This window comes from Chamaea fasciata, unplaced genomic scaffold (genome assembly GCF_029207755.1).
Source record: "Chamaea fasciata isolate MVZ Bird 193981 ecotype frontalis unplaced genomic scaffold, bChaFas1.0.hap1 SCAF_9, whole genome shotgun sequence".
Taxonomy (NCBI): domain Eukaryota; kingdom Metazoa; phylum Chordata; class Aves; order Passeriformes; family Sylviidae; genus Chamaea; species Chamaea fasciata.
Genome location: NW_027094094.1, coordinates 2,136,995 through 2,261,075, shown reverse-complemented (window position 1 = coordinate 2,261,075; position 124,081 = coordinate 2,136,995). Strand labels below are relative to the sequence as shown.

Sequence of the window (124,081 nt, the reverse complement as noted above, 5' to 3'; positions counted from 1 at the left end):
CTACTCTCTATCTAGTATGTTATGATAAAGTTGTAAAATGTTCCTTCTCCGTTCAAATTCCCAGCTTGCCCAAGGAGCTGCCCACCCATCCCTCTGGGAAACATCTCGGACTCTTTAAATTTCAGAACACATTGGGCTGGTCTTGGGTTTTGGTGGGGTGAGGAGGTTCTATCGACTGTCAATGGGTTATTTTCTAAGAAAGATCTCTCATTCCCAATTAAATTCCATTCTATTTTCAGAGAATAACTCCCTCCCTTTTGCTTTTTGTCAGGGAGGAAACAAATACCTTGAGCAGGGCTTCATTTCAGGGCGGCAGTGGATATGTACAGGGAGAAATCCTGGAAAAATCTATTCTGGATTACAAACCAAGGGAATATATTCATTTTTGGACCCTGGCTGACCTAAACAATGACCAAAGGACACGATTTCAAACAGAACCTTCATTGCTCAATGAAAAGACTGAAGGCAAATTCCAAGAATTCGAGATAAACTCAGTCCCCATTATTTTGGGCTGAAACCTGGAACATAAATTAATAATTCATTGTCAGTGTAGAGTAACAGAGATTCCATTAGCTTTTATTTCTATTAATTATAATATCATTATCCTACTTTATACTGGAGCCCTGCTCCTGGATCATCCAGAGCTTTTGAATTAATCTTTAGGGAGCAATCTGCTCCAACAGTGCTGCTGAATCAACCTCTGGAGTTCTTGTCCTGAAGCTTCCCTGCTTTGTGCTGTGATGACAAGGAGAGAGATCCCTGAATTTTTTATGGATTTGAAATAGCCAAGAATTTCTCAGGAGGAGTAAACACCTGGGAAAATACTTATTCTGCTTTTTATACTTACTCAGTGTTATTGAACTGATATTTTTCTGGGATTTATGATTTTTTTTTATCCCAATTTTTAAGCAGTAATTAGATTTGAAATCCATGGGTTTTATTTTTATAAAATAAAAAAATTATGGTCTTAATCTATAGTCATCATTTACACTCTTGTGATTTTTATTTTATTTTTCAAACTACTTGAGACTTTGATGATATCTTGGAGGTCATTATTTATAGGAATATATAGATATAATTTTTTAAATTATTTAAGTTTTATTCTTAAATAATCTAAATGCTTCATTACCATAGTGGAAATCAGTCAGGATTTGATTTAAACTCTGAGGAATAAAAGGAAATTTCTTACCCTGTATAAAATAATAAGAAACCTGCTTCATTTTCTGTCCAGCACCCGGTTAAACTTTAACCACAGATATATGGGAAGGCTCTGTTAGGCTGATCCACCTCTCCAGGCTCATTAATCCAACACTTCTATTCTCCAAAGGACAGAGTCCAAGACTTTATAATCCAAGGATATTTTCTAATAAACTGAGCTCAAACCTGCCCTCCTGCCATCAGCAGTGCCACTTGTCCCCTGTGAAATACGGTTTAAAAATTCAATATTTAAGAACTGGTGTTTGTCTTGCTAAAAACTTCCAGGGAATTATTTTTCAGCTCCTTCAGTTTTGATGAATTGAGCGCCCAGCCCTTTAAAAACACTGACTAGCAAAGGCTCAGAGCGTGGTGAACAGCCTGGAGTTCCCTTCCTTGCAATCTGACTCAATTATATTTAGTTTTTGGTGACTCAGCTCAAATTGTTATGGCTCAAATCATTGAAACTCTCCTGTGGCTCAGGGAGTTGCTCTGTAAATGAGACCATAATTTGCTTTTTTCTTGCTTGTCACCTCGAGGTTCATTCCCTGCCTAGGCTTTTTTTTTTTTTTTTCCCCCCTCACAGCTACCTGTAAAAACATCATAAAACCTGGAATTAAAGCCGCAGTTTGACAGGACACACCTCATCTTGAGAAAGGAGAAGAGATTGGTTTCCTCTGACTCAGAGAAAAAATATTCCCTGATCAGCACCTTGTCAACTCTGCCCCCACTGATCCTGACTCAGCCCTGCACAGCAACCAAAGAGAAAAATCAGCTTCATTTGTTCTGAGCCCGGGGGGCAGCAGAGAGATCTGCAACATCCTTTGCTACATTAAATGACCCGTCATTTTTAAAGCTTGATGACGTGAGTATTTCCCTTTCGGTTTAAATCCCTTTGCTCGAAGCCAAAAAGACAAAAGGAAAGCCTTTAAATGCAAACTTTTCGTGCACATCTATTCTTTAATGTTGCAAACACGTTCTTATATGGGAAAAAAAAAAAAAAAATCCTCTGGTGGTTTGATGCTTTGGCCCACAGATCCAGAAGGATCAGAGATTAGGGAGGAATTCTTTGCTCTGAGGGTGCCCCTGGATCCCTGGAATTGTCCAAGGCCAAGTTGGAGCAGCCTGGGACAGTGGGAGGTGTCCCTGTCCATGGTAGGGGTGGGATGGGATGGATTTAAGGTCCTTTCCAACCCAAACTACTCTGGGATGTTCTCCCGAGGGATGCCAGCAGGGCAGGACCAAAGCTTTGCCTCCCAGGTCGAAGCTCTCATCCGTGCTCAGCAGCAGCCAGGAAAATTCAGGGTGAAGCAAATCATCCCCAGTTGTGCTGCAGCTGCAGTGCTTCACTGCTGCTGGTTTAAAAGTGCCGTGTCCTGCTGAAATATTTCATTTCAAACCAACTGACTGCTGGCAGCAGGGCTGGCAGGGAGTGCTGCTGATATTTGGGATTTTCCGTGGGCCTGACCTTCGTGGTGCATCCCCCGTGTCTCCCACAGAGCCCTGACGTCCTTTTGCATTTCCATTTTCGATCTCTGTCTGCAGAGCAGCTCAGCTGCTTCATCCCTCAGCTGCTTTTGGCTCCGAAAAGATTCCAAGAAACTTCCAGGAAGTGCAGGATCCAGCCATGTGTTACCAATGTGGCCTCTCCCTCTTCTGTGATGGATAAATTGGAATTAAAGGAATTATAGAATATTGAGAATGAAATCCAGTTTTGTTTTGTTTTTTTTTTTTTTTTACCTCCGGCACTTTGCGGCCAGCATTCAGATGGAAACAGGGATTTGGGAAATGGGATAAAGCCTCATAATTTTCTTGGAGACGAGGTTGAGAAATGTGAGGTTGTACCAATCTGCAAAATGATTGCAGCAACTCCTTGGAAAACTTTGTGACTCTTTGGAGGAGAGGGGTGTGAGCTCCATTTTCATGGATCCCTGCCCCGTGCTGCTGTGCGGTGGATTTGCACAATTCCATCTTCTGATTTCTTCTTTCCCTCTGACATTTCTTTTTTGTTTGTTTGTTTTGTTTTTCCCACAGCACTTTTGAAAGACAAATCAAACACCTTTGAAAAGTTGAGTGGATTTCTTCCCAGAAAATGCCCAGAACTTCTCAGCTGAGAGCTCTGTCAGGGGATGGTTGTGGATGTCTGAGCTCCAATGGTGGAGCGGCATCACAGCTGGAATATTGTCCCTCAGCCAGGTGGAATATTGTCACTGGCCTCTCAGAGCTCAATCCTCTCATCCCAGCAGCCAGAAGGAACTGGGGGGGAAAAAAAAATTGGGGAAAAAATTAGGAGTATTTCCCACTGGGAATTGAAATAAATGGAAGATCCCAAAGCCACTGCGCTGGAATCAGCACAAATGCGCAAAATCCTGGTTTAAAATGATTGTTGCTGCCAGGGCATCTCTTGGATGTGAGTTTGTCCACTCTGGATTCTTTGGAAAAAGTCCTGAAGTGCCAGGAAAAGAGGGAATGGCTTCAAACTTCCGGGTTACCTGGGATATTTGGAACACTCCTTGCTCCCATGGCAGCTGCAAGGACAGCCCTGAATTTCCTCAAAGATATTGGGGTTAAGAAACGATCCAGCATTAAGTTTTGATGGGAAATAAATCCTTCCTTGGGGAAGTTTTTCCTCTACAACTTCTGTCAGGGCACTCATCCTGGCAGGGGAAGGAGAGCAGCAGCTCCCTGAGCATCTCACACCTCGTTTGTCCTTGTTTCTCCCCATTTCCAAGCTGGAAAAATCCTTGGTGGGAATGTTTGCAGGCCATTATGGTCAAAATAGAGAGTTTTAAAATGGAATCTTGAAATTATAGAAATATTTCTTTTTTTTTTTTTCCTACTCCAAAAGTCAGTGTTTGCATTTCCCTGAATAACAGAGCTCTATTAAAACCTTTAAGATCTCTCAGGGTGCCTTTTCTCCGTACCCTAAAAGATGACGCAGCTTTAAAATTATATGTTCTGCTGTTAAAATGTTTTCATTTGTGGCTGAATAGTGAAATTGAGTGGTCAAGTAGAGTTGATTGAAGAGTGAGGAGCAAAAAACACTCCTGGCATTTTAATAAAATGGAAAATAAAGCCTTTGCAATGTTTTCATTTTAATAAAGCGTGGCTTTGAAGCTGCTTGAAGGTGTGGAGTGTTTAAAACAACCCCTTGAGGCGGAGATGGAGAGAAGAGCAGGCAGGGCAGCCCTTCACTAATTGCAATTTCTGTAACAATTTGAAAGAGATGTAGGTTTGAACACTTCAATCCATTCCTACAGACTCCTAATTTTAGATTCCAAACGGGAAAACCTTTGACAAATACCCCTTTGAAGTCATTAAATTAACTCCTGCTGAAATATTACCCAGCCTCCCGCTTTTGCTCAATTATTCCTACTTTGAAGAGTTTTCCTTGTATTTTCGGGCTGAGATGTATTTGCCGCATCAGAAATCACCCTTCTGTGTCAGTTTTTTGCTGTCCTGCCTCTGATTTCCTGATTTTTATTTTGTCAGGAATTTACAAGTTTTCTTTGAGTACATTGGCAAAAAGACTGATCCTCCCTGCTCTACCAAGGGCATCGTGTTGGGACACCCAAATAAAATCTTGGTGTTCAAATATTGCCTCTTTCCCATCCTTTATTTTCTTGAGCTTGCCCAATTATTCCAGCTTTGAGGAGCTTTTCCTGCACTTTCAGGCTGAGATGTCAGAAATGCTGGGTCTGTGTCAGCTTTTTTTGCTGTTCTGCCTCTGATTTCCTGATTTTTGTTTTTTTCAGGAATTTTCTAATTTTTGTTCCACCACATCAGCAAGGAGACCGATTTACTGCGCTGCCACCGAGGTTATCATGGTGGAATTAGCCAAAATAAAATGTTGGTGTGCCAATATTACCTTCTCCCTGTCATTTATTCCCTGAGCTTGAGGCCGAGGAGACGCCTCTCTGTACCAGAGAGCAGCAGAGTGCCTGGAACTGCTCCAGCTGAGGTTCCCACCAGTTCTGCTGGAATAATGTTCCTTCCAAGGAAGGGATGCAGGGGCTGGGGCCAGCCAGGAGCCGTGGGAGGCCCTGCAGCATGTCTGGAAAATTGGAAGCAAAGGTGAAACGGCTGCCAAAGAGCTCCCAACTGCTGGGAGGGGTTGGATTTGCGACGGGAAGAGAGGAAAAGACACCTGAGCACTGGGCTGGGAGGTGGAGGAAGAAAAGCCCCTGTTGGATATTGGATTATCCCAGGGTTGGGAGAAATGTGGGATCATCTGCTCGTTGTTATCTTGTTTTTGCACAGCGTTTCAGCCCTCCACCTTCTCAAATTTATTTTTTGGTACAGCTTCTGTCTTCCTTCTGTCAAGGTAATTCAGTTGTTACTAAATGGCTACAAATCCCACAGGAGCCTCGTTTCTCATCCTCTCCCCTTTCTCAGCAGCAGAAATTCCCTTCAGACCTTGTCTGGACAGATCTGAAATTGGGTTTTAAGACACTTCATCCTTCAGATCCCCACTCCTGGACTTTAAATCTGGATTTCTGGCTGAAGCTCTCTATCACAGAGCATCACCCTGGGTTGTTTTTCTGCAGCCAACAAAAAATCAGCCTCAGGCTGTTGGCTCCAGCTCGTTAATGAATCCTGGAAAACACAAACCTGGCCTTGGAGCATCCTGGGTGAGACTGGGAGGACGCAAAGCTGGGGACTAACGAGGTTAAATTATCAATATAATCATCAATTATGGACCTGAGTGTGCATGAAGTTCTTTTTACAACTTTATTTCACAATTGTACGGTATATTTAGATGTTCCCCTTCTCTCCAGCAAATCCCTTCACATCAAAGAATGAATTAAAAACTCTATTGTACGACTTGGCTTCCCAATTCTGTCCTATGACTAATTAATTATGGGACCACACAGCCTTATAGGATCCTTAATTCCTGCACTAATAGAAAATGTGGTCATTTAATAATTCTATTTATTTTATCACCTGGCTGTAAGCACTCATTTAAATTAATATCCAATTCCTTGCAAATGCTTCCCAGCCAGAAAATCACTGACTTGAAGCCATTTGATCTGCAAAAATGTTCATTAAAATCCAACTCCTCCCTGGTGCTGGGCCCTTTTGCACGGCCATGTCTGCTCATGGAATTTTAGCTCTCACTAAATCGCTGGTTCCTCGTCAACATGATGCCAAAGGGACCTAATTAGGCCCTGATGAAGTTTCCTGCAGAAGACACAGATATTCACAGATGTTCTGATTTTTTTTTCTCTCCTGGTGGGTCTTTCTTTACTCCCCCTAATTATCTGAGATCCTTTAGAGCATTTAAATATTGCCTGCATGGCTGGGGGGGGGAGTTGGAAAATAACATGGAAGATCATTAAGGTTGGGAAAGTTTACTAAGATCGCTTGGATCTTTCCTGGAGGAGGAATTTCTCCTGCTGGGATGCTCTTCTTGCTCTGGGACATCCTTTGGGAAACAAACATGGTGTGCATTGGTATGGAGGAGGTTGGAAGTAAAATACAGAAACATTAATGTTGGGAGAGACTTTTAGGATCACTTGGATCTCTCCTGGAGGAGGGATTTATTCTGCTGGGGTGCTCTTCTTGCTCTGGGAAATCCTCTGGGAAACTTAAACATGGTGTGCATGGCCACTGGGGGGTTTGAAAGGAATCCAGAGTTTGATTAAGGTTAGGAAAGACTTTAGAGATTTTTCCTGGAGGAGGGATTTCTCCTGCTGGGACCGGGACATCTTTTGGAAAACTTAAACGTGGTGTGCACGGATATGGGGGGGGGGGGGGGGGGGGGGTTCTGAAAGCAATGCAGAGAATCGTTGGGAAAGACTTTTCAGATCCCTTGGATCCCTCCTGGAGCGGGATTTCTCCTGCTGGGAGGCTCCTCCGGCTCTGGGAGAGGTGCGTGGCAGGGACCGGAGCCAAGAGGCAGCGAGATGCGCCCTGAGCCGCCGTGGCTCCGGTAATCCCCTCCTCCCTGCCTGCCCTACTTTCCCACCTGCCCGTTTCTATTTCGGGTCTCCCCGTCCCGCTCCGCTGGCCCTTGGAGGGGACACTGGGGACCGCCAGGCTCAGGTGTGTGCCCCTCCCAGCGACACACCCCGGGCGGGCTGGGCAGCGAGGGGACAGAGCCGGGAGGGCGGCATGTCCCCAGGGGCCACTCCTGCATCGCGGGGACACGCGGGGATGGGGACACGGGCAGGTGCGGAGATGGGGACACAGGCAGGAGCAGGGATGGGGACACGGGCAGGTGCGGAGATGGGGACACGGGCAGGAGCAGGGATGGGGACAGGGGAAGGTGCGGAGATGGGGACACGGGCAGGAGCAGGGATGGGGACACGGGCAGGAGCGGGGATGGGGACACGGGCAGGAGCAGGGATGGGGACAGGGGAAGGTGCGGGGATGGGGACACAGGCAGGAGCAGGGATGGGGACACGGGAAGGTGCGGGGATGGGGACACGGGCAGGTGCGGGGATGGGGACACGGGCAGGTGCGGCATGGCCGGGCGCTCCGGGAGGAGCTCGGCGCGGAGCTGGGCGCTCGCAGCGCAGCCGGTGCGCGGCGGGGAGCGGCGGGGCTGCGGCGGCGGTGGCGGGGCTGTGGCTGTCGCAGCGGTGGTGGGGCTGTCGCTGTCGCTGTCGCTGTCGCTGTCGCTGTCGCTGTCGCTGTCGCTGCCGTGGCGGTGACAGAGCCCCAAGGCCGCGTCCCCCGGCCGGGCCGCTCCCGCTGCAGTGCGGGCCGTGTCCGCCAGGCGGCGCCGCGGGCCGGGGCCGGGGCCGCGGCTGAGCGCGGGCTCGGGAGCGGCCGCGGGAGCGGGAGGAGGAGGCGGCGGCCAAAGGGAAATTTCCTGCCGGGAGCCGCCGCCCCGGCCCACAGCGCCTGCCCGGCCGGCCCGGCCGCGCCGCCAGCGGCCCGCGGAACCGCCGCAGCCGCGCAGGTGAGCGAGGGAGCGAGGGCGGAGGGAAGGAGGGAGGGAGCGAGGGAGCGGGGATGCCGCCGCCCGCAGGTGCCGGGAGCGGCCGGGCGGCTCCGCTCGTTCCGGCGCTGCCGAGCCGGGCACGGACCGGGAGATCGCGGCGCTGCCCGGAGCCGGCCCTGGGCGCGGCAGCCACATCCCGGCGGCGACACCGCCGCGGGGGCAGCGCCGGGCGGGCGGAGCGGCGGCCGCGGCTCCTCGGCGGGGCTGGGACCGCGCGGCGCTCGGGAGATGCGGGACAAGGGCACGGCCGGCTGCCCGCGCATCCCTGCGTGTCCCTGGACATCCCTGGGTGTCCTCACCCATCCCTGCGCACCCCTGGACACCCCTGGGTATCCTCACGCGTCCCTGCGCGTCCCTGGACATCCTTGGACATCCCCGCGCATCCTTGGACATCCCTGGGTATCCTTGAGCATCCCTGGCCATCCCCGCGCATCCATCCCAGGTGCGCTCCCGCGGGCTCGGCGCCGCTCCCGGGATGGGGCTGGCGCCTGAGCAGAGCCTTGAAAAGCGATTTTCTGCCGTCGGTTCTCATCCATCCCCAACTGAAATGAGCGGGGCCGCGTTCAGGTGAGCGGGACCCTTGGCTGCGCACGAACTCCTCTGGTCTGCCGCGGTCAAGGTTGTTTAAACTCCCTCTGTTTCCATTTGTTCCGTTTATTAGTTGGCTTTCACACGGCTTTTCACTGCCACCCGTCACGGGATTTTATTCTTCTCTTTACTCGCGGCTTCGCGGAAAGGGTTAACGGGTGTTTGCCGTGGGATGGAACAGTGTTTTCTCCTTGGGAAAGGCTGTCTCCTGGGTGTTTCCCCAGTTTTTCAGTGAGGCTCCTCTCCATGTGGTGCTTTGCTGTGTGTTCAGCTGTGTGTCTGATTTGTGTCTGTGTCTGATTTGGATGGGGTAGACGCTGCTGAGTTGAAAGAAAAGGCAGCGCTTATCGAGCTTTTTTTTTTCTTTTTTTTTTTTTTCCTTTTTTTTTTTTTTTTCCCTGCGATGTTAGAATCTGCGGAAAGTAGAACTAAAAATGCAGAGAATTGGGAAAAAAATACATTTTTGAAGTGCGTGACAGCTGTACCTTCTGTGCATGTTGTGTTTAGGACTTGTAAATAAATAAATAAGTAACTTCTGATGAAAACTAATGACGTTCAGCTGGAAGCTGGCTGTAGTTTAGAAGAGATTTAAATGTGGATAAAATGTGCTTTCCTCATCCCGGAGGGACGTCATCCTCCATTTGGCTTTGCTGGGGGATAAATGGAACCAGTTAAACCTTGGAGTGGGAAGTTTTGGGTGGTTTGGGAGGGACCGGCTTGGTCTTGCTCTTGAGCAGGGTGGAATTCGGGCTCTGAGAGGAGTTTTAATGGGGGTAACGAGGTGTTAATGGGGTGATCCCTGTCTGCTTTGTGTTTGGGGTGAAAAGGGGTGGGGATGGGGTGGGACAAGCAGGTCGAGGTCCCCAGGATGAGGGGGCCGTGCTGGTGTGGATGCAAACATCGCTTGTGCGGTGATGGAGCAGCCGATCCCAGGGAATTCAGCCGAAAACATTTGTTTCGTCAAGTGCCGGGACGAGCTGAAATGTGCGAAGCGAGCTGGGAAATGTGCGAGAAGGAGGGCAGGAAAATAATGCGAGGAACAAAATGGTGTGGGCGTAGTGTTCGCTTGCCTTGCTGCGCTCCCAAATCAAGGGATCGCAGCCGTCCCCGCCGCGCTGTGATGCTGCTCTGTGTTCCTGACATGCAGGGATGCTCCCAAGCGCAAAGTGAATCCCTGCTTTGAAAGCTTCGCTGACACCTTCAACAAACCCAGACGTCTTCATGTGCCTAAAGCAGAGCGCTGGCGCTGTTCGGGCTGCGGGAATTTCTGCTCAGGTGCTGAGTGGGGAATTTCAGCGCATTTGGGCCCTAGTTTATGTTTGTATCTTGGTGGTTTTTTTCCCTGCTTTCCACCTGACACGTTTATGGTTATTTATCTGTTAACAAACTCGCTCGAGGTTTTCCATCTGTGAGTAAGGGCTGGCTTTCCATAAACCAGCTGTCTTAAATCCTTGAATTTTCTTCCTCTCATTCTTCTTCCCTCACCCTCCGCGGCATTCCCAGCTCCTGGGTGGTGTCAGGAATGCTGAAATGACGGGAAGCTGGACAGGGATTGTTGGGGGACTCAGCAGGTTCAATGTCTGTGCCAAACCTTGTGTCCCACACAGGTTCTCGTGGAGCTGGCCCGGAGGGCAGAGCTGCTCCTTGCCCTTCCCAGCTGGAAAGGGACAGCCCTGGAGGAGGATTTGGGAGTTCGTTGGGTTTCTGGAGCTGTTGGTTTAACCGAGCTGGTTTCAGAGTGTGTTGTTCCGGCAGAGCTCTCTGTCTGGTGTACTCGGTGACCTTTTTCTCGGCTCGTTTTTTAAGAGGTTTTGTGAAGAAAAACGAGTGGACAGGGGTTGGCAAGCCGCCAAGTGAAATAGAGCTGGAGGAAGTCAGCGCAGTCCTGCCCGGTCACAGACGTCCTTGGTGTTTTCTGAGAGTCACATCCACGTGCTGCAGGAACACAGGAGGGTTTGGCTTGGAGGAGACCTCAAAGCCCATCCCTGCCAGAATCAGGGTCACCTTCCACTGTCCCAGGCTGCTCCAACCTGGCCTTGCACATTCCAGGGATCCAGGGGCAGCCACAGCTCCTCCTCACCCTCCCAGGGAACAATTCCTTCCCAATATCCTATCTAAATGTCCCTTCCAGTTTAAAACCATCCCCACCCATCCCTTTCACTCCTTTATCAAAAGCCCCTCTCCAGCTTCTGTTATCAGCAAATTGTTTTATGTTCTTCATTCTTGGTGATGCCAGGGAAATTTGTTCAAGGTTTTTGGAGCAGCTCAGCTGCAGTGGAAAATAAAAAAAAAAAAAAAAAAAAAGAGCAAGTGTGGAATGCTGTGGAGGAAGAAAAGCAGGAAAATGTCAAGGAGTAATAATTGGGAGCACACAGAGTCCGCCCTGCTCGCTGGAGGAGTGGGAGCTTCTGCAGGAAAATGATTCAGTTTATAGAGAACCTGAGGATTGTGTCGGTCCCTCCTGGGCACGATGTTGGCACTTTGTAAATGTGACGCAGCGTTCCAGTCTCTGTTTCCAAAATCTTGCTCAGCCTGGCTTGCTGGCAGGGCTGAGCAGCAGGTGGAGATCCCCGGTGTGGTGTCAGAGCACTCAGAGGCCATCAGCACCGAGCGGGGACGTTTGGGTGGACAAAACCTGCCTCTGCACGGGAATTTAAACTCAATTATCCTGTCTCTGGACACGCCATGAAAATTCCTCGGGAGCAGAGGTTGCCAACAGATGTTCCGGGTAAGAAGCTGCAATTCCATCCTTACTCCAGGGGGGGCTGGCAGGAAGGGACCGTATTTCCTTCAATATTTAATATTTCTTTACAAGCGGCGTGGTGGGAACAGCACAGTGGGATGGGTTTGGTGACTCACACTCCGACTCTGTCACTTGCTCCTCACCCAGCACTCCCGGGGAGGCTGCACTTTTCCCAGGAAGGCTGCAGTTTTTCCGGGAAGGCTGCAGTTTTTCCCAGGAAGGCTGCAGTTTTCCCCAGGAAGGCTGCAGTTTTTCCCGGGAAGCTGCAGTTTTCCCCAGGAAGGCTGCAGTTTTTCCAGGGATGCTGCAGTTTTTCCATGCAGGCTGCAGTTTTCCAGGTGGGCTGCTCTTTTTCCAAAGAGGCTGCACTTTTCCCAGGGAATCTGCAGTTTCTCCTGCATCCCTGCAGGCTGGGAAGCAGCAGAGGAGCAGCCAGACCTGAGGGATGCGGTTTGGACGGCCGCAGCGAGCAGCTCTCTGCTCCTGGACGGGCATTCCATTATTGATCTCCTGCTGCAATATTCATGGCAGCAGAATCCCTCTGTAAGCTGCAGTCTCGTTCTGTGCCCGGCGTGGGAAGTGCTGTGAATTGGAGCCATGAATTATGGAGGAGGTTGGAATTGTGTGGTCCTGGCGGAGCTTTTAGGGCTCCCCTGGATGTGGCTCTGGTTTTACGGGCTCAGAGCTGTCTCAGGGAGGGATTTGGGTGTTGCTCGAGCTGATTTGTGATGTGATGCGGCAGAATTTGGGCTGAATGAAGCAGAATTTGGGCTGAATGAGGAGCGGGTGCCCTGTGCAGGGTTTCTGCATCTTTTCTAACTCTAACCCTGTGTTTTTTTACTCGTTGTGCCTTTCTGCACAGGGTTTCATCCTCGTGTTGGTTTTGCCGTGTCTGATCTGCATTACACAAGCCCAAATGCTCTAAGTGTTAATAGTAAAAAACCCCTCTGCCTGTATGTATTCCAAACTTCTTGCTGAAATGTCTCTTTTTCTTCAGGTTTGTTGTACAAACACGTTTAATACTCGTGTGAGCCAGGGCTGAAATGAGATACTCGATAAGGCAGCGATTAGGAGGAGCTCAGCAGCAGCATTTTGTTGGAGTGTTTGTACAGGATTTAATTTTGAGTTCTTCACGTCATGGAGTGTGTTTTTCAGGCGTGTTCAGCCGACTTACTGCAGGTATAATAATAATAATTCCATCCCTGCTATCCCTCTGCCTGCCCAAATCCTCTGTGTTTCCTGCAGAGGATGCCTCAGCAGCGACATCCTCTGCCCCAAAAATGCCCTTTTCCCTTTGGCTGCTGAAATGGCAAAGTCAGATCTGCTCACAGGGATCTGTCTGTGTTCAAAGGTGTTTCCTGGCTGAGGGGAGAAATAAAACTGGGAAGAAATCGGCTGGATTGGTTCGTTGCCTGCAGTGATGCTGGGTTTTCACTGGGAAATGTACGACAACTCAGTTCTGGGGTCTTCTATCACTTTTATCCCCTCTGTAAAAAGGACAAAGTGCTCAGTCCTGAAATCTTGTCTTATCTGACGTTTCCTTTTTTTTTTTTTTTTTTTTTTTTTTTTTTTGTAAGAATGAGAGATCTGAGCAGGTAAAACCAAAAAACAAAACTGTAAATCGGGCAGAGCTGAGACGAGACATAAACTAAAAAAATACCTGAGCTCTCGACGTGCCAGTTTTGGGATTCCTGGGTTGGGAAGAGGCAGCTCTTTCCCGCAGGAGTGTGAGGAACAGCTGTTCCCTGAAGATAACACACAAACAGGGATGCAGCAGCGAGAACCACCGGGAAGAATGAGCACTTGGAAAGGCTTTTGTTCAGTAGGACAACGAATTTGAAAGAGACAGCAAAGAACAGATTTGCAAGGCAAGAAGTGAAAAGTGGGTTACTCATGTCACTTCTGAAAGATCAGGGCACAATAATCAGGGCAGCTGCAGGATAAACCTCCGACTTGGAAGTTTTGTTGCTCTGGAGAAAATAATTTAGAATGAAATACCCAACAAGATCTCACCCTCCTGAGCTCAGTGGATTCCGGGTTTCCTGCTGCTTGGGTGTTCCTTTAATTGCTGTGGGGTTTGAGTTTTCTTCCCCTCCACCAAAACCAATCTCTTTCACCTGGAATAACTTCTGGAGGAGGCTGAACCGGAGCTGCCGTGGTTCATCCTGGTGCCCCTCGAAGACCAGCAGAGCAATTCTGGTTGAGCCAGACTGGGATGAACTGGGAACTCGATGGTTCCAACCTCCCCCATTTCCCATGGCTCTGGGGTGATGTGGGTTGGGGTGTGGATGGAGTGATTGACTTTGGGTTGGTTGTAAGGGCTGATACTTCCTTGTCAGTGATCCTGAATCCCTCAGGTGCCCCAGGAGCTGCTGCTGTCCTGTCTGTGACTTCCCAAAGCTGGGACCATGAGGTTCCTGCTTTTATCTTGCCGTTTGCTCCCGTAATTTCTTACCTCCCTCGGTTCTTTTCATGGAATTTTTCCTCCAAAAGAAATCTGACTCTGGTGAATGAAAATCAGCGTGACCACAACTTGAAGCCAACGATGACAATTCCTGCTTACAGACCCTCTGTTTTGCAGGATGTTTGATAAAGGATCTGTAAATATTTCTTTGCCAAGAGCTGTAATTCCTCAGCTTCAGGGCAGTTTTCTCTCCTAACCCTTCCCTCACCCCGTGCACTGTTTCTTTTGGTAAATTCCGTCTTGGTTGTCTTTTGCCCTTTAGTCTTGTCATCTTTGGTGGTTGTCCTTGGAGGATTTATTTTCCTTTGCATTCCTAGTCTTGGTTTCTGCTGGAATGTTGCTGGAGCTGCAGCGCTGGGCCTTCCCTGAGTAGTAAAATCCTGATTTAAACAGGCCATAAATAATGTCTGTACCCCGTGTTCTGTGGGTTTCCATGTCTCAGGGACTGAGTCTGGTTAATTTAAATTTGGGTTTCGTGGATGTCTTCAATCATGCAGCAGAAATGTCACTTAAAACATTTAATTATTCAATGATATTAATTGATCTGCAGCCTGTCCTGCCACTAATCTGATACAGCAAAGTTTGCAAATTGCTGCGGAGAGGAGGATTGTGGTGGAAGAGCTTTCACATTGCAGCAGAAAAGCCTTTGTGTAACCTCGTTCAAATGATAGATGCTTTCCCTGTTAAACACAGGCCCGACTTTAAATGGGTTCACGTTATCATTTTGTTTGCAGATGTCAAAAGTTCATTAATTTGAAGTCAACCTCCTTACCTTGCAGCTTCAAATTGCTTTTAAATTACACGTGTGCCGCTCGATCTTGAAAAGCCCGAATTAAAAACTCAGCTGAGAGCACGTTTCAAGGCCACGGATCCAGCACTTAATTCTAATCTGTTTTCCACAGGCAAACCTCCCACTCCAGCGCTGCTTCCCGGCAGGATTGGGGGGAGAGGAAGTTGTAGAGACTGGAATATTTCTGGGAAGGCGGAGAGGAAAGGAAAAGGTGGAAACAGGGAACTCTCTTTAAGCAATGACCTCTTTACATTGCAGAGTTTGAACTATGAGAAATAGGCTTAGGAGCTTGTGGTGTTGGGATAATTGGGTCCGTCCTAATGGGGCATTTTTCAAGGAGGAGCCTCAGATCCTGGGGTCAGTTTTGGGCCCCTCAAAACAGCATCTTTGATGGGTGAACTGCTTGTTATTTTTATATTTTTAAATATATTTATATATATATATATCATTTTTTTTATATCTATATATATAAAGTTATTGATCAGTTTTGTGCACGTGTAACTGGAGCTGTAATTTGTCCTGAAGAAGCTCGAAAACCGCTGCACTGCATCAAACTGTTTACCCTTGAAATTTGGCCTCCTTCGCCAGAATTTGCCGAGGAAGAAACTTGAGTAATTTCCTTGGGAAAAAAAAAAAATCACTGAACCCTCAAAACTTTTCTCTGTGGAGAGAATTTTACAGAATTTTCTGTTTTCAGGAGTTAATACCACGTGGGATGCTGGTGGTGCTGCTGCCCGTGTTCTCCCAGGGCAGTTTTGCTCGGTGTACTTTTACTGGAATGGGATTTAAGGATGGCCGGGTGTCCTGGAGGGTTTTTTTGTTTTTTGTTTTGTTTTGTTTTGGTTTGGTTTGGGTTTTTTTTGGTTTTTCCCCTCATTCCCAAGGCCATCACTGGGAGCTGTAATCGGAACCAGCTCCGGAGCGTGGGAAAGGAGGAGAGGAAGGAACTGTCCTGCCAGAGAGCGTCTGCAGAACTGTGCCCAGCTGTGCCGGGGCTGGGGGAAGGGACAAAGCCATGGGGGGAGTGATTTTTTTCAGCTGGAAATGCAGTCACAGCTGGGTATTAGTTTTTCAGAACTCTGGTAAATGGTTTTTAAAAAAAAAAATTAATTTTTTCCAGAATTTAGATGTATTAGAAACTCTTAAATTCAGTGCCTTCTATCAGCTCTCCTGAAGCTGGGCATGAACCACGTCTTGTGCTGCTTTGTGTCCATCCAGCAGTGCTTTGGACACCTTAAGCCATCTTAAATGACCATTTTGTTATTCAGGGATACTTTAGTCACTCTCTCTCTGCTGAGGGAAAGGAGTTTGGGAGATAAACTGGCAGAGTTTCAGTGTTGGGTAATGTACATTTCACACGTTTTCTGTCTGTACAAAGAAATTGATCCTTGCCACCAAAAAGAAATGAATCAAAGGCAACAGAAGGAGACAAAATAGAATAAAATGTTTTTTAAGGTGTGATTTCGGTACGAATAACAACGGTTAGAGACAGTCCATGGGGGGTTTGAGTGGGAATAAAGCAAGGTGGGATTTGGGGGTTTGATTAGGAGGGAAACTTCAGGCAGTTGATTTTTAGTTCCCGGGGGCAGAAGGGGATTTGTGGGGGAACAGAGGTTTTGGGAAAGGCGGGATGAAGAGAAGCAGGAATTGAAGTGAGGCCTGAGGGATGCCCAGGGTGAGTGGGGATGAAAATCCCACCTAAGGACAGGGTTTGGAGGATCCCATCTCTGCTCTTCACCTCCCAGGGAAGAATTTGGAGCTGGTGAGGGCGATGGGCTTTGAATTTCTGCTTTGAATAATCAGAGCCTGAACCCAAAAAACACCTTGCACATGTGGCTTTATGTGCATAAAAGACTTTGTCATAAAAATTGATTTCCAGAGCAAGATCTGCCCTCGTTTTTTACTGACTAGAGCGTGGCTGAGCTGGAGCTTTCACTTAGTTAAACTTATTTCCCACCTGCTTTTTATTTTGAGACGTGCCGTGGCTTTGGCGGTGGTTGTTGAGAGTTGCTTCGATGTGTGAGGGTGAGACAAAAAAGGGGGGTTTTTGGAGAAAATGTGAAACAAAAGAGGGGGGTTTTTGGAGAAAATATGAAACAAAAAAAAAGAGTGGATTTTTGGAGAAAATATGAAATGAAAAAGGGGGATTTTTTTTTTTTTGAGAACATATGGAAGGAAAAAGGTGGATTTTTGGAAAAAGTAAGGAATGAAAAAGGTGGGTTTTTGGAGAAAGTATGAAAGGAAAGAGGTGGGTTTTTGGAGAAAGTAAGGAAACAAAAAATAAGTGGATTTTTTGAGAAAATACGGAATGAAAAAGGTGGGTTTTTGGAGAAAAATGTGAAAGAAAAAGGTGGATTTTTGGAGAAAATCTTGTATTTCTCTTGAAATTTTCTCCCCGAGGTGATGCCAGCCCTTTGTTGATGCCCCGTGGGCTGCAGCCTGGGGAGCCACAAACACCAATTGTTTTGGGGAGCAGGAGTGGCTCTGGCCCCGAACACTGCGGCCATTCATGGGCTCCGGGGCTCACAGGAACCTTTATCCCCGCAGGGAAACTGGAATTTTCCTCGGGGACAGAAGCGACAAAGCCCCAGGGGGGAAAATGAGCCCGTTCAGCAGCGATTTGTTCCATCCTGTGAAGGGCAGGAGCGTAGGGAAGTCCCCTCTTCCCTCAGCCAAAGGCAGGTGATGACACTTCTTGGGTTTTTTTGGGGGGGCTTTATGGATTTGAGGTTTATTTTTCTCTTCATCTCACTTAACTCTCACAATCAGGAGGGCACGGTGCTTTTCTTAAAAATCCCTTGTAGCATTTGTGGGTTTTATTATAATTTTATGCCAAAAATACGCGTTAGTTCTGCATGCATTGGTGAATACTGTCTGTGGGATGTAAACATGGCAAAATATTGTGATTTGAGGCAGGAGAGGAGCTTTCCAAGCTGCTTTCAGCACCTCGGATCAATAATTCAAGTGATGCAGCAAATAAATATCACAGGCAGCCATGCATTTGCAGAACTGGTGGCATCAGGGATTTGCTGCTTGGGGCTTTGCAGCAGTGGAGCAGGAGCTAATAAATTATCAAAGGTATTCAAGAGATCTTGTTAATTTGCAGGGCCGAAAGGAAACAACACTCAGAAACCACAGAGGCATTTGTGTAATTTCCAGCTCTGTGTTTAAGAACTCCCAGGAGGACCTCTTGAAACCAACCAGGTGTTTTCTGGCTTTTTAAGTCTCCCCTGGAAACATCTGAACAATTGCATCACGTCGCTGCTCTTTGATCAGAGCCTTTAAAAGCTGTAACTCTTGTTTAATTGCAACACGGGATGTTTGGCAAGAGGAATTTGGGAAATTGTGGCTCCTTGAAATAGCTCCAAGCGTAAGGCACGGTAAATCCAGAATGAATTCTGGTTGTATCGGGATAGGAAATTGTGGCAATCCGTAATTGTGGTAGTAAAATTGATTTTGGGGTCATTGGGGCAGCAGTGTTGGTGTGTTTCTTTAGTTTGGACTTTTTAATACAAATTTATCTTGACTGAGACCCATTTTAAACAACTGAGCAAGATTCGTGTTTATGGCAGCAATGCCCTGGTGTTGTTGGGTCCCAAAAAGAGGCTTTCTCCATACAGAATCCCCACAGCCCATTTTGCTCCTGGATTCCTTGAGAGCTCTTCATTTTATCTTCATTTTTCTCCACACGTGGTGCAAGCAGGTCTAAAACGCGTTTATGCTGATGTGGCTTTCTGCAGGAAAGATGGGCAAACGAGGCATCCCCTTGTTTGTAAACTTCTGGAATGCTGAAATCATCTGTGTGCTTTGTTCCCCAAGCAAACAAAGCCGGGACAGTGGGGAGGGGATATTGTTATTGGTCCACTGGGAGCCTCCTACGGCATTTCATTTTGAGTTAGGCTTTAATATGTCTGACCTGGGCAGGATAAGAAAATTCCAAGTGGATTGCTAGCTTGCCTTATTTTGGGAATAATGAACACTCTGCTGGTGTTGCTTGAGGCTATCTTGAGTGTCTGTCCATGAGCTTTTGGCCAGGTAGGATCAAGATGTCATTCAGATCTTCCACCTGGATTTCAATGGATGAGGAATCTTCAAAATCCTGGATCTGTGATCCGGAGATCCAAATCCAAATTATTTCTCCTTTCGCCCTTGACGTAAAGCCAGCGAATTTATTCTGCCGGTGCCTGGCAAAGCTTGATTTGAAATGCAGTTTGGTGTTATCCGGTTGCCCCGGGGCAGGCAGGGATCCCTCACTGCAGCCTCCAGGAAACCACTTGAATTTCCCTCCAGCCTGGCTTTACCTGAGCGGATTTGGGGCGTTTTCCGAGGTTGTTTTTCCGGGAGAAGGAGCAGCTTTCCTGCGGGGAATGCTGAGCAGCGGTCCCTGCGTGTGGCTGGGCTTTGTCCCGCCTCATTTTCGGCTCATCCCTTTGGGAGAGACCTCCTGGCCAGTTGATGTCTTCAATAAGATTCTTCCCGTGGGCGTTCAGAAGGCGAATTCTGCTGGTTTTCATTTGGCTGGCCTGTCCTGGCGTTCGTGCAGAGCAAAGGGAGCGGATGTGTTGCCTGTTCTGGCTGAGCTGACCTCAGCTGCCCGCGGCCCACCAGGACCAACTGAGGCTCCATTTCAGCAAGACTCGTGCTGATCCTGGCGTGAAATATTTACTCTGCTGCGGAATAATTCATGGAAATGGGGACGAGCCAGTTACGTGTGAGGACGCGGAGCTGCTGGAGTGATCCAGAGGAGGCCGTGGGGATGCTCTGAGAGCTGGAGCCAGGCTGGAAGAGCTGGGAATGTTCGCCTGGAAAAGAGAAGCTCCGGGGAGAGCTCAGAGCCCCTGCCAGGGCCTAAAGGGGCTCCAGGAGAGCTGCAGAGGGACTGGGGACAAGGGATGGAGGGACAGGACACAGGGAATGGCTTCCCACTGCCAGAGGACGTGGATGGATGGGAGATTGGGAAGGAATTTTTGCCTCTGAGGCCCTGGCACAGGGTGCCATAGAAGTTGTGGCTGCCCAAAAGCATCCAAGGCCTTTCCGAGCTGCTGGATTCCCAGCTCGGTGTTGTTCAGAGCTGGACCCGTCTGTGTGGGCACATTTGAGCACCAGTCTTTGAGAGGAAAGTTCATCTGAAAGACAGGCTCTGTTATCTGAGCCTCTCAGAAGCAGCCAAGTCACGGAGGGGGTTTTCTTCGTGGAAAAACAGAGCCCGTGCCAAAAGCTGGGCATGACTCCCCACCATTTCAGCAGTGGGAGCCTCTGGAGAATCCAGTCCGCTTCTGGATTAAATCCCTGTCGTGTGTGGACTTCTCTGTGTAAAAATATGTCATGCACTGCAAGTCCTGGCAGTCTGGAGGTGGCAGGAATCACTGTCCTTGTTGTCACCCTCAGCAGCTCTGAAGATTTGTCCATTTTGCGTTTCAGCTTGGAGTCGTCCAGCTCCTTCCTCATCAGAATTTGCACAACAGTGAGAGTCTTGTATTTCTTTTTTCTTTTTTTCTTTTTTTTTTTTTTTGAGGAGTTTTATCTATTTTTGTTTCAGCCTCCCACCGGTGGTTTTTGTTTTGCGTCTGGATTTCTGGCTGTTTATCCAGCCTTTGAACAGGAACATCTGAGTGCTCCTGGAGCCAGCAGGCAAAATGACTTAAGGAGGAATGGAATTCACCGTTTCTTTTTGGGTCATTGCACCGAAGAATGGCTGAAATAAGCAAAAATTGATACAAACCTGAGTTTTTGTTTCCCATATTGGACAAAGAGTGGTTCTGGCTTCTGCAGGAAAGTCTTAGGATTGCAAAAAAGGTCAAATTCCTGTAGGACATACCCAAAATCTTCAAATGAGGGAAATTTTATGTAAATGCAAACAAGGAACGCTCCCTGAGGGCAACAACTTTTAATTTATCCCCTCAGTGTTACAGAAAACAAACTTGGAAGCGATTTGTGCTCCTTGAAGCGTCTCTGGAGGATGCTGTCCTCATTCCTGTGCACTTCTCCAAGGAAAAGTCCTCTCCGCTTGGCTCAGTGTGTGAAGTTGGAAGGCAGAGAAACAGTTTATTCACATTTAATCCTAGAAAATGAACCAAGAAGAGGCCGTAGGTGAACTTGGCATCAGGGCACTGATGAAAAATGAAAATTGACAATTGTGGGGTGGGGGGGGAAATCACATCTCCTGGACATCATTAAATGACCAAACAGCTCCTTGCTGCTGGATCCTGGGATGGCTGGGGCTGAGGAAGGGCTGGCAGGATGGAGATGAGGGCGATAGTCCGACGTTTCCTGCAGCTGAGGTGTGTGATTGTGAGAAACCTCTCCCGTGATAAATCCTCAGTGCCTCAGAAAGGAGAGATTGTGAGTGCTTATCTGGAAGTTCCCTTTCCTCCACGCTGATAACGTTCTGAGGAGAGTAAAAATAGGAATTGCCATCCCCAGCCCTCGGCGTTATCGCTTTGGGAACAGCTTTTCTATCGCTCCAGCTGACGGAAAAATATATTCCTTTAATAATACTGAGCACAATCTCTGGTGTTGGTGGAGCAGAGTCGCATTATTTGGGATGCGGAAGGGGGAATTGAAGGAAATTCACTCTTACCAGGGGATCTGATGTGGATCCCAGGGTGGGAAGGGGGTTTGTGCTTCTGTTCCCATCGCACTGGGCAAAATGATGGTGAAGTTTGTGCTGTCCTTGAGCTCCAGGACCTGCCCTTCCCTGGCTCCGTCGGGAGCTGCCTCGCCCATCCCAGTCTACCTGGGCTGTTTATCTTCCCTTTTGTCCTGGGGGAGCTGGGATGGGACAGAGATTTTTGGACAGGAAAAGCTAAAAACTTTAAAAAGTTAAAAACAGAGGAGACAGACAGAGCTGAAATAAACCAACTGCTGCTGGTGCTGTTTTGGCTGTGTGAGCGAAGGGTGTTGTGCTTATGCCAGTGTCATCTTCCAGAAGAATTTGTCACCATTTGTCACCATCACCAGGTTTTGCCTGTTCTCAGCTACTTCTTCGTGTCCCTGAGCTGCCGCTCTCTGAGGTTGTAGAACATTTTTGTTGTTGTTGCGGGCCGTAAATCCCATCAGGGAAGCGTTTCCTCCTGCGGGGCTTTTGCCATCCTCGCTCGAAATAGGAATTTCTTTTATTTTAACCCCGATTTTTTCCTGGCCTGGCACAGCAAACCCTGGTGCAGGGTGGTTGGGGGATTTCTCAGCTAACAGGGGAAGGGGACGAGAGAGGAAGGCTGGAAAACAGAAATCCTTTTGGTCTTGGTGGTTGTTTTCCGTGCTGTTTGTGTTCCTGCACGTGCTGCACGCTGCTCTTCCCAGTGCTGGCAGCTGGGCCTGCTTGGTGTGAGCGTGAAAAGAACATTTCCCTGAAGCTGTGGGGTGTTTCAGGTGGCTTTGGGGTGGCTGTGGGGTGTTTTAGGTGGCTATGGGATGGTTATAGGGTGTTTTGGGGGACTGTGAGGTGTTTTAGATGGCTTTTAGGTGGCATTAGGGTGTTTCAGATGGCTGTGGGGTGATTGTGAGGTGTTTTACATGGCTTTTGTTTGGCTCTGGTGTGTTTTTAGATGTTTATGGGGTGTTTTTGATGCCTGTTGGATGGCTCTGGGGTGCTTTATATGGCTTTGGGGTGGTTTGGATCCTTATGAGGTGGCTGCTGGGTGTTGTCGATTGCCATGAGGTGGTTTGGATGGTTATGGGGTGTCTGTGGGGTGTTTCAGATCATTATGGAATGGTGATGGGGTGCTTTATATGGCTTTGGGGTGGCTGTGGTGTCTTTCAGATGTCTGTGGGGTGGTTTAGGTGGCTGTGGGGTGGTTTAGATGGTTATGGGATTGCCATGGGGTGGTTTAGCTGGTTATGGGATTGCCATGGGGTCCTTTAGATGGCTGTGGGGTGGTTTAGGTGGTTATGGGATTGCCGTGGGGTGCTGTAGATGGCTGTGGGGTGGTTTAGGTGGTTATGGGATTGCCGTGGGGTGCTGTAGATGGCTGTGGGGTGGTTTAGGTGGTTATGGGATTGCCATGGGGTGGTTTAGGTGGTTATGGGATTGCCGTGGGGTGCTGTAGATGGCTGTGGGGTGGTTTAGGTGGTTATGGGATTGCCATGGGGTGGTTTAGGTGGTTATGGGATTGCCATGAGGTGCTGTAGATGGCTGTGGGGTGGTTTAGGTGGTTATGGGATTGCCGTGGGGTGCTGTAGATGGCTGTGGGGTGGTTTAGATGGTTATGGGATTGCCATGGGGTGGTTTAGGTGGTTATGGGATTGCCATGGGGTGGTTTAGGTGGTTATGGGATTGCCGTGGGGTGGTTTAGGTGGTTATGGGATTGCCATGAGGTGCTGTAGATGGCTGTGGGGTGGTTTAGGTGGTTATGGGATTGCCGTGGGGTGGTTTAGGTGGTTATGGGATTGCCGTGGGGTGCTGTAGATGGCTGTGGGGTGGTTTAGGTGGTTATGGGATTGCCATGGGGTGGTTTAGGTGGTTATGGGATTGCCGTGGGGTGGTTTAGGTGGTTATGGGATTGCCATGAGGTGCTGTAGATGGCTGTGGGGTGGTTTAGGTGGTTATGGGATTGCCGTGGGGTGGTTTAGGTGGTTATGGGATTGCCGTGGGGTGCTGTAGATGGCTGTGGGGTGGTTTAGGTGGTTATGGGATTGCCGTGGGGTGCTGTAGATGCCTGTGGGGTGGTTTAGGTGGTTATGGGATTGCTGTGGGGTGCTGTAGATGGCTGTGGGGTGGTTTAGGTGGTTATGGGATTGCCATGGGGTGGTTTAGGTGGTTATGGGATTGCCGTGGGGTGCTGTAGATGCCTGTGGGGTGGCTCATGTGGCCGCATCCCAAGTGGTGGCCGTGTGTCGGTCGGTACCACACAAAGACAGAAGTTCAGAACCAGAGCAGGAAGAATAAAATCCCTGTTACTGCTGAGTCCACGGGGACCCAGGGAGGAGAATTGTGATCCCAGGGAGGAGAGCTCTGAGCCCAGGGAGGAGAGCTCTGCCTGGGAGGGCACAGGGCTGCCAAGGAGCAGTGCCAGGAGGTGCCAGGGCCAGCAGTGCCCTGGGGCAGAAGGTCAGGCATTGCCCAAACCCTAAATCCTGACAGGAATATTCTGTTTTCCCCGGGTATCCCATTGCAGAGCAGGGAGCTTGTCCTGTCCGTGCTCCTTGTGTCCCATCTCTGACTGTCCCAGGGGAGCTGCCTTGGTCCCAGGGTCCTTTCAGGGTGACAATGTCACCAAACCCCAGTTTCTGTCCAGACATTCCCAAGATGTTCTGTGCCACAGAACACACAGATGAGTCACTGAGGTTTTTTCTCCTGTTAATTTATTAAATAACTACTGGAAACTCCTCATGAACAAATACATCCTGACTATTTAAAGGAAAGAAAAAAAAACAAAACCCAACACCTTTCCTCCGTGCGCATCTCCTGTTATCCTCTCCAGAATTCCAACTCCTCCTCTGATCCAGAGGCTGATCCAGAGCTCCCAAAAAAATGTTTGCTGCAAACAGCCATCCCTTGTTGAGCAGTATTTACATAAAACACGCTGACACCACTTTGGGGAGATTGAGTAGGATGCTTTCTCAGCTGCTGAAATTTGCACACGAGATGGAAGATGTTTTGATTAAAAGAAGGGTTGGCTGAATATATTTTTTTTTCCCATTTATTCCCATGTGTCAAAATCAAAGCAGAGTTTCTCCAGGCGTTTTGCCCATTTTCTTTTTTCTTTTTTTTTTTCTTTTCTGTTCCTCTTGTTCGGTTGTTTGGATTCCTTCCCTCGAGGTTGGGGTTTTTGTGCCTTTTTTTTTTTTCCTCGTAGCAGAGGAATTCGGTTATTTAAGGAGGTAAATACATATTAAAATGCCTTTTAGACAGAAATAAACACTGTGACTGGGGTTTAGCTTCCTGTTTATTTTTGGGAGGGTTTGTAAATTCATTCTGGAATTTCTTGGGTAGGACACGGTGAGCTGGGGACAGGCAGGAGGAAACCAGGGAGATTTTCCCAGTGACGTCCTCCTGCCGGAGGCGCAGCAGTGGAAAAGAGCACAGTAAAAAGTAAAGAGTGAAAAGTGATAATTTTATTTCAGTTGTCCACACTCTCCTTTTCCTCGTGACTTCTCTAATCCGAAGCCATTCCTGTGATAACATTTCCCTACGTGGTTACTTAGTTGATTTTTTTTTTCTTTTTTTTTGAGCTGCATTTCCAAAGCCTCCTGTCAAGGAGGAGAACTCCAGCTTTCCTAATCAGCGCTGAAACGACTCCTTAAAAGCCTAAAATGGAATAATCTTATCTCTTCTTCTCCCCCTGCAGCGAGCAGAAGCGTTGCCTTTGTCATTCCTTTATTTTTATTTGCTCGGTGAGGGTGCGAGCGCCTCTGGCCACCGAGAAACTGGAGCAAAAAGCTTTTTTTAGCTTTAACTGGGGCAGAATTTTCATACTAAACCCGATCTCGTGCCGTTTCTGAGCCTCCTCTGGGGAGAATCAGGGAAGGAAGCTGGAATTAGGGAGGGCTGCGAGCGATGGAACTTCAAGGAGCCTCATCCTAAAAACTCTCAGCGGATTTTGCTGCCGCCGCCTGGATTAGAGGACCCTTTAATTTGCTTTTAATTAAAATGATTTTTCCCTTTATTCTCGGCCTTCTTCGGAGGTCCCGAGGCGCCTCACAAACTTGTGATGCTGTGTATAAAATACAAAATGCATATTCATGTGGTGCTGAGATTTCACCTGGAAGCTGAGGATGAAGGAGAGTTTTATCTCCTTTTGTTGTTGTTGTTGTTGTTGTTTTAGAGCCTCAGATCCCAGTTAGAGAGCAGCTTGTCAAGCGCTGCTGTTGTGCATGTTCTCAATGAGTCGTAGTCCAGAGTGTAAACACTGCCCTTCCATAAATAGCTTAGCTGGATATTATATTTAAATAGCCAGGGCTTTGTTGTTTTTTTTTGTTTTTTTTTTTTTTTTTGTTTTGTTTTGTTTTTCCAGCCTCATTCAGTTAGAAAAAACAACAACAACAACAACGAAAAGGTCGTGCAAATACCTTTTTCTTTCTTTTTTTTTTTTAATTGTTCCAAAGAGGAAATGCGCCTATTGCAGAAAATTCCTGAAGGAAATGATGGATTAAAATGGAAAGTGTTGCACAGCCTGTAAATAGAGTTATGTTAATTATCATTTAAATAGTTGATCTTTATACAACGTAGATATTAAAAAATGAAGAGAGCCCTTTCCTAAAGAAGACTGTGCTACAATTTAATTGTGTACTCTGCAAGAACTACTAAGGAGGAGAAGAAATGGGGCTTTTTTAGAACTTTTTAAAATGACTTTTCTGATGGTTTCTTTCTTTTTAGTTATTTGCTGAGGCATAAACCCTGGATCAGCACAGAAACCTGAGGAAATCCAAGCAATATTATGATCATTGCAGTTTCAGGGATGGATTTGATGTCCCAGCAGAGGTGGCAGAGGAACAAGAGTGGGGGAGAGGCAGGGAGGAACAAGGAATTTTTCCAGAGCCTTGAAAAGTTGCTACGTTCTTGTTTTGGGAGAAGAATACACTGTAGTAGAGGAGATGCTGAGGTTTTTTTCATGCTCTTCTGAGATGTGGGTTGGTCTCCTCTCCCAAGGAACAAGGGACAGCACGAGAGGAAATGACCTCAAGTTGTGCCAGGGGAGGTTCAGGTTGGATATTTGGGAAAATTCCTTTATGGGAAGGAATTCCAGCCCTGGCAATGCTGGAGTCCCCATCCCTGGAGGGATTTCAAAGCCCTGTGGATGTGGCACTTGGGGACACGAGGCAGTGGTGGCCATGGTTGGACTTGAAGATCTTGGAGGGTTTTCCCAACCTAAAGAATTCCGTGATTCTGTGAGTTTGGACAGCTCGGATTTAGGGCTGGCACATTTTGTAAGGGCAGAATTTCCCCGTGTGCTTTCAGGCAGTTGGAGAAATTCAGGGACTGTGCTGTGAGTTTTAACATCCAGTATTTAAGCGGGGAAAACCGGAACGAAGTCCTTAAGCACAATATAAAGATGGTTATTTCCTAATAAAGTCGTGCCTTGAAAAAAAAAAAAAAAAGGCTCTTCTGCTCTCAAAGAAGAAAACCCGAAACTTTTGCTTGTTTACAGATTGCCCGAAATTCCCCTGCTGAAGTTTGGGGAAGCAAAAGGCCCTTTTTGAGGATGTCACACCAGAACTGCGAGCAGCAGAGTTTCCCATAATACTCTTTTTGTTCTCTAAATGAATGCAGCAGTGTTTGCTCCTACGGAGGAGCTGCTCATGGGGAGGTCACAGAGGTTGCTCGGATCCTTGGAGGAGGGCACAGGGCTGTGCTCAGCACTTGCAGAACATGAAATTTTTTGGGATTTTTGGGAATTTGACTTGGAAATGTTGTAACCTTTCACCATCCCAGGTTGCTCCAAGCCCTGTCCAACCTGGCCTTGGACACTTCCACAACACTCGAGTGTTTCAATTTGAGGCTTTTGGGATTTATTTGTTTTTCTTCCACCCTTGTTTCCCAAACCTGTTGCTCATCTCTTGCTCAGCAATCAAACCCGTGAAGTCTCGGTGTTATTTTCTGCTCAAACTGATCAATAAAGGTGATCAGCTGGAAGCTGGTGTTGGGAACAGCATCAGTGACACACACACAACGCAAAGTGTCTCCTGAGGGCAGGTGTTCCTTCTTCTCCCTGCTGTGTCCTCTCCTGCAGCAGATTCCTCATGGTTGAATCTTTCTTCAGGTCTGGAGTGAATTTTTTTCCAGCGAGAAGTTGCTTGCAAACTTTGGCCTGAGAATCCTTGGATTTCTGTTCTGTAGAAATACGTTAGGCTGTAGAAAAACCTGTACATTCAAAGTAAAGCCGGGCAGGCCTTTAATTTCTTCTTTTCCCCCTTATTTTTAATGGACTCTTACATTAAGTAAAAATTAAAAAGACGATTATAATCGTCTTATGGAAGCACTGTGTTCTGTTGCTGCGTAAATTATAATAAATGACTGGTCTGGGGCTGTGCTCAGGGTGATTCCTGTGGAATTTTAGGCTGTTGGGATGACGGAGCTGGCGGCAGCCATCCACACCCAGCTTAATAAGAGCCAATCGATGTCTTTGTGGGGAAAACCCACAACAGCTGGGTGTTTGAAACGACTTTTAAGCCATCTGCGTTGCATCTCTGTGTCCCATTGTTTCATCTGGCCAAGATGCTGGGAAATGACTGAGAGGAGCTGGAGCTCCAGTAGAAATTGTTATTCCTGGTGGAAGTGAGGGTTTTGTCGAGTTCTGCCTCTGGGGAGGTTGGACGGAACATCCAACACCCCGATGTGCAGCCGAGTGGGACCCCAAATGCGGTGTGGGAGCCCTCTGCTCTCCATCCCTGTCGTGGTGCTACCACCCTGTGGTGTCAGAGCGAACTAGGATCGCCAGGAAAACGGGATTTCCGTGGTGCTGCTGCCCAGGGAAGGGTGGCATCGGATGAATGTCGTGGAAATCCCACTGGTGAGTCAGATGCTGCCGTCCTGATGTGCAGCTTGAGGACAGGAGGAGTTCCTGTGAATTGTCCAGGCTGGAGAAAACCCTCCCAAAGCGGAGTTCCCTGGAGGTTTAAAGGTCAGGGAGAGATCCAGGGAGAGGAGATTCCCAGGATAACCCAGGAAAGGTGTGGCCAGCTCAGCTCTGGAGCAGCTTCACCTCTTGGTGCCCTCAGGAGCTGCTCTGGGGCTTTATCCAAAACTGGAGGTGCAGCCAGTGCCTCGGTGTTGTCATTTCAGCCGTGCCTGAAAGGAAGTGCCTTGATGAGCAAAAGTCATTTTCATAATTACTGTGCTAAAAGACGCTCACAAAATACTGATGAATCTGCTTGACGGTTCCTGGAAAACCTAAACTAAAGCCCAGCTTTCCACAGAAGAGTGGCCTGAGCCGTGTCCAGAGCTCCTTGCCAAGCTCAGCTTTGGTGATGAATTTTAAAATCACTTGGATGGTTCCTTGCAAGGGCGTGCAGCCTTTTTGGTAGGAGCAGTTAATTCATGCCAGGTGGAAAAGGGGGCTTAAAAAAACCTTTTGGGCACAAATAGACTGGATCCAAGCATTTATTGATTTATTTGATGTTTCGAGGAGAGGCTGTGGACTCTTTTCATGCGTATTTGGGATATAATTGCACTCCTGGCAGGGAGCATCCAGGCTGAGCTGTTTGCGTTTCTGCTGCAGTGACTTGTGGTGGCATTTGCAAGTTCATCTCCGTGGAGTGCTTGAGGCAAATGGTCAAAACATCAGCAATCGCAGCGTGCCGGAATAGCTGAGCCTTGTAAAGCTTTTTATATTCATCAAAAAGCAATTTCTGTTGGGGTTGTTTTTTTTTTTTTTTTTAAGAGATTCAGTACAAGGGCTGGATGCTGATTAGCACAGCCCTGATTTTGTATTCCAAAACATCCGAAAAAACATCCTTAGGACATCAAAACCCTGCAGAACACGCCAGGCCTGACCTCTGAACGCAGAGTTTGCTTCCTGTTTACGTTGGCCTGGGCGCTTAAAAACTGATTTATTTTGTTGTGCAGACAGTTTACCAAATAAGCTCACGTCTGTGGGAGCTTGTGAGGTAGAGATCGAAACTTGGCAAGAGTCCTGCAGCTTCCTGACCTCCCAGGAGCTCATTCAGGACCCGGGGGTGATAACATCGCCTCATCTGTGCTGTGGCAGGGAGCAAACTCTGCAGGCAGATTGGCTGCTCCTCCTTTAATCCACGCAAACACGGGAGTGAGGTCTCTGCACGTGGTTTTCCAGGGGATGTCCTGGAGCCCAGCAGCACCTCTGGATAAGGGGATGAAGTGCTGGCTCAGCACGGTGGCAGATGGCTCCGTGTGGGAGCAGGTGCTGTGCTGGAGGGCAGGGATGCTCTGCACAGGGACATCCAAAAAGCCTCCTGGGGCTGGCCAGGGCCAAGTTCAAGGTGAGGTGAAGAACAACCTGGAGGAGAAGGGCGAGGGTTGAGCTGGGGACGAAAGTCATTGGAGAACACCAAACCGAGCTCTAGCCCAAAGTGCAGAACGAAAAACTGGTTCTGTGAGGGCAAACTGCAGCTGGATTTGTGGGGAGGAGGAAATTCCCTGTGGAATTTTCCTTCTTTGGAGAAGAAAATCCCCTGTGAGGGTGGTGTGCAGGAGCCTTGGGGCTGCAGCGTCCTCTCCTCAGAACCCCCGGCTTCCAGCAGGATATTGGGCAGGATGATCCTAAAGGCTTCTCAGCCTCATTATTGTGTCTCACGGAGCATTTTTTTCCACCTGAAATCCTCTCCAGGAGGCTTTTCATGAAAGGAAGTGACTTGTCACTGCTAATGGTGAATTGAGGAAAAAAAAAAAAAAGTCCTTGGAATGACTTAGGAAAGGGGATTCCCATCTGTGTGCAGCTCCAGCTGCACTGGGGCACATACAGTGCTGTTCCAAAATGCTGATGCTTCTTATCAGCAGTGTGCCTAATTTGTGCATTATTTCCAATAATTATCATTAGTCTAAGCAAATGTTTGGCATTTCTGTGCAGAGTCTGTGTTGCCAGAATAGTGGGGCTGGTCACAGCAGCGTTTGTGCTGCCCTGGGGGAGTTCAGAGCCTTAAAACTTCCTGTGGTTACAGTCATTCACTGAATTACGTTTTCAGTGAATTCTCATGAAGTGGTTGTGCTTTTTATGCTTCTGTTTTAACCACTCTGGTGCAGAGTGGCAAATCAAACCAATTCCGTTGGTTCAGAGGAAAGCAAAATTTGACACTTACGTAATGTTTAAATTACCAGTGCTTAGAACAGACTGTGGGGCAAAGGGAGAGCTCAGTGTAAATGTGGGAAGGGTTGTTTTCCTGCAATGGAAATCTGATCCACAGACTTAGTGAAGTAAAAGCATTACAGTCCATAGCTTAGGAATGTAAAGAATTAACCCAGTTTTGGTCAAGTCAATGCAGTTATGTCTTACATGGTTAAGCTTGTGGGTTTGGTGATGCGTTTTGCACAGGTGGCTGAGCAATCACTAATTCAATCTCAGGTAAAAGTTGTGTGTGTAATGGTTTCGTTCAGATCTTTTTGCTGGAGCAGGGAAGGATTCCCTTTTGCAGAACAGAAACCTCTGCAGGCATCAAGTGTTGACAGAAAATGTATTTAGGGCTGGGTCTTCCTGGAAGGAAAATGTTGGGAAGCTGCACAGAAAGTTATGCAGATTAATTTCGAATTCTCTTCTGCTGGGGGAATGGGGCTGGGTTAGGAATGCTGGTGGGGGAATCACTGGAAAAGCTCCCGTGGCCTCTTTTGGGCGATATTTAGAGAACTGCTGCAGTGCAGTGCAGGGAGGTGTGGGGGCACCCTGGGCTCAGCTTGGTGCCTCAAGTTTGAGCTGTCGTGTATTTCAGGTTCTGTGGTGCCCAGGGGTGCAGCTCTGAGCTCACAGTCAGTGTCACTCAGCTCTGCACACAGCAGGGACACAACACAAATCCTTCTCCTGCTGCACACCAAGGACAACTCTCACCCCCAACAGCACAAACAAGGGTGGGCTGGAGGGAGGAACAAGAAGGATGGGACCTCACAGCCTGGAGCTGGAACTGGACAATTAAACCCCAATGTGCAAATGGACCAAAACTTATTAAAATGTAAGACTTTGTGACCAGTCGTGCATTCTGTGACCATTTTGGGTCCACCTTGGGTGTAGCCCTGGTCAGGCTCTTGTCCTGCCCAAGGTGTATCCTGGAGGCCTTTTAATAAATTTCTGCTTTATTCTCCAGCTCTGTGCAGTCTCTGTTTCAGGTCAGCCTTCCCAAGCTCTCAGCATCAGCCCCCTCCCCTGGGTGCAGGATGTGGTTCCTGTGGTTCTCTGGTGCCGCTGAGCACCAGAACCTCAGTGTTGGGTCAGAAATCCCCTCCTGCCTCTGCCCTGTGCACAGGATTTGGGCTTCTGGAGGTGCAGGAGGGGTGGGCAGTGATCCAAATTCTTTGTATCTGCTGAGTTGAGGTTGGACTTGATGATCTCAAAGGGTTTTTTCCAGCCTCGTTCATTCTGTGATTCTGTGGCCAGTCCTGCAGCATCCTCCCCTGTTTGTCCTGTTTGTGCTGGTTGGGATTGAGGGGTGTGAGATTCTTCCCTGGAACCTCATCAGGAATTGTTCACTTTGACCAAACTGAGTGTCACCGAAACTCCCTGCTCATCCTTTTCCCAGCCTGTGCCCCATGGTTAAAACACAAAGAAGTCAAGAACTTCAGTTTTGTATTTTCTAAAAATGTTGTTTTGGCTGTGTTCTCCATCACAGCATTATTCACAGTGGTTGCAGTTTGCGAAATATGGCAAAAACCCCCCAGTGTCTTGCTCTTCCACATAAATTAATATTTTTTTTTTGTCATTGCTCCTGCAGCAGAAGCTTTCCTTCATTACTGAAGAATCAACCTGTACATTGTTTATAAAAATACTCCCTGCAGGTCCGTCTTTTGCTGGCTGAAAGTCACTTTAAAAAGGGCTTTGCTTTATCTCAGTAGCACGTCTTGGGAAGTCATTTAGTGAGCAAATTGCCAGTTAATTGCCTTGATCTGCTGGTGAGCAAGATGCTCAAAATGAACCGTTCTTAATCATGATATCAAAATATCACTTCTGTTCTATTAATTAGCATGCTGTGAAATAGGAGATGTTTTTTAGAGGGAGCTACTTAAGCTGATCTCGTTTGCTTTTTATTTTTAGTTAATGCCTTTAGTTGGTTTCCTGAAAGAATCGGAGCTCTGGGGGTGCCGGGGGGAAACCAAAATTTCCAGGATCAGTGGATGGCAACACAAAAGAATTTTCCATTAAATAAATTTCGAGGCATCTCTCAGGATTTTAAGTTGCTTGGGAAGGTTCTGTTCAGACACAGGGGAGTTCATTTCACAGGATGTTTATGATTTAATTTCACCTCTGCCAAAGCACTTTATAGTTTGTTCTTGACCTGTGGACAGAAGGGAGCCAGCGTGGTTCCATTTTGGGTGAGTTCGGGGTCGGTTTTTATTTTTAAGTGCTTTGTTTTGCAGAGTAGGATTGACTTGGTGTTGACTTAAATTTAGTGACCGTGGGTTTTGGTGATGATTAGACTTGGCTCTCTGCTCTCCAGAAATACAGACTTTAAATCTCCAAAAATACAGTCTTCAAGTAAATATATATACATATACACACACACATATATACACACATACATATATAAAATTTATATATTTATATATATATATATATATGTATATTCATATATCCATATATATATCTTTCTCAGTTCTGTGATATGGCCAGAAAGTTAAGGCAGTGAAACAGGTGCAAAACCAGCCAGAAATGAGTTACAATCCCATTATTTTGTCCAATTTAATTTCCAGCAATATGAGTTTGATTCTTTTTTTGGCCTTTCGGGAGAGGAGCGTGGCACAGTTGGAGTGTTTAAGAATCCCAGACTTGTTAAGGTTGGAAAAGAGCTGTAAGATCATCAACTCCAGCCATTCCTGCAGCATTGTCCCTCGTCTCCACGTGCCACATCACAAATCCCTCCAGGGATTGAGACTCCACCACTGCCTCAGGACTCTGTGCCAGGGCTGGACAAACTTTTCCATGAAGGAATTTTCCCTGATATCCAATTTAAACCTCTCCTAACCCAGCCTGAGGCTGTTTCCTCTCCTCCTGTCCCTGTTCCTGGGGAGCAGAGCCCGACCCTCACCTGGCTCCTGTCAGGGACTTGTGGAATGAGAAAGTTCCCCCTGAGCCGGGAGGAGATAAGTTCTACTATTCTATTTAAATAACTTAGATAAATCCCATTATTCTATTATTATATAAATTCTATTTATTTCATACTCGACTGTGGGACAAATGGAATTGAGGATGGGATTTCTGCTCAGAACTGCTTGGGTGCTGCCCCTGCTGAGGCTGAGCTCAGCTTTTTGAGGCAGTTACCTTGGAAAATAATGGTTCCGGCTGGAAAAGCACATCCCCGGCACCAAATCCGTGTGCCCCAGGGCAAGCTTCCCCTCCTGATGTGATGGGCAAGGAAGGGATGAGTTTCAGGCACAGCCTGCAGAGCTGGGAGGAAATGCAGCTTCCCCCTGTTTCTCTCCCTGCACATGGATTTTTTTCTTTTTCTTTTTTGTTTTCATTTTTATCTATTTTCCCTATTTTTTCCTTTTTTTTTCCTATTTTTTTCTATTTTTTCCCTATTTTTCTTTTTTCCTATTTTTTTCCTATTTATTCTCTATTTTTTCTATATTTATCTATATATATTTTTTCTGTATTTTTTTCTATATTTTTCCTATTTTTTTCTATATTTTAATCCCTATAATTATAGCTCTATTTATATTTATGTATTATATTTGTATTTATATTTATATTTTACTTTTTTTCTGGTGGAAAAGTGTGTGAGAAGCCCTCAGTGCCTGGCCAGGCTGAGATCTCTGGGCTAATCCTCTCTGGAGCAGGCAGTTCTGCCAGAGCTCGGAGCTATGTGAGTGAATTATCCTCATTTTCCTCTCTTGATGGGAAGAGATTGACTTGGAGCTCACAAAATCAGACCTACCAGTGCATGGCTTTGCAGCTGCCAGGATGATTTATGGCCAGAAAATCAGTTTCAGCTCTTCCATCTACTCAGGCTTTGAGTTCAGAAATCTTCCTGAGACATCACATTTATCTGCTGTTTTCCCGGTTTTTCCTGAAGTAGCGATTGCCAGAGGAAAAGTAATGTGGTTGTTAAACCCACAGAGCACAGGGGTGAGCTCTCACCTCTCCTGTTCCCATCAGTCTGCTCAGAACGGGCTGCTCTGGCTTCCCAGGATGGGATTTCCTTGCTTTTCTACATCCAAAAGGCTTTGCCACCTCTCAGAGCACGATCTTGGTCCTTTCAAACGCCTGGAAATAGTTCTGCAGAGCCTGAAAATGTCAAATAATTAAAATTATTCTGGTTGCTTTTCCCAGGGGGACCCGCTCTCTCGGCTTCGCGCATCTTTCCCAAACCCAGAATTTCTGTTCTTCCTTCCTTTCCTACGCACGCGAAGACGTGGAGATGGGATTTGGATTTAATCTTCTGCAGACAATGTGTCCACACCAGTTTTTGGGGAGAGGGAAAAGGGCTGAGCCTCGTCTTCCCAGGCTGGGTTTTCCCATGGGATTCTGCTGACGGAGCACTTGGAGGGAAGAGGGAAAATTGCAGGAAAAAAAGAATTCCTGTGACTTCCCCTTCCATCCCTCCCCTAGTCTTTGCAAGGAGGGTGTGATGAGGCTGAGGGCTGTCCATGGAATATTTTATTTAACTGTACCACGAGCTGATTTTCCCTGCTATTTCCTGGGCTACAAATACGTGGCCAGGTCCTCTGGGGAATTAAAGAGGGGATTTCACTTTGTTGCAGCTTCAGCCAGTCATTGATGAGCCTGAACATTTCTTTTCCAGTCACAGGAGGAAAAATTTGGTGTTGTAGCATGGCCAGAGCCTGTCAGGTTATTCCGTTGAATCCGTGGGGTGAGCTTTTATCACATGTTAAAGCCTCCAAGCAAAACATTCAGCCATCAGGTTTTCCATCCTCGGCGTGAGACTGCACAATCTGAATTTATCCTATAAAAAGCTCTCAGCCCTATTTTTTGGGGGGAGGGCTGATCTATCCTCAGAGACGAGTCTGAGAGGCAGCAGGATTCAGCTGATCTGAAAAAATGGGTCCTGTGGGGCAGCAGCTCTGGAGCGTCTCTGCGTCAGTTGGGATGGAGGTAAATGAAGGAAAGAAAACTAATGTTTAATTGTAGGTCCTGCTGAAATGCAGCTCATCTAGTTAGGCTGAAGGACTGAAAATTAATCAGTATTTGCTTGATAAGCTGTCTGTTGATTGATTTGGCGTAAGAGCTGCAGGAATATTAAATTAAAAAAAAAAAAAATATTAGGGGAGAGGTGTGGAACAGCAAAACATGAATAATTTGGGGGAAATATCATTTGGAGGATCTCCTTCCTTAGTCTCCTGGGCCTGTATTTTTTTACTCTGAAATGTACCTGTGTGTGATTTGTTCCTGTGACTGGGACTGTGGTTTGGGTTTCAAAGTGGGGGGATGTATTTGTGCTTTGGAGATTGAGGTCCAGATGTACCAGAGGGGGAAAATCCCCAAGATCCCTGGAGCAAGGAAACACAAAGAGCTGGAAAGATTCTCTGTGAAATAAAATTTCAAGTGTCTTTCAAGAAACATAGAAAGAGACTTGGCTTTGAGAGTTTCCTCGGTTTGCAGGAATTAATTTGTTACGGTGTGGGAAGGATTAGTCAAAACACGAGATGGAAATGTAAAACAAACAGAAGAAGTGAAAATATTAAGGAGGGGTTGTGTTTGTAAATGCTCCTGCTGGAGATTCTGCTGATGCTGGAAGGGTCATTCAGAGGAATTCAGGTTGGCTGCTTTAGCTTCATGTCCTCTGAGGCCAAAAGTGGCTTTGAAGGGATTTCAGAGCCTTTCTGTGTGCTTTGGGTTGGAAGGGACCTTAAAGCTCACCCAGTGCCATGGGCAGGGACATCTTCCACCATCCCAGCCCCAGCCTGGCCAAGGACACTTCCAGGGATGGAGCAGCTTCTCTGGCAGCCTGTGCCAGGGCCTGCCCACCCTCCCAGGGCAGGATTTATTTTCTGTATACCATTTTCTGTTTAATTCCCTGAGGAAAGCCTGGGAGCAGCCAAGCCCTGTGCAAGCCCTGGCTGTGTTTGTGTCTGGGGACACCGGAGTGTCCCTGGAATCGCTTGGCAGGGGACAGAGCCATTGCGGTGCCTTGGCTGCTGCTCCTGCCGGGGTGTGAAATGTGCTTTTCACCTGGCTTGGCACCCCCTTGTCCCCCTGCTGATGTGCAGTGAGGGACCCAAAGGCCACCTCAGTGCCAGCCAGCCCTGTGTGGAGCACAGGCCCCGGGTGTTTGTCACCCTGCATGGGGCCGGGGCCACCAGCAGGTCCCGGCCAGCACAGACAGATGGCCCCGGGCAGGGGAAGAGCCCTGCCAGCTCTGTGTGGTCAGGGCGTGCTGGAGTAAACGGGATAAAAGGCTCGTTTTTCATTACAAGAATCCATTCGGAGGAAACGAGAGGTTTTCCACCTTTCCAAGGGCAGGATTTCAGTGGATGGATGCTGCTGGTGCTGGGCGCGGCAGGAGCCGGGGCAGGACGTGTGGCTGCCAGGCTGGCCCGGGCTGTGGGCTCGGCCCTGGCTCAGCTGCTGCTTTATTTAGGAAAATAAAACTTTGCACATTTGGAGTCGCGCACAAATGCCGCATTTCGGTTTTATTTTTAAGCCTCTTCTTATTTCCAAAATAGAAATATAATTCTCTTTGATCTTAGGTCCAGGATGCAGCTCAGTCCAAAGAATTATTCCCATGGTAACGAGCCACACTTCACCAAGGGGTATTTTCCACCCAAAAAGTATTCTTGGATGGAATTTCAGTATCTCTGGCTGTGATGGTCAAATCCACGGCTTTGTTATGAGTTTCACTCCAAGGAGGTTCCAAGTGGGACCATCCTCTGTGTTTTGTGGTGCCTTTGAGGCAGCTGTCAAGGGCTGCTGGGAAAACATTCCGCTTTTTTTATCCCCATCCTCAAAAAACAAAACAAAAAAAACAACCCAACCCTTCATGCAAAAATCCAACTTGCAAAGTAAGGAGGAGAAATCAATAATTATAGAAATCCCTTTCAAGTCCAAAATTAGGGGTTTTTTTTGCGAGCTGTAAATATCCTGAGCAGCACTCAAAACTCACTTGCGCTAAATATTTCCCGAGAGGATGTTCCTGTGTTATTGCTGCGATTATTGTGCTGGAATTCACATCGAGTTTTCTTCTGTGCCTTTAGTAAATACGTTCAAAAAGGAGCAGTTCTTTTTAAAGCCACGTCTTGAAAAGAGTTTTTAAGGGTTTGAATGGGAGCTGGCTGTGGATGCTCAGTGCTTTGCCAGGGCTTTAAGATCCGCGTCCATTCAATACGACAACGCCGTCAGGAATTCCAGTGATGATTTTGAAACGCATTAAATAGCAAAAAATATCAGTTTATTCTGCGGGAAGCGTGACAGCAAATGCATACTGATGCTGACACCAGCTGTCATTGGAAAGCAAATATTCTGGGGGTTGTTTATTCGTAGGCAGCAGCAGCGGCGATGACAGCAGCCGATAGGAAAATCAATAGCTGGATTTTCCATCAGCCGCTGCCTCTTGCCAAACGGAGTGATCCTGCCTCAAATTAGCATCTGTTTGCACACTTCTCTGCTAATTAGTGCTGTCAGCGTCTGAACAAAAGGGAAAGTTGATTGTGAGGGTGGGCAGGCCCTGGCACAGGGTGCCCAGAGAAGCTGTGGCTGCTCCTGGATCCCTGGCAGTGCCCAAGGCCAGGTTGGACACTGGGGCTTGGAGCAGCCTGGGACAGGGGAAGGTGTCCCTGCCCATGGCAGGAGGTGGATCTGGACGGGCTTTGAGGTCTTTTCCAACCCAAGCATTCCCTGGTTCTGTGATTGTGTGTTAGGAGCAGATGGGATAAAGAGCAAATCCAGCAGTGAGGTCTGGTGGTGGCAGGGTTGGGGCCCATCCCTGTGTCCTCCCCCAGGCTGCTGCCCCCATGGCTGTCCAGGCGATCCTCAGTGTCCTCCTCACGGGTGGTTTGGGCTTGGAATCTCATCTCTTGATTTATTTCTCATCTTATTTTCCCAGGTACCATCAGTCCATTTCCTCTTCCCTCTGAATGATGCTTCGATCTTTATTTCATTGCTTTAAATGTGATGCTTGAAATGATCTGATCCAACACTACATTGCCATTTTTTTTTTTTTAGTCCAGTCCCCACTGTCCTCTCTCTTGTCTCCCTCAAGGAGAGAAGTGGAGAAGGACCTCCGAGGACTTTGTTCAGCACAAGCAGTGGCAAACTGCAGCCTTCTGACGCCACTTGCTAATCCTGCGGTGGGGAATTCTTATACAAGCTGGAATTTCTCTTCCAACTCGACCTGCAAACTGCTTTTTAACCTCTGATCCAACGTGGTGGTCAGACCTGGAAAGGCCCTAGAGAATACCAGAAGTGTCTTGTTTCCTGTGCTGGACATTTCCTTCAATGAATCATCCTGATTTTCCTGAAATACCCACAATTAGGGCTGCATCCCAAAACCTGCTAGCATCCATCAGTGCAGGGGTTTCCTTCTCCTTTCCTCCCTGTGTTGGAAGTGCATTTTTCTCTTTTCTTTCTGCCATTTAATCCCTCCAAACCCTATTTGAAGCAAACGAGGCAGTGATTTGCTGCCCAAGGGGTCAGGCAGAAAGAGGGGCTGTGCAAAAGCAAGGAGGAATTGCCATTATTTGTGGAAAAGAAGCGTCTCTTGAAGTTAATTGAGGTGTAGATGAACTCGGCTGCACTCATTAGTGTCAGTGAAACTGAATATGCAATTTGCTAATTGCAGTGAGGGCACACAACTCTCAGATCCAGACTACTTGGGGTATTTTTAGCTGTTCCTTTAGTCATCAGCTTCCACTTTTGTCTGTTCCAGGCACCGGTGGGAAAACGCAGCAGCCCTTTTCTCCAGCAGGGTCACGCTGTTCTGAGGAGGGTTTTTTTTTCACTTCTTTCTTTTTCCACAGAAATGGAAAACGCAGCGTTTTTGAGCTCTTGGAGCTATTCTGGTGAAATACTTCTTCCCATCCCAAAACCGTGATGTTTCTTTCTCTAAATGTCAGCTTTTTGAGCATTACTGGCTAGGTGGCAAGGTCTGAGTTGAAATGAGAAACCATCACTCATGATAAGTAGCTGAATATTCTCCCTGATTGTCCTGGTTTGGAAAGACAGGTGCCTGCTAAGGAAGGCAGGAGCCTCCCTCGGAATGGAGAATATAAACCCCCTCCCTCTGAATTATTATAATTTTGAAATTAAGAGGCTCTCAGGCAAGGATATGGGGATGGGAATAACAGTTCTTTACTAGGAAAATTTAAATAAAAATGCAGTAGTACAAAAAAAAAAAAAACCCCAAAACTACTGACAGAGTCAGAACACAACCTGACCCCCTGTTGGTCAGGCTGTGGGGAGCAGTCCCATCACGTCCTCCTGCAGTGACAGCTGTGGTTCTGTTGGAGCAGAGATGATCCTGTAGAAGGGTGGAGTTTTCCTCTGAAGGTCCAGTGGTGGTGAGATGGGTCCAAGCTTCCTCTGGGAATCCAGTGGAATCCAGTGCTGTTCTGAATCCCAGGTTTTACCCAGGCGGGAATGCTGGGCTCCTCCCCCTGGGTGGAGCCTCTCCCCATGGGATGATGGGATTGTATCAGCCCTGCAGTGAGCCTGGATGGCCCATGGACAGCAGATATCCCCTGGAGGGAGGATGGGTCCTGGAAGGGATAAAGAACTTTGCCCCACCTGGTTTAACAGCTGGTGATAGAATACATACCCATGGTTACATTTTGCATTGCAGCCCAAGACACCGATGATTTCTCTTCTGTCCGAACTTCAAAATGGGCAGGCTGGAAGGTCTTTAAGGTCCCTTTCTGCCCAACCGTCCTGTGGCTGGGCTGGAGCTTTTCCTTGGCTGTGCTGTACTATGGCTCGTCCACAAATCTTTCCTGTTTTTAAGGAATTTTTTACTGGTTTTGTCCAGGTAAAATCTTTCAGAATGGCTTGAGGTTACTGTACTGGTTGGGATGCCCAGACTGATAAAACAGGAATGAGGGGAGCAAGTATCAGGAATGGAGCAGGAAAAGAAAGGAAAGCCACTCCTGTTTGCCAGGTCAGGCTGCAGCAATAATTGAGTGTAGACCAGCAAGGTTTGCAGCTGATGGGCGAATCTGAGCTGCCGAGGGGAATGTCATGCACAGGAATGTACCAGGTGTGTTGGAATGGTACAAACAAGGTCAGCAGGAAGCAGAACCTCTCATTTTTTTTTTGAACCTCTCAGTATTTGCTCTCCCTCTGTGGGGTCAGAAAAAAACCTTGGCATTGTAAATCAGGGAATATGGACCTTTCAGGTGGTTTATTGATGGTGATAACCTCGTACAGCATTTGTCTCCTTCAGAAAAGCAGCTGTGATATCCATGGGATGCTCATTGATGTAGGTAGTTATTTGAACCCAGCCTGTGCTCAGTTGAAATAAAACCCCAGAATATTTATTCATTATTATTATTATTATTTAACAATATGGTGTTACGAAATATCATTTGATATCATAATTCTGCTGGTACAATTTTAAAACACTTATTCAACATATGTAGTTATTTAATATTTATTACTACAAAGTAACCAGGCTTCGCCGGCTGCTGCAGCAGCACTTGAGCATATGTTTGCTGTCAGCTTGGCTTGCAGAGGAAAACCTTCATGTCCCAAACTAACCGAGTCCTGTGGGCTCTGTATGTTCAGGAGGGGCTGTCGCAGCCCCCAGAGCTTTGTCTGCAGGCAGAATTCCTGTTTCCCTGCTCTCCCTTCGGCTCCTTCAGGATTCTTCCGATGCCATTTGTTGCACCCCGCGATTATCTGCTTATGCAGTCAATTTATAATTTGTGACTGGATTATTTTGATGGCTGCTGTGCTACCTGGGTGATGTTTAATGATCTCTCGGAGGTGCAGGAGTCGCTCTGCTCAGCAGGAGCAGAGGGGAGGGTTCTGCCAGAGCCCAGCCGGGCGTCTGCTCATCGCTGCTGACAGTGCTGATGTGCAGGATAACCTAAAAACACACTTCTAACCAGCTCCTGCTGAATTGACGTGACCTCTTTTCTCTTCTCTGTGATCAGTACAAGGCAAGGAGGCAGCTTTGTTTGGTAATTTTTGTTTGCAGCCAGCCCAGCCCCCTCACGGTTGTGTTTGAAGGGCGCTGTGTTGAGCAGGCCGCTGTGGTGCTGGGGCAGGGGGACCTGGCAAACCAGTTGGTTAGGGGTTTATAATTGGCTTTAAAATGGAATCACTAAGGTGGGAAAAGACCTCCAAAACCGTCAAGTCCAGCTTTCAGCTGACCCACGCTGTGCTAACTCAACTGTATCGCAAAGTGCCACCTCCAGGCATTGCTTGGACACCTCCAGGGATGGGCACTCCAAACCTCCCGGGGCAGCCCCTGCCAGTGTTCAACAACCTTTTCCATGGGGAAATTCCTGCTGCTGTCCACCCTGAGCCTCCCCTGGCCCAGCCTGAGGCCGTTCCCTCTCCTCCTGTCCCTGTTCCCTGGAGCAGAGCCCGACCCCCCCGGCTGTCCCCTCCTGGCAGGGAGCTGTGCAGAGCCACAGGGTCCCCCCTGAGCGTCCTTTTCTCCAGGCTCAGCCCCTTGCCCAGCTCCCTCAGGAATTCTCCAGCCCCTTCCCAGCTCCGTTCCCTTCCCTGGACACTCTCCAGCCCTTCCATGTCCTTTTTTTGTTACCCAAAGTTGCCCCAGGACTGGAGGTGCCTCCGCAGTGCCCAGCACTGCCCTGGGCCTCAGGACTTCCCTGGGTCCTGATTTCTCATGTTTTTGAAAGAGAGAGAACGAAACCAAACCCATGACTCTCTAGGGAATTTTTGGCTTGTTGAGGACTTTTTGATTTGTTTGTGGGGTTTTTTTTTTAGAGTTTCAACTTTGTAAGCATGTCTTGGCATGCCGTTATTCTGTGTTTGGCATCAGGAAGTGTTGAAGTTAATGCTTAGTCTGCCTTTCCTTAGTTTAATAATGGATTTTTTAATTGAAAAGATGTGACTTCAGGATGTTAACTGGCTTGTGTTGTGTTTTCATCTGGGGTTTTACAGTCTGAAAGGTGAATAATTAATAAATAGTGGGGGAAATACTTGTGGGTATACAGACAGGCCAGGGATCCAATCCTATCCTGTCCTGTTTTTCCAGAGTAAAGCGCTGGAGGTGACAGGACCTTGCACCTTTGCCTGAATTGATGAGCTGAATCCTGTTGTCCTACGCTCCACCTCTTAGGAATGGTGTGATCCAAAGCCTTTCCTTGCCTGGAAGGACAGAACGTGCTGCTTAGGGTGTGCTGAAAGCAAGTCTTCCTGGAAGTTCATGTCATAGGAATAACGGCAATAAACATGTTCCAAATTCAGCAGTAACTTTGCTGGAATAAATTCAGAATGTTTTCAAGTGTGTCCAAGTGGTGCAGGACAACAGGAGCATTGCGAACCTTGTCTTGGTGGGGGGGAAACTCACGGGTAGGAAGTGAAAAAGGATTAATTCCATCTTTTTAAGAGGTTTGGTTCCTATTTCACCGTTCCAGGTGTCCCATTTTGGCCATTTCTGAGCCAAACAAGAGCACGGGGGCTCTGGAGGGAGCTGTGCCCTGCCCACCAAAGCCTCCTCTCCCGCTTCCAGGTGGGAAACCACAGAAACCAACCCACAGCAGCTACGCTGCAACATCACCACGGCAACCAAGGAAAAGAAGGGCCGTTTTGGGAAAAGGAGAAATATCAAATTTTGGTGTAGCCAAGAATTACTACTTTTTTTTAAATTATTTTTTTATTAGTATTGTCTGATTGCAGCTCTGGCACAGCTGTGTTCCAAACTTTCTCAGCAACAAAACCAAAGTACAGTGAGTGTTTCTCTAATGGTTGGGTGAAGGTGCTTGCAATCTTAGAGAAATAATTGGGGTTAAGCCAAAAACTGTAGAAGAAATGCTGCATTAATTACATTTATAAAGCTATTAAGTGCAGGATTTTAACAAGTCTGTTGCAGTCCTCAGTTTTGTGTGCAGCCCCCATGAAAGGTGGGCATGAGGGGGGGTATAAAATCACGACACTTTGAGTCTTTCCAGGAAGTTTAAAGTTTTCGGGGTGTATTTTACAACTCTGGAGGAAGTATCCATGCATCCCATCATTTCCTCCACGTGAAATCCGTGGTTTTAATATTGGGCTCCTTTGCCCATCCTCATGGTATCAATTCTCTCTATTTCTTTATACACAGATCTCTGAGGTTAGTTTTCGTTTTGGTCTTTGTTTAATCAAGAAGTGTTAAAATTTTCTAAGGGAACTCAAAACCCATGTAAATAAAAATGGGGGATTTGATAATTGCAAAAGCAGCGTGCTGGGTGACTCACGGCTTATTTTGCATAGAATTACCATTTCTTTTCCTCCCGAGCTCAGAAACTGAGCTGTGGAAGGAAATACCATCTGATGCTGCATATGGCATTTTAATAACACCTATTTCACATGGCTTCTGCTTAGCCAAGCCCAGCAGTGTGAAACGGAGGGTTGGGAAGATGTATTAGAATTTCTAATGGAAAGTCAAGTTTGCTTGGTAAGCTGGATCGTGATTTTGATTTGTTTTATTTATTTTTCATGTAGTTTTATTTATTTTAAGAGGGGTGAGTCCTGAGCAAGTGGGGAGCTATTCCTTGTGGGTATTCAAACCCACATCCAAACCTGTTTTAGTATTAAAGACCCTCCAAGCTCCAATGAAACTTTCCGAAGTATCAAAGCAGCAGAATTCAGATCTGAGAGGATTGTCCAAGGCCAGGTTGGACACTGGGGCTTGGAGCACCCTGGGATAGTGGAAGGTGGCAGGATGAGCTTTAAGATCCTCCCAACCCAAACCATTCCATGATTTTTACCCTTCCACAACTGCATTTATCCTTTTATTTGAGGACTTGATGTGGTGTTTCCCGCCTGCGCTGTTTAGAAGTCAATATAAACTAGTTCTAGATGGTAGATATTGTGAATTTATCTGGGGGAAAAGTACTTTTCTCACAGGCTCTGTAGACTTTGAGGGAACTTGCTGAAATATTTTTAGCCCTCTGCATGATTTAGGAAGTTCTGCTTTCGCTGTAGTGTCTAAAAAGAGTTTCAAGGATTTACTGTGAGTTCAGGAACAATCATGACTCAGGAAAACACATCAACTTTTTTCTTGAGTGTGACCTTAGCTTTGGGCTATTTTCAAGAAATCCATTTAAATTACATACATTTAATTAAACCTGCTTTTCATAAGGTGAAGATACTGAAATTAAAGCCCTGACTTCTACCCCCTTCCTCCCATTATTAACTTTTGAAACCTGTGGTGGTTTTCCTCTGTTTGTTTATCCATAGCAATAACCCAACAGAGGGATCAATCAGCTCCCTGTGCCTTTCCTTCCTGACAAAGTGGAAAATCTGATTTATTTTTTTTTTTCCATGAATTTTCATCATCCGAACTTATTCTTTTAAAAATTCCTACATGGCAATGGTGGAGTTTCCATCCCGGGAGGGATTTAAAAGCTGTGTGGATGTGGCACTTGGGGACGTGGGGCACTGATGGCCTTGGCCGTGCCGGGGTTGAACTTGGTGATCTTGGAGGGCTTTTCCAACCTAAGCAATGCTGAGAAATGGGATTTTGGGATGCTCCACACTGACCTGGAGAAAAGGAGGCTCAGGGGGGACCCGGTGGCTCTGCACAGCTCCCTGCCAGGAGGGGACAGCCGGTGGGGTCGGGCTCTGCTCCCAGGGAACAGGGACAGGAGGAGAGGGAACGGCCTCAGGCTGGGCCAGGGGAGGCTCAGGGTGGATATTTGGGAAAATTCCTTCATGGAAAGGTTTGTCCAGGTCTGGCCCAGCTGCCCAGGGCAGGGCTGGAGCCTCCACCCCTGGAGGGATTTAAAATCCATATGCATGTGACAGTTGGGGACATGGGGCAGGGGTGAGGTTGGATTTGATGATCTCAGAGGGCTTTTCCAGCCTTTATGATTCCATGAACTGAAACCTCTTTATTTTTTCAATCCGAAGTCAGCATGGCTGAACTCAGCATTCCCATTTGCAGGGCAGGTAATTCCCTTCCCTAGGAGATGGAGAAGATCCCTGGCCACACTTCCAGTGGGAAGTCACTGGGTGCTGTCTGTGACCTGAGGTGGTGGCACGTTGAAACAAGCTTGTCCCCAAGGGCACTTTCAAGTATGAACAGGGTTTGAAGTGACTTTTTTTTCCAGGAATTCCACCCAAGTTACCATCAAACCAGAACATTTCCAGCTGATCCTGAGCATTTCTGGGAATTCTCTGTTGAGTTTGCAGTGGAATGAATCCCCAGAATCTGGGATTATCACATTAGTGCTGCTCCTATAAAATACATTTCTGAATTAGCCCTAAAGAAGACGTAAAGATCGTTTTAATGCTTTTTGCCTTCAATTTCTGAGGGCTTTGCTGGGTTTGCATGGAGAATTCCAATAAATATGTATTGGCTGTATGAGCTGCGTTAAAGGCTGGGATGGGAAGGGATTGTAATCCTTTGGTTTACAAGAAGAGAAAAGTATTACAGGCTTAGCTCTTCCATTGCCACGGGCTCCACTCTTTCCCTGAAGTTGATGGAAACGTTGAATGTAGGAAATCCCTAATTTTTTTTTTTTACTATTTTTGAGGCATTTCAGCAGATCTGTTTGAAAATTCTGCCCTGCTGCAGAATTTTATATTTTATATTTTTATTTTATTTTCTGTTTGCTAGATTTCCCTGAAGTTACTCACAATTAAAATAATATAATGAGGCAAGCTCAACGTGGTTGCAATGAAATAATTTGAGTACAGGATATTTACCCTGTGTGGGCTGCAGAGCTGCTCTGTAATGCAAATGAATATGGAATTTTGCCTGTTCCAAGTGACCGCATAGCTTCACTTTCTTTGGAAAGCAAGGAAAGATTCCCTGAATCAAAGTTTCTGTCCTCGTTTCAAATGGAATTTCTTCCTCTTCCCCGTCTTTCATTGGTGCCTTGCTTCTCTTCTATATATTCTGCTTCATTACCAAATAAAAATTGGCTTACTTTCAGCTAAACAATATACTTTGTGTTGATTAAAAGGAATTAAAGATTATAGCAGTAGAAGGCAAATAAAAACCCTGGGAGTGTCTCAGAAACAAGCGTCGAGGCATCACGGTAGTGCTCTTTGACAGTTATTTCTACAGAAAATTTGCTGTTTTCCAAGTAGTTTTCATTCTGAGGAAGAAACGAGCCATAAAGTTCGACTTTCAGATCCGTGCGTGCGTTTTAGAAATGGCACGGGAAGGTTCTCCTTTCCCAGGGGTTGTTTTGAGGTCTTTTCCTGCTTTTGTTTTGATGTTGGGTCGAAACATCGGTGCTCTGGGTTGAATCCTGGAATCCCAGACTGGTTTGGGTTGGAAGGGACCTTAAACCCCATCCCATTCCAACCCCTGCCATGAGCATGGACACCTCCCACTGTCCTAGGGTGCTCCAGCCTGGCTTTGGACACTTCCAGGGGTCCAGGGGCAGCCACAGCTTCTCTGGACAACGTTTTCCTGGGCCTCCCCACCCTCACAGGGAGGAATATTTTGGGATTAATTCTGTGACTTTGAAACCCTAATCCCTGCCTTTTGAGGCGACGGCGTTGGAAATTACTGAAGTGATAAATTTTTGCTTGGAATAATCTATTTAGCTGCTCAGATGCCAAGAGGGTTAAATTAAGCTGAAAATTAGTCATTTATCTCCTCAAAACTGTTAGAACCAAGTGCCACGGATTCACTTTTAGGAGAGGGATCGAAGCTTCACTTGAACAGGTCAGTGTGTGGATCTCATTGTTATTCAGCTGCCGGAGCCAGCAGGATATAAATATCCAGGAAGGAAAACAGAAGGTCAAGTGTAAACCTCTCACATCAAAGGAGGCCATTCAGCATCTTCCCAACCTTCACTCTGCTCCTCTCCGAGGAGAAAAACATCTTTTTTTTAATTTCTTTTTTTCCTTTCATAATGCAAATAAACCAAGCCAAACCCAAAATCTGTCAGTTTAGTGGGGCTAGGAATAGTAAAAGGTGGGAGTTGGGAAATGTGTGGATGGAGTGTCAGGGATGCAGGGGTGGTGCAGCCCGGGGGCAGGAGCAGTGACTGACACTGAATCCTTGTGCCGTGTTTTCCTGGGAAGGGTTTTGAGCTGTCCTCTGCTGCAGCTGGAGATGTGAGCCACAATGGGCCGTGTTTAAATGTGGTTTTATTTTCCCCCTGCAGATAATATTTCCAAGGAAACTCAAAATGTTGTGACACTTGGCGAATTAGAACTGCAGCGGAAAGAGTTTATTTTCCAAATATAGTGCTGGTATTTAATTTCTCATTCTCTGCTCTTCTTTGGGGGCAAGAAAAGCTGCCTCTCCTCGAGTTTGTGAGCTGCTGAATCTGACTACGGAGTGTGTGGGCAGCAGTGGAAGTCATTTGTAGGTTTGGAGGTTGTACATAAGTTTTCCAAGCTGTTCTCCTAGCCTGCTCAAATCCTGTGGGATCCTGAGCCCGGGCACTGGAGCAGCAAACTGGGAGGGGGTTGGTAAATTGAGTAGAGCTGCAGGAACCCGCAGAATCCCAATGGGAATGTGCTAAATTCCTGCTTTTGGGGAGGAATCCTGCCTGCAGGGATGTCCCTGCACATCAAAATCTGCTCTAGGACCCGGCTAGGGAGAGCAGGAGTAACTTTATGGAGATTTGGCTTTAGCCCTGTGTCCTACATTAGTGCTTTAAACCTAAATTATTTTTTTTTAACAGGAGCTCTTGCAGAAATGGTTTGGCATTTCAGGTTTGGCTGTGTCTGTGCAAATATTCCTGATGGCTCTTCCTGGCTTTCTTGTCAGTAGATTGATGCATTTCAGGCAATTCGCATCCTTTGGCACAGTTTTATGCTTTGTGGAGGTTTAACCTCACAGGCTGAAACACTGAATGGTTAAAAGTAAGAGGTAACAAGTCAACATTTTGGAAAGAGGCCTAAAATAGATGAAAGTTCTCGGATTCTCCATAGAGTGTGAACCTGGCAAAGGTTGTGCAGTTATCCCCTGGTTTTATGAGAGCATTTCCACAGCCGTGACACCAAATCAGATCTCCCAAACACAACATTTCTGGCACCAGTGTGTGGTTTTGAGCAGCAGTGATTGCTGTGGTCAGCCTGGAGAACACAAGGTTGTGTGGAGACCTCCCAGCACCTGCCAGGATCTGAAGGGAACACAGGGAAGTCAGGGAGAGGCTTTTCATCAGGAATTGCAGTGATGGGACAAGGAGTGAAGGGTTCAAGGTGGAAGAGGGGAAATTTAGGTGAGATATTGGGAAGAAATGGGCAGGCCCTGGCACAGGGTGCCCAGAGAAGCTGTGGCTGCCCCTGGAAGTGTCCAAGGCCAGGCTGGACATTGGGGCCTGGAGCACCCTGGGACAGTGGGAGGTGTCCCTGATCCTTGCAGAGTAATCCAGGTAATCCCTGACACCCCCTCCAGCCCAAACCATTTTATGATTCAATTTCCTTTAAGTTTTTCACATCTCAGAGCTGACCAGAAAACCTATTTCAGTACTGGAGGTTGCTGTTTATGTTTAGGCGTGACTGAAGAAAGGGAAATCCTGCTGCAGAGCCTTCAGGACTAAAATCAATCCTGCCCTTGGCTGCCTGGTCTGATGCTCCATATTCTCCAAAGACGCAGCAGAGAGATTCCTGTGTTTGGAGTCCGTGGCACAGATTTTGGGGAGGGCGGGGAAGTCGTTGACCTAAATCCGTGTTTTATCTGAGAACTGCTCTGTTCAAGGAGGGTTTTAATCCTAATCTTAGGCCTCTCAGTCAGCAGCAGGTTTGGAGATGTCCAAGGTTACATGACGCAGTAAATTGGCACAGGTTTTTGGTGTTTTATTCTGTGTTCTTGGCACAGGTTCAGTTTATCACCGGTTTGATTGTTTCCGTATTTTAATGGGAGTCAGTGTGAAGGTATGGAGCCGATCTGAACTGATGCTGGACTGATACCATACTTTCCATTAGCTTTTCACGAATATTTTGGTGATTTTTTTGGCTGTAACAATTCAAATTTCCTGCACGCTCGAAAGCACCAGGCACAGGAACATTTTTCATTACTCGTGCCACGCTGTCAATAATTTCTCCACGCTGCAAACAGAGACTTCTTGTTTTCTGCTGTTCTCACGTGTGTAAGTGGCATCTCTAATGCACTAAAGTGGCTGCAGACGTCCTCTCTGGGGCGTATTTTAGCTTTTTTCCACTTGAACTCCCTTGCAGCTGCCTGCCAGCCTCTCTCTGCACTGCTCCTGTTACCTGCCCATCCCCAGAGAGCCCCGAGGCTGCTGGCTGTGCTTTGGAGAAGAAACGGTGATCGGGGAGTTCCCTGAAAGGGAGGCAGGGCAGGGATTGGTGTGTGTGCAAAATCCTGATTCTTCCGCACAATCACAGCGCCCAAGAACTGGGATATCAGCTGGGGACTCCATCCTTGCCTGTTCCTTCCCTGTGCTCTTGGTCACACGGGGCGCAGCTTTAGGGTGGTGTTAGTAAAGAATTTGCGAGGATGCAAATCAAATTCATGAACATTTTAGTCAGATTTGACTCTCTGTGACCGAAGGATGAAGATCAAATTCAAGAACAGTTTCGTCAGTTTTTACTCTCTGTGACCAAAGGATGAAAATCAAATTCAAGAAGAGTTTCATCACATTTTACTCTCTGCATAGAATTTTCCAGATCTCAGGGATGATCAGAGGTTTATTTTGGAGGCAGAAGAACTTTTTCTTCTTTTTTTTTTTTTTTTTTCCGGAGAGAGAACTGAGTGGAAAGGAGCAGAGGGCTGGGCAAGGCAGAAGCTCTGCCTGTCACAAGGCATCCTGTCATCCTGCAGAAGTGTGGAGAAGAGGGGTATTTTTGGGGACAGAAGTTTTGTGCTGTCACTTCAAGGAGAAAAAGGAAAAAAAAATCACATTTTTTAAGGGAAGTTTTCTGTGAACTTGCTGAAGAAACCACGAGCTTGCTGTGCTCACACAGAGCAGGAGGCCCAACCCTGATTTTTGCAACTCTAATAACTGTAGCTGCCAATAACGCTTGTGTTGTACTACTCAGCTTTGTTCTAATTAATTACTAATTGTTCAGTTCCTGCAGATCAGAGCCTGAGGCTGTTGTCATTGACAGCTGGCATGCTCAGGTGGTGATTACCGGGTTTTCAGATAGGAAAAAAACCCAAAGTTTAATCATGTTCCAGTAATGAAATTTATGTTTTCATTCAGAAGGAAAAAAAAAAACAACAACAACCCAGACTTTCAGACAGAAGCTGGGGAGGAATTCCCTGTGTGTTCCTTGATGCTTCAACCTTTTTCCTGCCTGAAGTGTGCAGCATCGGGCCAGTTTAATTATTGAAGGCAAATGGATTTCTCTGAGTTTGTCCCACAGCTGAGAATGGAAGTATTTTCCTAAATAACAGAGTTTAAGGTTTCCAGTCTTCACTCAAGATGCTCAGTGTAAGATGGGCCAGGGGTATCATTACACATTTGGAATTTCTGCATTGAATCATGGAATGGTTTGGGTGGGAAGGGACCTCAAAATCCTCCATTCCACCCCCTGCCATGGGCAGGGACTCCTTCCGCTATCCCAGGCTGCTCCAAGCCCCATCCTGCCTGGCCTGGGTCACTTTTTTCCCTCAAAATACATTTTAAAAAGACATTAAAATGCCGTAATTTGGTATTTATTGATCAGGTAGGTCTTGCTTGAGAACAGTAGCACAAAATCTGCCAGGGATCCAGGGGCAGCCACAGCTGCTCTGGGCACCCTGTGCCAGGGCCTCCCACCCTCGCAGGGAACAATTCCTGCCCAAATCCCAAATCCAGCCCTGCCCTGTGGCAGTGGGAAACCATTCCCCCAAGTGGAAACCTGAGCTGGCTTTGGTGGGAGCTGTGGGAAGAGCCCCCAGTTCCAGCTGGGATCTGAAGGGGTGACAAATCATGTTTTAAAGCTCACCGGGAGCCTTTGCCATGTGAATGTCTTTGCTTCGGGGAAGGAACACGAACCTCTCCGTTCTCAGGGCTGTAAAAGTGAGATGTTGATGGTGATGGATGGGAGGTGAGGTGGGCACAGGGACAGGACTTCTCTGGTGGTGTGGCTTCAAGTGGTTTGTGCAGCTCTGTGTCTGTTACCAGCGCAGCCATCAGGCATCGTTATCTTTCCGGGTAGATTTTAGCCCAGCTCTGTCTTTGGTGTCAGAATCATTTATCTGAAATGGTGTTCAGCTGCCGTGTGATTTGCAGGTGATACCCAGCAACATTTTTCAATTTTCACCTCGATTTTTAAGCTTAATTTTGCCCGAAGTGGCACCAGCTATAACTTGAGGAATGCTTTATTGATTTTTCTGAGCTGAATATAAAACTATCTTTAAAGCTTACTGTTTTTATCGTGCAGCTTATGCTGAAGAGTGAATGGAGCTCAGGTGTTATAAATGGAGATTCCAACATTTAAGATGGACAATATAATTAATATTTTAATATATTAATATAATTATATATGCCTTCCAGCCCTGCCCCTTATTCCTTAATTTTCCAGTAGATCTCTGGCTGCTTGGTCTCAGGCAGGGTTCATCTCCAAAATGATGACAGTAATTTGGTTTTCTCTTTCAGTATGTTTTCCGTGTCTCCAAATTCAGAGCAAGCTAAAAGTTTGAGAAGTCTTCAGACTTTAAAAGATGCTCCAAAAACTCAGCTCAGACTGACGCTGTTTTATTGGCTTTTCTGGAATTTTCCCAGCCCAGGAGTGGCCTGAGCTGAAAATGATGGAAAATTTCCTGCAGTCCCCTGGAGGTGTGGTGAATGCCCTCAAAATCTAAATTGCAGGAGGGGGTGGCAGTTCTTGCAGCATTTATTCTCCCCCAACTGCTGCAGAAACATCATAACTCAAGTAATTTTTCTCTCCAGTGGCTCTTCCAGCATCTGTCAGCATTTTCCTCTTGGGGTTTTGTTGTTGACGCTGCTCCTCTTTTATGATAGGAATTCTTTTCCAGACTTGAGCAAAGGAAAATCTCCCCCCTGCCAGGAAACCCTAACCCTGTGCAATGCATGAAAAGTTGCAGATGGTTTATTCGGGGGGGGATTTGATTTTCTCACTGCAGACCAAGGGCTGGTGTTCGTGCTTTCAGCACTGCTTGTGAAGCTCGGATGGGGGGATTCCAGGGATGCAGGAGGATTCCAGGGCTGCAGGGGGGATTCCAGGGATGCAGGCACTCAGCATTCCTGCAGTTTCTCTGGCAGGCTGCAGTGCCTGCATCCCTAGGATTTGGTGCAGGCTCCCAGAGCTGCCTGCACAACCACGCTGCAGGCTTGGCTTTTACTTTTCTAATAACTCCCAGGCTTGTTGGTTAATTTTAATAGTAAATGCAGCTTCTATTTATGTCCTGAGACTCCAGGCTGTAAAGAACTTGACTATCCCTAGAAATCCGCATGGCTAATGATTTTTTTTTTTTTTTTTTTTGGTGATAAATGCCTTATTAGCATGCCTGGGACTTAATAATGGATGAGAAAATCAGATGCATTTCATGTCCCAGAGCCAGATTTAGAATTAAAGCTGGTGCTGTTGATGCCGTAAGTTTAGTTCTGGGGAGTAAATATATATCTGCTAACTTTGGGAATGTCAGAGGAAAAGAGGAATTAGCAAGCACTGGGTGGCAGATGCTAAATCTGTACCACGGGCCAGGCTGTTGCTTCGGTTCCTGGTGCTGCTGCCTGTGCCCAGAGCAGCCATTCCAAATAAATCACGGGGATATCAGCCTTTTGATGAACGCTCAGCCAGCAACTCCTGGAAAAACAGCTGTTCCCCTTGACTCCCTGCTCACATTGTCGGGATCCAGCCCCAGGTAGGGAACAGGTGTTCCCTGGAATTATCTGAGGCATGAGTTCAACATCTGGCAGCGTTCGCTTCGTTAGCTCTGTAATTGTTTTGTACTCGTTTAATTTCCCTGCCGGTCAGTGGGAAGGGCTTGGAAAAGGCAGGTTTGCAGCAGGAGCACGTGGCCGTGGTGTCAGGAACGATTTTGCTGCTGCTGTCAGGGGGCTTTGTGGAGGATAAATGTTCTGGGGTGGCTTTTGTTAGTTGGGGTTTTAGCCTTGCTTTGTAAAAAAACAAACTGGAGAGTGAGTTGTATAGAAACACACATAAATAAATACACATTTCCTAAGTGGAAGCTGCAGGGGGAACAGGCTACAAAGACTATGGATTTTTTTCCTGGTGTGAAGCTCAGCGTGTGCTGGTTTGAAGCTGATGTTTCCTGAGAGCCCCTGGGATGTACAGAGCGAGCGGGGTCCTGTGCTCACCTCACATGATCAGTGCTTTAGTCTGAACATCAAGAGCTGTTGGTTTGGCTTTAAAAATAATCCCCCAAGTGACTTTTATCGTGTTTGGAAAGATTCCGGTTCACGTTTCTGTCGGTGTGTAGATAGAGCTGGCTCAGTGTGAGGGAGCTGGATCCAAACACCTCCAGAGAGGGGGATTTTCCTGGGATGTTTGGGGACAGTCACTCCTGCCTGGCTGCCAGCTGGGGATGTGAATGGTCCACGTGGGTCAGGTCATAACAGGAGCTGAGAAGAAGATTGAGCATGGCTGTGAAAAACGTGGAAATTTGTGACTCCAGCTGGCCTGGTGGGACAGGGGTTGCTGGAAGTTTGGGAAAATGGAACTGCAAGTTTTTGCTTTGGCTTGAAAGGTTCCCCATCCTTGTTCAGTGAAATGTCATTGATTTGGGGTATGGGTAGCTGTTTAGGATTATAAAAGATACTAATGAGATGTTAAAACCAGTCAAAGTGGCTTTTATCTGAAATGTTTGTTCCTCTGAGATTTTCTGAGCAAATCCTGGAGCTTTCTCCCCTTAAAGAAAGAGGAGAACCTGGGGTGGAGACCTCAAGGAACAAGATCTGTAAGGCATTACTTCAGCTGGAAGATGAGATCCTGTCTATCTGTCTGCCTGTCTGTGTGTCTGTCACCAACAAGATGTCATCCGGCAGAGCTGCACCAGCCCTGCCGAGGAGGGAGGCTGTGAAGGGACAGTCCCTGGCAGCAGAGATGGGACACTGCTGTCCCAGCCTCCAGAGCCCAGGGAGGCTCCTGCCCTGCTGTCACTGCTGCTGCCCTGCCCATCCCTGTTTGGGCACCCCAGTTTTGCTGGCTCAGCCGTGGGTTGGGCCGTGCCTGTGAGTTTGATCGTTAAATTGGTTCAGATTTCGGAGAAATGTGAGTTTTCCTCGCTGCTCCTCCTCCTCCTCCTCGTCGTTTGCAGGGTGATGTACGGGTGTGTTGGCGGGGCGTGGGAGACAAAAGGAGCGGGAATGTGCACAGCCTCGTGCTGGCAAACCCTTTGTGCTCTAGAGCAGCTGCTCTGGGTGTGCTGGGAGCAGCAGCATCCACGGAAACATGGAATAATTTGGGTTGGAAGGGACCTCTAAAGGCCACCTAATCCCAGACCCCCACAATGAGCAGGGACATGGACTCACAGGATCATTTAAATTGGGAAGAGCTGCTCCAATCCTGTCCAACCTGCCCTTGGGCGCTTCAGGGATAGGGCAGCCACAACTTCTCTGGGCAGCCTGTGCCAGGGCCTCAGCATTTTATCATCAAAAGCTCTTTCCTTCTAGTCTCGGCAGCTCCATGCCCAGGGAAGCTGCTGGGGGAGAGTGTCAGCCACTGCAGAGGTGAGGAGAGGAATTAGAAACGCGGACACAATGATGCCATCACTGCTTCTCCTGTTCCGCAGCTAAAAATCCGTATTGCTGTCCTTGGGAAACAGCTGAAGGCTTCAAAGCAACAACTTTTGCAACTCAAGGGACACATGAGACATGTTAATTCCATGAAGGACACGAAGCAGGGAGGAGGAGAGGGGCATGGCAGGGTTCCCTGAAGCAGCAGGTCTGAGCAGCTCTGTGGTGGGGCTGGAATTCCTGACCCATCCCACCAGGGAAACCTTTGCTGTTAACTTTCATATTGTCAGTCCCCATTTCCATCTTCATCGCTGAAAAGATCCTTCTGTCTTTAAATTTGGCCAAGCCCTGGGTTTGACTCTGAAGAATGTGACAAAGGCTCTGCTGCTTAGCTTTCTTCCCAGGTGTCATCCCTGAAGGGTGTCCCTGGTGCTGGTTCCTGCCTGGAAGGGGCTGTGGGCTCCTGGGTCTGCCAGGACCTGGTGTGGAGGAGCTCAGGAGAGTCGGGAGTGAGGAGCTGGTGCCTTTGCATGTGTTCAGCGCCTGATGCTTGCACCAAGAGCAGTGTGACAGCTCCCCGTGTGCTCTCAAACCCATCATTCAACCCGAGCATTCCTTTTGTTGTTTGGAGTTTGGTTTCTGCTGGGCTGGGCTTTCAATACACACCTGTGAGGTTTCCAGCCTGCTGTGCTGAAAACTTGAAGCCACAGCCCTGCTGCCTCCTCCCTACCTTCCTGTGTTGCACCTCCTGACGTGCTGGAGTGAATTCTCACACAATGCAGTTGTGCGTTCTCCTGTTCTGACTCTAAGAGAGCCAGGCAAGGCTCACTTCTGCTTTTGCCTTTTCCCTTCCTCCCCTTCTCTCCTCCAAAATGAAACCGCTGCTGAAGCACCAGCGTTCAGTCCTGGCCATGATGCAGCATAAAACTCCTCTGTGAGTATTTCCCCTCGGCTGTAATTAGTTTTTGTGTTCAAGAAGCAATTTCAAACACTCATCCAGAGCCGTTACAAGGAAGCATCTGTGTGAGGACACGTTTAGTGCAGCTGAGGAGCAGAAGGGCCGCTGGGACGGAACCAAAGGCAACTCCTCAAGTTAATTGTAAGATTTTATTGGTGTTTCACTCCACTGCTCAAGGGTTTCTCGTGTGAATCAATGGCAGGCTGCCTAATTTATGTGTGAGCCCTGCTTGAAAAGCAGCCCAGATTGATTTGCTGACAGTGCACGGGGAAAGGTGACCCTAATTTGTGACTTCCAACAGGCCTGTTGGGACAGGGGGGTGCTGGAAGCTTGGAAACATGGAACTGCAAGTTTTTGCTTTGGCTTGAAAGGTTCCCCCTCCGTGTTCAGTGAAATGTCATTAATTTGGGGTATGGGTAGCTGTTTAGGATTATAAATTATATAAATGAGATGTTAAAACCAGTCAAAGTGGTTTTAATCTGAAATGTTTGTTCCTCTGAGATTTTCTAAGGAAATCCTGGAGCTTTGTTGCTGGCCAATGTTGAATTATTTCATTAGTGCCCTGATGAGTCTCTTTGCCTTCTCCGTGTTTCTGTGTTAGTGACCTCAGTCCTTCGCTGAGCTTGCAGGAGAAATGGTGAATAATTCAAAGTAGAACCTTGCTGCAGAGACCTTTCTTACCTCAAATGAGCCCACGAAGGATGGACAGTGAATATACAGCAGGAGACGCATTTGGATGTGGAACAGGAGTGTGAAATGGCTGTGGCATAGACCTGAGTGCAGACAACAAGCACTTAGAAAATAATCCAATGGATTTTTCCTTCATTTTCCACATAAAAACCCTCAGTGATTCATTGATTCATCTTAGCTCAGTCTCTCCCAGCTTGATCGGGTGTCCCATCCCCGGGGCTGTGTGAGATGCCCTGGGGACAGTGACAGCCGTGCTCGGGTGTCACAGCTGCCGCCGCCAGCCCCGGAGTCACCTCCACTTCCTTTGGCCGTGGGGACAGTGACAGTGGCCAGAGCCTGGGGCTTCCTGCTGACTCAGCACCGACATCCTGCAGTGCCACCGCTGTCCCCGTCACTGACCGCGGCCGGGGGCAGCCCCGCACATTCACCCCTTTCATGCTAAAACTCATTATCTCGATATAATTTTCTGTGTCCCGAGCCTCTGTCTCGAAACTTCCAAGTGTCATTTAGGCCTCTGATCCAGAATTCCCAGTGATTCGGGGTGGGGATTAACAGAGCGAGCCGGGGTTACCAGCGAGAGCCCAGGCAATTATAAACCTCCTCTGCCCAAGATCAGCCTTTTCTCCCACACTCCCTTGGAATAGATCGGCTCCTCTTTGTAGGCTCCGAAAGCTGGGCTTAGTCAGATGTTCCTCAAACGCTGCTGGGGAAGGGGGGCCAGGGCGGGCTGGCTCCTCGCTCCTGATAAGCTTTTCTATATATAAAACTGCGTGGCTGGCTGCTGATAGCGCTAATGAAAGCTCCTGTTAACTCTTTCACACGTCAGCAGCAGGTACAGGAGGTGCCACTGGCTCCCCCCAAGTCGTTTTGCTAATTGAGAGCGAGTTCCTAATTGCAGGCGCTCAGCCCTGCATTGCAGAACCGCTGCTGCCGCAAGCCCGAGTGTCAGCGATGAGGAAATGGTGAAACTGCCCGAGAAAAAAGGGAATAAGTCCAAGCCCAACTGCAGGGGAGAAGTTTAAAAAAACCCAAAACCCCACAAACTGAAAAGAGTCAACTCTTCCTGCAAAAATGTCATACACCAGAGATTCACCTCGGGGGATTGATTACACGAACCTGCGGAAATGTGGGGATTTAAGTACTGCAGGCAGCTCATTCAGCTCTTCCTGGAGCTGAGGAAACATCCTTTGGCTGCAGGAATTCTCCTGAAGGAGGTTTTGTTTTGCCTGGGAGCAGCTGGCTGAGAGTGGCACCTGTGCGTGGAGTCACCTGCTGGCGGCTGGCGTGTGACACCGAGCACGCATGGGGGACAAGGTGAGGTTTAGGGGGAGTGGGACACTGGAAGGGGAGCTGCTGGAGGGGTGGTGGCATCCAGCTCTGGGATTTGCTGTCCTGCTTCCCGCTTTGTGGCTGTTCTGCTCTGGCTGGAGCTGTGGTGCAGCAGGATTTGTGCTCAGAGCTGGCGTTTTCAGGGCAAGGTTGTCACTGCGGCGAGGAGCTGTCCCCTCCGAGCTGCGGTCTGCTGGCTGGGCACTGCAGTAAAGGCACAAAGGAAATTTTCTCTGGGACTGAAAAGAGAAGAATCAACTTCTCATGAATTTTGTGGTTTGTGAAAAGACTTCTGGGTGTGTGGAGTTGGTGGTGGTGTTGTGCTGCTTTGCAGCTGCACCTTCACGGGATGGCGGAGCCTGGTTGGGTTTCCGTGTCCCTGAGGGGGACACGGCTCCTGCTGTTGTGAACACTGAAGGTGGATGAAGGAACAGATAGAAAAGTGCTGGATTGGCTCTCCTCATCAGCAAAGGATGATGGAAAGGTTCCTCCCTGCCTGGGATGAGCAGGGAATTAAAAACTGCCAGAGGTGCGTGGTGACGTGGGCGCAGGGATGGAACCCGGGCTGTGACAATGGAAGGACAGACTGCTGCCTCCAGACTGGGGTGGCCTCTGTGAAGTTCTGACCTGGGGACAGGCTGGAGCCATCCTTGGCTTTGGGAGGTTGTGAGGGGCAGGAGACGATGATGTCTGAGGGGGCAGAGGCCAACCCATGACAGGGATGCGGAAGAACCGGAGGTCTGGATGAGCAGTTCGGACCAAACTGCCAGGAATGGGATGGGACCAGCCTGTGCTGGGGGATTGGCCTTGGGGACTCGTCAAGGACCTTTTCCGAATGAGCATTTTACAGCTCTGTTGGTTTTATTTAGAGTTAATCCTCTTGCGCTTGTGTCAGCACCTAAATAAAACATGACTCATTTAATTAATTACGCTGAAATCATGGGACTTTACAACTTCACTTTAGGTAGGAGGTATTTTATCTCCTTTGATGATCAAAGCCTCAGTTCATGACACAACGCAAATGAGACTTTAAAAAATATATGATATGGGGACTTTAAATTAACCTACTTACTTGTGTTGGGGTTTTTTTTTTTTAATAACAGAAGGAACTACAGGAAATTTGTTGAGATTTTGGGGAATATTTAAACAATTTTCTGTACATCAGGTGGGAAATGGTGAAATCGTGTCCTCACTGTGTTGACTTTGGGACTGTATGATCACTTCAGAAATGCAGCTGCTGAGTTTTGCAGGATATTTCCTGCAAAAGCTGGTCAGGGAAGTGCAAAAAACTGGCTAAAGAATTCTTCAAGAAGTGTCTGAGGTTAAATGTGCATCTGTGACAGAATGCATTAGTCATCCTGACCTCTTTTATTGCGGCATGAAAACAGCTTTGAATTTGAAAATAGTTTTTATCTCTCTCTCTTTCTGAAGTAGTTCCTTCCATTTTTTTGTGTGCGCTTTTCCTAACGTGGTCACCCTGTGCTGGACGCTGGGGAGGCCACACCAGGAATTCTGGGGACAGTTTGAGCCCCTGGTGACAAGAGGGACATTGAGCACATCCAGGGAAGGGAATGGAGCTGGGAAGGGGCTGGAGAATTCCTGAGGGAGCTGGGAAAGGGGCTGAGCCTGGAGAAGAGGAGGCTCAGGGGGGACCTGGTGGCTCTGCACAGCTCCCTGCCAGGAGGGGACAGCCGGGGGGGTCGGGCTCTGCTCCCAGGAACAGGGACAGGAGGAGAGGGAACGGCCTCAGGCTGGGCCAGGGGAGGCTCAGGGTGGATATTTGGGAAAATTCCTTCATGGAAAGGTTTGTCCAGGCCTGGCACATCTGCCCAGGGAGGTTTGAAATCCCCATCCCTGGAGGGGTTTAAAATCCGTGTGGATGTGACACTTGGGGACATGGGCAGTGGTGGCCTTGGCAGTGCTGGGGGAACAGCTGGACTCAATCTCAGTGAGCTTTTCCAACCTAAAAGTTTCCATGATTCTGTGATGGAGTTTTTTGATCCGACAGCTGCCTGTTCCAAGCCTGACCTGTGCAGTTTGAGATACGACACCCCGATATCTTCACAGCCCTCGCATTGCTTCATTCAGAGCCACTCAGGCATGGAAAAGAAATCTCTCCTTTTTTTTCCCCCTTCATTTCCAGAACTGTGAGGCTGCAGATAAGCCAGCTGTGCAATAAATGAGCAGGCAATGTGTATTTTTTCCCAAATTTAAGGCTGCAGAGTTCATTACAGCTCCCAGTTTTAAAAACATCCCGGTTTTAATTCAGTTTATGCCACAGGATATCGACACAACTTCGCTTTGAGTAATCCTGGTGAGCAAAGAGCACAAGGAAATAAAAGGGAAGGGATCCGTGTCACAGTCAGTGCTGCTGCCTCCTGGTGACCACGGAATAATTGGGGTTGGAAGGGACCTTCGAGGCTCCAGCCCATCCACTCCTGGGTGCGTTGGTAGAAATCCCATGGATTGAAAAATTCCCCCTGCCACTTTTCGAGTGGAGAAGTCACTTTGTAAGGGTGGCGTGTCACCAGCAGTGTCAGTTAATCCTGGCTGCAGCAGCCCTGTTAATGCAGTGCTTAATCTGCTGGTGACAACCCGTGATTTATATTCCCGGGAGATCCCAGCCTTGCTAATTGAAATGGATTGGGACTCGTGTTCTCCATTATAGGCTGGATTTGGAGACTCAGGATGCTGGGGGAGGCACCCAGAAATTGCTGAACTGGGTGGAATTTAAAAATTAGTATTACCAAAGCGGTAATTCTTGTCTGCATTCAGGTGTTTCTCTTTAAATGTCTTTTTTTTTTTGGAACAAATAATGTGCTTGCCGCATCTGCTGACCTCCTCTTCCCATGGAAATCAAAGCAAATATAATAATTTGTCCACCTGAATTAGACACAAAGTGACTAAATAAGTGAGACAGTCTATCAAGCTTGATTATTCCAAATGGAAATTGATTTTATTCAGTTAATTGGGGCTTTGCCTTGCTCGGTCTTTTACGTGTAAATGATTATTCTGATTTGTAATCTTTTAATCTAATTATTGCCATCTCTTTGAAATGATCTTTACTGAGGGTATTTGTAGAGAATACATGCGGGTTTTTTACAGTGAGATGTAATTTTGTGGACAGTTAAATTATAGATATTATAAAATTATGTATTTGTCCCTTAAATTCCCTTGTTGTTCCTGAAGGGGTTGGAAACAAAGCTTGCCTGGTTTTTATTTGTACAATAACCCCAACACTGAGTGTGCTGTAAAGAGTCCCATTAATTATGGGGCTTATGGTGGAATTTAATGCTCATCACAGAGTGTTTTCTAATTTATCCCGTGGCTGAATTTCGAGGAATGTTTCCCAAGTGGAGAGATCCCTTCTTGAGTTTCTTGCTGGGCTGCACTGAACACGTGCCCAGACATCTCCACAAACTCCATTCCTTTTTTTTTCCCCTCTGGATTTTATGATATCCTGAGTCTCGAGGAAGAATTACAAGGATAAGATATTTCAAAACTAAGAAAATGAAAACTCAGTCTGTTTGGCTTTTTAAAACTCCTGAATGTTAAAGCAATTCAAAACACGGGACTTGATAAAACTTCTGGAAATTAGATTTGGGGCTTAATGTCTAACTCCAAGTAAGAGAGAATTACAGAATGGTTACCCCAAGGAGGAGGAATTCTGAAAAGCTGGTTCCAGCTGATGGCCCATGAAGGGTGGGCTGAGGGCAGGAATCCGAGCTCCTGCTGCTCCACAGGCTGCTGTCCAAGGTGGGGATGGGGATGGAGGGGCTGGCTGTGCTCAGAGGGATCTGTGGGCCTTGGCATTTCCCAGAGCTGGTTGTTCATTTTCCTTGGAAACACGAGGAATGAAGGGTTTAACTCCAGCTGGATGGGGCTTGGAGCACGCTGGGGTAGTGGAAGGTGTCCCTGCTCATGGCAGGGGTGGAATGGGATGGGCATTAATAACCCAAACCATTCCGGGATTCCATGATTCCACCTTTATGTGAGCTCCTGATTTCCCCCCCGTCCCTTTGGAAAAGGGAGGAGCGCTTCTCTTCCCAGTTATTTTGTAAACACGTAATTCTCGGGGGACAGTTTTCCTGGGAATGCTGGAGCACTGACTGCGTACCCTGATGACATAATGGGGCAATAAAGCCCTAACCACAATCGAGGTCATGGGAGAGCAATTCCAGTTAAACTGTAACCTGGCACTGCCTGGGATGGGTCAGCAGACACGGTCCCTGACTTTTTTGAAGCCAGAGCTTCAGGAAAAGGAGAACAGCTGCAATCAGCCCAGCTGGAAGTGGGAGCAGCTCCTGGTGCCTGGGATTTCAGCCAAGAAGGAGCTGCCGTGCTGGTTCACCTGCTCCAGGTAGGGGAACCCTCAGGCAGCTGGAAAAACAGGCACTGGGGCCTGAGATTCTTATCATGGAATCCCAGAATGGGTTGGGTTGGAATGGGACCTTAAAGCCCAACCCATTCCCTCCCTGGGCAGGGACGCCTTTCGCTATCCCAGGATGCTCCAAGCCCCAATTCCAGCCTGACCTTGGACACTTCCAGGGATCCAGGGGCAGCCGCAGCTGCTCTGGGGAATCTTCACAGGGACCAGCACTGTGTTGGGGTTTATGGGTAGAAAGCAGGAAGAGCAAAGACAGAGGGTGGCTGTGTTTCCTCATTCCCTTTTTGGTGTTTTTTTGTTGGTTTTTTTAAATTAAACTACCACATTTTCGGGGTTGGCGTGGCCTATGGCTTTGTCAGCCTACAGTGACAAGGCTTTTGTGTCTCTCGTTTTTAACCCTTTTTTCTGAATTGATCCTGCTTATCCTTACAAATGTGACTTTCGTAGCACTGAGAGTCTGGGGCAGGACCTGAGCTCCGGGATTCGAAAGCTTGGGGGGGGAAAACACAAATCCCAACAGTCTCTCCACTCTCCTCTGTGTTACCTGGGCTGCTTCTGTGGTTTTTTTCTGCCTTAGGAGGATGCAAGGGATGGCATCAATTTAACCTGCTCTGAAGCAGCTGGTGCATCCTTGGAGGAAGGAGCAGAACTCCCGATCTGTGGCGGGGCCACGTGACACGGCGGAGGTTTTGTTGGCCTATTTTCTCAAAGCCCAGGTTTTACTCTTGAGCTGTCAGGTCAGATGAGGATTCAGTTCTGCGGCCAAAATAGAAATTAGCCATGTGTGGTAATCCATTAATCCCTGGAAATAATGCCATTTGTTCACGTTTTGGGGAGCTGGGCTGTCCTCATGACACCTCCTTGGCCGTGGCAGTCCCGGGAGGAGCTGTCCAGAGGTGTCGCGGGCTGCCCTGATCCCTCTGGAATTCCTCAGCTGATCCCTGTGGAATTGCATTTACATTCCAGCTGCTTTGACTCCTTGGACAGGGTAGCTGTGGCTGTCCCATTCCTGGAAGTGTCCAAGGCCAGGTTGGATGGGGCTTGGAGCATCCTGGGATGGTGGAAGGTATCCCAGAGTAGTAATAAAGTACAGAAAAAATCAATCCATGGGGTTACACCTGAAGTGCATGAGCCATTCAGGATAGAATCATGGAATCACTGAGGTTGGAAAAAACTTCCAAGGCCATCCAGTCCAAGCTGTGCCTGGTCCCCACCTTGTCCCCACTCAGAGTGTTGAGTGCCACCTCCAGGAATTCCTCGGACACCTCCAGGGCTGAGCACTCCGAACCTCCCTGGGCTATTCCAAGGCCTGAGCTCCCTTTCCATGAGGAAATTCCTGCTGATGTCCCACCTGAGCCTCCCCTGGCTGAGTTTGAGGCCAATCCTCTTGTCCCATTGCTATTTCCCTGGGAGCAGAGGCCGACCTGTGCATATCCAGGGAATAAAGGCTGGATGTGGTAGGATACGAGTTCAGTAAATTCCCTGTATCCCTGTGTGGTTTTAACGGGAGTTCCTATTTCTTTTTCCAGCAGGAACAACCCTACAGCAGAGCTGTGTAATAATAACAGCAGTTTGTCTCTCCCTGGATCTTTTCCTTTCCACTCTTCATCAACAAGAGGCTTCTTTTGTAGCACGTGGTCGTCCTTCCTTGTTCAGCCGTGCTCTTCTCCCTGCCTGTTCTCCTGGGAGAGTTGTTGCTATTTTTTCCTTCTTGTTTTACCAGGCTGTATCATGACTCTGTGCCTTTGTGAGCGAGGAGAATGTGGGAAATGCTGCCGTGCCTGCAGCAGTGGAGTTTTTTTGCGTTCAGAAAACGATATCAGTGCAGGCTTGTACGTGAAGGGCGTAAATATAAATAGGGAGTAAAATTCGGGGTGTTTTTTGTGGGGTTGCAGCTTGGGCACCTCCCCATCCACCCCAGCGGGAAGGGAAGGGACAGGATGAGGGGAAACGGCCTCAAGTTGTGCCAGGGAGGTTTAGATTGGAAATTAGGGAAAATTCCTTCATGGGGTTGTCATTCCAAAGAGTTGTCCAGGCCTGGCACAGCCCAGGGCAGGGCTGGAGTCCCCATCCCTGGAGGGATGTCACAGCCACGTGGATGTGGCACTTGGGGACATGGACAGTGTGGCCTTGGCAGTGCTGGGGAATATTTGGATTTGATGATCTTAAAGGTCTTGTCCAGCCTTAATTCCGTGATTTTCTTCTTGGTCCTGCTGAGCCCAGTCCTTTGCATCCACCTCAGCTGCAGCTCCTGGATTTCCCTGGAGTTTTTCTCCTCCTCTCTTCAGGAGGTGGAAATGCAAAGGGCTCTGGCCAAAACCAAACCCTCAGAATTTGCATAATCTTTGTGGCTGTTGTTTTGTTTATTTCTGATAAATTGTGGGACACCACAGCGTGTTCCAGCCACACTTTATCACATCCCAGGGAACCGATTCCGGGGGTCTGGCAGGAAACTGACACCTGGAAAACCCTCCTGACAGGGATTTGGAGAGAGGCGCTGATGTTCCTTTCGCTTTCCGCTCTCCTGGAAACCTTCCAGCAACTTCAGTTAATTCTGTGGAGTTTTTTTTGAGGAGCTGGATGTATTTTAAGGATGAGAAAGTGAACTCAGCGCTGCCAGGGTTGATTACACAAAATTCCAGTGGATTTCAGCAGCCTTTGCTGAGGGTGGAAAGCATCCCAGCATTCAGCACCTCCTCCCTGTTAATTCCACTTTTATTCTGGCTTTATTCCACATTTTCCAAATCCTCCTTCCTTTCCCAGCCCTTCAGTTCCATTAAGTGCTGCTGCGTGTCCCAAGCTTTGTAATTATAAATATAAAATAATTATAAATTGTTAATTTGGGACGTTTATGTGATGCTAAAAATGAGGCAGGCACAGTTAGCAGTGTGTTAAACACAATTAATTGTCTAATCCCAAGAATAAGAAAGAATGGGATTGTAAAAGCCCAAGAATGGGATTAGATCGTAAGACATTTAGTCTGCTTAAATTAGAAATAATAGCAGAAGGAATTGAAGGAGTGAATTAGTAGGAAGCTGGACTGGGGAAAAGAATTATGAAAATAAAGTTGATGCTAATAATACTTTCTATTATTCTTTTTTTACTCGTATTAGAGAAAAAAAAACAAACACCATTGAGTTTCCCAGCTGTGTATCCAAGGAATACCCAGCTGTGTGCTGAGCTTGAATTTACTCCTGGGTGTAGGACCAGGCTTTGGAGAGGTTGGGAGTGACTGGGAATATTTCACTTGTGAGTAACAGCTGTGAGAGCGGCAGAAAGGTGCTGTGAAAGTTGTTGTCACGGGGGATTTTTCTTTATTTGAGCTTATCCAGGGATTATTTCTGGTGGATTATCCCACTTTACATGGAAAGGCAGGATTTTCTGATGGCTATTCTAGTGGCTGCCAGATTCCTGGGTTTTTTCAGTGTGTTGTTAGGCAGGACTGTGTAACACCCTGTGGAAATTGTACTGTTAAATTCAATGTATTACCCTGAAACACGGAGCTCTGCTGAGCAGCATTTCCAGGGACAAAATTTTAGCAGCGGCTGCAGAGCCACCATCTGGATAAATCCTGCCATTTGTGGAAGGCACAGAGTAAAGGCTGTGTGAAAATATTTTTAAATCAAGGAGGAATGGCTGAGATGGGGGCCTCTCCTAATTAATCTTTTCATTAGGGATTGGATAAATACACAACAAATCAATAATATTTATTTTCCACCTCGGTTCAGAGGGATTGGAGTATTTCTGGACTTGTTTATTTATCTCCATCTATGAATTTCCCTGAATTAAGCGACAGCACGTTCTCATCACACTTTTCCTCCAATTTTTTTCACACTGGAGATTATTTTCCAGTCTCACCAACCCTGGAATTTTGTGTTTCAAAAGCAGACTCAGGCTGTGGCAAACATTCATCCATGGAATTTATCCATGGGGCACCTCACCTGTGGATAAAAGAGTCAAGTGGGATAAGGGAACTCTGAAAAGTGTGTGATAAAGGGACTTGGAACTTTCTGGGCTGCTTGGTGGAAAAAAATTTTCCTCTTTGTTATGAATTTTCCTCTTGTCTCTGGGAATGACTCCCAGGATTGTTTCCTCAGTGTCCTCAGATGGCGCTTTTTTTAATGGATGGAGCATTTTTGCCCTGATTTCTGCTGTTGTCTGCGAACCGTGGCTGAGTGTTGCCATTTAAAACCTCCTCAATGAATTTTTGGCGTGCACAAGTTGGATTTTTTCTTTCTGCATCGAAACTGAACATCCAGTGCTAAGGCGATGGGAGAAAACAGGCTTTAAATAAATTTCAATTTCAAGCAAACGTTGCTTTTACTCTGAGCTTCCTTCTGCGACGAGGTTGAAAAAAACACCATGATAATGATTCGACCTGCAAATTCATCTTCTGCTTTGCTTTCTCTTCCAGGTCCAGGATGGAACATCCCTGCTCGCTGCTGCTGCTCTGTGTTAGTTTCACTTTCGCACAAGCTCTGCCGCCCAACGGGACTGAACTGCCCAAAACAACCACGACAACCAGTAAGGACGTGGTGTGTGGGGGTAGGATGGGCACGGAGCCCGGGGAGGTTTCCCTGGAGGCTCAGCCCTGGGTGTTTGTGCGGGACTCTGACCCCAGTGACACAGTTGTGGTGCTGCCAGGTGCCCTCTGGGTTTGGTCTGCACGTGAGAGCTGCTGGGCTTTCATTTTCTCTTTGCTCCAGGGCAGAGTGGAGGAGCTGCAAGGTCTGCATGGCCCAAGAGTGTCGTGTTTCTTATTTTATTTTATTTTATTTTATTTTATTTTATTTTATTTTATTTTATTTTATTTTATTTTATTTTATTTTATTTTATTTTATTTTATTTTATTTTATTTGTTAGGGTTGGGGTTAAATGTGTGAGATGGTATTTTTTTTTGTTCGGACTTAAATATTTATTCTTGTCTCTATTACGGTCTCACAGACTCTTGAGTTCTACAGCACTGCTAGCTAACAAACTAAAAAATGGCTCTCCATCTCTCTCTCTCTAAAAGGCCTTCTAAGGATAAATCGGCTAATTAAGAAATGGCACCTAAATTATTTTTACTTTTAACCTAATAACCAACCACTTGTGGCTTGCAATGTGGACTTTTCTAGTTAATTGCAAAATACCACCCAAAGCCATGAAGAAGAAGGTGAAAAAGAAGGATTAGCTTCTGCTTAAAAACTTCTATTTTGCTTTATATATATATATATTACGATATTTTAAAACTTTAAACTCTTAAGTTTTTTACCATGTGATATTACACACTTCTATTCAAATTGCACACCTATAATCCTAGGTGTGTAATTAGGTGTAATGCACACCTAAAAATTCTATTATTTAATTTTGGAAGCCTTTTCCGCGGCCTCAGGTCGAATGCAGTGTTTTCTTGGGGGTCAGTTCCTGTCAGCACAGAGAGTCTGAAATTCTCAGTGCCCAGGGTTCCAACACAGGGGCTGCCCTGGGGGGTGTGAGGGGATGTGGGCACAGGTAACAGGGAGTAAATTTTCATTAGACAGCGACATTAAATAGATTGAAACGCCGTGAGGAAAGCTGTACACGAGTTCTGTGTTTTCTCCTGCAAGGACCCGAGGAGGGTGTGGAGTGCAGGAAGGTCCTGTCAGGTGGAAAAACAGGAGAGTTGTTGTTCCAAGAGCTGGGAGTGATCTCCCCCTCTCCGGGCCATCACAGCACCTTCTGTTCATCCTCATTCCTGTTTGCAGAATTTCTTCCTCCTCAAACCCTCCCACGGCCACGTCCCAACACGTGACAGTCCCGGGGAGGGGATTGTTCAGGGGAAATCTGGGGGCTTGAGGAAGTGCCCAGGGCCGGGTTGGACAGGGCTTGGAGCAGCCTGGGATAGTCAAGGTGTCCCTGCCCAGGGGATGGATTTGGGACAACCTTGGAGGCCCCTTCCAGCCCGAACCAGGGAGATGAAGCTGCTGCTGTCCCACAGAAGCGACGTGAGCACGTTTTGATGAGTGCTCAGGTCACTGTTGTTGGCACCCCGTGCTTCATAGCAGGATGATTTCTTGCTTTATTTGCTTCTCATCTGCCTGGGAACTTCACACCCCTGGGGAAGGAGAGGAATCCGATGCCAGGCTTGGCTCATGGCCCCTGGGATTGTTTTGGTTCTCAGTTGTTGCAGTATAAGTGGAAGTAGGGGAGGTTTAGATGGGATCTTGGGAAGAAAATGAGGGTGGGGAGGCACAGAGTGCCCAAGTTTGCTGTGGCTGCCCCTGGATCCCTGGCAGTGCCCAAGGCCAGGTTGGACATTGGGGCTGGAGCATCCTGGGACAGTGGGAGGTGTCCCTGCCATGGCAGGGGTGCCACAGGATCATTTTCCATCCCAAACCTGTCCTCGATTCGCTGCTGGTTCAGGGGTGAGCATTTGCCTTCCCCAGAATGTGACTGTGGGGTGGCTGCAGCTCCTCCCGGGCACTCCCAGAGCTCGGAAGGGGAACTAGGGGCTCCACCACCAGCAGTGACAATCCAAGTGTGGCTGTGCTTTAAAGCTTCCGAAAGAACCAAGTTATTAATAGAAATGAAGCTTTAGCCGAGCGTAAATTCGCCAATTAATCAGTTTGAAGTATTGTCGTTTTTGGCCCCTGCTTCTTGTCTGGCACCTGGAGCTGTAGAAAAAACCAAGTTACTGATATTGGGCTGAAAATGTCAGAATATGGGAATTGAGAAGGGGAAGTCACTTGTTGTTTTTGTCACTTCCCAGAATTTTATTAACGTGAGTACGAAAGGGAGTTTTGCCATCAGTGTTGTTCATCTTCAACGCTTAATTCCGAATTGTGTCGAATTTAAGCCTGATAATATGGATAAGAGTAATCTGATCATCCCTGTTTTAATTAAATCCTAATTTCAGTGATATGATTCAAAAAATGGTTGGTGTGACTAAAACTGTTTTTCCTGAATATCAGAACCTCCCTGGCTTTGCAGTGAGGAAGAGTTTTGTCTGACAGACAAGTCGGTGCACCCTGAAAATACATTGCTGCATAGAGTGCCAAGATAATTGGATTATCTAATCAATCTGATAGCCATTGAACTAACTAGGCATTTTTAAATACAAAAAAATAAAGATTTTTTGATTGAAGCATAAAGAAAACTCCATTTAACAGACTGTGGAAAGAACTAAAAGATCCTAAAAAAAAGTTCAGCTTTCTTTTTGCATGCAAATTTGATGAGTGATCCCACAAGATACTTTTGATTCTGACAGGAATAGGTACAAATGATTTCATGTCATTATTTGAGCTGCCTTGATTTTTTTTTTTTTTCCAAAGATTTGCTGAATTACAATGTCAGCTTTGTTCTTATTTAAAACACAGTTACCTCGTCTGGATGGGTCGATTTTTAGCACTGCTGCCATTTTACTTCCTACAAGAACACCCTGAAATTGCTCCCTTGAAATTGCCCTTTCAGAAAATGAGAATATTCTGGGCTTTAATGCACTGCCATTTGCTGGAAATTTGCCCTGATCTTTACTGCAGGTATTCAACTGTACTAAATAAAATAGAAACCACAGAATGCTTTGGGTTGGAAGGGACCATCCAGTTCTCTGACTTCCAAGCTGATATTTATTGGGATTTGCATAAATAAATGTATATTTCCAGTAGAGACACCTTAATGCTCTCAGATCCTCGTTTCAGACTCTTTATTCGTGATATTGTCCACGACAGTCCCATAACTCCTGGGAATTCAAACGTTTGTAGATTCCCCAGGATTAATCATAGTCAGGATTGTTTTACTTCCTCTTGTATTTTTACTTGTGGAGTCGGTGAAATGTGAAAGCAGCCTGGGAGTTGCAGTTGTAAAGCTTTAAATACCTTTCCAAATGTTTCCATTCCGCTGCTATTTACCCCAGGAGGGTTCGTGGTGCCTTTGAATCCTTACAATTCCTTTCTCTCACTGATGTCTGAACCTTCAGAGGGAATGAATTTATCAGAGGAGTTGCAGGTTAAAAGGCAGGGAATGGGGCAGCTTTGGGACTCCTGTTTAGTGCTGGCTTCAGCTTCCAACAAGTCAGTGAGGATGTGAAAATAAAGATTATTTCCCTCTTTGCTCCATGCTGGAGAGAGCTGCCCCAGGCCAGGGCACCGTGTCCAGCCCTGGGGTCCCCAGCATGGGAAGGACCTGGAGCTGTTGGAACGAATCCAGAGCAGGAACCAAAATGTTCAGTGGGATGGAGGAAAGGCTGGGAGAGCTGGGATTGCTCAGGCTGGGGAAGAGAAGCTTTGGGGTGATCTCGCTGTGACCTTCCAGAGCCTAAAGGGGCTCCAGGAGAGCTGGGGAAGGACTGGGGACAAGGGCTGGAGGGACAGGACACAGGGAATGGCTTCCCAGTGCCAGAGAGCAGGGATGGATGGGAGATTGGGAAGGAATTGTTCCCTGGGAGGGAGGGATAGAGTTCCCAGAGCAGCTGTGGCTGCCCCTGGATCCCTGGCAGTGCCCAAGGCCGGGTTGGACATTGAGGCTTGGAGCAGCCTGGGACAGTGGGAGGTGGCCCTGCCCATGGCAGGGGTGGCGCTGGGTGATTTTTAAGGTCCCTTCCTGCCTAAACCATTCTGTGACTCTGTAAATTCCAGGGGGGACCCGGAGGTGGGAGTTTCCTGCGAACCTCATGGTGGAGAAAATGAGACAGCAGCAGCAAACTCAGTCGTGGAGAAGGAATCTGCCTCATTTTGTTTGGTGTTTAAATGCCAGGGGATGCTCTGCTGGTAGACACTCAATTCCAAAAATTAGTTTGCAGAGCAGAACTTCAGAAATAGGTGGTTTGGGGTCGGGGGTTGGACTAGGTGACATTTAAAGGTCCCTCCAGCCCAGGCTCAGATTCTGTGACTGCAGTGCCAGGCGGGCTGTGCTGCCTTTGCCCGAGGGGGATTCAGCTCTGAGATGTTCAACTCACATTTACTGCTGCTGTTCCCTGCTGCCTGTGGGTGCTGCTTTCCCTCCCCTACCTGCCTTTTTTCCTTGACCCTTCTTTTATTTCATATTTTTTCTCTGTTTTGGGTTTGTGCTTCACACGTGCCAAGCAAATCTCCTGGTTATCAGCTGCCCATCAGCTGCTTCCCTCCTGCAGCTGTGGCAGGGTTGGGGTTTTTCTCTTCCAAAAATAGCCCGGGAGGGTTTCGTGTGGGTTTTTGTCACATTCTTCTTTTCAAAACCCGGAGATACCGCAAACAATTGTTGCAAAATGAAAAGAAGATCAGACCTGGGCAGAAACAGAGTTGGTTCTTGTGGGATTTCTCCTGTGCTCACATAGAGATTTTGGTTTTTTGTGTCACCCACCAGAATGATTTCAGGTTTAGGGCAAACTTTGCTCTGCCAGCTTGCTTTTGTAGAGGGGGGAAGAAGTGTTTTAATAACACAATTTACACAAAAATGCAAAGGAGCTGATCCAAGGATGAAGAAAATCAGAGTTGGGGAGGGAGTGTGGAGGGGGCATATCACATCAATATCAATCTGATATCGATATCACGTATCAATTATGATATCTATTCTCATAATAACACACTGCTGTTAATTCCCCATTTAATTCCCCAGGAACTGAGGCAGGGAGAGCCCTGAGTGGGTGCACAGGAAGCGCCAGGGGCTGTCAGCACCCTCCTGGTGATAATTCCCCTCTCTGGTGAATATTAAAATCACTTTTTCATTGTATCTCAAAAAAAAAATGCTCTTGGGATGATCTTTGGCTGGTTATGAACAGAAATCCTGGTGGTTTTGGGCCACAACTCCTGGAGTGGGAGCAGTGGAAAAGTTTTCCTGCTTTGGAGGATTTGTCTCTCCTGCATCCATTTACTCCAGTGTTTTAGTCATCAATTTTTAAAGAAATTGTGATTAAAAAGTTATTTTAGGCCCTTGAAATCCCCTTGGGTCTGGAGGCAGTTGTGTTGACCAGAGATGCTTCAGCCTCTGAGCCTGCAGTGGCCTCAATTTTAACTTTCTCAAAATTTAACTTTCTTTAAATGTAACAAAAAAAAATGCAATTTGGAGGCTACATTTATAAATTTACTGATAGTAAAGAAAATAGAGGTGGAAAAGGAAACCACACCGTGCCTTACTCACAGGCTCTGCAAGGGTGAAGCCATTGGGAAGCAGCTGCAAGGATTTGGGAATATGATATGCCCAGGTTTAAAGAAAAAAGGGACTTCTGGTGGATTTTGACCCAATTTCCTTGTGAAATGGTCAGAGGAGAGGCGAGATCTTGGGGCAGAGAATTAAATCAGTCGTGGCAGGGGTGCTCTGGCCTTGACTGAAGAAATGGGGGCAGTTGTTTGGCAGAAGGTTCAGCTTCTCTTTTCCTGCCTTGGGTCGAGCTTTCAGTGTTTGTCTGGGAATCAGTTCTCCAAAGACGCCCCAAAAACGGCGCAGCAGTTCTGTGAAAGGAAGAGAGGGGGGATTTTTTTAATTGTGTAATTGTCTGAGGGGAATTTTAATTCCCTCGTGATGCAAACTTGTTGTTTTCCCCCCCCCCTCCTCATGTCATGGAGCTAAAGAGAACCAACACAATCCCCAAAATCCTGGAGCAGTCTGAGATGCTGAGGGTGACATTTCCAAACTCCATGGAAGTGGCTGCATTTTATCTGTGAGGGACAAAAACAGGGATTTTTATTTTTTTTTGGTGTTTGTTTCCTTGCCAGCCCTTGGCTCCCAGACAAAACACCCCACAGAAAGCGTTGGGTGGTTATTCATCCTCATCCAGACGCTCCTTCCAAGAGCGATTTCCTGAACCCCTGCCAAGTCGTGGCTCCTGATGGCAGTTTTGTCATGCCTGTCACTTTTATCTTGATGCACCACTTAAATGTCATCCCTCCTGCGTTTTATTGCCTTCCCTGGCTGTGGATTATGATGTTGACTTTTTTCCCTGTGTGTCCCGAGCTCACCTGTGCCTCTAAAGGAATTTTCTTCCCAGTCCTCATACCCTGGTGGAGCACCCAGAGAGTTTCCAGCTGCTCCCAAGACTCAAGTGGTTTTGCAGCCATCAGTTCTGGGAATTTGTTCGATCCACGTGAATCCTTTCTGAGTTACTGCAGGTGTTAGCTGCTCCTAAATATTTTATTGAATCCCAGAATTGGTTGGGATGGAAGGGTCCTTAAAAATCACCCAGTGCCGCCCCTGCCATGGGCAGGGACACCTCCCACTGTCCCAGGCTGCTCCAAGCCCCAGTGTCCAGCCTGGCCTTGGGCACTGCCAGGGATCCAGGGGCAGCCACAGCTTCTCTGGGAATTCCATCCCAGACCTTCACCACCCTCCCAGACAGGAATTCCTTCCCAAAATCCCACCCATCCCTGCCCTCTGGCAGTGGGAAGCCATTCCCTGTGTCCTGTCCCTCCATGCCTTGTCCCCAGTCCCTCTCCAGCTCTCCTGGAGCCCCTTTAGGCCCTGGCAGGGGCTCTGAGGTGTCCCCAGAGCCTTCTCTTCTCCAGGCCAAACAATCTCAATTTTATCTCCCTTAAGCTTGGAATTTTTGGAAAAACACAATTAAACCCAAACCATTCCATTGGAGTTGAACATATTTAGTTGGAGTTAATTTATGAGTTCATTAACCCATCTGGAATATTTAAATAGTAATAATTTAAATCATGTCTATCACATTATTCAGGATATATTTTTATATCTTACCCTAAACCCTCTTCTTTGAAAGTGGATCATTTTTTAATTGATGGAGAGACTCTTCCCATCTGGGCCCATCTTGGATTTCAGCTCCATTGGAAGCTGGGAGGTTTTTCAATAAAATATTTTATTGAATCCCAGAATTATTTGGGTTGGAAAGGGACCTTAAAAATTTCTCAGTGCCACCCCCTGCCGTGGGCAGGGATACTTTCCACTGTCCCAGGTGCTCCAGCCTGGCCTCGGACACTTCCAGAGATCCAGGGGCAGCCACAGCTGCTCTGGGAATTCCATCCCAGCTCCTCCCCACCCTCCCAGCCAGGAATTCCTTCCCAGTCTCCCACCAACCCTTCCATCTGTCAGCTCTCGAGGACCACTGTAGGAATGTTAAAAATCCCATTAAAAGTGTGTAAATGTGGTTTAAAAGGGAAAAAAAAAAAATTGCAAAATGCCAGCAGCAACAGAAATTGCCTTAATTTTGGAAGAGTGGTTGTCGGGTCGTGTTTTGCTTGCTGGAGGTTCAGGCTGGGAGTTTGGCTTCCTTCAATGAGACATGTTGGGTTTTTAATGATTTTAATCTGTTCCGTGTTGAATTATTCAGTAGAACTAAAAAGGTTACAGAAGCATAATGAAAGTGAAAGGTAAAAGAGACACATCCATAAAAACGCTGTGAGCAGAGGGGTGAGACTCAAGAGTTTGTACCAGATATAACAAAGATGTTCTTTAATCTCCAGTCTGAGAAAAATGTCGTTATTGCTGCTTGTTCCTGTGTTTAGGTAGAATTTCAGTGAATAAAAATCTGTATGAAATGTGGCATTTTGGGGTGGCTGAGAAGCAGCTGATGTGCATAAGGGCACTGCAGCAAACCTTTTAGTGGGCTTCAAATTCAGCTTGGTACCTTATAGCTGTTCAGCTTTCTCTGCTGACAGGTAAATTTAAAAATATCCTTGGTTTTCTCAGCGGCAGCGCTTTGGTTGTGCTTTTGACGAGGGAGAAAGAAATTTAAAAAATGAAAAGAAATTAACTTTCAATTTGAGCTTTGCCTGTGTCAGGTAATTAACTGCTTTCAGCAAGCAGAGGCAGATAATTGGACAGAATTTTTGGTGCCTAAAGCACAGTTTTCGTGCCAGGTGAAGCAATCCCTGCCTGATATTCCACGTGTCTTGTCCCGTCCCCAGACTCCACTGAGGAGAGCACCTTGCACAAGGAGCTGCTGACCTCCCTGCTGATCCTGGTGCTGGTGGTGATCATTTTCGTGGTGCTGGTGGGGTATTTTTTCAGGTGGGTGTTCTTTGGGCTCAGCCCCATCTCTTGTGCCCTCCCACGGAAGCGAGGCAGAGCCTCGGCGCCGACGGGGCCGTGCCTGCCCTGCTCTCCCTGCCAGCATGAACAGAAAGAGCTTCTCCAGAATTACCTGGTTTGTAATAAAAAGGGCTGTGGGGTGTGGGGGGGGAAAATGCTGCTTTCCTCTTGCCAGAATTGCCAGGTGAGCGTGGTGCCTTCTGTTCCAGGTTCAGGAGACACAGGAAAGCTGTGGTGAACTCCGGTGACAAAAAGATGCCAAATGGGATCTTGGAGGAGCAAGGTATTGGGGGGATTTGCTTTCAAAACTCTCGTTTTTATTTGTGTGTGTCTTGTTCTTTAATTCAAAACTACTCGAAGTTTGCTTTTATTTCTAACATAAGTGACGGGGTTGTTATTAAAGAGAGAATAGTTTGAAAAAATACAATCACAAATGGTTGGAGTTGGAAGGGACCTTAAACTCGTCCAGTTCCAGCCCTCATGCCATGTGCAGGGATATCTTCCAGCACTTGGTTGTCCCATCCAAGCTGGCCTTGGAACAGCAATCCATATTTAGAAATCCATGCTCAAGCAGTCTATAGAAAATCTTAACGTTCAGTTGCTGGTTTGAAAGAGGTTTCACTTTAAGTTGTGATGCAGCAAATGTTTCTGTGTAAAACTTGCCTGGGCTCTTTGGAGATGTTTTACCAGGATGCCAGCTGAGATCCAGGCTTGTGACACTGATCCTTGTATTTAGAGAAGGAATTGCAGTATTTCTTCTTAAAATGGAGAAAAAGTTCTTGAAATTTCTTCTTAAAACAAGAAAAAAAGCCCTTAACACTTTGTGAAGACGCTGGGTGGTTTCTGAACGTGAAGCAGGGCGCTGAGATGGGGCAGTTTGAAGCCAGAGGCGCTGAGATAAAACACTCTGGAGGAGTTCAAAATGTTCCCCCGCTGGCTGGAGTTGTGCTGGGTTTGTTCCTTCCTGTGGGGAGCCCCAGGCTGGCTCCTCTGTGGAGCCCAGCTCAAACCTAGGAGGGCTGGGGTGAGTTGTTTGTACCACAACCCAGAGCAAAATGATAAAGTTAAAGATAAAATAATCGCTCCGCGGCTTGTGTCAGTCCCACTTGGCCGTGTGTGGTGAGCGAGTTGAAGAGGGTGGCAGTCAGAGGGAAAGTCAAAACCCTAAAAATACCCAGCAGCTTCCTGCTGGGTTGTTCCTGTGCACGGGGGCAGCAGCTCCTCTTGGGGCACAGCTTCTGTTGGCTGCCAAGTTAAAGATAAATTTATAATTATTATTACTATTATTATCATCATTATTTCCCCTTGAAGTGAAACAATCTCGCAGCATCTCCTTGGTGGTAGGTGCCAAAAGCTGTCCTTGCCCTGTCAGCAGAGAGAACCTTCTTTTCTGGATAAAACTTGGTCACTTTTTAATCCAGTAGAGAAACCATTAACCAGGGAAACCCTTAAACAGAGAAATCATTGATTTCACCAGTAGTGGTTCTTCTTGATGTTCTCAGAGCAACCCCTTGGCCTATGATTTGGTGCTTTAATTTCCTTTAAATCACCTTTTTCACCTCGGAGTGTCGTGGTAGAAGTTTGTTTTGGCATCTTTCAGCCTCAGGGTTAATTTGTAGTTGGAAATCTCTGGCTCTGGCCATGCCTTGAACGTATCCTGCCCTTGTCCTGACAGAACAGCAACGGGTCATGCTGCTCAGCAGGTCTCCCTCGGGCCCCAAGAAGTATTTCCCTATTCCAGTGGAAAACCTGGAGGAGGAAATCCGGATACGCTCGGCAGACGAGGGGAAGCTCTTCAGGGAGGAGTTTAATGTAAGTTTTTACACATGGATGGGTGAAAACAGGGGAGAAAACCAGAATGCCTGCGAGTGTTAATAATTCTGGTGTTTGGAGCAGGGTTGGTGCTGTTTCCTGTGGGTTCTGTCACGTGTGGAGACGCTTCATCTGGATAAAACCTGGAATTTTGACTGATTTATGATGCTAAATCGGTATTATTAACTGTTTAACATTTAAAGAAGGTCTTTAGTGTTTGGCTGAAGCTGGAGGAGAGGAACTTTGAATCTGAATCTCTTTAGCATTGATTTTCTTGATGGTGGTGGAGAGGTTTGTGGGGATCTGGGTGTTTCACCTCCGTGGGAAGCACTCAGAGGAGAGAACACAGTGCGGCCTCAATATTGCCCTGCTGGAGTTTTACTTCTTTTTTTTCCTGAGAATTCAACTTTTTACTCTTGGTTTCCACCCCAGCACTCCCGTCTTTGCATCTCCCGTGCCCTAGCACAGAGTTTCTGTGAGGCATCTCAGCTCTCAGGGTTTTCCTGTTGAGCCCGGCTTTAGGCAGGGTTTTGTGCCCAGAGCCTGAGTGTGGCTGTGGGGATGGAGAACCTGCAGTCTGTGCTGAGCTCCTGCAGGATTCCTGCGGAGAAGCAGCGCCAGGAGCCTGCATTGGAGGCCTTTTCCAGACTTTTGGTGACTTTTTTCACTTCCCTCCACGGCAGAAGCAGAGCAGGAGCTGAAATGTCAGGCGTGGATTAGCCAAAGCACGTGTTGATTAGGCCGGCTGTCGAGTTCCCTTCTTAACTGGGAGCATATTCAGAGCTGCAATTTGCTTGATGATAAATTTAAACCACAGAGTTTTGCCTTATCAGACAGGGAGCATTGTGGAAATCCTTATCGAAGCTGACAAAATGAAAGTGAGGACCAGCTTGCCAAGGTGTGCGCTGGTGAATTTTGGCTCTCCCGATTAATTTCCTCTGAGGTTCAGAGTGAAACAAATCTTCTTAATTTTTAACCCCCTCTTCGCTGTGGTAATTTTCGGCCCCGTGCTCTGAGCGTGTGGGATTCTGTCCACACCCAAAAACCTGGGATCTGATCCCCAAAAATGAGCAGTGATGGGGTTGGTGCTCAATGTGGTTTTTTTTCCTGTGGCTGGATGAGCTGTCTGCTCCGGCCTGAGGGGGCTGGAAGTGTCCAAGGCCACGTTGGACAGGGCTTGGAGCACCCTGGGATCGTGGAAGGTGTCCCTGCCCGTGGAAGGGTGGGACTGGTTGAGCTTTAGAAGATCCTTCCAACCCGACCCATTCCAGGATTCTGTGCCCCTGGCCTGGGGATGCTCCAGGGATCTCTGCCCACTCCACACAGCCTGATCCCACGTGTCAGGGGCCAGGCATCCCTGGGAATGCACATCCAGGAGCTCCAGTGGGAATTAGGATCAAATTTGGGCTGACAATGGAGCCAGCACTGCCCAGGCACGTGCACCAACCTGAGAAGTTTGGCCCCGAGTGCTTTTTTTTTGGTAAAAATAAAGCAGACACTAAAAGATGAAGACACCCAGCAGGCAGAAGAGAGTTCTGAGGACAGTTCCTGACTTTGAGGATGGTTCTCTTAGATTTTTGTGCCTAATGGTGCTCTCCAGCACCTTTGATTTTGTCCTTACAGCCTGAATGACCCTTGAGAGGTGCACTGCATCCCTTGAACACTCACCAGAATAGCAGAGGCTCCTTCTTTCTTTGTTACGTGATTCCTTTGTGAACAATGGATGCTAGAACAGCGTGTTCCTTCCTCACAGGGAAAAAAAAAAATAATTATTTTTTTCTTATATGTAAAGCCCCTACCTCTCTTGATCATCCCCGGCAGTCTGGGATTATTGCCTCGATTTTCAGTTTAATTACTGAAAAGCTACCCCCTAAGAGTTTTCTTTGGAAATTTTAATTCTGGCTGGATTAAGACCGCCCTGTGGCTCGTTCAGTGCTAAAAAAGAAGGAAATTTGGCTCATTTGGTGCTAAAAAAGGAGGAAATTTGGCTCATTTGGTGCTGAAAAAGGAGGAAATCTGGCTCTTTCAGTGCTAAAAAAAGGAGGATGTGCTGATCCTGGGTGGGTTGAGCCTCTCAAAGCTTCAGTGGGATTTTAGGGTTGCTGCCCACTGGGGACAGGTCAGTGTGGTGGCAGCTGATGATGAGCCAGGGCCAGCAGGACTCGTCACCTCCTCGTGGTTTGGGGTGCTGGGAGGATGTGCTGAGGAGCAGCCGGGGTGAATCACGTCCTCCCCGGTGGGTGGGAGCAGGAGCTGGGCTCTGCCCTTGCTCTGGGGCACAAGGAGCTTCCTGGGAAGATGCCAAGGTCAGGAGCAGGGCATGGAGAGGTGATTTGGCCAAAGGTAATTCCTTTTCATGTGTTTTTCACATGAAAATTTAGAATTTTCCCTGGCTGGTGATTGGAAATCGGGTGCCTGACTAAGTTTGGAGAGGTTGTGTTTTAAAAGATAATTATTTCGTGGAGTCACACAATGGTTTGGGTTGGAAGGAGCTTAAAGATCATCCAGTTCCAACCCCTGGCCGTGGGCAGGGACACCTTCCACTCTTCCTTCTGACACAAAAGTTTAGTTTTTTGTGTTTCATAAATGTACTTCAATCAGCAAAATGGGCTGCTGTAGCTTCACTCACATCAGGAATTAAGCAGTTTGCTGGCAGCAGCTTTCTTCCTCAGCCCCCTTTTAAACCTCCTTTCTTTTCCATTCACGGCTTTATGTGCCATAAAAGCCCCAACAGACCAAACCCACAAGTGCACGGTGCAGTTTCCTGTGTGGTGGAGGATCTGAGCTGCCCATGCCCCCCTCTGCTCCTGTGTCACCCTGACAACCTTTGCTGCTGTGGGGGGAATTCCAGCCCTGCTCTCCGCCAGCCTCGGCTCTGCCCTCCCTGGCCACGCTTTTCCTTGCCCTGTGTGACTCAAACTGGGCAGGGGAGGCACAAGAGTGGGAGAAGGTGGTGGCGCCTCCCCAGACTGCTGGGATTTCACCTCAGTGGGCTCTGGCACTGGGGGTTTTGGAGTTCAGTTAAAGGAACTTCATGAAATACACTTAAAGGGATTTCTCAAAATCCGGTTCTGGTTTGGTCCATCTGCAGCGGCAGCATCTCAGCTGTGGAGACGCCCCACCTTGGGCACCTCCTTCCTTTCATCTTCACCCTCTTCTCTCTTTTATCCTTTGGTTTATTGCCCTCTGAGACTGACTGGTTATTTTTTAAGCCAGACTAAATTTACCCGTGCTCAGCCCTTGCTCAACTCGCACCGCGCAAAAACCCCACAAATTATTTCTCCCTCCTTCTTTTCACCCAGGGCTGGGCTGCAGAGCTGAGGGAGGTGTTGGATATTTGATGTCCTCAGCAGCGAGGGGTGAGGCCCCAGCCCTGTCCCTGAGCCCAGCGTGGTGCCCTCAGTGGAGCGTGGTGCTGGCACGGCCGGGTCGCGCTCGGAGTCACCGCGGCAGATGGCAGCTCCAGGCAGCAGCTCAGAGTTTAACAATTTGCTAAATAACTGTGATCTCTGAGGGAAAAAAAAATTTCCCTTCCCTCTTCCCCAAGTGCTGAGCTCGTTGTCTGCAGTGAAATCTGCCAGGATGTAGTTGCCTGTTGGAGAGGAATTAAAGTTACTGCGGGGGAAAAGTTGAAATATATTTAGTTCTGTTGGATGTAATTTTTCCCTAAGCCATGTGCAGTCGAAATGACTTGTTTTCTAACACATTGACTCTGTGGTTTTTTTGTTTTTTTCCAGTCATTAACCTCTGGATATGTGCAGGGAACGTTTGAAATGGCAAATAAGGAAGAGAACAGGGAGAAGAACAGATATCCCAACATCCTGCCATGTAAGCCATTCGCTTTTCTTTTAAACCAGACAAATAATTTTGGCACTGAGCAGGCTGCTGGTACTGTTCATGTGCTGAAAATACCCAAATAATAACAATTTCACTGGTCAGAAGTGGCGTTCATGTCTTGTCTGTGGTTTTGGGAGCTCTGTGCTTTTCCAGGTCTCCTGCTTGCAAGGAAATTTCACATTTAATAACTTGCCAATGTCCTCGTTTCCTTTCAGATGATCATTCCAGAGTGATTTTGACCCAAATTGATGGAGTCCCACCTTCAGACTACATTAACGCATCATATATAGATGTGAGTTGAGAGTTGCCCACAACTGGCCAAATTTTGGCAATTAAAGAAGTAATTCTTTCCCAGCACACGTTGGCCTTTCACCTTTTAACTTCTGTGCCATTTATTTCCACAGGGTTATAAAGAAAAGAATAAATTTATAGCAGCACAAGGTAACTCGTTCTCATTTCTCTCTTCTCGTTAGCTGAGGGCTGAGCACATTTAATTGTAGATGTGTTTGAAAGGTTATTTTTAGCTGCAGGTGGTGGTCGAGTGTGAGGCTGGATTCAGAGGTTGCAGTTGACATGAACTTGAAATATGTGTGAGGTGACCAACTGCCCCTAGACCTGTAGACTCTGCTCTGAGCAGAGGCTCATTTCCCCCTCCTGACCATCTTTCCTTCAAAACTGGTGTCTCCTGATGATCCTTTCCAAGTTTGTTGTGATCTCAGGGAACCTTGGCATGGGGCGTAGGAATTCTAAATGTTGCTCCTGCCATAGTTAAAAGATTAAATAATATTTAAAAGTTAATGTGTTAGAGAATCTTCCAGGGCCTAAAGGGGCTCCAGGAGAGCTGGAGAGGGTTTGGGGGCAAGGGATGGAGGGGACAGGACACAGGGAATGGCTTTAAGCTGAAGGAGAGTGGGTTTAGATGGGATTTTGGGCAGGAATTGTTCCCTGGGAGGGGGGCAGGCCCTGGCACAGGGTGCCCAGAGAAGCTGTGGCTGCCCCTGGATGACTTGCAGTGCCCAAGGCCAGGTTGGACAGGGTTTGGAGCAGCCTGGGACAGTGGAAGTTGTTCCTGCCCGTGGCAGGAGGTGGAAAGTAAATGATCTTTAAAGTCCTTTCCACCTCAGACCATTCTGGGGTTCTATGAGTGATACTTCAAGAGAGGAGATTCCTTCTAGAAGTGTAGATTTGGGTGCATGATTATGTAAAAGAAAACATTGGGGGGGGGGATTATTTAATACATAAATATACAAATTTGTTAAATAAAATACACATAAATATACAAATTTGAAGCTGTGCAGGTGTAACAAACCCAGCTCTGGGTGGGTGCCCAGGGCAGGGCTGTGGGGCTGCTCTGGGATCTGCTCCCTCCCCTCTCCTGAGCATTTCCCTGTTCTCTCTGCAGGACCCAAGCAGGAAACAGTCAATGACTTCTGGAGGATGATCTGGGAGCAGAAATCAGCCATCATTGTCATGTTAACCAACCTGAAAGAAAGAAAAGAGGTAAAGAGCTTTCACTCTGCTCTGGGATGTGCCCTGAGCTCCAAAAGCAGTGGTGGCTGCTCAGGGTCTGACCAGGTGCTTTTCTGACCACTTCCTGCCCTGGCCCCTGTCAGCACAGCTGGGTTTCCGCTCAAAAATGTAGTTTTCACGTCTAAAATACCCATTTATATCAGGTGATCTCAAGGAGGAAATTCTGATGGCCACTTGTGTCCTGCATAGCCCAGAGCCAAAGGAAAACTCCCGTGGTTTTATCCCAGCGTGAGGCTGCACTTGTGGATCGATTAGGAATGAAGATAAAAACTCTGCTCATTTTCCTGAGTGTTGGGTTTCGAAAGACACAGTTTGTCAACTAAACCATGAGAAATTAAAGCTGCTGTTTCGTTGTGAGGGTGCTGCTGCTCCTTCCTGTCCCCCACTCCTCCCCTGAGGACGGGCATTCCTTGTTTTCCTCCTGGACTTGATTTTCCTGCACTCTTACTGCTGCTTGATGCAGCTCAAACGGCAAAGCCAGGCCATGAGGGCCGATTCCCAGTGCGAGCGGCCAGAATTGCTAAATCTGGATATTCCTGATGGCTCCAAAGGAGAGCTGCTTTGAATTTCTCACTGGCTGCAGCTGAAGCTTGAAAACAGAGTGAAAACCTCGCAGTCCCCACAGCTGGACACCCTGTAAGAAAGCTGCCAAACTGAAACAAAAGCTGTGGGGGCTGAGTAGGTTTAAAAAACGGTTCAAAGCTGTTCTCACCTTCTCTGCATCAGTTTAAGGAGCAGTAGCAGAGGGTGCTGAAGCTGAGCCAGATGAGGAGCTCTGCACGCTCACAGCTGTGCCCACCTTCCCTGGTTTCCACTGTGAGTGCTCAGCAGTGAAAGCCAGGTCAGGGTGATGAAATTCCCTGTGTTTGGTTCTAAAATTCCTCTTGGACCCCTGGGCACTGAGGATTCCAGACTTTCTGTGCTGACAGGCACTGGCCCCCAAGCAAACACTGCATTTGAGGCCGTGGAAAAGGCTGCCAAAACTGAGTGACAGCACTGGGATTGTGGGCGTGTGGTTTGAATAGAAGTGTGTGATAGCACAGCGTGGAAAACTTACAAGTTAAGGTTTTAGAATATAGTAATGTATATAAAGCAAGATGGAGGTTTTAGGGCAGAGGCTGAGTTCTTTTCACCTTTTTCTTCATGGGTCTGGGTGGTATTTTTTAATTGGGTAGAAAAATCCTCATTGTGGGCCACGGGAGGTTGGTTATTGGGTTAAAAGTAAAAATAATTTAGGTGTCATTTCTTAATCTTTTAAGTTTATCCTTAAAAGGCTTTGTAGAGAGAGAGATAGGAGCCATTTTTAGTTTTTTTTTAACCAGAAGTGCTGTAGAACTCACAACTTGTGAGACTGTAACATAGATAAGAATTAATAAACATCTGAGTCCAAGCAAGAAATACTGTCACGAGCATTTAATCCCGACTCTGGCAAAAAGAAGATAAAACACAACAAATTCCCTGCGTTTGGTTGTAAAATTCCCTGTGTTAGGTTCTAAAATTCCCCGTGTTTGGTTCTGAAATTCCCTGTGTTTGGCTCTAAAATCCCCTGTGTTAGGTCCTAAAATCCCCCATGTTTGGTCCTAAAATTCCCTGTGTTAGGTCCTAAATTTCCCTGTGTCTGGTCCTAAAATCCCCTGTGCTTGGTCCTGCAATTCCCTGTGTTAGGTCCTAAATTTCCCTGTGTTTTCTGTGCAGGAGAAATGTTTCCAGTACTGGCCCGACCAGGGCTGCTGGACGTACGGGAACATCCGTGTGTCGGTGGAGGATTGCATCGTGCTGGTGGATTACACCATCCGCAAGTTCTGCGTGCAGTCGGTGAGGCCACAGCTGCTCCTGGGGGGGTTCATTTCAATCCTTGGGGAAAGCTGGGGAAATCCCAAACATTCGCTTGGAAGAAGTGTAGGCAGGTAATTTGTGAGTGGAGAAAGGTGTGGTGCCTCTCCTGGGCAGGGAAGCGGGGTCTGCCCACAGAATTTCCGCTGCAGTTCATGGGTTGAAGGAGGAGGTTCTGGATTTTTATGCCCCTTAGGACAGCCCAGCACAGGAGCCGGGACTTGATCTTTTGGGGGAAAAAAAGTTGCACAGATTTTTAAAAAGAGAGTGAATTTGGATCTATTTGGATCTGTTTGGAAGAGTCAGTCTTACTCTTTGCAATCCTCTCCCGGGATTATTCCACTGAAAATTAATAATAAATGATATTTTTTTTCTTAGTGTTTGTGTTTTACACGCAACTGTAAACTCCAAATCCTTGAGTCAGGCCTGGAGTGTGGCAGGGAATAAAGCCATAACTAAGCGTGGCAGTTTGTTGATGAATTTTTGCATGAAAAATGAGATGTCAAACTCAGAGTCTGGGTGTTCCTGCAGCTCCACGAGGGATGCAAAGCTCCAAGGCTGGTCACACAGCTCCACTTCACCAGCTGGCCGGATTTTGGAGTGCCTTTCACACCTATTGGCATGCTGAAATTCCTGAAAAAGGTCAAAACCTTGAATCCTGCCCATGCTGGACCAATTGTGGTTCACTGTAGGTATGTATGTGCTCCTCAGGCCATTCTCAGTGGCTTGGCCTGAAGTGATTTATATGTACTTAGATTTTTAAGACATATTTTTAAAGATCTTATATATATTTTATATGTATTTTCTATATGTATTTATATTTACAGATATACTTACTCACGTATTTTTATTCAAGGGTAATAATCTGCTGAGTTTTTGAGAGCCCAGAGTAAAAACAAATTTCAAAGCTCTGTCTTTGCTGCCAGTTTAATACTCAAACAGAAGTTGTTGTTCTGCTCTTGGGTTTTTTTTGTTTTGTGAGGGATCCCCATCGTTTGGTATAAATCTGTTCTTTGTCAGAAAAACAGACTGGTGATAGAAATCTGTGGCCTTTGCCACTCAGTGCTGCTCTGGGAATTCATCCCCCACTTCTCCCACAGTCAAATTGCAGTTTTTTTAATGGAAATTAGCCATGAAATGCCTGAAAAGTTTGGAAGAAAGACTTGAATTCAAGAGACTTAAATGACTGCAATTTTAAAAATGGGCTTCATCCCAGTCCAGAACCAAGTTGGTCCCTCACACAGGCACATCCTGCTGTCAGGGGCTGCTGCTAAACTGCTGAAATCTTTAATGAAACTAAAACCAAACTCCCAAACACTGTGAAAAGAATAACTGCAACCTCTATACCAACTGTAAACTCAACACTGAACAAGAAGTGGCTGTTCAGGAGCAATTATCATTGCAAGGTTAGAATAAAAAGAAGCCAAGAGCAGACTGAAAAGGAAAGAAGAGCAGCTTTGTCTGTCTGGGTTTTTAAAGATAAAAAGTTGTCAATTCCTGTGTTTGTCTCTTTTTCCTTGCTGGAAATACTCCCTGGAAATGTGTGCTGGTGAAAAAGAGGGTGTTAGTCCTGCTGGGATTCACCTTCTCTCCCAGGTGTCGTGAATAAAAGGCTTGAAAAAAGCCCATTTAGGTGAGAAAAGTAGATTTGAGTTGTCTCAGTTGAGAATATTTTTCCAGCCCTTTGCTGTGTGTGGAGTCTCATTCTGGGCTTGACCTTTATTTGGCGGCAGCAGGAAACGCTGTGCTTGGTTTAACCAGCAGAAGGAAAGACAAAAGCAAGGAAAATCCCAAATAACTTCCTAAATACCTGCAGAGATTTCAATCTGAAGGGCCAGGAGAGCACGGTGAGGCCGTTGTGTGTCAGGGTCAGAAATAAAGGAGGACAGAGGTGACAGTGAACTTCCCTCCGAGTTCAGGATGTGACACCACTGAATTGTTGGGAAGAGGAAAGGGAAGCCCATCAGCAGTGAGTAACCATCCATTTTTAGGGAGCCTGTAGAAAAATCTGGCCCAACCACTCAGGCCGAAACCTCTCCAGTGAGGTTTGGGAAGTGAGTAAAACACTGATTTGGCATTTGGAAGTCGAGGAGTGAAAATGGGGAGTGGATTTTCTGCCGGTTCTTGTACTCTATAAGTTTTTTTGAAACAGTTTTTTTTTTAGAAATAGATTTTTTCAGTGGATAGAATAAGGTTTTTTTAGAAAGAATAGATTTTTTCAGTGGGAAAATTTCAGCGAGAATTTTTTTCAGAGAGGGACTTGGAAGAACAGCTGAGTAAGGGATGCCACAAAGCAGGCTGAGGAGGGAGACACCCAGGGAGCTCCTGAGGTGGATGTCCAGGGTGGGGAAGTCACCAGCTTGAGCAGGGATGGAATCCAGAGCTGCTCTGATCAGGGAACTGTGGGAGGGAACAGGGATGTGTAAAAAGGGATCGTGGCTGGAAAGGGAAGCTGAGCTGGGCTGAAACCTCCCAGGAATGAGCAGTGAGAACTGGGGAGGGGACATCCATGCTCAGAGGTGGCTTCCAGGGCTGGCAGGAGGAGAACAATCCCTTGAAAGTGGGAATTAAGACATTAGGGCATGAGGGGGATTCCCTGTAGTGCCAGAGGACCAGCATGGATGGATGGGAGAGGGAAGGGAATCTCCATCATCCCTCCACACCTCTGGAATACTGGGGCTCCTGGGCTTTGCTTTCCCTGCTGGTAAAGTGTGTGTGGAAATGAAATGATTGTACTACAAATAGAATCCTTTTTTCTTTTCTGGTGTTATTGAAAACCTAACGTTGCTTTACTGAGAATTTCTTTGTATTTTTGAGCCTGTGAGGGGAGACGTTTTTATCGTGTTCCTGGGGGTGTTTGTGGCCATTGCAACCAAGCAGACTGCCCAGAGGCCAAAGGAGGGCCACTCATGACTAGTACAGGATGCCATGCCCTTTTCCTCTGGAAGGAAGAGCTGAGAGACGCTGGAATTTTGTCATTTCTAGCGGTCGTGCTCCCTCTCGTGGCTTTTAAGGATATGAAACCCCAGAAGTGTTTTGGGATGGCAAAGTTGGGAGATGCGGAGCTAAAAATCACTAAAAGACTAATTAAAATTTTGTCTTAACCTGAATTATTAGAGATAGTCAAGGAGATTGTTTTTTTCAAATGTCTTTTTAAATATAATTCTGATGGCATCAGCTGGGAAGAGCTGGGGTTTTATGCTAAAAACACCCCTCATTTTTTGCTGTCCTTCTTAAAATGAAAAGGGAGGAGGTTTAGATTGAATATTGGGAAGTATTTCCTTGCCGAAAGGGTGACATTGGGACAGGCCACAGGGGTGGAACCCCATCCCTGGAGGGATTTAAAAGCCCTGTGGATGTGGCACTTGGGGACATGGGGTGAACTGTTGGACTCAAGGATCCTGCGACAGCTTTTCCAGCCTCAACAATTCCACGATTCCGTGAGATTTAAGGTTTCCCAGCGAGTCTTTCAGTGCAGTCTGAGCCCGAGGCTCAGTGCTGCAGCAGCAATTCCTGCAGGTTTGGGTGGTTCCAGGGGGATCTCTGTGTGTTTGTTCCCTCCCAAGTGCCGGCGTGGGGCGCACGGGCACCTTCATCGTCATCGACGCCATCATCGACATGATGCACGCCGAGCAGAAGGTGGACGTGTTCGAGTTCGTCTCCAGGATCCGCAACCAGCGGCCCCAGATGGTCCAGACTGATGTGAGTGCCCCTAAATCACCCCAAATCCCAACTTTTCCTGGGCACAGAAGGAAATTCTGCTGTATTCCTGCTCCGTTGTGCGGCCCAGTGTGTCCTGTGATGTTGGACAACTGGAAGAAGATCCAAGTTGCTTGGAGCAACCTGGGATTATATTTTCCACCCCGTGGCAGGGGGTGGAACAGGATGAGTTTGAAGGTCCCTTCCAACCCAAACCATTCTGGGATTCTCTAATTCAGAAATGCACAAAGGCCAGTGAAGGCTGTGGGGTGGGGGAGAAGACCACCGTAAAACACGGAATTTTTAGGAGTCATTTCCTGGTTTTGCCTCACACACAGGAGTGGAATGTCAGAGAATATGAGTGGAAATGTGAGCAAAACAGGAAAACTCTAGTTTAGCCTAATAATTTCTAATTATTATCATTACTTTCATAATTAGGAGATGGTCAGCAAACAGTGACAAGACAAGGAGCAGTGGTTTTGAACTGCCGGAGGGCAGGACTCCATAGGATATTGGGCAGGAATTCCTCCCTGGGAGGGTGGGGAGGAGCTGGGATGGAATTCCCAGTGAAGCTGTGGCTGCCTCTGGATCCCTGGCAGTGCCCAAGGCCAGGTTGGAACAGCCTGGGACAGTGGGAGGTGTCCCTGCCCATGGCAGGGGTGGCACTGGGTGGACTTTAAGGTCCTTCCAAGCCAAACCATTCTGTGAATTTCAAATAATCCCAGAATTCTTTATTTCCCTCCCTTCATCTTCCTCTCTGTCCCTTGCAGATGCAATATTCCTTCATTTACCAAGCCTTACTCGAGTACTACCTCTACGGTGACACGGAGCTGGATGTGTCATCCCTGGAAAAACACCTCCAGACTTCCCACAGCGCAGCCCCAAACCTGGTCAAAATAGGGCTGGAAGAGGAATTTAAAGTAAGTCTGGAAATATTTCCCAGAGGATAACCAAGATGCAAACCAAGAGGATAAAAGTGTAACCTTAGAGGTGCATGAAAAAGAAGTTGTTCTTTTGTTTTGTGGTTGTTGTGAATGGGGCCTTGCTGAATATCCAGTTCCCTAAAGTCAGATTCTGATCTAATTCCCTCATTCTGAGCTGTGTCATTCCGTGGCCTTTCCCTGAACGTTTTTTGTTTGTTTATAAAAGAAAAGTGGAGTGATTCTCTGGGTCCTAATGCAGGTTGTCAGATCAGATAATGCTGGAAAAGGAAACTGGATTAAGTGCTCCTAATCTGCATCCCTGTGGGATTAACTCTGAGGTGACTGACTGCAGGGAGAACTGCAGGGAGTTCACAGGGCTGGTCCTCAATGTCCAGATTGTCAGGAGAAAAACCTCAAAAAAAACCCCCAAGAAACCCCATTTCTTATCAGTGGAGAAACCCCAGATAAAGAGAACCACACTGGCTGTGTGTGATCATTGTTAAAATGACTTTAGTTCCCTGAGGGAATAGTTAGAATTTTTTTATGGTTTTCCTTATGGTAAAATATTTATTTTCTACGTAGCTTTAAAGTATTAATTGACATCTGGGCATTAACTGGAGTCCTCTCTTTGCTTTAAAGGATTAATTTAACCAGGAATTGGGAACGGGGTAAAGAAAATTATGTAAAAACGAATTTGGTGATGATAATAATAAACTAAAGGGTTAATTTAACCAGAATTTGGGAACTGGGTAAAGAAAAATATGTAAAAATAAGTTTGTTGATAGAGCAACAAGATCAAAAATCAACAGTATTGAGGGAAGGAAGATTGGATGGGATACTGGGAAGGAATTTTTGTCTGGGAGGGTGGGGAGGAGCTGGACTGGAATTCCCAGAGAAGCTGTGGCTGCCCCTGGATCCCTGGCAGTGCCCAGGGCCAGGTTGGACATTGGGTTTTGGAGCAGCCTGGGACAGTGGGAGGTGTCCCTGCCATGGCTGGGGTGCCACTGGGTGGGATTTAATGTCCCTTCCAACCCAAACCACTCTGGGATTCTGTGAGTTCATTTTTTGTAGCCAGGACAGTGGAGTGGCTTTGGGCTCCCTGTGATTTTCAGCCAGTGAAGTCACTGCAGATTCCTGGGGGTGCAGGGTGTGCGGGGTGCCCCCACTCCTGCCCTGGCTGCTCACCCTCCTGTGTGGTTTCTGCAGAAGCTGACCAACGTCAGGATCATGAAGGAGAACATGAGAACTGGCAACCTTCCAGCCAACATGAAGAAAGCAAGAGTCATCCAGATCATTCCCTGTAAGAGCCCAGCTTCTCATCTCCAGAAAAAGTGCCATAAATCCCTGGCTGGGAGCACTCACTGGGTCTGTGATCCAGCTCAGCTCAGAACACAGCTCCCCTTACAAACTGACATCTCTAAAAAATTCAGTGATTTGGGGTTTACTAAATCATCCTAAAATCTGTTACAATCAGGGATTTTGAATTAAGTAACTCAGCAGTTTCACCCTTCAAGCCACCCCTTTTTTGTGGGATTCCTTGCACCATCTGAGCAGCACTGTGATGTTTGCACCTGGAAATGAACATTTCAGAGAAAAGATTTGGTGGGGTTTGTCCTTCCAGTGGGCAAAACTAAGACTGGACTCAAAATTCAGACCAGACTTTTTTTTTTTTTCCAGACTCCAAACTAAGCCCAGACTTTTTTTTTCCTCCAGATGATTTTAACAGAGTGATTCTGTCCATGAAAAGAGGGCAGGAGTACACAGACTACATCAATGCTTCCTTCATAGATGTAAGTATACAACATTTTCATGCATTTCCTTTTCAAATCAGAGATTTTGCTGGTGCTGATGGGTCTTTTTAAAGAGGGACAATCAGCTTGGCTTGCAAAGAACATGAGCTTTGTTTATGGGAGTTTCCAAATGCATTTCTTACCCTGCTGCTTTTAAATTCAGTTTAAATGGTCGTGCAATTTAAACCTTGTTGTTAGATTTATAAACCAAACCTTTTATTAAATTCCAACCACACAAATCAGCTGCACAACCCGACAGCCAGCGATTCCATTCTCTGGGTCAGGTTAACAGGTGCAAATATTTGCTTTGCTGAGAAACAGAAAAGTCAGTGTTGAGCACAGGGAAAATCTGTGTCAGTGTTTGGCAAAGCCAGGCTTTACTCGGGCAGAGCTGGATGAATTCCAAGCTTTCTTCCCAACTTCCTGTTGGAAGCTGAGTAACACAGGGTTGTGTCTCGTTTTTGTTGAAATATGAGAATTAATCACGTCCTTAAGCAGTAAAACCACGTTAGTGACTGAGGGTTGTGAATTCTGTACAGATCACATCTGCATGGAAATAAAGGCTGGATGTGGCCTTTGGTGTTGGGTCACATGTAGGACTCGATGATCTCAGAGGTCTTTTCCAACCTCATGGATTCTGTGAAATAAAACTGGACCTCAAAACTTGAGGGAGAAGTTACTTCTAGAGAAAAGCTGGGAGCTGCTCTTGTGAAAATCATCTTGTGAAATCTGGTCCTGCAGAATCTCGTCCCCCTCAGCCATGACCGGGAAAATTCACCTGAGGATGGTGAATTTTGGAGGAGATTTTAGAATCACGGAATCACTGAGGTTGGAAGAGCTCTCTCAGATCATTGAGTCCAATCCTCCTGCAGCACTGCCAAGGCCACCACTGCCCCGTGTCCCCAAGTGCCACCTCCACATGGATTTTAAATCCCTCCAGGGACTGGGACTTCACCACTGCCCTGGGCAGTAACAACACTTTCTGTGGGGAAATTTCCCCTAATACCCAACCTCAACCTTCCCTGGTACAACTTGAGGCAGTTCCCTGGGCGAGGAGCCGCCAGTGAAGCCAGGATGTCCCTGTCCCCTGAGTGCTCCCGCTCTCTTCCCGCAGGGGTATCGGCAGAAGGATTATTTCATTGCCACCCAGGGCCCCCTGCCTCACACGGTGGAGGATTTCTGGAGGATGGTGTGGGAGTGGAAGTGCCACACCATCGTGATGCTCACCGAGGTGCAGGAGAGGGAGCAGGTACGTGCCCACCCCGCAGCCCCACCTTCCCCTTCCCGCCCGCAAACCGCGAGCATCGCTGCTGCAGGAACGATTTTTTTGGCCTAAAAATTCCAGCAATCCGAGATTTTTTTTTGGTTTTTCCTAAAATGAGAATTTGCTTTACTCTTTGGTGTGGGGCAGCGTTGCTGCTTTTTCTGGAATTGTCAGGAAGCACAAAAAAACCTGGGGAGTGTTGTGATATTTGAAAGCTTTCAGTTGGCACCAAGGGATGCCTGACATGGGACAGAGTTTTGGGATTTGGGAACAAACTTTTGTGTAAACTTTTATCCCATTTGTCCCATTAAAAGCTCCTGTTGCTCATTCTGAGCCTGTCCTAGTTTGATTTAAATACGAGGATTAATTCATTATTTGATTTAAATATGAGAGTTAATGCCATTAATTAATGAAAGAGTCCTGTGCTGGAGCTTGAAAATTCTGGGTTCAACAAGGGTGTTGTGAAAAGCTTTTTCTTGGTGGTTTTGGGAGGTTTTTTAACATCATTGCCTTGCTTTCAGGAATTCCATTTATTACTCTACTCTGTTTTCAAGCAGTATTTGCCATCTGGGCCTCCTGAGCCCTTTTCATCGTGATAGTTTCTACTCAAGAAACATCTTATCACTGTATTCTTAGCGTTTAGAACACACTTATTACGCTGGATGTCACTTCTTACACCAGAGATTCAGGACAATGTAGTTAAGTGGGAGAAAAAAATAAAAATCAAGGGATGTTTGCAATTCTCTGTATTCTGCAGGAAAAATGCTGCCAGTACTGGCCGTCAGAGGGCTCTGTGACTCACGGAGACATCACGGTGGAAATCAAGAGTGACAGCCTGATGGATGCCATCAGTGTGAGGGACTTCCTGGTTACGTATAATCAGGTAATTCTTGAGAATTCCAGCGGGTTTTTGTTGGGTTTTTTTCCTTCCATCAGAAGGTATTTGCAAATCTGGTTACGTATCTTAAATTCTGGGATTTCTATATAAACTTAAATGTTAATCGAAAGCTGGCATTGAGAGGAAATTTATAGGAAATCATTTTGATCAGTGAAACAGGTGGATGCAAAGTGGGGGGGGGGTGGGTTTTGGGGTTTTTTAAACTCTTTTGTTGTTGCTGCTATTCCTCGATTTTTCTGCCATCTCCCACATAGGTGTCAAAGGAAATTTGATTCAAGATTTTTTCCCAGAATCCCAAACTGGTTTGGGTTGGAAGGGACCTTAAAGCTCATCTCATTCCACCTCCTGCCATGGGCAGGGACACCTCCCACTATCCCAGGTTTTTTCCAACCTGGCCTTGGACACTTCCAGTGTATCCTAAATCCTTCCCAGAGGAAACAGCTGTGCAAACCAAAGGAAAATTATAGGGGGAGATTATCAGTGGGTGAGGGATATAGAAACAGACCTGCCAGGATAGAATCATGGAATATTACTGGAAATAAGACCACCAAGGTCCTTTAATACGTTACGGAGCAGGTTGCAAACACTCCCCTGCAGCAGCGCAGAATTGCTGCTGCAGATGTTGCAGTCAGGAATTGTGTTCCCCCCTGGGAGTAACAAGTGGCTGATGGTGTTTTCCTGCTGGCAGAGCAACCAGGAGAAGCAGAGCAGGCTAGTCAGGCAGTTCCACTTCCACGGGTGGCCGGAGATCGGGATTCCAGCCGAAGGGAAGGGCATGATCGACCTCATTGCGGCGGTGCAGAAGCAGCAGCAGCAGACAGGGAACCACCCCATCACTGTGCACTGCAGGTGAGCCCCCTCTGCACCTCAGCCTGGCTCTTCTCATGCCTTGGGAAGGCTGAGCTGACACAGACACTGGACAGAGCTGGAGAAAAAAGTAGGTGTTTATTGAAAGGCCTCCAGGATCCACCTTGGGCAGGACAGGGTCAAATGTCACACAAAACGGGTTTAATAGTCCAATTTCAGCTCCAGGCTGGGAGGCCCCATCCTTCTTGTCCCTCCCTCCAGCCCACCCTTGTTTGTGCTGTTGGGCTGAGAGTTGTCCTTGGTGTGCAGCAGGAGAAGGATTTGTTTTGTGTCCCTGCTGTGTGCAGAGCTGAGTGACACTGACTGTGAGCTCAGAGCTGCACCCCTGGGCACCGCAGAATCTGCAAATATGAAAGCTAAAGCTTAAGGCATCACTTCTGTGCCCCTGTCATCCCTCCGTGCCCATTTTCATGCCAGTTCATGCCAAAGAAAAGTGTTTTCATTGCAGTGCTGGAGCGGGGAGAACGGGAACCTTCATAGCCCTGAGCAACATCCTGGAGCGGGTCAAGGCCGAGGGGCTCCTGGACGTGTTCCAAGCTGTGAAGAGCTTGAGGCTGCAGAGGCCACACATGGTGCAAACACTGGTATGGGATTTCCCAGGGCTCTGGAAGGGTGTAGATATTCTTGGGAGAGGAGGATAAAGGGGTTTTGGGCAGGTTGGCATAAGTGATGCGTGGTGGATGTGTGTGTACAAGGCATGATCAGGGTTTTACAGGGGTTTTTAGAGCATGTCTAAAAATACAGCTTAGTTTAATGTTCTCTGTCTTTTAGGAACTTGAGACAGTTAAACTAAACATCCTTTGAGTGTTGCAGGTGATAAAGTGTATTAAGTAAATGGTTTTCAAGCTATTTATCAGTTGTTCTTTCTTACCTTAAAATGTTTGGGCATAAATTGGAGTCATGGAATGGTTTGGGTTGGAAGGGACCTTAAAGTTCATCCCATTTCCACCCCTGCCATGGGCAGGGACACCTCCCACTGTCCCAGGGTCCAACCTGGCCTTGGACACTCTCAGGGATGTGGAAATCCTTGGAAATGTCTCTGACTTGTTTAAAATCTTACAAGTTTTCCTTCAAGTCATCCACGACTATTTGAAGCTTAGTCCAGATGCTTTTCCCCAGTGAGTAAGCACAAAAAAGTTTTTTGAGACTTTCCTTAACTTGAAAATATATGAAAATACTTTTGATTTCCATAGCAGCTTCCATTCAGCAATCTGAAACCCATTTAGAAACAATTGCCTCCAACCCTTTTTCCAGGGAGATGGTTCTTCCATCCCATGGATAGGGAGAAAGGGGATGAAGAAATGGAATTGGATTATCCATGGTCAGGCTGAGACACAGGGCTGGATTGCTGCCCACTGCCAGAGGGCAGGGCTGGATGGGAGATTGGGCAGGAATTGTTCCCTGGGAGGGTGAACAGGGGCTGGGATGGAATTCCCAGAGCAGCTGTGGCTGCCCCTGGATCTCTGGAAGTCCCCAAGGCCAGGTTGGACACTGAGGCTTGGAGCAGCCTGGGACAGTGAAAGGTATCCCTGCCCATGCCTGGGTGGGATTTAAGGTCCTTTCCAACCCAACTATCCTGGGATTTTATGATTCCCTGATTATCCCTGGGCAGTGCTCAGGAGTTTCTGCTGTGAGCAGCTGGGTTTAAATCAAAAGCCAGGCCTAAGAACTGATTCAGTTTAAGAACCATCTCTGAAAAAGCTCAAGAAATCATTTGAACCAAAGAGCAACCATCAGCCTGTGTCTGACCAAAGAAAGAGAAACCATTGCTTCTATTTAAAATAATAAACAAAAATCAGAACAGAGCACTCCTCAGCTACTGTTCCCAGTTAGGACATGTTGAATTTGTCACTGGGATTTGCAGAATTCCGATTTTCTTAAGCGTTACCAAAACCACATTTTGATCTCTTTTCCTTGTTTTCCAGGAACAGTATGAATTCTGCTACAGAGTGGTACAAGATTTCATCGACATCTTTTCAGATTATGCTAATTTCAAATGAGAATTCTGCCTTATTTTTTAATTTGTCTGTATAAATAGTTGTATATTATGTTAATTTATTCCGTGTCACTTGGATTGTTGACTGCACTGTAAATACAACGTTGTGCTGGCTCTAAAAGTTGCATTTGCTGTATAAAGTTGTTTCTTAAATATAAATATCTTCTAAAGCAAAGTATAATGTTCCTATACTGTATAGCACTGTAAGATGGGATAGAAATCTTTATTCTAAATAACAAAAAAATTAATTCTTGGGTTGTTTTTTTTCTTTGAATTTTGCCGCCCGTAAATATTTATCAACAATGTTATCCCCCAACTCTTGAATTTTTTGGCAGGTGATTTACGGTTCATCCTAAAAAACCTGAATTTTGGTTCACATGTTTAAACATGTTTTGTTCACCAGGAAAATAGGTATTTCTTCTTCCAGGCTGTTTTAAAGAGCCTCCAGCTTTTGTTGGATTTTGAGTCTTACTGTCCGTAGGATAAAATCAGTAGAAATGCAGATTTGAATTTTTGAATTAACAGAAATTTCAAAGCACTGATAATTTGGGGAGTTTTTTTCCCAAATATTGTTTAAATTGACTTAGAAAGGCCATAATGTGATTTTTAGCATATTTTGCATATTTGAAAATTATATTTTGCAGCACCTGAACTTGTCTACTTGAATAGAAAGGCCAGAAATGGAATTAAAAGCTTCTCTTCTCTATTAACACCTGCATAATTTCCCACTTCTTTGAAGTAAGAGATGAACTCTTATTCCTTGATTTGACTCAGCAGCATAATGAAGAGTTAAAAATTGGAAAAACCATTTTATGAACAGTTTAATGCCAGAAACATTGTGTATTGTAGCAAAAGTTCCTCCAGGTTCTTACCCTCCCAGAACTGTTATCAAAAAAGGACTTTCCAGAAGGGCTTTGGGGTTGTGTACAGAGATATATTTTTACTGAAAGTACTGCTGAGAATAGAATTGGTTACAGACAATATAAAAGATTTTATTACAGCCCTGACCAGGGGCTGGAAAATCCCGCAAATCACAGGGCACCCGGATGTCGAATAATTAATTACCAAGTTTATCTTCCCCACTCTTCCAAAAGCATCTCTGACTTAATGAGCACAAAGGGGTGAATCTGTAATTAATTACACAACGAATATGCAACAGTTCTGTCTCGTCCAGCCGGGCTTTGGCCACGCAACATCAAAGCCTTATTTAAAACAAGCAGCTTCAACTGAGCTTCTCTCTGCTGTTCTTGCACTATTTTATCCCATTCCAGTATAATCTCACTGCACCTTGGAGCAATGCAAAGGGCCAGGAAGGTGTTCCCAGGTCTCCTTCCATTCCATCCTGGCTGGAAAAAGGTTTGGGGTGGGAATTCCTGAGCACCCAATTCCCACAGCGCCATTGGCTGTTCTTGTCTTCCTGTATTTATTTGTACAGTGAATTCTGCACTTGAAAAACTGAGATTGTTTAAAGACTAAACCTCGCTGGTGAGTCTCTGTGAGAAGAAACCCTCGAGCCACAGGTTTGGGTAGTGAAAATGGAGCATGTTCCTGAAATTCCATCCAAATCAGAAGAGCCAGAATAAATTCAGCCTGGAAATGATACAATGGGGATTCAGTCTGATTTATAGCACAGGGATACTCCCAGAGGTTGGAGAGTAATGCAAAAGAATTCCCATTTTCTCATCCTGATGTCAGGATCTTTCTGACCATTTAGCCCACATCTGAATAATAATCTGTTTGATTTTTGGGTCCTTGAGGTAAAAACTTGGGGTGAGTTGTCCATTTAGTCAGTCTCAATGCAAGGAGACTCCAAGAGGTTGGAGAATAATGCAAAGGAATTCCCCCATTTTCTGATCCTGATTTTAGGATCTTTCCAACCATTTCGCCAGCATTTGAATAATAATAATAATAATAATAATAATAATAATAATAATAATAATAATAATAATAATAATAATTTGTCTGTTGGGCAGATTTGTGGGTCCTTGAGGTAAAAAGTGGAGTTGAGTTGTCTCATGAGGTCAGTCTCAATGCAGGGAGACTCTGAAAGGTTGGAAAATAATGCAAAGGAATTCCCATTTTCTCATCCTGATGTCAGGATCTTTCCAACCATTTGGGGCCATTTGAATAATAATAATAAAAATAATAATGATAGTAATAATAACTTGTCTGTTGGGCAGATTTCTGGGTCCCTGTGGTAAAAGCGGGGGTTGTCTCCTCAAGTCAGTCTCAGTGCAGGGAGACTCGGAAAGGTTGGAAAATGAAGGAATTCCCGTGTTACGATCCTGATGTCAGGATCTTTCTGACCATTTAGCCAGCATCTGAACAATAATAATTGTGTTGGGCAGATTCTGAGGTCCCTGAGGTAAAACCTCGGGTTGGGTTGTCCATGAGGTCAATCTGAGTGCAGCAGTGATGGGGTGTGGGCGTCCCGCAGCCCCCCAGGGGCTGCAGCACAACTCCAGCTGCCCATGGAGTTCACTAAAGGTCTCCTCACAACCAGGAGTGGGATGGAGTTCAGCTGGAACACCAAATCCTCAGTGGGTACTTGGGTTTTAGTCGATAACCAGATTGAGATGTCGAGGAGGAAAGAGAAATGCCTGAAATATAATTCAGGGTTGACAACTGCAGCTCCATCAGAGTTTTTGGTGGAATTTGAAGAGCTCCCTTGGCAGACCTTGGGTGTGCTCAGTGGCTGGAGCTCTGGGGAGTGTCTTGGTGGGTTGGAATTTTCCTTTGAATCTCCGTCCGTTGCATGGAATTCCTTTAAAAAGGCCAAATAGTTGGATTGGAAGTGTCCTTCTGATCTGTCTGTGGTTTTGGTCACTGTGTGACTTGGAACTGTTCATGTGTTCAGAAGGTCCCAGCTCAGCTCAGCATCGAAGCGTTCACTTCCCAACATCCTCATCCCGCAATCCATGGAAATGCCGTGGATTCCCTGTTCCCAAAGCAACCCCTTAAAAGTGCTTGGCTGACTTGGGCCTTAATGAAGAATGCATACTGTAATTAGCTGTGTTTTTTAGGCTATTTTTATGTATTTTTTAAACTTTTCAAATGAGCCTGACCACCCCCGTGTTCAGTCTTTGGAAATGTTTGCGTTTCCCTCGTCCCCATTTTTCCTGTAAAGTTACTGGAACTTTTCTGTATAACCAAAATGTATTTAATTTGTCAAATCTTTATTTTATATATATATATATATATATATATGTATGTATGTATGATACAGTTTCAGCTCTTATTATTTTCTTTTCTTACGTTTCTAATTTGATCTTGCTGTGTTTTTAATGCCGGTGAATGTGGCTGAATTATTTGTATATGCAAATTGCAAGATCTAATACATTCTGATGCAAGAACAAAAGCTTCCTTTTTATTCTCCACCTGCATTATATCCTTTAAATCTTTTAATTTCATTCCCATGTAGTGTGTTCATTTGAATTAAGCATTCTGAAAGAGTTGAAATCCATTATCTAGATAAGTAATTTTTCAGTGCTTATCTGCAGCTGTTTGGGAGTAAAATTCTGATTTATTTTGGGACTGAATGTTGTGCGTATAAAGGGTGCAGAAACTCATGGAAGAAGTTGGAATCCAGGTCTGACCAAACTGTCTGGATAACGAAGATCTGATGAAATAAATACAGTAAAATTAAGTAAATATAGTAAAACAATCCTGTTTTAAACCGTGGTGTCATACCAAGATAAAAATAGGATCTAAACTTCCAGATGTGTCACCAATCATGAATTGAATGTTCACTCTAATTAGCAGCAATTTCTTAATTCATTTTGACGAGCTTTGCATTGGACATCTTGCTGAAATTAACCAAGAAGGCCCCGCTGTTGTAACAGGGCGGGGAGAGGTTTGTGTAAAGCAGGAGTAACTGCTCAGGGGTTACAACCTAATGTCAAATCAAATAGGATTTAATGAAGCCTGATTTCTGTTTGACCCCTTCTCTCTTTTCCCTCGTCCATCCCAAACCTCCCTTTTGGGAGATGCCTCTTCAGGGTGGGTAATTTTAGGATTTTTTTTTCCTCCCACAGTTGTTGGGAAGAACTTTTCCTCATGTCCTTCCTGGGCACTGCTCTGATATTTGAAGGGTGGAGGGGAAATGGCCTCAAATTGTGCCAAGGGAGGTTTGGAAATTCAAATTTCTTCGTGGAAAGGATTTGAAAGCGTTTGGAAAATGCCTGGGGCAGTGGTGGAATCCCCATCCTTGCAAGTGTTCAAAAAATGTGTGGATGTGGCATTGAGGACACGGGTTAGTGGTGAACTGCTGATGGTTGGATTTGATGATCTTTTCCAAACTTAACAAGCCTCTGATTCTAATTTGCCATTGCATGTGAAACCTGTTATTTTTTTTAATTATTCCAGAGGAGTTGATAGAATATTTTGTGTGATTGGGTCATGTACTTTTATGAGACCACTGGAAAGGTAACTGTGTGTGAGGACGGGCAGGTGCCTTGGTGTGGGTCTCAGGAAACAGAAGAATCTCAAATACTTATAAGTTACTAATTAATTATTGGTTAATTTAAATAAATATTGATAATTGTAATTGTTGATCACACAGCAAACATGGCTATTTCTATACTGTATGGGTGATGCAGTTGGTTTTTTCCTACTTTTAAGCATTACAAAAAGATACCATGGAGACCTTCTGGTTCTTTATCTGGTTTCTGTTTATAGAAACTCAACTTTTAGAAAAAAACCACACTTTGTTAACTGTCCATGAAATATATTTATTTTTATGGGATATTTAAACAGTATAAACTAAGGCAGACCAAAGAGGTGTTTGCTCTGCACAAACGTCAAGCTCTGTTTTGCCTGATGCAGAAATTGTTGAATTGAGAATTTTCCGGGCCACTGAACTTCCTGGGGAGTGTTCTTCATCTGAGGAATTAAAGGATTAGGATGTAATTTAGATCTCGTGGTGAGAGCTTCCTTCTAATGACTTCTATGCATTTTCTGTGCTGCTTTGCACAGAGGAGGGGAATTACTCAGTTGTTAATCGAGTTGACACCTTGCCAAGGAAGTTCTTTGCTCAAAGAATCCTTTCCTCCTTTCACCTGTTTCCATTTCATGAGAAACTGCTCCATCGTTTTCCTGAATTTTCCTGAACTCCAACTATCCCAAAAGATCCAAGCTGGGACATCTCACCACTTGGGTGGACAAAAGGCAAGGAAAACTCTCCCAAGTGGGAAGAGCTTGAGGAGGAATTATTGAGCACAGTATTTTCTAGTTGGGATTTCTATAGTGCCAGAGGGCAGGGTTGGAGGGGATATTGGGCAGGAATTGTTCCTGAGGAGGGGCTGGGATGGAATTCCCAGAGAAGCTTGGCTGCCCCTGGATCCCTGGCAGTGTCCAGGTTGGACATTGGGGCTTGGAGCAGCCTGGGACAGTGAGAGGTGGAACACGATGAGTTTTCAGGTCCCTTCAGCCCAAACCATTCTATGATTTTATGATTCATGATTCAGCCTATGGATCGAGGAGAAGCTGTTTCCAAGGAAGAAGCCCATGGAACTGCTCTCCTCCCTTGTTTGTGAACATGCATGGAAATTCTGTACTCTAGAATTTGGTAATTTGCTGAATCCGGGGGAATCTCGCCCCAGTCCCAATAAAATGTACAAATTTCTAACTCAGCTGTGCAGAAGAACTGGCTGGGAGATGCAAAATCCCTTTTATGGTCACCTTTGGGATTAAAAGTGATCTGCAGATAGTAAAATTTCCTGGAGTAAGGATTTGATTCCCAGATCGGGCGCAGGGTGGGATTTTTGGGGCCAGGAGTTGGATTCCATCATCCTCAGGGTGGTTTTGTAATCTTTTGGAATTGGCAAGTCTGTTACACAGACCCAGAACACACTGCAAAGTTGTAATTTGCGTTTTAAACCTGGCGTATTTCACTGGGCCTTTGTGTCTTCTGCTTCCCAGTCATCTTCCCTGGCATTGAAGAACAGTTGGAAAGCTCCTTTTCCACATTAATTTGGATTCCTTGAATACAGATCTGAATTAAAAATATTGGTGTGTCCATCATATTAAAAAGTTTTTCCCTTCGTAGTTTATATTCTTTCACCATTTAAGGTAAATTAATTATTTCAAAGTGTTTGTTAACTGTGGATAGATAAAATTTGGCAACATCCCATTTGTTCCTAAATTTATGCAGATTCCTCCCACATAAAATCCTTTGTCAAAGTCGGGTTCTGTGCATGAATACAAAATCCTGGGTGCAATGATGTGTCAGTGTAACAAACTGGGATTTTAAGAGAGAAATTTGTTGCAAAGCTTTTCATTTTCAGGGTTAATCATATGACTTCTCCTCTCTGGACTTGGCTTTACATGGTGTGAACAGCCTGAATATTTATATTTTTAATACCTTATAAAAACCTTAATTTAGGGAAAGCTTTAACCAGAATTTGTGCTCTTAAAAGTAAAAATCACTGATATTACAAATCTGTGAGAAACTCAGCTTCATTCAGTGCTTCCAAACCACCTGTTCAGACTTGAATAAATAACTCTATGTGAGGACCTTCATGTGATAAATTAAAATGCTGATTTTTAAATACTTTATCAAGGAGATCCAAGCACTGATTTTATTTCTCTCCTCATTTTTAAGTTGACAATTTTACTTCATGGTGTATTCAGGTGTATTTGTCTAAATTAAATGTTCCCAAATTAACCTACCAGCTAATTTAAACCTTGAAGAAAATGCCCTTTTCTGTTGTTGTTTTTTTTCTTTTTCCACCCTGTAAATCAACCTTGGCAAATATTTGTACAGATGCTGTTTCAGAGAGCACTGCTGCTCTTGGAGCCAGATTGAAAACCTTTGTTATAATTTGTGTTTTCCTCTAAATATTGCTGTGTTTGCAGGGACACATCACAAAGGCTGTGACACTGCTGTAAATCAGGCCAGAAAATACAATTATTGCCACAGTGCAGGTGTATTTATTTATTTGTGCTGTTTGATCACATGTGGGCTGGCAGAGACTGCAATAAATTCAATTTCAAAGAGTTTCTCTGCTGTGAATTGTTTGCTTTGGATACATCTTTCAGGACCCCCAGGAAGGATTTTTTTTATGCCTGTTAATTAGCAATGATACCCAATTAGATACCAGATAGAATCCTGATTTTGGTGTGGTTTACATCTTAATTAGAGATTGTCTAGTAGCACACAGCTACTGTAGAATAATAATAATAATAATAATAATAATAATAATAATAATAATAATAATAATAATAATAATATAACAATGATGATGATGATGATGATGATGATGATGATGATGATGATAATAATAAAATCGGAACGAAATAAAAGGCCCGCCAAAGCCTATGAAATAGATTTCAAAGTCATTTAATTGACAAGAAATATATAAAAAGCTGCTTACATCTAACTGTATCACATCTAAAGCGATCACACCACATAAAATAGTCTTTGAGGCAAGCTAGATAATAAAATAGGAGTAAAATCAAAAGTTCTCTTTTGTAAAAGATCTGAGTAGTAGAATTTTATCCCCTGAAGCACAAAAGGCTGGATGACCTTGTCCTGTATCCCTTCCCCAAGCATCAGACTTGGAATGAAGGTCACATTTCACATCTCAATAATACATTGTTGTTGTTGTTAATATTATTATTATTTTCTTCTGTCTTCAAACACAGAATAACACAGTGCTCATGTTGATTCTTGGCCTCACAGATCCTCAAATTCAAGTGTCAGTAGCGAATTTCTGTTTGGGAGCAGAGATGGGGATCAGTTTTACATCTAAATGAAGGTAACTAATTTGCTGATTAAAGCAGACTTAAAATACTAATTTAACTTTTACTGCTGCTCACCCCCTCCCATCCTTGCTCCCTTGATTCTTCTCCCCCTTTCTGTTGTGCTTAACACTATTTTTGTGGCTAGAAGTATTTTAATCTGATTAAACACAGATGCTTAAATCACTTTATAAAGCCTAAGTGAAGCTGAATTGATATGAAGGTGCTTTTTGCTGATGTGAGGAGGTGCAAATTTGGGACCACTGAGCCCCTGCAAATCCCCCTCCCTCAGAGAGGGGCTTGGTCAGCCTGGACAGCTTCAGGTGTGGGAACAGGTTCAGGTTTAGGTTCAGGTACAGATTTAGGTACAGGTATAGATTCAGATATAGGCACAGGTTCGGGTATAGGTTCAGATACAGATCTAGATAAAGGTTCAGGCACAGATAAGGCTAAAGGTACAGGTATGGACAAAGGTTCAGGTACAGATCCAGGTACGAGCACAGGTGCTTTTATGGGTACAGATCCAGGTACAGGTGTAGGTAGAGGTTCATGTAGATTCAGGCACAGGTTCAGGAACAGCTATGAGCACAGGTTTGTGTACTGGTTCATGTACCGGTTCAGATCCAGGTGCAAGTTGAGATTCAGGTACAGGTTCAGGTGTGGTCAGAGATACAGGTTCAGGCACAGGTATACGGAGAGGTTCATGTAAGGATACAGGCAGAGGTACAAACACAGGCTTGGCCACAGGTTCAAGTTCAGGAAAAGGTTCAGGTTGGGGCACAGGTACAGATCCAAGAACGGTTTCAGGCTGGGGCACAGAACAAGCACAGGTTCGGTCACAGGTTCAGATCCAGGTACAAGTTCAGGACGGGGCCCAGGTACACATCCAGGTACAAGTTCAGAACGGGGCACAGATACAAGCACAAGCTCAGGAGGGGGTCCAGGTCCAGGTGCAGGTCCAGGCTGGGGCACAGGCAGAGGCAGAGGCACAGGCTCGGTGACAGATCCGCCGTGAGGGGCCGGGGATCGCGCTGTGCCTCCCCGGCCGTGCCTGAGGCGCGAGCGGCCCCGCGGGGCGGCGCCTCCGTTTGAACTCAAACCGCCCTCGCCGCTCCCCATTGGCTCCGCCGCGCGTCGCGCGCCGCCCCCTGCACCAATCAGAGGCCACCGCGCTCCTTTTTGAATGTTCAACGGTCATTGCGGTGCGTTCGTTTCTCCTTCCGCCGATGCGGTACGGAGCAAAGGTAAAAGAGTCCCTCTGCCCGGTGCCGCTTGTCGTGGCCGGGCGGGCTCGGTGCTGTTCCTCAGGCATGGCTGCTGCCGGCAGGCGCGGGCGGTGGCGGCGGCTCCCGGCCCGTCCGTCTGCGCGGCTCCCGGGGGGTTCATTTTGGTGCCTGGCGGAGGGATACACGGGGCGGAAGGGGGGGGCGCAGTGCGAGGTCCCGGGGAGCGGCGCGCGCGCGCGCGGGAAGGGCTCAGTCGGCGTCGCGCCGTGCCGGGAGCGCGGGGGGCGCGCGTCGGACGCCGCCACACGGGGCCCCTCAGCGGCCGCCAGCGCTCCGCAGACCCAGGTACGGCCGGGCGAGCGGGCGGGCAGGGGAGTCGGCCCGGGGGAACGCGGCTTTGGGGTGGCGGGCGCCGCGAGGAGGAGTTGGGCCGCCTGACACCCCGCTTCGGTGGCCACCTACCCCCCCATTGTGGCTCTCTCCCTCTGCCATGGTGGCTGTTGCCTCCTTCTCCCCCCGTGTTTACTTGTCTTGTGGCCGCCTGAATCCCGGGCTCATAAGTTTCGGTTTCTGCAGCTCCTGTGGCTTTTTTTCGCTGGTAGGAGCTGGTGGCTGCCGTGGAGAGGGTGCTCTCGGTGCAGGACACCGAGTGTTGGCGTTCCTGAAAAGCCGAAGGGACTGCCCGGGTTCCTCTCAGAGTTGTGTCTTGTTGTCAACAAGTGTTTTATCGCATGAAACCCACCAAAAAAGTTCCATAACAGTCTCTCTTGTCTGCATTTAATTCCCTTGTTTTACCTTGCTGCTTTCAAACAGAGTGTAAATAAAGATGCTTCTTTGAGTATCGCTTGTGGTAATCGTATTTATACACTAAATAGTGTGTTATATGAAAACGCATAAACGCGCACCTGCTTGCGCTGTGCGTTTGGGGCTTTTTATGCCAGATCACGGCAAAGTTTCAGGAGCTGCCCAATTTCCAGCCCTTTCCCAGCTGTTCCTGCCACTGCTCCTGGGAGCTGATGGCACTGTCCCCTCCTTTTCCAGGAGGATACACTACAATCTCTTGGTCTCTATTTTAAATTCAAATCTGAGGATTTCCAGTTGGGTAAGAGATTGAAAGATTCAGATTTAGGCGAAGAGGAGTGAGTTTTTGAAGTTGTTTATGGGACAAATATCTTTGTTGCTCCTGAACTTTTCCAAGGTTCTGATGGGTAACAAAGATCTCCTGAGCACCAAAATAAGTCTGACAATAAATAAACATATTCCCGGTTTTCTAGACGGGGAAACACTTATGAACAACACTGAGATTCCTCTGCTGTCCATTGGAAAATATCTCATCGCTGGATCAAAATAAAACATTAAAATTGACATCTATTTACTCTCATAAACCTGTAAATCATCATTAGGATGAGTAATCTGGGTGTTTTTTATAGGTAAGGTTCCTTACATTTGAAGATGCCTCGCTACGGGAAAATCGTTGTCATTAGAAGGAATGGGATTGATGGAATGGTTTATCCACTCACCTCGACTTCTTGTTTGTTTGGAAGGTGAGAATTTGCTTGCATACCTTGAAATAGCAAGTGTGTTCCTGCAGATCGTGTCTCTTAATGCTTATTTCCATAAACAAATGTTTCTTTAGGAATGGTGTACAGAGGAGGGAAGGTGATACTGGACTAAGGTTAATGTAATAGTAGGAACTTTATTTTATTTCTGCTTTTTGTCCTTTCCTTGCCAAAACTACTTTTATTGATTGGTTGAGTTTTAATTTTCTGGCCACAGGAAATCAGAAAAAGAGAGTAAAAGTGATAAGACCAATAGCAAATGAAAAGCATTAGAATTAGCCTAAGAAAAGGACAGAAAGGAGAAGTCTGTACCTTTATGAACATGTTTTAACTCACTGATGACTTTTAAGAAGGTAGAAGGGGTTCTGCAGGTGAGACCAAGGGTCCAGTTACGTGTTTGCAGTCTCAGGTCAGAAGTGTGAGCCTGAGAATGACTTTTAACAGCTGATTTTGTCTGAAAATATTTCACAAGTCTCAGGAACCTCTGGAAGCAAGTCATCCCTTAGCAGCAGCTGTGCTGTAGCCATGTCTCGGCTTGTTGTGATCTGCTTTTTTCACAGTTTGGGTATTTCACTGTTCTTCTGATCTCAGTTCTCTGATGCTGGAGAAGTGTGAGCCGCTATTTCTTGCCAGTTTAAAGAGACATAGGTAGTTAATTTTCTTCCAATTAGAGACATCACGCTGCTGGTACCATTACTAACTAAAATTTTGGGGAATGCCCTGATTGCCCAGCAGATTTCCCTGTGTTTGGTGTGACACTGACGCCGTGTTTTCCCCGCAGGAGAACGGGCTGCGACATCCGCATGCGGCTGCCCTGGGTGTCCACCGAGCATTGCAAGATCGACATCAACGAGAACAAGGAGGTGAGAGGCTGGTGTTTGCCCGAATGTGCATTGCCTCGTTCCATCTCAGCAGGTCTCTCACACTTCTGTTGGGTTTTCAGGCAATCCTGACTAATTTGAGCACGGTGAACCCCACGCAGCTGAACGGGGCTGGCTTTGAGCAGCCCGTTCCCCTGAAGCACGGAGATGTGTTAACCATCATCGATCGTTCTTTCAGGTGGGTGCCAGGGCCACACTCTCTAATTACTTCATTCTGGAACGGAAATTAAAGAAATTTAGTTCATATTTATCTACAAAGTCTTACAGGACTTCATCATGCTTAAAGTTATCTTTTAATCATTTACATTACATTAAGCTAAATCCATGAAAATCGAATTGTTTAGAGAGATCATTCTGATTGTGTTTCAAGAGTTGTCAGTTTTCGGGGGAATTTAAAGTGGTTTTAAGTTGCTAAAGCCTTTCAAATGGAGATGTGTGCATTGTTGGGAGGGGACAACTATTCCTAGGTCATTCCTCTTAATAACAGGAATTTAGTCATCAATTATATGACAAAAATGGTATTTTAAAAAAATTTCTTTCAGGTTTGAATATCCTCTGCAATCAACTCCGAAGAAGAGGCGTTCCAGGTCTCCAAAAGATGAAACCCTGCAGGTAATTTTGTGGCTGTCGGCTTTTTCTTTACAAATCTATTGGTAGTAGTGACATGGTTTTCTATTTCCTTGTTCTGTTTTCTTATTAAAAGTAACTTTTTGGTCCTAACTGCTTTTCTGTCTGAAAATAAAAATTAACTCTTTCAGATAAATACTTTAAAAAATTTAGTAATTTTCAGTCTAAATTTTAGTCAAAAATGTGTCAGAATTTGGTAATAATAAATAATTCATGATGTTACTAAAACAGAGCTATAAATCTTCCACTGGGTTTGGTAAGAAGGGGAGGTTCAAGCGTTTTTATTCTTATTTTACAGCTGCTTTGACAGCTCAGAATTTAAATGATATAACAAGATAAACTTCTCCTCTCTAGGGCCTCAGATGTTTAGGCTAATGTTAAATATTGAAATGCTCAAGGATTTTATTTGAAGACTTTGAAGCTTGTTTAGGGACAATGCATATTCTCTTAAAAATAGGGGTTTTTTTTCAATGTAGAATTGAGAGCTGAAGTATAAAATATTTGTTGCTCTGCTGTAATGTTGTACAAATTTACAGGTTCTTCATGTTCAGCAGGTGGCAGAAGTGGAATTATTACACAAACAACCTTCAGGAGCTAAAAGTCTTGATGCTTCAGGTTGGTACCTGTTTTATGAGGGCTTTGTTTGCTTTTGTACCCTTAACTGCATTTATTATTAGCATTAAAATTAAAGCTAAAAGAGGGGGGGAAAGCATTTTAAGACTTTCCAATCTGAGTACAGCTGGCTGTGTCAGTGATTATCCCATCATGTTTAAGTACTGTGCATTCGCCTTTGACATTATAGTTCAACTTGAACTGCTCTGCTGACCTACAGCTACACCTTTTTAAAGCAAATATTGCATTATTTCATGCATTTTTTCCTAATAAAAAATTGAAACAAGTATGATTTTGGCTTGTATATATTGAAATGATTGTTTACAGGAACTCTTTGCTGTAGAATCAGCAAAATCCAGACTTGATAATTCTGGGTAATTATAACCTACAGACTGGTTAAATGCCAGGAGTTCACCTTCCCATCCTTCCTGTCTTAATTAATCCTGATTTTCAGAGAAGGCTCTTTATTATCATTTCCTACAGGTTTTTGTTCCAATGCAAAAGGCCCCAGCTGCTTCCACGTGTTCCATTTCAGTAGATCCTGGTTGACCAGGAAGATCTTTGGGAGGGAAAATAAGGAATTTTTAATCTGTATTTATGGATCTTATATTTGTAGTTTTGCAGTTTTGAAGTAACTCTGCATCTGCATTTTTGTTTTGCTTTGTTTTCTCTGTAGATAATGCTGAGTGTGAAGAAAAAAAGGCGAATAAAAATAAACAAACTCCAGAGGAAAAACTTCCTGCCGCTTTCTCTGTCAAACTCCAAACACCCAAATCTTCACAGAGAATACATCATGTTCTTAAAAAGCAAAATGAATTGTCTCCCTTTAGTCGACTCTATGAAGATGCGAAAAATGAGGTGAAAGTGAAAAAGCCTCTGCACAGGGGATCTGCCTCTCAGCAAGCTGCAGAAGGAGACCCTGGGAGTGTTCAGGCAGAACCAAGTGCTCCCATTCCATCCCTGAATTGTCCTCTTGATCTGGGCAGCTCAGCTAAAGGAAAGGAAACAGGCAGGAAGGAGAATATTAAAGAATGTATACTTGTAAGAGAAAGAAACAGCCCAGGGTTCAACCAGCTGTCAGCAGCTGGAGGAAGAACTCCCAGGAAGAGTTTTGCCAGGAGTCCAAGAACTCCCGTTTCAAAGGAGGTGTCAAGAGATACGGGTCAGAGTCTACTGCAGGATCCTAAGGAATTAAGGACACCAGGCAGAACCAAAGGCACTGCAGTTACACCCAAACCCAGCAAGGAGAACCACAGCGATTCCCTGCTTTTGCTGGAGCAGTGCTCCATAGAAAGGTTGGGCTGTCCAGGTAAAGGGACAGTGGGCAGCCCCAGAACCCCCAGGTCCCGTGGTGCTGGAGGAGGTGAAGGTGTTCTGAACACAGCAACGCCCAGGAGGAAGAGTCCTCGCTCCCTCTTCCTGTCACCTCCCACAGAAACCCCTGGAATGAATCCTGGAAATGCTCCAAGGACCCCACGGCGTGGCTCACTGAAACTGAAGTCGCTTCCAGAAATCCCAGCTGGAGCTCCAAGGGAAGATCCAGTGTGCAGAGCTGATAACGCACAGCTGCCTTTGCCAGGTGACAAATGCTCAAAGCAAAGGCGAAACAGCAAACAACAAACACCAGGAAAACCTGCCCAAGAAGTGCTGAAAGAAATCTGGGATCAGGCAAATCTGGATAACTCAAAGATGGGACACTGTGAAACCCCTGCTTCTCTCCCTAATTCCAAGAGTCCCAGAAGAAACAGCAGGGAAAGCAAAGAATCCTTGGACAAAAGTGTCCATTCAGAGGCACTGGCTTCAGAAGGGATCTTGGCATCTCCTGCTGGTCAGACACCTGGAAGGAAGAGGGGAAGGCCAAGGACCTCTGGAGTGCTGGCTGAAACAGCACTGGAGACAAACACAGCTCAGGAACAGCACAATACAGGCAGAAAAGCCAGTGGAACTCCAGCAGAGCTGGCCACGGACAGCTGTCACCAAAACCAGCATTTGGAAGATGCCAGTGCTGCAAGACCTTGGAAACCATCAACCAAGAGAAGATCTCCTGGAAGTGCTGCTGAGCTGAGAGACACTGAGCCTGGCCCAGAAACTAAAACTTTTGGCCTCTTGCATGGAGAAGACTCAGGTAAATACATCGGATCCCCTGCCTTGTTTTTGGTATTAGAGAAATTCTGTAGGACTTTTCTGAGAATTCTCCTACTTGGATAAAATGTGGAACCAGTTACTGATATTAATTGTAAAACATTTATCATGGAGTTACATTTGACCTTAACAATACACAATGTGTATAAAATATCCTGGATTTAATCTATTTCCCTTTAAGGTAAGTTTCTTTGGGTTTGTTTCCAACTTTGAAATGCACAAGGAAAGGTTAAAATGCTGCCTTGAATTCTTGCATGTCTAAAAATCGTTTCAATTGTTCTTTTCAGGCAACACAAGAATCTCTCAGAAGAGGAAAAGTGGTGAAATGCTCCCTCAGACTGTGGGCAAAAGAAAGAGAGTGTCTTTTGGTGGTCATCTGAGTCCAGAACTCTTTGATAAAAGTTTGCCCCCCAACTCTCCCCTGAAAAGAGGAGCTCTCCCTGCCAGGAGGAGTTTACCCAATGGAAACTCTCCTCGGGCTGTGCTCAAAAAGGCTCAGGGCTTGAAGCACTTCACAAATCAGGTAAATGTTAAGAGTAATCAAGTTGCTGAGTCCATTACTGTGATCAGACTTAATTAATACTATTCTATATGTATTTATTCTATTATTTATTAATTCAAAATTAGCAGTAATCCTTGTGCGATGCAGGCTGGTGTCACTCATATGAGTGTTTTGGGATGCTCAGAGAATCATCAGCAAAAGCAGATGAATTATAAAGTGAAAGTACAACCAAGTTCATTGGCAAGGTCACTCTGCTGCTTACTGGCTGGGTAAAACTCACAAGGAAAAATCAGGCTGAAAATTGAAAATCAACTAATCTGAAGCTAAATTGACATAAAATTATTTAATTGGTGGCTGGGGATGGATGAAGGGTAAGGATGGGCAGGTTTGAGGATCAAAAGTAAGGTAAAACTTCCTGCCAAACTTAGCCCAGACTTCATCAACAGTTCAGGAATCATTTCCTGTGTCATTCCTGAAAAAGTAAAATCCAAGTCTCAGGTAGGGTTTGCCTAGACAGATCATAAAAAAGAAGGAAATATCCTCCATTCACCAATGTGGTGGTTTGTTTGTTTGTTTGTTTGTTTGTTTGTTTGTTTACCAGGAAGAAAAAAGGTCACCCAAAAATTCCCCAGCCCAGCAGTCCCCAGGGAAGGCGACACCCCAAATCCCTGCAGGCTCTCCAGCCCCTTGGAGGAAAGGGCGTTTCTCCATCTCCCAGCCCCCCACACCTTTCCCAATTGCAGAGGAGAAGGCTGCTAGCACAGAAGACCTGGATCCAGAGGGGAAAAGTGATGCCCAAGGGAAAACACCACAATCTTCTCCTGCTACCCAGGATGCCAAAGCCTTGATGACAGTGACACCTGCCAAGTCAGCCAGAGGTGCCCAGCTGGGGGTGAAGGGCTCTGCCAGGAGGAGCAGAGGTGGAGCTGTGGCTGTTCTCAGTGCCAAGAGGAGAAGTGGTGCCTCCAGTGCCAATTTATTAGGTTGGTTTCAACAGTTAGTTTTTAATATTCACTTTCATGCTTTAAAACAAACTGGAAAAGGTCTTGCTTTGTTATGCAGAGGCCACCAAATAATTGGTGAATCTTCTGAAGTCTGCTGGGCTTCTTGGAAGTGCAAAGCATTGCACTTAAATTTATTAAAGCATCTACAAACTCATTTAAAGGCTAATATTAATGTTCAGAAGTTTAAAAATGGTAGAATTAACATTTTCTTTGCAAGATTAGGGTCCTGATCTTTAAAATCTGTCAAGTTCAAGAAGGGTTTAACTAAACCATATTTTTCACATGAGTTTTGTTTTGAAAAACTTAACATTTTAAACATTTTATAGCAGTGCAGCTTCCCTTTGGTTATTTTGTGCCTTATTTTTTGTCCAGGAACTGGGCTGTATTTAACCACTCCAAGTGGTACATAACTGATGGAAATGAAAAACAGGAGCATAACTGGGTGTTACTTTCAAATCTTCAAAATTCCCAGTGTTGAGCAGTGATTTGAAATAGCTTTGACAGTATTGGAAACTGGAATAGGAGAGTTCTGGTTCTTCAAGTTTTGACTTTTGAATAAACTTTGAAGTAAGGTGTATTTGTCACCTGTTTTCATCAGTTAAATCAGTTTGACAAAGTCAAATTCCCCATTCACCCAGGAATTTTTATTACTTTATTATTCTGTCCATTTTAATGGCAGCAGAGCTCTTGACAAATATCAGTGGCATTCCATTTCTCACCACCTCTTTGTGATGTGCTTTTTAATATCACTGCATCAATTCCTTCTGTAATATGAAAAGGACATCACAGCTCTTAAAAATTTCAGATCCAAAAGAAAACAGTTCCCTGTGCTTTTTCAGATAATTTCCTGGATGCTTGGCGTTTTTCTCTGCATCCTGCACACCCTGGCAATGTCAGCTTTTCAAAGTACTTTTTATTTACAGACTGACATAGCAATTCTGACAAGAGAATAACAACATCCTTTTCTTTAGGAACAGCATTCTCCTTTTGATCTCTATTTTAAAAAAAAGTCATTTCTTTTATATGATCCCTGTGTTCTGATAGCTTTTTGTTTCTCCTGAAGTAAACAAGGCAGGTGTCCCACAACTTCCAGCTTTATTTATTCCACAGCTGTAATTCCCTGCTCCCACTGCTGTGCACAGAATGATGCTGTGATGAAGGTAACCTTGCTTTGGGAATTTTGGGAGTGTGTCACAAGGAGAAGGTGATACAAGAAAAATTATGGGAAGTCTGTGTCGATTTAAATTCAGGATAAATAACTGAAATTCCTCAGGATGGTGGTGAAAGAAACTTCACCTAGAAACAATTTCTCTTCTGTTGTTAAATCTCACCAGAGTAAAACTCACCTATAATAAACGATGCTGAAAGGTTCATGGTGACTTTCTGTTGGGAAAACTGAGTTTCTTCCAAAACAGAGAGGAAGGAATTGGGTCAGTGTTCAGTTGTAGGATGTGAGCTGTGTTTGACACTGTGTGAAGCTCATTGTTTTGGTGTGGAAAGCCACGCTGGGTACTTGGACTCTTCTTAAACTTCGGCTGAAATTGGATTTTCAAGTTAAGAATATTTCAGAGAATACTTTAGGTGTTATCAGATAACAACCACCTTCCTCTGCCAGACTGCAGAAAATGTATTGGACTCGTAAAGAAATAATTGTGACCTTCCATTTTATGCAACTGAGGGTTAAAGTGGTTCTTTCTCATTTTCTTTTAGTTGCAAAATCTTGGGCAGAAGTGGTAAAATTTGGAGTTGCAAGACCACAGTCAAAGGTTGCTAAAAAAAGTGTCCGTAAAGGAAGAGCCCTGAAAAAAAGAAGAAACAACCCACCAAAGGTATCCTTTTCTTTTTTTGTGTTTCTTTGTTTTATTTTCTTGCATTACCACCAAACAGCTTGGATGGATTTTGATTGAGAAGCTGAGCTCTTGCTGTGATGTAAAATGGGAGTTGATGTCTCTCACAGCATGTGGGAAATGGAGGTTGGTACAAAAGGAATCACAGGATTATTAAGGTTGGAAAAGACCTCCAAAATCTTGAAATCCAACCTCTGTTTATAAAAATCAGGCAGGACCTGCCTTTCCTAAACTCAGGCTGGCTGGACCTTCCAAATCTTGTTGGCACTGGACATTCTCCAGTCTTCTGGAGCCTCCCATGGTTAACCATGACAGATGATAAATTATGGAAAGAGCTCGGCCACCTCTTCCACCATGAATCTTTGTTTAATAACCCTTTTTTTTTTCCCTCTGCAGACTCCAGAGAAAAAAATAAAAGATCACTTCAGCACAGGTCATGCAGAGTCACCTGCCACCATAGTTGTGGGTAAAGCTTATTCCACCACAGTCAGGTCAGCTGGACACGTCCCTAAAGTGGTAAAAAATCCCAAGATGAAGCTCAACATGGATATGGATGAAAGCTTCACAGGTCAGATTTGAAAGTCTGTTACTTCATCTGCCCTTTGAGCAGTTGTCAAAATATTTGCTCATTTCTCCAAATATGATTTCTAGGAATGTCTGAAATGTTCCAAACTCCAGAAAATCAGGGAGGAGGAGCATTTCCTTTGGCTGCTGCTCAGAATGCTGATTTTACACCACCATGGGCTGCAGGGGACATTTCTGACTTGCACACTCCTGAGGAATCTGGTAGGTCTGGTATTTTAAAAACAGAATATTGAATTTTATTATGGGTTAGCAGCAGTCTCAGCCTAGGCAAACTTAACTGAGGTGAAGGATCCAGCAACTCATGAAAGGAACCATTGAGATTTATCAGGTATGAGAAGATAATGTAGTTCCAGTTGATTTCTGAGTAGGATATTTTATTATTCATTCTATTTGGTATGGAACTTCAAGCTGGTGACGAGCTGTTTCAGACACTGAATGCCCAATGCACATGTTTGGATTTTGATTTCTAGAAGGGTATATTGGAATTAGAATTTATTTTTGTTATACAGCAATTAAAATGCTTGGATTTTCTGCTTAATTTATTTTCCAAATGACATAAATCTACTGCTTATTTCAGGAGAGATGATGGTGTCACCACTAAATAATTCAGATGCCTCAGAGCAGAAGCAAGAGAGTCCAGGCATATTTAGCTTTCTGAGAGAGGAGTCATCTCCATCTATGTTTGATGAAATAGCCACAAAAACTCCTGAAAAAATAAAAACTGTGCACAAACGTACTGTGGATAGTTTGGCAGTAGTTCCAAAAAAACCAGCATCTCTGGTGAAATCAGGAGATAAAAGGAGGACTCCAAAGCAGAAGTTGAAGCCAGTTGTGGTCATGTCAGGCAAAAGGAAGATTTTAAGGACCCCTGAGCAAAGGTCAGAAGCAGGAGAGGTTTTGTCATGTATCAAGAGGCTCCTGAAGACCCCAGATCAGAAATTGGAACCTGTGGAGGTTTTGTCAGGCATCAAGCAGCTCTTGAAGACCCCAAATCAGAAATTGGAACCTGTGGAGGTTTTGTCAGGCATCAAGCAGCTCTTGAAGACCCCTAATGGGAAATTGGAACCTGTGGAGGTTTTGTCAGGCATCAAGCAGCTCATGAGGACCCCAAAGCAGAAATTGGAGCCTGTAGAGGTTTTGTCAGGTGTCAAGCAGCTCATGAGGACCCCAAAGCTGAAATTGGAACCTGTAGAGGTTTTGTCAGGCGTCAAGCAGCTCATGAGGACCCCAAAGCAGAAATTGGAGCCTGTAGAGGCTTTGTCAGGCGTCAAGCAGCTCATGAGGACCCCAAAGCAGAAATTGGAGCCTGTAGAGGCTTTGTCAGGTGTCAAGCAGCTCATGAGGACCCCAAAGCAGAAATTGGAGCCTGTAGAGGCTTTGTCAGGTGTCAAGCAGCTCATGAGGACCCCAAAGCAGAAGGCAGAACCTGTGGAGGACCTGTCTGGCATTAAGCAGCTCCTGAGGACCCCACAGCAAGAGCTGGAACCTGTCATAGATGAAATTGCCTTGAAAAAGTTGCTGGAAACGCCAGTAGAGAGCAGGGAAGCAGAAAAAGCTGTGCCAGGTGTGACTTCAACAAAGAAAACCCCAAAGCTGAAATCCCAACCCGTGGAAGACATGGTTGGGATCAGCCGCATTTTCCAGACGCCGAAGGAAAAGGTTGAGCCCATAGAAAACATGTTTGGAATTAGCAGGTTAATGAAGTCTCCTAAAGAGAAACATCAACCAGTGGAGGATTTTGTGGGACTGCAAAGGCTCATGGCAGAACCCAGGCAGAAATGTTCTGAATCTGAGGTGGACTATGCTGGTGTGACTGAAATGTTTGGTACCCCAGAGGAAATGAAGGTAAAATACTTTAACTTTTGGAAGTGATGTTTTTAGACTTTGAAGCCTCTGATTGAAGTGGATTTAGACTTCCACCTATGACACCTTGTATCTTGCAACATTTTTTAGGGACAGCTACATTTGTGTGTGTTACAGTGTATTTATTTGAAGGGACGTGTCACCAACAAGTGTTTTAGGATTGTTTAAGAATCATTAGAAACAGGCTTAACATGAAAATGATAACCTTCATATAAAAGTGACATTCCCAGCATCTCATTCACCATTCCACACTGACCATTACAGGTATGAAAAGTGGAGTTCTCCAGTCGGTAGGTCAGGCTTGGTGATGTGTGTGCCCATCCTGGTTGGTTCTGGTGCTGGTTTTTATTCTGAGAAGCATCTTCAGTGGAGATGTGCTGGCATCACTGATAGCAGCATCATTTTCTGAAAAAATTATTTTAATTCTCTTATTACATTGGTAAAATGCTGAGTATCCCTGGGCTTAGTGCTTAGAACCACAATAAAACACTACAGAACATTCAATTTCTCTTCAACACCCCAAATTACCTTTGAGCATTCATTTAGTCATTTCTCTACCTCTCCACAATGTTGTCTTTCACTTTAGATGGCAAGGATCAAATTTGTATGTTTGTGGGCTTTTATCAGATAAATTGATGTATTCACGAACTAATTGATTTAATTTGTAAAGAAAAGGATTTCACAAGGATTTTTAGAAATATTGCTGTACATTCATTACTGTACCAATACCAGTTGGTTGGCTCTGTAGGTTCTTGTGCTGTCAGACATGCATTTATTGGTTACTTTTTATTGCCTTAGGTCAGATCAGTAAATGTGGATTCTCAGGAAGAAATTGCACCTCCTGGTTCTAATTCCAGTCAGAAACACGGTAAGCACAAATATTTTGCTTAGAGAAATAATGAATATACAAAATCATAAATGTTACCACGAAGTTCAAATCTTGTTGAAACCTCTGTCACTGAGCCTAGCTATTTCCTGAGCTAAGATCATTTTTTCCCTTTGACCTGTCCAAATGAATTAAACAACTTCAGTCAGAAGCCTGGCTTTTAATCTAGGAATTGGTTAAATATCTCTTTATTTATTGTATGATTTGTTTGAGCAAGATGCTTCTGTGAGGAAAATGGAAATGCACAGATACTTTGATCAGGCGCAGGAATGTCCAATTTTTGTTTGTGCTCTTTACCCTGTTCTAGAAAAGAGAGGAAAAGTTTCCCAAGGTGAAGATTCTCAACAGAAGGACTCAAGTGGTGAAGAGCAGCCTACCCAGAGACCCAGAAGGGGCAGAACAAGGAGGATTGTACCTCCTGCTGCAGCGAAGCCAAGTGAAATTGGTGTGAGTTTAAAGGAACTGCAGAGTCCTGATACCCAGGGGGAGATGGGAGTGATCACACCTGAAAACAAGGGAAGAGGAAGGAGAACAAAGCGTTGTGTACAAGAAGTTGCTCCAAAGCGCCCTGATCAGGAAGGGCTTGACATTGTTCCATCTGTGGAACCACCTGGAGCTGCTCAGAGACCAGGAAGAGGTAAAAGGAAAGGGCTGAAGGAGTTAGAACATCCAAATGCCAATCTCGAGTCTTGTGTTGAAGATTCTTCAGTTCTGCAAAAAGCACCTGCAAATACCAAGCAGAGTTTGCAGGACTGTGGCATCAGTGAAGCTGAAGATGATCCAGGCACAAAGACAGGAGCTGGAAACACTCAGAATGAAATTTGTCAGCTGCAATCAGATTTAAATAATCCTGATAGCAAAGCTAATGATAGTGGGATAGAGGACAGTGAAGAAGTGCTCCTGTCACCGAGGAGGCGGCGCAGAGGAGTGGAGGACATAGAACCAGTGATTCCACCAAAAAGAGGGAGACGACCAAGGAATGACCAAGGTAAAGCAGCTTCTCCTGGAGACCTTCGTGGAACAACCAGGAAGCTTCGTAAAGACCCATCCCCAAAGGTTACCCGAAGACAGGAACAGGCTTGTGACAAAGCTCCTGAGGCTGTCACAGCACAAGAATCGGAAAATGGCACTAAACTTGAACTGAAGGCAACAGAGAGAAGAGTTAAGTCTTTTAGGAGTACTAGAAACAGAAAGCACTCGGCTGAAATGAAAGCAGACACTTGTGGGGTCGCACTTGAAAATACACAAAACATTCAGAAAACTGAGGAAACATCAACTGAAACTGATGCTGAAACACAATCCCACGTGAAAAACGAGATGAAAGGATCTCAGGGATGTGAAACAGAAAATGCTCAGGAAAAAACAACAGAGGCAGCTCGAAGATTAAAGGCAGAGTCACCTTCTGCAGAGACAAACAAAATGCCAGTCAGTTCTCAGAACATGGAAGCAAACAGGGCTAGAAACAGGAGAGGCAAAAAAGACTCTTTGGAGCAAAAAGCTGATGAATTTACTGAAAATGTGAACAACCTAAAACCAATTCCTCCCAAATTTAAGTCAGAAGCAGAAGGGGATGAATCTTCTCTCCAGGGTTCCCTGGGCTCTGTTTGTGTCAGTGCAGCCCAAGCCAGGAAGGAGCAGCCCAGCCCAGGTGCCACATCAGTCCCTGCTGCAGACAGTGCCAGTCCTGCTCAGGGCAGTCAGAGGACGACGAGAAATGAACGGGGAATACTTAAAGCAAAGCAAACTGAAATCCTGCAGGGGAATCCAGCACAAAGAAATGCAGTGATGTGTAGAAGAGGAAGAGGTAATAAAGTTAATTTTCAGCTTGAAGAAGGCAGTTCCAAAGCAATTCAAGGAAAAAGTTTACCTGAGGGTGGTGAAGGGATGACTGACAAAGATAATCAACATGAGAATTCCGAAAATCCTCCTTCCCAGGGAAGGAGGGGCAGGAAAAAGCAACTTGATTCCATCCCACAAAAAGCTAGTTCTGCCTTTATGGAAAAGCCAACATTAAGTGCAGATCACAGGGAAGATGAGGCTGTTGTAGAGGAGCAAGGATCAGCTCCCTCCTCAGCAGAGGACAATCCACCGAGACGGGGGCGGAGACGCGAGGCGGCCGCAGCACCACAGACCAGATCTCCTTCTGTCAGAACGAGGCGTGGGGTGCTGGGAGGTGATGCTAAAAAGCTGGCAGAGAGAGAAGATGAAAATCTAGCTCTGGGTAATAAAACTTCACAGGCAAAAGTGAATGCATCAGCAAGGGACAGGAGGAGAAAGGTGGATCCGTCAGCAGAGGCAACAAGTTCAGCTCCTCTCCAGAGAAAATGTTGCTTGTCAGAAACCAAAGGTGAGGGTACTCATGAAGAACAAAGTGTGCCTTTGGAAGCAGTGTCCTGTGCAAAGGAGAAGCCACCAGGAAGGGGCAGAAGGAAAGAAACTGCTCCGGCATCGCACACAACCAATTCCATCTCCCTTCGAGGGAAACGTGGGTTGCCGGCAGGTGATGGAGAAGAAGCTCCCAAAGAAGAGCAGAAGGTTCCCTTAGAAACTTGTGATCCATCTGGAAAAGAAAATCAACTGAGAAGAGGCAGGAGGAAGGAAATTGCCCCCGTGATAGAAGCCAAAAGCTCTATTCAGGGAAACCAGGTCCTGTCAAAGCAGAGTGGTCGAAAAAATGACAATAGGGAAGCTAAACAGAGTTTGGAGAATTGTTCCCAAGAAAATAGGGATCTTGTAAAAGGGAGCTCGAGGCAAGCAAGCACTTCACTGGCTCTTAGTCCCACCTCACTTCAAGGTTTGCCAGAAGATGGTAAAGACAGAATTCCTCAAGAACAAAGTAAACCTTTGGAAGTAGTTTCACCTGCAAAAGAAAATCCATCAAGAGTGGGCAGGAAGACGAAAAATTCTTCTGCTTCTGAAGAAACAATTTCCACTTCTCTCAGGGGAAAACCCAACCTGCCCAGAGGCAGAGGGCAGAAGAGGATTCTTAAAGAAAGTGAAGATGCATCTCCAGAAAATAATCCATGCCAGGCGAGAGCAAGGCAGTTGAGGAACAATAGGAGGAAGGTGGAATTCCTATTAGAGGCAGCTACTTCTGCTTCTCCCCATAAAAGCAGTGACTTGCCAGAAACTGGCAATGCTGTGGAAACTCAGGATTTGGGTGGAGCATCCACTGGTTCTGAAGGGAGTCAGTCTGGAAAAGGCCAGGAGGGTGACCCTGCTCCACGGGCAGCCCCCAGCTCTCGCGGAAGGAAACGCCAGCTGCCAGCAGAGGATGTGGCACCCAAAAAGTTCAAATCAGGTGAGGCAAGGATGGGCTTTCTCTTCTCTAAGGTTGGCTGGTCTGTGTAGATACAGCAGTGTGTGCAGAGCTCTGGGGGCTGCTGATGGAGATCACGGAATGATGGGATCATGTAGGTTGGGAAAGATCCAAGATCTCAGCTCCTTGAGCTGCTCCTGGGGCTCCAGCCCCTTCCCCAGCTCCATTCCCTTCCCTGGTCAGGCTCCAGCCCCTTCGTGTCCCTCCTGAACTGAGGGACCCAAACTGGGCCCAGCACAGGGGTACAGTCACTGCCCTGCTCCTGCTGCCACCTAAAATACTCCCTGGAATTTGCAGCTTGACTTAAAAACTCACAGTTAGAAAATGTTATCAAATGAATGCCTCGAAGTAGAAATGACAGCCCCTCTTTAGAGCCAGGAATTCCCTGCCATAAAACTTCCTCTGTTTCGATTTTTGCAGGACTTTGGTGTTGGTTCTTGTTTTAGTTTTACGTTATCAGTGGAAGGAATTTTAGCTAAAATGGCAGCTAATTGGTTTTGGTGCTCTCATTAATGTTAACCTACTTTCAGAAATAGCTGTAAATCCTCAGAGATCCAACTTAAAGGATATTGGATGTTCAGAAGTGTGGGGTTGGTATCTGGTTTGTTGAATTCAGAGATGTAATCTTTGGAATGTTGTCACTGGGGACATTTCCTTTCAAAACAATGTAGGTGAAGATGGAATTTTGTAGGAAATATTTGATTGATGATACAAATTGACATTTTTTTTTCCGTGTGCAAATAGGGAATGATGAAAATGGGTCTCTCCAAAGAGGAAGAAGAAACAAAACTAAACTTGGAGAAGAGGATGCAAGGGCAGCTCAGACCACCGGAGGGATGGAGAGGAGGACAAGATCCAGCACAAGAACAAGGAAATGACCTTAAGAGTCCCAGGACCAGTTTTTAAATCAATTCAGTAAATTCCAATTACAGGTGTCTCCAATGTGAATTGATTTGCACTCAGATTTTAAGCTCAGATTTTTGATAAGTCTATGGTTGCTTTGTGAAATGTCTTTCTTAATGTGTTTACAGGTAGAAGGTAGATATTTCTTTAGTGGCTTTGCCAATGTGTGGTGGTTCCTAAACCATGGGGTGCTTGTGCGAAGCTGCAAACATAAAATATATTCTGTTATACCAGCATTTCTCCCCTTTTTCCTGTTGATCAGTACAGCAATCAGGAAGCCATAGTACTGCCAGCTGAAGCTACTTTCTGCAGAAATTTCCCTATGCTTAAGTTGTATTTTTTTATTTGGAGTTCTGTAAATATTCTTTTAAAAAAATTATAGTTGTATTAGTAGAAGTATCACGCTACATTTTTTACAAGCTTTTTTTTAAAAAAAATTAAGCTTGTTCAGATTTTGAAGTCAAAAAAAAGGTGCAGATTTTGAAGTCATTAAACTTGTAAACAATTTGGGACTTGTGTAGTTTTTTTGGTTGTAAGAATGCTTCAGAATGAAATTGCTGCTGTCTCGCAAGTTCATTTCTAAGGTTCATCCTCTGTGATTGATGTGGTTTGGAGACAGAATTTTTAGGACCTTTTACAGATAATTTGTCTTCGAGGCTGGGGGCTTCTTAAATGCAGAAAAAGGGAAAATTCAGCCTGGGCATCCAACTTCTGTGCAGTTTATAGACCTGACTTAAAATCCTTTGTTTATGTGGTGTGTGAGGAGTCAGGGGTGTTTCTGCAGCAGAGCAGTTGGAATTGGAACTGTTAAAGTTGGAAAAGACCCTGAAGTCTCCAAACCTCAGATGTGATAAGATACTAAGATTTTTTTATTATTATTTAGGTTGGATTTTTTTCCTTTTTTTTATCATGTGGAACGTGCTGTACCCATATGCACAGAGGGTTTTTACTGGATTAAAATGCACTTTTTTATTTTAATCTACTTAATTTAAGTGTAAAAATTCCAGTCTGTCTCTACATCCAGGGTTGCTTCATCCCAGGTGCAGAATCTGGTGATTTCCCTTGAAATTCACATGGTTGATGTGAGATGTGGAATTTATTATGGTGGGGGGTGTTTTGGGTAGGGTTTTTTGTGGGTTTAACTGTTTCCCGATCATGACATTCCTAAAACTTCAGCCCTGAAATCTCAGAGGAAAGCAAAATTTTACCATCTTCCCTAAAATCAAATCTGTCTCCTCTGTGAAAGCAACGGCAATGCCCTGGTAGGGAAACACAGGGATCTGCAGGAATATTTTTCTGATTCTAAGAAGTTTGGAGTTTTTTGTCTCCAGCCACTCTGACCTGTCACTTCTGGGTTTGGTCCTAGTCCAGATCCAACAGAAGCTCAGATTAAATGTCTCAATTCTCCTCCAGAGCTGGGGCTTCTCCCCATCCAGCCAAAACCATCAGGAATTGTCTCCTCTCATTCCCACTTTCCCAGGTGCCTCACTGGAGTTGGTCTCGAGACTGAGAAGGAATCCTGGTCACATTCCTCTCTAAGGTGGGCAGATCTCTCCCTAGGGAAGGTGTCCCATGGCTTTTGTAGGAATTGGAGATCCCTAAATTTAGATCCCAGTTTTTGTAGTGCCAGGAACACGTCCTTTGAAGATCTGTGGAAGTCCAGATCTATTTCAAGAAGAGATGGACAAAGTAGGATGGGAATTCCCAAAATAAATCTTCATTTGTGGAAGTCTCTCAGGAAGTGATGTTGTTGTGTCATTTCTGGGAATGTTCTACAGCCAGCCAGGGAAAACAGGAGGAGTTTAAGGGATGTGGCTGATGCATTTTATTGTACGCAAACCTGGCTTTGGTTGTGGGGACACTGCAGCCACCCAGACCATGGCTTTGCTCACTTATCCAGGACACTTCCAGAGGAAATTTACTCTCTGCTCATTTCTAGATATTGAACATGAATTCTGTTGGTTCGAATTTGATAAAGATGTATTTTATGGGCAGCTCCATTTCCACTCAGAAAATTTGAAACTGCAAATCTACCTCAAGGTAGATTGTTCTGAGACAAATCTTTGACCCGAGGGGTCAGCCAAAGAAACAAATCTTCTCTTTCCTCTAGGAGAATTTCTGAATTGATTTCTCTGTAATTTCTGTTAGTGTTACATCTTCATTGTTGGTTGTGTGGCAGCACTAATTTTTTTTAAAAAGGAAAGGGTAGGAAAATTTCATTGCAAGCTTTCTGCATTTTTGATTTTTAGTCTAGAAAGATGATTTCCTTCCTTAAAGAAAGAAGGAAAGGAATGGGACATTAATAAAAAGATTAGGAAGCAGAGCTTTCTCTTAGTTATCCATGATTACTGCTTCATTTGCAAGTTGCTGGGTGTAGATACAGACATATGGTTTTACATCTACAAATTTATTTAAAGATGATTTCTCCAGTGATTTTGATGAGTAGTAAAGAAGAATAAGTATTTTAAATATTGTTTGACTATAGAGTGCTGCCTGTTGATGATATTTAATCTCACAGCCTCATTCAGATTGGAAAAGCCCTTCAAAACCATCGAGTCCAACCCCAGCACTTCCAAGGCCACCACTGTCCCATGTCCCCAAGTGCCACATCCTCATGGCTTTGAAATCCCTGCAGAGGATTTATTATTTAAGCAGGAGCATTATT

General features: G+C 46.0%; 2 protein-coding genes across 6 annotated transcripts; both read left to right on the top strand.

The window, feature by feature from the left end:
* The first annotated feature begins 8,029 nt into the window (after positions 1 to 8,029).
* On the top strand, positions 8,030 to 99,078 carry PTPRE (protein tyrosine phosphatase receptor type E). Of its 5 annotated transcripts, none has more exons than XM_066190717.1 (20): positions 8,030 to 8,101; positions 66,765 to 66,874; positions 75,148 to 75,250; positions 75,481 to 75,554; positions 76,947 to 77,083; positions 80,821 to 80,911; positions 81,136 to 81,212; positions 81,325 to 81,361; positions 82,323 to 82,420; positions 84,146 to 84,265; positions 84,815 to 84,975; positions 87,850 to 87,985; positions 88,753 to 88,902; positions 90,112 to 90,205; positions 90,619 to 90,695; positions 91,810 to 91,944; positions 92,717 to 92,842; positions 93,546 to 93,706; positions 94,173 to 94,308; positions 95,650 to 99,078. In XM_066190717.1, exons 2-20 carry the CDS (start codon positions 66,772 to 66,774, stop codon positions 95,722 to 95,724), a joined length of 2,091 nt encoding a protein of 696 aa, XP_066046814.1. In that variant the 5' UTR covers positions 8,030 to 8,101; positions 66,765 to 66,771; the 3' UTR covers positions 95,725 to 99,078. The 5 variants fall into 5 exon arrangements, with proteins under 5 accessions (XP_066046814.1, XP_066046816.1, XP_066046815.1 ...); XM_066190719.1 differs by lacking the exon at positions 8,030 to 8,101 and adding an exon at positions 8,696 to 8,710; XM_066190718.1 differs by lacking the exon at positions 8,030 to 8,101 and adding an exon at positions 11,800 to 11,812.
* Positions 99,079 to 104,911: 5,833 nt separating this feature from the next.
* On the top strand, positions 104,912 to 121,923 carry MKI67 (marker of proliferation Ki-67). Its single transcript, XM_066190715.1, has 16 exons — positions 104,912 to 105,031; positions 106,117 to 106,230; positions 107,027 to 107,108; positions 107,189 to 107,304; positions 107,669 to 107,738; positions 108,290 to 108,368; positions 109,042 to 110,490; positions 110,795 to 111,030; positions 111,611 to 111,992; positions 113,724 to 113,842; positions 114,257 to 114,428; positions 114,512 to 114,646; positions 115,023 to 116,290; positions 117,107 to 117,176; positions 117,502 to 120,495; positions 121,258 to 121,923. Exons 2-16 carry the CDS (start codon positions 106,139 to 106,141, stop codon positions 121,389 to 121,391), a joined length of 7,398 nt encoding a protein of 2,465 aa, XP_066046812.1. The 5' UTR covers positions 104,912 to 105,031; positions 106,117 to 106,138; the 3' UTR covers positions 121,392 to 121,923.
* The last annotated feature ends 2,158 nt before the right edge of the window (positions 121,924 to 124,081 follow it).

What these genes read in the sequence shown, in the direction of transcription:
- PTPRE (XM_066190716.1), top strand. Translation starts at nt 17,238, where the DNA reads ATGGGCTCCGGGGCTCACAGGAACCTTTATCCCCGCAGGGAAACTGGA. An exon ending in CAAAACAACCACGACAACCA is followed by an intron (nt 66,875 to 75,147) that starts GTAAGGACGTGG and finishes TCCCGTCCCCAG; the next exon opens with ACTCCACTGAGGAGAGCACC. An exon ending in ATATCCCAACATCCTGCCAT is followed by an intron (nt 80,912 to 81,135) that starts GTAAGCCATTCG and finishes GTTTCCTTTCAG; the next exon opens with ATGATCATTCCAGAGTGATT.
- MKI67 (XM_066190715.1), top strand. Translation starts at nt 106,139, where the DNA reads ATGCCTCGCTACGGGAAAATCGTTGTCATTAGAAGGAATGGGATTGAT. An exon ending in CTTGCATGGAGAAGACTCAG is followed by an intron (nt 110,491 to 110,794) that starts GTAAATACATCG and finishes TGTTCTTTTCAG; the next exon opens with GCAACACAAGAATCTCTCAG. An exon ending in GCACACTCCTGAGGAATCTG is followed by an intron (nt 114,647 to 115,022) that starts GTAGGTCTGGTA and finishes TGCTTATTTCAG; the next exon opens with GAGAGATGATGGTGTCACCA.